This window comes from Cupressus sempervirens, chromosome 2 (assembly GCF_028749045.1).
Source record: "Cupressus sempervirens isolate cs-2001-9-10 chromosome 2, ASM2874904v1, whole genome shotgun sequence".
Lineage (NCBI taxonomy): Eukaryota > Viridiplantae > Streptophyta > Pinopsida > Cupressales > Cupressaceae > Cupressus > Cupressus sempervirens.
The window spans coordinates 460,710,646-460,854,824 of NC_143119.1; the positions used below are offsets into that span (position 1 = coordinate 460,710,646).

The window sequence follows — 144,179 nt, forward strand, 5'->3', positions numbered from 1 at the left end:
ATTTGAAGCCAAACTCTCACTCCAAGAAAAGAGCAAAAATTCAAATGCCAATCAATCAAGAAGTGAAGAAGAGATAGAGGAAAGTTCTGATAGTGATCTTGAAGTTGTTGAAGCCTTCCTTGCAAAGAAATATTCAAAAGGTAGAGGAAAGTACAAAGGAAAGATTCTCTAATCTATTTTTCTTGTGAAGAAGTTGGTCGTATTGTTGCTAGGTTCCCAAACAGAGAAAGCAACGATGAAAAGAAAAGTAAAAAATAAAAAGGAAAGAAGGAATTCAAGAGCTACAAGGACCACAAGGACAAAGGCAAGAAATCTTGTTTTATGGCTAAAAATTTTGATAACGATGAAGATGAAATGGTATATATTGTTGTAAAAGATGAATCTGATGATGAAGGAGACAAGATGGCACTTATCTCTCATGTTAGAAAAAATGATACATGGATTATTGATAGTGGTTGCTCACATCATATGACTGGAGAAAAAATAAAGTTTGAACACATGGAATACTATGATGGTGGTATGGTAAGATTTGGAAACAATGAACCCTGTTGTATAAAAGGAAAAGGATGCATCTCTTTGACTAATGAACTTGTATGTGATAATGCTTATTGGGTTGAATGATTAAAGCATAATCTACTTAGTGTGGCATAGTTGAATAACATTAGATTCAAGGTAGAATTTATGAATGGGAAGGCAAAACTACTAGATGGAAAAGGAAATCTGGTTGGATTTGGAAAGAAAACAAAATGTAATCTATTTTATCTTGATCTCAATGAAAGTTCATGTTTTATTGCTCAAGTAGAAGCAAGTTGGTTATGGCACAAAAGACTATCATGTAAACTCTAATAATCTGGTTAAGATAAGAAAACGTAAAAGAGTAAAAGGTATTCCTAGGTTGAAGAAACCTAATATGGGTCTATGTAACAATTGCCAAACTAGTAAGATGGAAAAGAATAGTTTCAAAAGAAAAACTATCATTTTGAAGAAGTATTAAAACTTGTGCATATAGACTTATGTGGACCTATTGGAATAGAGAGTTACAGTGGATAAAAGTGTTTCATTCTCTTTGTTGATTATTACTCTAGAATGATGAATGTAATGTATCTAAAAGAAAAATCAAAAGCTTTTCAAAAATTCAAGTAGTATTTGGAAAGAGTAGAAATTGAAATGTTTGAGATTAGACAAAGGTGGTGAATTCTACATTGAAAAAGGGATTAAAAGACAAGTATCATCTCCTAGTACACCTCAGTAGAATGATATAGCTAAAAGAAGGAATAGATCCATCATGGATTGTGCAAGAAAAATGATGGTAGAAAAGAATGTTGCAATGAAATATTGGAAGGAAGCAATCAACACTGCAGTGCATACCTTGAATAGAGTACAGCTGAAGAAAGATTCAAATCAAACACCTTATGAACTATGTTATGGCTACAAACCTAATGTAAGTTACTTTAAAGTATTTGGTAGCAAGTGTTACATCTTGAAAGAATCTAGAAAAGGAAAATTTGTTGTCAAAGGTGATGAAGGCATATTTCTAGGATACTCTTGTAGAAGTAAAGCATACAAATGTTTTAATTTGTCTACTCATAAAATCATAGAAAGTGCACATGTGAGAATTGATGAGTTTGCAGAAAAGAGTGAAGAAGAAAGCAGAAAAGAGCTTGAGGTTTATAGAATATTTGTTTACTATGAACTTGATACCCTACCAAATCTATCTAAAGGAAAGGAGGCTTCACCTCTTGAGTCCCCAAAATCTCCAACAGCTACCGAGTTGCACACAGTGCAACCTGAGTTACAGTCTGAAGGACCCAAGTCAGAGGCTACCAAGCTAGAGAAAAATGAGTCTGATGAACCTAAGTCATAGACAATGGGACCCAAGCTTGATACTAAAATTCATAATGAAATCGGTAAATCCAAAGAAATTGTGCTAGCAAGATATGTTAGAAGGCATCATGCACTTGATCAAATCGTTGGAGACAAATCAGATGGAACAATAACAAGAAGCAAATTGAAAGGTACATGTTTAGTTGCTAAATTTGAACCTAGAAATGTTTAAAATGCTTTGGATAATGAAGATTGGATTGAAACAATGAATGAAGAAATAGAACAGATAGAGAAGAACAAAACATGGACTCTTTTTTCTAGACCCAAGGAAAAAAATGTAATTGGCACAAAGTGGGTATTCAAAAATAAGTTAAATGAAGATGGAAAGGTATCCAGAAACAAAGCAAGGTTGGTACATAAAGGCTATTTCTCAAGAAGAAGGTATTGATTATGGTGAAACTTTTTCTCTTATTGCAAGATTAGAAAGTGTTAGGACTTTACTAGCTTATGCAGCTTACAGAGCATTTAAAGTCTATCAAATGGATGTAAAATCTACATTCTTGAATGGAATTCTTGATGAGGAAGTCTACATTAAACAACCAGATGGTTTTGTATATCCTAGCAAAAAAGACATGGTCTACAAATTACACAAGGCATTATATGGTCTCAAGTAAGCTCCCAAATCTTGGTATGAAAGACTTCATAACTACTTGATACATGTTGGTTTTCAAAGAACAAATGATAACATTAGTTTGTACATCAAAGAAGGACTAGATAAAAAGATTGTGTTGGAATAAATATTTGTTGATGATACTTTATTTACAAAAAATGATGACTTGTGCAAGGCATTTTCAGAAGAAATGAGTAAAGAATTTGAAATGTCTATGATTGGTGAGATAAAATTCTTTGTTGAATTGTAGATTTAAAAGAAGAAAGATGGTACCTACATTACTCAATCTAAATATATCAAAGAAATTTGGAATGGAAGATTCAAGACCAATTTGAACCCCTATGTCTACTAGACATAATCTTTTCAAGAATGATGATTCCAAAGAAGTAGATCAGACCACATACAGATCAATGATTAGAAAATTGCAGGATGTAGTGCATAAAGGCCTGATATTGCATTAGTAGTCAATGTGGTGGAAAGATTCTTAGCAAATCCCAAAGAAAATCACATGATGGGAATCAAAAGAATCATAAGATATCTAAAAGGCACTAAAGAATATGGTTTATGGTACAAAATAGCAGGCAATTTGGACTTAAAAGTATTTACAAACATTGATTGGGTAGGAAGTATTGATGATAGAAAGAGCACTAGTGGTGGAGCATTCTTTCTTGGTAAAAGACTAGTGTCTTGGACAAGCAAGAAACAAAAGTGTATCTCTTAGTCCGCAGTAGGGGCAAAATATGTGGCAGCAGTAGTCAATTTTTCTAATATTATTTGGTTCAAACAACTATTGACAAGTATGAAGGTAGAGATCAAGGATCTAGTAGACATATACTGTGATAACACTACTGAAATCAATATATCAAAGAATCTAGTGATGCATATCAAAACAAAGCACATTGCTATAAAATATCATTTCTTGAGAGAATTGGTGCAAGATAAAGAAGTCAGATTGGAATATGTAAATACAAAAGAATAAATTGTAGACATATTCACCAAGCCATTACCTAATGATACATTTATGTATCTAAGAGGTAAGCTAGGGGTCATTCCCCTATCTGAAGCTCACTAAATGAATTTTAGTGATGCATCAACCAGAGCAAATTGAAGATCAATCAATTGATGCAAAATTACCAAGGGCATATTGCAAATGAATCTATACTTGAGGTACATTAATATTCATTGATTATTGCCTTTGGAATTAGATGTCAAAGAGGGAGAAATTTACTATCATATTTTATAGAATTTTTTTTTAAAAGAGGGAGAAGTATTTTATCATAGAGAGAATTGTCAAAGAGGGAGAATGAACTTGGCAGAAGTTCTAGCAAACAACAGTTTTCTGATAGAGAGAGAAGTTGAAGGTAGAAAGAGTTCACACTGACAGAGGGAGTTCTTATGGATGAGAATCAAAATGAAACTAAGGATATGTTCCTATTTTATTCTTGTTCCAAAATTTCATTGTGTTATGACATGTTGTGTTGCCATCAATGCCAAACTGGGAGACTATTGGAACAATTGATTAATTTTGTATTATCTTTGATGTTACACAAAATGTCATATCATTACCAATTAGTGCATGTCGAGCTCACTCGGGCATTGAAGACAGCTTTTTGTGGCTACCAACCATTCTTAAATTTTCCTAGTTCAGAAGGCAATATCTACCGAGTTCACTCAGGTGCCAAAGGAAAGTTTGTGGAAGATGAGTGTTAACCGAGCTCACTCAGTTAATGAAGGAAATGTTGGATGGAACTAGTGCAAACCAAGCTCATTCAATTACCAAAGGAACTTTGTGAGTATGCAGTGTTAACTGAGTTCACTTGGCTAACACAAGAAAATCATTTTTGTCTTAGTGTCTACCGAGTACGATTGGCTAATGAAGGACTTTCTTGTTTTGACATACTGAGTTTAATTGATTTATCTATTGGTTCTAGCCAACTAAGAAGATGAATATTATTTATTCTAAGTTGTATTTGAGCCAACTTGACAATATGAAAGATATAAATAAAAGGTCAAGTTGAGGGATAGAAAGTGTGTGTGTGTGAAGTATGTGAATGCATGGAAGATTTTGAAGATCTAATGATGCAAAGAGAAAGAAAATCAGAAGGATAAGAAAAATATCCTTGAGATGTTGAAAAAATATATTCGATCAAAAAGGATCAAATATAAGTCAAAACTGAGATCTATAATCAGCAATTCAATTGCATCCAAATTAGGTCATGTCATTGTTACTCTCTAATCATTGTAGCAGTGATCTAAATCTTTTAATAAAGTTGGCTTAATAGTTATTTGTAAATCCTCTAACAAGGTAGTAGTTCTATTGAATTGTCTAAAGACCTCTAACAAGGCCACTCCTAATAGGTTAACATCTAATAGTGTGTTTTGTAACCTTTAATAGGGCTAACTCCTAGCAGGCCTCACTTCAGAAGAGTGAAAATTAGTAACTAGTTGCAATTGGTTATTTTTCCCAAATTGAGTTTCTACGTTAAATCTTGGTGTCAAATGTGTTCATGTTATTTCTTTTATGTGTTTGCAACTAAGTTAAAGTAATAAGTAATCTTTGATAACATATTAATATTTTCATGTTAAGTGTTTGTCGAGCACTTCTAGTGTTTACCGAGTTATAGCATTTTCAGTGTGTTTGTTGAGCATTAGCAAAATTCAATTTTAGAATATTAGTTTGTATTTACATCCAAGGGATCTGGGATTTATTTTGTAGTAATTGGTTCACCCCTCCCCTCTTAGTTACTCCTCTTATATTTCCAACACACATATCTTATATTAAGTTCGATTACCCATTTATTTAAGTTTGGCTATCACTTGTTAGAGCCTCCCCACGTTACCTTGTCAACCACTTCTGGTTTGAGGTGCATGTGAGAGGTCACTCCACTCCTCTACCTTGCATACCCATTATTGCCCCATGATGAGTGCCATAATAATATATCAATTCCCATCTAAACCACAAAATGAGAATTCACTCAACAAGCCTAAATCAAGGAGTTCATGTCTCACAAGATATCTCCATATGCATGTGCACATTCTTGTGGGTGGACATATCCAAATCCATGTAAAGCCATGATAAAACCAATGCAAGGGTTGGATTCAAGAAATGCAAGCAAAAGAATCAGGTGTAAAAGCTTACTCAATGGGGCATCATGTGGGAGTACAGATTCACCAAAGAATCTAAAATCCACAAAGTAAAAGCATAGGATGAATTACAATATGGAGGACATCCCATTTTAATTATCCAAGCACATGCTACAAAATCCCAACATAAATCTGGGTGGAGTACAAAACAAGGCAAAGATTAAATTCCCAAAAATTTAACATCTCAAATTTTAATGAAAATGAAAACCCTCTTCTAGAATATGGTCAAACTGCCAAAAATTCAATAAAATTATCAATTTGACTTCACATACAAAATCCAATAGTATACTAGGGTAATTTGATATCTAACACACAAAACCCAATCAAATGCTTGTTCACGTCTAATCAAGCCAAATAAATGCATGAAAATATATGGGAAAACTAGTTCTCAACTTCCCAATACATAGAATTCAAAAGTATGCAATAAAACACATCAAATTAAAAGAAATGAGAGAGCCCTACCTCTCACCACAAGCTTGGATACAGGGAATACAAAATAAAAATGGAGAGAGCTTCAAAAGTGCCAAAAAGTATAGAGTAGAAGGAGATCATAGTTATGAATCCAAAGAGTTCACTCTCGTAATGATTTGACAAGCTCAACTTTGGCAACAAACAAATCTCACACATGGCCAAAGAGGATTTTGGATCAAATTCTCCAAATTCATGAAAATTCCAAAGTGAGAAAGTAATAAAACTCAATTTAACCTAATATAAGCCCTTTTTTTAAAGCGACTTATAAATTAGATTGTTAAATCACTTCATAATATATTTGGACGCATTCCCACATTAAATTAAATAATTCCATGTATTTCGAATTCAACTATGACAAACTAATCGCTAGTTAAAATAAATTAAATCAAACAATAAAAATCTCTCAAATTAATTAAATTGGCATTTTAATTAAGAAAAATTGAAACAATGTGGATCCTAAATGCATAGACACACTCACATGCCTAATCATATAATTTGTTATGGATCCAGATTCACCAATTTCCTAAGGGTTAATACTAATGATAATATGGATACTCACCCATATAGTGACAACATTGGCTCAACATGAACAATCAAGGTCACTATCTATTGGTGTCATTATTAGGGATATAGGTACACACTTAGATCTGGAATTAATAGTGAATGTACCTAGTACATGTTCAATAAACAACAAAAATCAAGTATTGATGCTCAATATACAAATAGCCAAAGAACATAAAGACACAATCATATGAAAGACTAGAATGAGACACTGTATAGACCTTGCAAGAGACTACAGCCCTAGTCCCACTTCATACTAGCACCAATAGGAAACAACGCATAGAAATGGTAATGTATAGCATAACAGTGCATAATTATATGATAAAACATTTAAACCAAATAATTTAAGCATTATACTATTGAAGCTAGAAGATGGATATCCATAGCACAAAAGTGCACTAGAAATAGATCCATCAATATCCATTGAATAACATATAAACCATAATATGAGTCCAAATACAAAATAATCTAGGTATTATCATAAAGCATCATGCTACATCCCTAGAATCATCATACGAATATGATTAGACTAAATAACAACATCATCTAACATCTAGTAGCAATGATACTGGTAGTCAAAATAATTTATAGTCATCAAAGCATCTTAATATGCAAAAAAACACGTAGAATCCATCAAAGTTTCTCTCAGATCAAAATAACCATGGAAATGAATGCAAACATGAGAGACGCTACTCATAATCTCTTCTTTATTTTCAATTGGGTATTCATAGCAAACAAATATCTTACCTAGGGGGGGTAAAAGTGTGTCATCCTTCTTTTAAAATTACTCTACCTAATAATGATGAAGCCTCAAATAATTTCCTTCTCATTCTACATCTTTTTTCAAACTTCTTCAAAAATATCCCTTTTACACTTCTTTCATTGTATCTCTATGCATTGATCCCTTTCTTGGCCTCATACAACTTGTGACCTCTTTGGCTTGCATGAAGTGTTGCTTGTGGGACACCTCCTTTGTGTTAAAGGTTTTTAATCTTTGTTTCTCTTTTCTTAATATGTCAAAGTAATCTTATTTTTTCATCTTAAGTGGGGGAATATATGGCCTCCTTATTTAAAATATTTTGTTTCCTCTACGAATTTCAAGTAGAGTACACAAGTATAAAACTATTTTCTAGGGATATATCGCTCTCCTTTACACATGTTTTAGCAGTTTTCTTTGTATGCAATGCTTTCCTTGATTATCCATAAGATTGGTTGAACTAGAAAAAGACAAATTGCTAGCCCATTTGATCTCTCATTTGCATAAATTTTCAGGATTGGCTCACTAGCATAACACAATTTGCTAGACCATTTGACCTATCCTCTACATGGGTTGAATAGCATAACAAGATTTAATAGACCACTAAACCTTGTATTTACATATTTTTTATGATTTGACTAGTCAATTCCATATTTATATTATCTTTTATGGATGGAACTAGATAACATGATTTTATGGACCTTTTTCCCTCTCTTCTCTCTTTTACCTCTCCCATGGATCACCTAGCACAACAAAATGGCTAGCCTTTGTTATCCAATGTTGTCTTATTCTCTCCTCCATGATTTCATGCCATAACGCGCTTTTCTATTTTATTGAATCGTGGAGTCTCATATTATCATTGACATATACTCTTTCTCTTTTTGTGTGATCGCTCACACTTTTGCAATAGCTTTATAAGCATGACACTAGAATTTGAGACATTTCTTTAGTAAGGTATCTTTAATTAGTTGACATGGAATCTTGGTAAGATCTACAATTTTTGTTTTATGTGTCCTTGTATATGGATGTAGAAGTTAATATCTTTAGTTTGGAGACTTGTGTCCTTAAACTGAGAGATCTTTATTTTCGTATACTTTTCCATGATATCTCTCTCTCTCTCTCTCTCTCTCTCTCTCTCTCTCTCTCTCTCTCTCTCTCTCTCTCTCTCTCTCACACACACACACACACACACACACACACACACACACACACACACACACACCATGAGCATTAGTTGGACTGATACTCTTACCAAAATGTGGGGTAAATGTATCATCCTAAAAGGTAAGCACTATTAATCAGGTGTTTATTTAAGCCCCATTATAGTATGTATAGTTACCACGTTGATTTCATGCTCTCCTAACACTTATTAGACCCTCAAATTACTATTGTAAGTAGTATATATATTCAGTCTCTTCAAAATTTGGGGTTAGCTCTTATTTACAAGTGTGCTTCTCTATTTTTCCTTCCATCAAATAACTCATATAAGCACCTAGGATCTATATTACTATTTTTTTCCTTTGTGACCTAATTCAACCTAAGATTTAATTATACCTAGAATTCAACTCAACCTTCTAGACACAATATTCCATCAATATTTTGTCCCTTAGAATTAGGACCCAAATTATGTGTAGGGCCCTATTCTAGGGTATTAGTGGGAGATTTGGTCCTTTGGTCAGTCTTCGTGAGATTTAACCCTTGAAATAATGGATTGAGTATATAAAAACTCTCTCTGTCCTCATTTTGGTATCCATTATCAAGTGTAAACTTTCACTATCAATTTTTCAATCATTCATATTCAATTAAACAATCAAATTCAAGATATCTTCTACAATTGAGAATCCAAGTCTAATCCTTCAAAGCATTCTTGCTTCTTCATCACACATTGTTGTAAAACTAACTTATCCATTATTCAAGGCATTTATTTTATCAACATATTGCATCAAAATTAGCATGGTGTTATCAAGGGATAAGGTCATTTACAATTCAAATATGATTTCTATTTCATCTTCTCTTATGCATTTTCCTTTCATTTTCAAGGTTGATTCCTAAACTAGGGTTGGACTTAAACAAACCCCTTTAGCCAACCTTCCCTATTTGTATATGCATAGAAATAGGTTATAGAGTTGTTGATGAAGATCTGAGAAGATCGAGACTATATGGAGCATCCCTATAAATTTTGGATGAAAATAGAAAGTATAGGACAATATTAGATATTTATCCATGGGTAAATAATGGCAATAGAATTTGTATCCTCCAAATACAACTCAAATTTGGCAGGAAGTTAGGTTATAGTCTTTAGGCTCCAAATCTACAGTTACAGGTCTAGCTAAATCTCCAACAAATAAGAATTCAAATTTTAAAACTCGCATCTTTTCATTTTTAAGTGTATTCAAATTCTTCTTCATTCCCTTTTACTTCATTTTTCTCAATAAGATTGGATCATTTTTGTTCTTATTTGGCATTTTGTATATCATTGTCATTCCTCTTCTTCTCAATCCTAAGAAACAAAGATATAAAAGCTCTATAGGCATTTATATTGCATTCAAATATTTCTTACCAAGTGGTAGCAATCATATTGGTCTTGAGGTGGTTTTGTATTCTAGTGTGCCTTATGATTAAGGAGACCAGCCCTTCTATGTGATTCATTTTCATATTTTATAGTTGAAAAGGAATTGGACGATTTTTTATGATATTATAATGCTTGTTCAACACTTCTGGTAGAAAATTATCCATTTTCTTCATGATATTGTCTTGCCAAAGTGTGACTTGAGTGGAGCTGTGGATCTTGGGGATGTTATTTGTGGCAATCTCAATTATCTTCTTCAAGGGCATGTTATGATGCATGTTGGCTAGGTCATGAAAAGTAGATGCAAACATCCTTTACAAAGTATTAGTCGAGAGGATTGTTGGAGTCCTCCTCCAAGTAAAAATTAATACTAAAGGTTTATTGTAGGGGAATCGTGCGCATGCAAGCATTGGTTGAGTATATCATGATAGTTGTGGTGATATTCAATTTATATTTTCTATTTATAAGGACTTTTATACAAATCACTTAATGGAGGCTTTTGTTGTTTTGTATGTTGTTGAACACAATTGTGTTTTTGGTTGGAGAAGGCTTATTTGTGAGTCTAACTCTTAGATGGTGGTGACATTTTTACTATGCAATAGCTAGTTGATGTTACTTAATGAATAGCTTTGGTTATTAGACATATTATTCAGTTATGTAGCTCCTTGGGATCAATTACTTTTGGACATAATAGTGTAGAAATGGTTTGTCTAAATGGGCTTTTGATCAAATGCATGGAAAGAATATAGTGAATAGGGAGCAATTACCTTTGGATATGTCACATATGTTGGATTAGTTGATGGACGTGATAGGGTTTTGTAATTCTCTCTTGCATTTAATTAAATTTTTACCCTTCTTATAGTTGTACTATTGACCTAATTTACCAAGTAAATTGCTTTAATATTCTCGATCATTAACTACTTTTACTTTAATATTTTTCTTTAAAAAAATAAATTGATACTAACATATAACTATAAAGAAATCAAAGAAAATTTTATCATTTTGGCAATATTCTCTAAGCCAAGAACGAAATTTGGATGAAAACTATCTTGAACAAGCATGGTTCTTTATCAAATTCATGTTGATAATCATCTAGGTAAGACTTCAAAGATAAACGATTTATTCAAATGTGTTCAAGGTTGATTGGAAAATATAAAGGAGATATGGAAATAGAATAAACTTAAGTTAATAAGAAATTTTATAGTATAATGATTGTGCTTCACTAGTTTTTCAACCATAAATTATTGTCAAAGAAAAGTTTCCTAAGACAAATGAAACAAAACTTTTGAAGAGAATTAAAAAGTATTTGTTATTTGGCACTAAACTTACTTCACAAAAAGTACACAACTACCAACTAGTAGCTAGTGTACTATCCATATTTGATCATTGACAAACTCAACAAAGTAGCTAGTGTGCTTTGTGTTATTTATGGTCAAAATATATTAGTAGTTAGAGTAATACCCATATTTTACGATGAACAAAATCATTTGGTACTGGAATTTCCATCATCAAGAATTCAATTGGAACTAACAACTAGTTGCATTGTCATATTTTACCATGGAGAAACTGAAAAACAACAAAAATCCACAAATTGTATGTTTAAACCAAAAGCATCGCATGACGACAGTGCAACATGCATGCGATAGATACTCTCAGAATGTGCAACTCCACTTAGTACTACCTTTGTGTACAAGAAATATTTGAGAAGTGCTCAAGAAGGGAAGTAGATACAACAAAGAAGTATGTGTAACACACATTTCCATGTGATATTTAATTATATGGAAAGAAGAAATGTAAGTGAGGAGACGTCACCAACATACACGGTGCCAAAAGTAGTGTTATCTTCTGCATTGTCTCACTTTCTAAGGATTTGGATGGAAAGAGGATATTTCCCACAAACAGCAAGTAAAGGACAACTAATTTAATTATGAAAGATGAACCATTCATGAATTTGTGTTGCCCAACCCAAATATGAAGAGAAGTTTGTACGGAAAAATTGATAACAAAAATAATTAGTCTCATTTCCTAACTATAACATTAATTTCCTTATCATTTCAACGTCAAATTTAATAAGAACAATTATTATTTTTTCCAACATATTTATGTTTTATTCTAATCAAGTGACTGACTTAAGATTATTAATTACTTTTAACCTTGCAACGAAAGTATTAGATAAACATATATGGATTAAGTACAAATAATTTAACTAAATTAAAACCATCCATAGCATCATAGCATTATCTTTATTAACTATTTCAAATGCAAGCATTGACCAAGAAAGGACAATCAAGCCACACTAATAATTATTTTTCTCCAAACATTACTTATTCCTTTCATTTACTAGAAGATTTGATAAGAAGAAAACATTGGTAGAACACATTCATGACAACTTTACAATGACAATTTTAGATAGAGATGGGATGAGAGAGGGGATATATAAAACTAACATATTATGTCTTTCAAATGTGCATTATTAACTCTATAAGCCATGTATAATTTCAAGTTAATAAGGTAGTAAAGAAAGATATAGACAATAAGAATACATTTGTGTAACATATTAAATAATGAATATTTTTGGCGACCTTAGGTATAATCCACTTTATTTCTATAAAATCATACATACTTATAAGGAGGGAGGAAGGGAAGGAGGGATGGAGAGCAATGGACAGAGGGAGAAAGGAGAGCCTAAGAGAGAGCCTTCCCTTCATTCTCTACTCTACACACTATTCAAATCATGTCCTCTTATAATTGAACAATGTCTAGAGAAATGATCAATCCCAAGAAGAGATTAATTTAGATGATGGGTCTCGAGGAGAGATTAATAGGTTGTTCATGACATTATAAATAGGCAAAAGAAAAATTTATCAAATATATAAGCAACAATTTCATGGACGCAATGTTGATTGTAGTTTTATCTTTCTTAATGATCTACATCACACAAAATCAAAGTTCTCAAGCGATGGACTCGACAAGGCCAACTCAACTTGTGACTCGGCTACAACTCGACAACTTGGCAGAGAGAGAGAGAGAGAGAGAGAGAGAGAGAGAGAGAGAGTACGTATACACACACATGAAATTATATATCATATTCCATGGCCCAAGTCGATTCATAAAAACTCAACAAGATTGGCTTGGCTTGACAGCTCTAACTACTGACACACACAGAGTCGTGAGACTCTGCACAAAACACACAAAGAGATAAAGGCATGGTATGAACATCCCTTAGCTATTTTGTAACCTAAACCAATTAGTACAATTTTTTAAACATAATTTTTTTTTTTTACTTTTTAGATATTAACAAATTATTTGTAAACTTATTCATAACTTGATGTGAAGACTAAAACAACAATATGACTTTTTCATTTTTAAATAAATATAAGTTTTGAAAATGTTCTAAAAAGCTAATACAAAGAAAAAAAAACTTCTAAATATATTTAAAATAGTTCATAAAAATGATTGGACAATTTATGTAAAAATTAAGACATTTCCAAAATACATTCTAATATTTATTTCTAAATTTTAAAAAGAATTTTTCTTATACTCCTCTAACAATTATTCAAAGTTTCTATTTGTGAAACTAATCAACATTGAAACTTCTCTTTGCATTATAACTCACTCATTCCCATATAAGATTTCCTTCTTTTGACTCCTGTATTTTTATCCCTCAGCATTACTTGATGTGTTTCTTTTAGCACACATTCTAATTACAACTTGTGCATTCACATTCTAATTACGACTTGTACATTTACTATGACTGAATCAAATAATTAGCTTTAAAATATATTACTTTTATAATTAACTTTCAAATATATTACTTTTATCTTTCTTATATTGATATGTATTGTTTATTTTTCATCTTTCTTATATTGATATGCATTGTTTTCCTAATAGTGAACTCCAGACTCCATGTTAACTTACAAGGCTGGTGGAGGCAACTATGCACCATCATGGCATGGATAAAACCCAATTATTGTTATCTCATTACAAGGCCAATAAAAGATCATAAACAACACCACAAACAAACAGAGTTTACATTAATTACCACTAATTTCATTATTCATGTTTCTCATATAAATTAACAGAAAAACAAGAATGCTATTGGTTACAAAATTGCAATTGAAGAGGTAAAATCTACAGACCGAAAGAGGTCAATTACAATAAGATCAAAACAGATTATTACCAGCCTGCTACTAATCTACATTTGCTATTGGTTACAAAATTGCAATTGAAGAGGTAAATTCTAATACCAAAAGAGGTTATTTACAATAAGATCAAAACATATTATTACCAACCCACTATGAATCTACATTTACAATAGGTAAATAACTCACCCAGCCCGCTACTAATCTACATTTGCTATTGTGTTGCCATGGTTCTTGTACCCGCTAAAATGCAAGAATTCCATCTATGTTTTGGGTCAAAACAAATACGAATGTATAAAAATTCAAGCTTTCAAAGGACCAATTATCCATTGCATTTTTAGTTGTTTTCTGACCTTGATGCATCCATGTTGTCTCCAGCTCCGTCCAGCACTTCGAATTTTTGAAATCCGGTTCCTGAGTCTCAAGTTATCAAAGGTTAATGAAGCATCCCAAAACACATGTTTCATCTTAAAATCTTAACTTCTCCATCAAAAAAAAGATTAAGATATGTTTCCAAAATACGTGTTTCGAAATAAATCATTAACCATTAATCTTATCTAAAAAGGTTGAGTTTCGAGGTCCAAAATACGTGTTTCAATTAGAAATCTTAACATTTCCATCTAAAAGTGGGGTTAAGATAAACTTCTAGAACACGTATTTTTGAGACCGTTAATAACGTTTCAGTTGATAAAAGTCGAAGATTGAAAAATGGAGACAATGGATTAAATACAGAGCCAAAGAGAAGGCATCCAATTTTGACAAGCTAGCATCACTATTTGTATATGATGAAGAGCTCCAAATGATTCAAAGAAAGTGAAGAGTATCTTATACGCAGCACAATTATAATGTTGTAGGAGATTATTAAAACATTTTGGCAATGAATTAATTCAGTGGTCCATGTGAGTTTGAAGGTAACGAATCAGTTAAATAATGATTTGTAAATTCTCAAGTTCACTCCCAATGCCAGTTTGCAGATGCAAGTTTCAAAGAAATTAGTGCATGGGTTTGAAGTTTTAAAGTGTGTACTTGATGATCTGTCTCACCTCCAGCCCGGGCGTAGAAAGATTGGTCAGTGAATGATGAATCACGTGGACAGCGACATTTTGAATGCCAATTAGTTATTTTATCTTGTTCACGAGCTCCCAGTTCCTTCTCACGATTGGTGTTGAATGAGCCGAAGGCCATACACGTGATTTATGGAACATCATGTTTGAGGAAACATGGAGAGCGTAGCCCAAGTATTCGACACAATGCTCAACCCAGCTTTAGATATCAATCAGATCATGAAATAAGGTTCAAGCAATATAAGGTAACACACATTAAGAATGTGGCAATCAATCTGGAAGAGAGACCAATGACCCAAATCTGCAGTGACATCTATATAAGTTGGCATGATAAAAGTAGCAATTCCTTTAAAGGCTCGCACCCGGTGGAGGAACTCCCAACACACTTGCTCATCGCACTTCAGTCCGAGCATAGCCAAACCAAACAACCCATTCAAAAGCATAGACAAGGTGTGTGACCCGTTTGGCAAAACTCTCCCTCATTTCTCGAACCCGCAGCCTTGATGGTAGTATAGAACTAGTAGTGGTTGTTTGACACAATGCGTTGAGAGGAGTGGACTGGAGGGAGTGTACAAATTGTCTGAAAGAATGATCCAGCCTTCAGCCCGCGAATTTGGTCATGAACGCTCATCAAACAAGCACAAACAAGACACGTGAACTGAACAAGCATGGACAAAACACCAATTGTTTGACCAAATGCTTGACCCCCTCAATTAGCGGCATTCGCTTGGCAGGGCTAATCAAGCATGATTTTAATAGAACACTTGGGTTCCCAACCGGCAACATGTTTAACCTGCAACAACATATAACCCACTCATGCATGATTCCCAATTCGCAGTGATGAGAAGAAGTTGGTGATCTGTTTTTCAAATGATTTTCATCAAGGGTGACACCGCATGCGAATTTTTTGACACAATGTGTTAAGCTTCAGTTTGTAATATGGAGGAGATACCATATATTGGCGGTGATTGAACACTCCAAACCAGTCCGCCGCCACATATCATGTTAGGACGTTGGAAATCGCACCTGTTTGACAAAACGTGCCACTTAAATGCCATGAAAATGAATGAAAGTATTGTGATTGAGCGTGGTCATGAATCAATTCATGATAGCACAAAGATTTTCATCAAACTCCCTAAGGTGAGAATGGTCTCCTATGCACAACGCTACTTGCATGTACCCGACAAGGGAAAAGTATTGAATCAAATGCATTGCAGAGAGGTCACCTCATTGAACCCAGTGATTCATTGAAAAGCTTCTAGAAACTTTCATTTGCAAACTTTTTGAATGAACAAACAAGACCACATCATTTTTGTTATAATTCTTCTATAGAGAAATTATCTACAATGAGGAGAATGTCCACAACAATGTCTTTTATGAAGTTGAGTTGCTCAAATGGGAAAATTTGGATTGGAGCGCTTCAAAAACATTCTATAACAAAATACATTAAACAAATAGTGGGATGCAATGAAGTGAGTCCATCATTCAATTAAATGCATATAAGAGAAGAGATTCCTAGCGAATGACTATTTCTACATGTCAATATTCAAGAGGTTTAACTCTGGTGAAGATCACAAGGAGACTCGGGTTCAATTGGTACACTAAAATCAATGATTCAACCTTCTGAAAACAACTTCCAAGTCATCCATTGTAAATCATGCCCTTTGTTATTTTTGATTAATTTTTGTAAGGTTAATTAACCTCTTCAAAATCACATAATTGGAAGGTAATTATTAACCAAGGAAGAGTAGTTCTTAACCTCGATGTCTATATAAGGAACCATTTTAGCTTTGCAAAGGGACTTTTTGGACTTTTGAATAGGAGAAGACTTCGTTTAGAATTTTGGTGATAAGATAATATTTGGAAAGTGTGTACAAATTTTATCTTTGTAATCAAAAATTCTCAATTATGTTCTTGGTGCAAGAAAATAAAAGAAAACGCTATTCGAGTTCTCTTCTTTCAAAATCTAAATTGTTAAAAATGTTGATTCTCTTTGCAGTGAGCATTTTCATGGCATTGTGCAGTTGTTTATGAATCTTTGGATCAACATTGTGCTAGTTGTAATTCTCAAGCATAGATCTTGATTGTTGTTATTAGCGGTTTAAGTTAGTCCAAGAAAGCTTTGAAGTCGTGTGGTGCATTCGCCATCAATGGTTTTCTATTGATCTTTAAAAGTTTGATATCATCTTTATTTGAAAATTTTTAAAATTATATCATAGGAGGGAACTGCCCCTCTAAACGCAGAGGAAGGCTGCATATCAAAGACCTATCCAACTGTTATGAACAATTTGCCACAGAAACTCCATTGGACTTTTTTTCAAGTGACAAATCTGTTTACTAACATATTGGTTACAAAATTGCAATTGAAGAGGTAAAACCTAAGACCAAAAAAGGTCATTTACAATAAGATCAAAACAGATTATTACCAGCCCACTAGTAATCTACATTTACAATAGGTAAATAACTCACCCACAACATATGGAGGAAGGAAAAGGAAAGGTTGAAGATTGATTTTTTCTTCGGCATCGGTAAACTGTCCAAAGTTCCAAATAATACTAGTAACGCGGCGGGCAAATTTAGATGTCAAAATCACCTTATCTGAAATAATTGTTAAATGGCAAGAAGCACCCAAACTAGAAAAAGGTGACGAGCACCAGCGCAATAAGAGGACACATAATAACAACCACCAATGTTTACTCCAACAAACAAATCGCCTGATGCAGAAACCAAGCCACTATAGAACACGCTCTATTTTCCACATGAATGCTAGCATACATCCACATTACAAAGTTATATAAATTCATAACCATTACAGATAAATAGTCACCAGCACAGCCAAAAATAGGATCAGCATCATGCCAATCACTCAACTCGGTTGACTCACTTTAATACTGATTAAACAAATATCAATACAGTGATCACGAGGGTTATTAACCAAAAGGAATATGTAAGTAAATAAAATTCTGATCAATAATAACAGTAAAATACATCAAAATGCATGCGAAGTACTAATAACAGAATAAGTCCCTAAGCCAAGAAGTGCAACTAAGGCGACAACACGGTTGGGCCTTACAGTTGGGTCTAGAACGACTTTCCCACCTTCCAAATCACTGCATTAAATTCAAAAAAACATGCCCGTCCACTCACTCTGAAGGTTACAAACTTCCAGAACATGCGTTTGGTCCTCAAGGTCATGTTTTTATGGAACAATAGTTCAAACACGCAAGGATTTGTAGATCTAAACCACCATGAAGATCAGTAGGGCCTTCAGCAACCTAATAAGTGGAAACAATCAAAGTCTGGCCTGTGTTACCTGCAGCCATTTATGGATATTTTGGATCAAAAGTTTTTTGATTTTCCCATCGTGTCTGTAAAGTCATAGGATTTCTGCAACAAAGTCCTGGTGAATGTCCAGAGAGAACTGCTAAATGCTGAAGATGATAGGAGATTGCAATTGTTAACAAAGTACTTTAAAAGGAGCAGCAGTCCAACCTTCGTCCCACAGCCCAAGGGTCTGATATAGTAACAAAGAGCAGAGAAGGTGCAAGGAAATTTAGGAAACCTCGTTTGCCTGCACCATAAATGACTCAAGCCTAGTAGAGTTTCACTGCAGTTGTTCAATTAATATCAGAATCCGATTTCCAAAACTGAGATTTGCCTTTGATGTTTTATATTGAATTGTACTTCATTATTTGTTTTAGTTTTCATTTGCAGGTTTATATTTAGATGTGACTTTTCTTACTCGGCATTTCTAAATCAGATGATTATCCTCATCTTTCAGATTTGTTTATCTTCTGCTTCATCTTTTAATGTATTAGTTGCTTCAGGGTTTTAATTCAGAATTTATTAAAATTTGGTCAATAATGCTTACTTTTCCAAACATCAGGACAATTATTTATCTCAGTCTCAGACAGCTTCCAAGATTATTTTATATAACAGGGTCTTGGCTTCTGAATCAATTACGCAGACATAAGTTTAATCAGTGATAGTCTTGTTGTAGTCTTTAATTTCGAATTTGTTTTTTGTTACCTTACATATTGACCTTAGATTACAACTCCATTAATAAAACACTTGCTTTTATATCATTAAGACTGTAAGCAGATAAAGACTTGAACCGATGAAGTGGCAGCATATAAGTAACAGAAACAAAGGAAAGAATTGAAAAACTCTTAAGAAATAATATGGCAAACCTTACCATGAACAACTTGAATGAACAAAAAGTTTCTCGAATGTTTTTCACAACCTCAATGTTCAAAACATATAATACATTTGTCTTGGACGAAGTTTTACATGACCTTGTCCTTTATTTCTAGTTGCTCTAAAATGAAAGACAAAATCTATACATCAATTTCCTTAAAAATTCTTGGTTAGAGGCATGCTTAAGCACTGTGCTGAGGCTATTATAGAATCCTGATTTGAGATGAGACTCCCTACTACCAAATTTAATAAAATTGCTCCTCTCATGTACATGAAGAATGATTTCCAAGTGACATGAACAAATCAGCAAAAATATCCTTACTATCTGTATCCATGACATTGAACGTCAACTCATTTATCTTACAAGCTTCTGGGAAAAATTTATGATTCTGATATTAGACCCAAGCACTTTGGGTTCAAGCTTTCTCAGAAGAATTTGTGGCTATCCTCCACAACAGAATGCTATGCACCAAATTTCACAATCGTAAATATGAGCATAAAACTTAATTCTGGGTAACATTTCAACAAACTGTACTTGAATGCAAAATGGAGGATTTTACTGGAAATGATACCACAGAAGGGATCTCTCCAGACAAGCCATTGCCAGCACATACCTCTTTTCTACGACGGCTGTAACAATACTTGAAAGACTTTAGACAATTTGCATACCCATTTGTATTTTCTCTGTGGTGTTTACTACTAATAGTATAAAAACTGCTACATTCAATTTCTCTGTCTTCAGCTACATGATTTGATCTATCCTCGAGGGATGTATTTTCATCACATGCAGGTGCACTTTCTTTTAAGCTTGAAAAACAGTGGCCTTCAGATCCTATTGCTATTTTCCTGCTCCACAATATTGATAGATCTTCATCAGGTTCCCTTATTTCACATGCACCAAACTGGATATTCTGAGGCTCTGCAGATTCTCCTGGGTAAGTAAGACAAATAGGGAGACACTTGTCACCAGTAAAAGTTTCCTCCGTCCTTCGTCCTCTTCTTCCTCTACTTAATTCGTGATTGTTCAATTGTGCTTTCCATTTCAGTTTTCTAACCTACACAGAAACTTTCCATATAAGAATATCCTCAGAACTTTAGGAAACAGAATATCATATTCTCTAGAACCAACATATCATCAAAAAGAATTTTTTTCTTCAGTAAAATATGCAAAAGAAATAATCACTTACCAGAGGATAGGTACTTCTAGCTCCCCCTATTATTTCATCCTCCACAGTACTTCTAGGTCATTGAAAAGTGTGATTAATCAGACTGAAGTCCAAACAAGTATTCCAAAAACACAGCTGCTATCAGTTGATACAAAAAACTAGTAATATCTGATAACATCATTAAAATTTGTGTCTAGAACAGAATTTTGCCTTTGCAGTTGCATGAATATATGAAAGGATGCCATTATACACTAATAAAATAAGTACATTTGAGAGGTCCATATAATAAACAAGCTGTTATAAAAAGAAGAGCATTAGATAACTGGCAAAACTGTCCCTACTGTGGAGCACGAATAACGAGTCCAGATTCCATGGCTCCCGAATGACCACTGTTATTTTAAACTTGTTTAAAAATATACTTTACTATTAGTTATGTACAACAATTAATAAAGGTTCCTAGAGCATTACATCCCATATAACAATTATGAGTTAAAACGTCACTAAAGTATTGTCTGAATGCAATCATCTCTAAAGAACCAACTGCAGGGGCACCATGTCCGCAACTAAAGGCCAACAATAAAAACAACTAGAAGTAGTCTAGGGCAAATGACAGCAGCAGAAGGGCCTCAAATACTATGCTTTTGAATTTCACTATACAACTTGCCCACTGGCATGCAGTTTGGACCTGGACAAACAAGAATAAATGTTGTATGAAATTGAAAATCCTTCCAAAGAGAACGAGAGCAATTGTTATGAACCAAATCCAAAAGCTGCTGATATTCTGGAACAACTGTCACAATCTAAAAAAACCCTATATTCAGTATGCATATCTGAAATCTAGACTGGAAAGAAGATATATTTTGAAAATTCTAAACAAGAATCTAAAGCATTTGAACAACAAAGGAAAGAAACTCCAAATTACAGAAGGAAACCAAAACAAACATTATTTCAACCCAAACACAAATCTAGATGGTACATTACTTGTTAAAATAAAACCGTGAAAAGGTATGGGAGTTGAGTTACCACAGTTTACCATCCATCTGGCAAAATAGGCAACAGACTTTGCTAGTCTTCCACCAACCTTCCACATACAACTGTTCCAAGGCACTATCTATTGTAAGCCCAAATTTTCTTCCTAATCAGTTCAATTTTATTGCCCTCATTTTCAAATGGGAAACAGATTGAAGTTACTTTTACAGTAAATTAAAGAGTTGTCACTTCTTTTATCACTAAATAATATAAATTATATAATTAAAAGATCTCGTATTGATTTTTTTTAATACAGCGTAATAGTGAACTCACTAGAAATACTGCACTATAAAAAGAACTAAAAAATCTAGCAAAGTTTTCATACTTGCCACTTACTCGGACTTGGTGAATACTCATGGGAGTTTGGTAAAATACATAATTTTTGCCCACTGTAATGAGCCCTTTTTATAATAGGATTTAATACTAAACAATAATAATAAAATTTAAATACGAAAGAATAAAAAATAAATTAAAATATGAAATAATAAAATAATAAAATTAAAATATAACATAATTAAAAGTTAGTTTACTTTTTAATCAATGGTCAAAAGGCGTGAAATGGAAAGTTGCGACTCCTCCAAACATGAGATACAAATGGGAGAAGAAAACTTCATCTGAAAGAGGATATGAAGAAAGAAAAAATGGAGCATGTGAATCAATGAAGGACTAATGAAAGAAGAAAGGTATGAGAAGTAGATAAGGAAGTGACTCTTTCAAAGGGTAGAAATTATGAAGGGTTATACTCATTTAAAGGAGACAATTTGTCACTGGAACTATTGGACTCTTCATGGTCAAGTTCTACCAAACTAACACCAACCAGCCCTGCATCTGAAACCATAGCATCCTTGTTAATCTGTGTTGGCTCCTCTCACTTTACATCCGATCATGCTATTAACTCTCTTAGTAAACAAGTGTCTTACCGTGAATGAAACACACAGCACTACACACAACCACAAGCTTCTCTGCTCTCATTAAGGCAAGTTTGTTCCTCTTATGAAAGTGGATGAATCCATAGGTAGACCAGAGGTAGAACAGTTCCTCTCAGTAACTTAAGAACTAAAATCTTAAAATAGCACGAATGGCTAGGATGGTAGTCTTGGATTCCAGTCCATGGCTGTTCCACCACAAAATTGGGTCCTCAAGTGCCATAGTTGACATATCCATTTTGGCCATCTCAGAATAACCCCTAAGAGTGGCAATTTCAATCCACTCAGCGTGAATCATGTTGACATCTAGAGGATCATACATCTTCTCAATGACCTAAAGAGCCCTACGTTCTCACCACAGCATCCTATATAAATGTAGCTCTACTAGGCTAGTATTATACCACTAAAGGTTCAATGCATAGGCAGCCATATGCAAGGGAGTGTTGAGCTTATACCATCCATGTCGAATGATTTGTTGAATGAGCTCACCATAGAAAGCTAATGTGGGGTCCTCTCAACACAGCAGTCATAATCTGGTCAACCATAGAATCAATGCACTCAAAGTTAAGTGCACTCCCATCCCCATATCCGATGACCAAGAAAATTGAAGCAATATTGAAAACTATATAGTTGGCATCACTACGAAACACATCATTATTCATCATATCCTTCGCCCTCCTCCCTTGCATTGTCCGGGACTAGGTCCAACAATCCCAATCTACCATCATAACCCAGAGTTGCAGTGACTTGCAACTCAAGCATTCTTTGCAAAAGAATGACAAAGGATGCAAATCTAGTTTCTATAGTTTCAAGAACTCCTCAAATAAGCTCCTAAGAGTGTGTGTGAAATGCAGTGTTTGCAATCAAACATTTACGCATCTCTAGCATCACTAACCACTACTCTAATCCAATCAAAATTCCAATCTACCATCATAACCTTGAGTTGCAGTGAACCTTGCAACTCAAGCATTCTCTCCTAGAGAATGACATTAGATGCAATCTGGTTTCAATAGGTTTCAAGAACAAAAAGAATCTTTTGAAGAGCACATGTCAAGTTTGGTGGTTGCAAACAAACATTTACGTGTCTCTAGCATAACTAGTTACTACTCTAATATACTCAAACTTCTCCATGCACTTGTGTGCGTTGTTTCTTGCATGCACACAACATGGAGTCCACCAAATATGTCTGTAAGTTGCCTCAATAAGTTCCCTTGCAGCTTTGCACACGTGTTGCAGATATCACTACTTGGACCACATTTTGTGGCCCAACCTCCTAAATAGCCTCTTTGAGGACATGGAATTGAAAATCAGCATACATTCAATCATATGTACACTTGCTGAAGGTTTTGCAAATAGGGTTGCAAGCTAAGTGGGTTTAACCTTGGAGGAAAATTCATTATTAAGCAAGCTTGAGCTCGAATAGTATTGGGATAGGTGACCTCTTGAGAAGTCCTAGTGCTTCACCTAGATGCAACGAGTGTTCAAGTGTTCCATTCTTTGTCATGAGTGATGTGTTCTTGTGAACCACTCGTAAAACATGGGTCAATTAGTTTGACTCAAAAACTACACAATTGAATCTTGATATCAATACCACAATTTGACTTCTTGTTGAAAATATCTCCTACTTATCATTCAATCATCGCTCACCAAATATATGAAACCAACATTCATTACACCATCCTCATCAATCATTGAATCAGCAATTCCCTAATCATCACTCGCCCATACCTCAAACCATACAATCAAAGGAAATCATTCAATCGATCAATCATCCATACAAGTATCAATCACTCAACAAAAATTGAATGATCAAGTCTGATTTGAATAGAATTCAGAACAAGTACAACAATCTAAAATACTAAATAAAGTTATCGGTATGCAATATAATTGTATTTACTATTTATTTATTTATAAATGTTACGGTTCTTATGGAATCAAAGGAATGAAGAAGTTTTCAAGCTAAGATGAGGGAACATCTTGGTCTAGCAATAAACTCGCCCACCACTTTATTATGAAACAGGTTTCTGCTATCCTTGTCATCCCAAAAAGAAGGTTTATTATCCTCATCAAGAAGCTATTATTATCTACAAGTCTGACATCTGAGCCACTACTCATAAACATGGGTTAATCAGTTTGAGTCAAAAAAATACATAGTTGAATTCTGATAGTAATATCACAATGGAACAAGGTGTCCGAAAAAGTAAATAAGACGTGTTAATTTCCTGATTAGTTGGCAGACTCAATGAATTCCTCTACACAAACAGATTTATTATGTCATCACCTTGGAATCATAATAACTATTCTTGCATCAAATTGAATCCCTATATATAACCATAAGTAACTGAAATCTGATGTGCAGATTAATACAGATCAAGGAATGGTCTGATATAGAACAGATCTAGTTATGATCGAGCATAACCTGAACATAACTGAACCTGATTCAGATCGAACAGATGATCTATAGCATTAAATGCAGATCGGCGAGTTAAATTAAGAAATTATTGGCCAATTCCTAACCACCCGATTAGGATAAATAGTTAGTATTTGCTTGTTTAAGAAAGTCATGTCATGAGTGGACATGAGTCATGTCCACTCATGACATGTCTTTTGACTTCAAGTTTATTTGAAATGATACTAATACCCATAAAAACGAGAATCGCAGTGAAATAGCCTAAATCGCCAGTTTGGTGATTCGATTCAAAATTGGGAACCGGTGAATCAGTTCAATGATTTCATGCCATGAATCGCCAATTCATGCAATTCATGCAAAAAATTGCATGAATCACCTTTATGAATCGCAAAAAATCGGCCACACAGCTAGGGAAAAAGTCCAATCAAATTTTAATTAAAACATTTTTTTTTTTAATGTTTTTTTTGTCTTTCCTCTTTGTTTTAACCCTAAAGGGCCTTTAATTGTTTAGCATGAGTAGAAGAGAGGAATGAGAGAGAAGAAGAGAAGAGAAAAACCATAGGTTTGCAACTAACAAGAAGGAAGAGCACCAAAAAAGGATACGTTTACAAATACTAATAGACATACATTTACAGATATTGATAAACATACATTTCATGGATCTTGATTCTTCATCTTACATACATTTATGGTTTAACGTCTTATGGATATTCATCTTACATACATTCTATGATTTGACTCACTATGATCCTATGATTTCTATTTACTTTAGTTACAATTTATATTTTATGTGTAACATAGTTACGTATGTGATGGATTTATCATTTATGTTCCATGTTTATGTATGTTAGCTTTTATTTGATGATGTTATAGTGTATTTAAGTTATATTCAATAAAGGGTGCACGAAATAAGTTTTAAATTGTTAAAATCTCTAAATTTCAAGGGTTTTTAAAATTTGCTGATTCGTGGCCGATTCAATTCTAATTCATGGCCAATCCGTGATTTGATTCGGCCTTGCCGATTCCAATCCAATTCTGATTCTCGTTACTTTGCTAATACATAGTTGTCTAGACAAAGAGGGATATAGAAGTCAATTAATATTCTCTACTTGAAGGTTCGGCATCTACATACCTGCAGATAAAATTGCATTCTCATTTGCATTAAAATTTCATATAATATACCAAATTGATTCCTTCAAGAGTATAAAGTCTGATCATAATCTGCAACAAAGAAAAATCAGTGCATTCGAATTTGCAAATTACTAAAACTATGCCAGTTTGATTAGAAGTTTAATTTACATTCACAGGATACATTGTCATGAATTTGGCAAAAAAAAAAGTGTATTTAGAGAAATTTAAGCAATTTTTTAAGTAGTTTGTGTTTCCCTGAGATTTTGCCAAGTTGCATATTTTGTGTCTATCGAGTTTTTGTCAAGTCTAAGATTGCCAATTTTTAGTACAGTGTTCCTTTCAACATGGTGACCAACCCATACTTGGAAACCTTGGCCACACTATTGATGAGTTGTGTAGCAAAGGTACAAGCACCCTCCCCACATGGGCAAGTGCTACAAAATGCTCTTATGACTACAAAATTATTTTTGGAAGAGCAAAGGAAGTTGTGGCATAGGTTTGGATGTGCATAAATTCAAATGGGTGAAGTGAAAGAGCTTCACCGTCATCAACTTTTTAACGGTTTCAAATGGCGAGATGGTGTCAGAGGAGAGCATTGGAATTGTGGTGCAAATTGTAACCAATAATTTTGAAATATACTTAGCACCAAGGAAACAACATAAGGTGAGGCATCCATCACTCTTTTGAACCCCTTGCATTACTAATTGTCTTGAACTTCTTTTGGAGGACAAGAAAAAAAAGTAATTAGGTCCATCCAATTGTGTAATAAACCGGGAACATCACAAAATACATTTAAACTAAGCCTTGGGCTCTCATGTTAAGGAGAGATCACACCAAAGGGAAAGAGCTTGTACGAACAAGTGTAACAAGATTTGAACTAACTTCCTCACCTTGCAAAGCATTTATAGTTTATTGACATCTTTTAAGTGGGGACATTTATTAGTCAAGCATAGCTCAATTCATTGTATTCAAAAGCACTAATGGAGGACATTACATTTAGGATGTCTTTTAGAGAAGAGCCACAAAAATCATCAAGAAAAATCATCAAAGTGACTTCAAACTTCAATTTAAATCTTAAGTTTAACCCCTTAATTTCAACTTTTTTAAGTATATCTTGTAAATTGAACTTTAGTTTGCAAGTGTTGGAACCTTTGGCGAGAGTTTGGCACTTGGTGGATAGGAAGCAAAACATGATAGAATATATTTACAAAGCCATACTTAAAGCCAATGAGGTCATCGAAAACTACTAAAATCGATATAGAGATCATTTAAATAAATCACTAATAAAGGGTAGAACAATCAATTCCACCAACCCATTCACACAACCAGATACTACCTTAACTCCAAGTTTTTCTTGGCAAATTGTTTAAACATCAATTTAAAGCTAACATAAAGATCACCTCAAAGTATGAAACAACAATTAAGAAACATATAAATGTCAAAAAACAAGTTTCCACAATGAAAACTCAATGTGCATGAAAAAATCCAACAAATACCCTCTAGTCCACTATCAAAATGCTTGATTACAAATTTTTACATGGCCTACACAAAAATTATGTGCTTACACAACAAATTTATCCCAACACTCCAACACTACTCTCAACATCAAAGACTATCAGCACACACTTCTAATAGACATAAACGAACAAAACGATAATACAAGAGGCATGCCCACACAAGTTGTAGAAAAACATTCTATGACAACAATTGAGTCTCCCATCCTCAACAAATGACAAAGCTACCACCACATTAGAAGATCAAACAACACAAACAATTTATATTCCGTGTTTTGTCTATTACTAAGCACTTTGCTACTTCCACTAGTTAAGAAATTGCCATAGTGTCATTTTGTTCAACAGAGTGACCACAAGATCGCCATGTTATTATATGTGACTATTGTAACATTAGAATATTTCACTACAATCTTCATGATTGTGAGAAACTTTGTCATGCATACAGCAATTTTATTTCTTATGTAAACTAATGCACTAGCCAAAAAAGGATTTTCTATGTTGTTTTGAGAACTGCAATTATGATTGAAGATTACTGATGATGTGCCATACAATCTCTAGTCATCCTCAACCACCTATACAACACCTATTTAGTAGAAGCCACCAAGAAGCAACGAACTTGATACCCTAGCTCCTTGTTGACCCTACAACAAACATGAAAAACCACAACTCCAATAGTCCAATAAACCTTAAACTAATTTTTCAGATCGCGCTGCTTTAGGAAGAGAAGAAAACATTGAGCATACTATTATTGTACCTTGCAAAGTCTACAATGTTCAATGCACCTTTTTGTGTCTATTCTACCATTAAGAAAAGCAAAGTGCAAATATCTTCCTTCCTAACAAGACATGCAAAATAGTTGAATTTCGATAACCACTTTGCTTTCCTCCATAAATCTTGAAGCTTCATGAGCATCTTGTCTGGAAATCTGCTTATGTGCAAATACTTAAAAGCTTAGAACTAATAGCTACCATACAAAGAGACCCAACATTTAGTTTTGTATTGCAGCATTGTTCTGTCATTCATTAAATACTACTGCTTAAACACCCTACAAATTGTTTCTTTTCTATTCGTTGTAACTTGTACCACTTCGGTGTTTGAAACCCAAAAAATCAAAAAATTTGAATTGCAGAAAACCTGTTTGAGTCCAGTAATGGAACCAATTGTTGATTAGATTTCCAATCTTTGTGCAATGCAAGCATTCTAGCTAGAGGCAAGCATTCTAGCTAGAGAGAATCAATGTCATATATTCTCAATTTCTCATTGGTCAAAATCCGCAACTGAATCAAATCGTTTAATTATCCATCCAGAGTTTACAGTCACGTTTATCTTAAGCTGTTCCAAGGGGAAGTTGGGGTATTTGAGCCATGGCGTGCTTGTAAAGAGAGAGAGGGGAATAGGGCACCCAAGTAGTGGCACACAAAGATGCGTGTTTTCCCACTTAGTTCTGAAATGTGCACTTTAGTTATAGGTATTTTTTACTAACAAACTTATTCCTTGATATTTTGATGTGGCCTTTCCTTGTTTGTTACAGTTCTATTTGGGTCATAGCTTCATTCTCTTGGGCTTCTTTGAGATTAACAATACCTTCTATTGTGATTTGGCTCTTTCTTTTGATTGCACAACAATAATCGTGTCGGTTTTTAATTTTTTCCATTTCTATTATGTATGATATTACTGATGACCCTTCTTACCACTTATCTAATTACACTATGACATAATGATCATTCTTTCTGACATAGAAATTCTCAATCAAAGGGGAGTTGGATTTTGTGTTCTCTTGTTAAACCAAACCTTGAGGCCACCGAAAATGGGATCCCTATTTGTAAACTACCAGATATCAATACAGCAATGATAACCCCAGCGATTCAATTAACATATGATTTCTATAAAACATCCTTCTTGATATGTAATTGAACCACTGCTAGCTATTCTATCATTTTTATAGTTCTAAGTCCACCTCACTGCAATCTGACTCTTGGTTTTTGATAATATAGTTTCAATACTTCCCCATCTTCCATTTTCTCCTTTTTGGATAGGATTGCTGTTGATTATTCCTTACTGGATGTTAGATACATTGTGCGATCTGCAATCTGGATCAGCTGTTTCTCTTACCTTTGAGACTTGAACTCCTTATACTATTGATGACAGAAGATTTCCTTTTAATTTCATTATGACTGATTTCTACCCTGTGCATAAATAGCAAACAGTGATGATCATAGTCTGGCTCTCATACAAATTGAAGGAGCAAACATACACATACACATACACACTTCAAAATATTCATTGAGAGAAATATACTGTACAAAGTCATTAATTGTCAAATGCAAAGTGTAAAATGGGTTCTGCCACTATGTGCTTGTCTCATTTATGATTTTGAGATGAAGCATTCTTTCTTCGTGGAACAAGCTTACACTGCATGAAAGTAAGCATTTAAATGGGCTCCACCACTATGTGTCTGTCTCATTTAATGATTTTGGGATGATTCTTTCTTCATGGAACTCACTTACACTGCATGAAAGTAAGCAAAAAAAAAAAGGGAAACAGAATACATAGAGGCTTCATAGATTAACATTAAGTTCCACAAATGACCAACATCTGTCATTGGTGCTATAAGGTACATGTTAGCATACCAGCAGCAAGGGAATGTTTAAGAACTGTTGCTTTGTTCGAAGAACAAAGCAGCTTTGATATTCAGGGAAAAACAAAATTACCCGTAAAAGAGGCAAATCAAAAAGGCATACGAGCTAGGCACCTAGAAACTTAGAAAATGCTCAAATCAATAAAAAGCCACCCAGAAGGTACAAAAGAGCAACAGGTCGCAAATATTGTAGCAGCAATATACTCTTTGTGGCAGAAAACCAGCAGATGGTCCCAATAGTGGAGATTGGAGAGCGTAACTCAAAGCATCCCTAAAACTTGTTGGTTATTGTGTCTTCTCAAACCATCTTTTTGTAAGATAGAGAAAAAGAAAGGCCTAAGCATCTAAATGACAGCAAGGAGACTGTACTGTTGAATTTAATTTTACCTGCATCATGACAATGTGATCCTTAGTCATATTCAAGATGCCCCTGTTAGTTTGTTCCATAAGTAATAGTTTATGTTAATTCTTAGTTATATTCAAGATGTAGAGTATTATTTTGTTCCATAAAACTTTAAAAGCATAAAGGCAATAGTTCAACTTCCAATGATTGGAAAATGAATTTAATGAAATGATATACCAGACAACCAATTTTGCAATTATGTTATCTCATAATAGTCAAAGAAATTTGAAACCATAGATACCAGACTCAAACTCTTACTCTACACTTGGACCTGATAAAAACTAGGCAAAATTGAAATTCCATGAACTCTAGAGAATTTTTTGAGCAATTAAGGGTTTTACTATGCACCCATCAATAAATAAACTTAAAATACATCGTAAACTTATTAATTAGATGCACCTTGATCACATAGAAAAGTATACATCAATCAAGTGATTAAAAAAGTAAATTCAAGTTGAAAGATGCAACATTTTCAAATTTATAAATATTCTCAAGTGTTTTAAATGTACAAAACTGACAAATTAGGATACCATGGCAGTAATGAACTATGGTAGAGAGGAGCATATATGACTCGACACCAGCATCACTAGCTATATTTGGATCCCCATGCTTGTATCAGAGGCTTCTGCAATACCACTACAACAATGCTAGTATTACTCAAGATTGGGATTGGCATGCAAACTGAAAGTAAACTAGAAAATTAATTACCTAGGATTTGATTGGGAAAAACTCAAAGAATAAAATTAGTTGCTTTTTCCATCCAGCATGACCCAAAATGATTTTAGTGATTTGCTTTAAAAACTAGAGCTAGGGTCTATGGCCGCAGCCCACAGTGGGGTCAAGATGAAGTGCCACAAACAAGATTCTGGAGACAAAACCCCCTTGTAGGCTCCTACAAGTCAACATTGAAAGGCAAATCCCTCCGCATCATATCCAAATTTAAGGCCTTTGAAACAAAACAAACATTCATGACACATGCTGTTTCCATATTTTATTGCTTTTAACTAGGCTCCGAGAGTCAAGATGAAGTGCCACACACAAGATTCTGGAGACAAAACCCCCTTGTAGGCTCCTACAAGTCAACATTGAAAGGCAAATCCCTCCGAATCATGTCCAAATTTAAGGCCTTTGAAACAAAACAAACATTCATGACACATGCTGTTTCCATATTTTATTGCTTTTAACTAGGCTCCGAGAGTCTAAAGACTCTAAACTACGAATCCTTCAAAAAAAAAGTGAGAAATGAAGCCATTGTGGTAACTAGGCCCTAATTACATTTGCTATTATTCACTTTGATGGACTGTAAAGCTTCAAACAACTACAAATATTACTTGAGATTAAGGATGAAGAAAACAGGTAAGGCTCACCGCAAACTATTTTGTTTAGATTTGACTCTATCATTCTTAGATTTAATCCTATCTGCCCATGGAGTCTTATCCAATATTTCATGGCAATCTACGAGAATCTGATATTGTTCTCTTCAGCATTCTGATCAAGCGAACAAGTAAAATTAGCTTAGCTCCATGAATATGGTTATTTTATATCATGGAATAAAAGAAGCCAAGTTACCCAAGCCATGCTTTATCTTTGTTCTTGCAAAAGACACACTTAGCATTTAGAAGAGTTGTGGTACCTTATTTAAGGTTTCAAGTTTGTTTTTCTTGTTTTCTTTGCTCTGTTCTCAACTTTCTGCATCAATTCTAACGAGTAAGATTCAAGCTTGAGTTTTGGTGAGTCTGCACTAGACTTCCCAAGAACTAGGTCAAAGTTTCTAGGACTCTATTAACCTAACTCATTTTTGGACTCACCAATTCTAGTCAGTCTTGAAACTTTGCAACCTGATTTTAGTAGGAGGCAGTCAGGTCCCACATGAGCCTCATGACTCTTCAATAAAATGAATTATTTAGATAATCTAATTAAAAGTTGCCCAAGATAAACACGACAATTAAAATTATGTTGATAATAAGTGGCAATCTCTTCAGCTGTAGAAAAGAATTGGAGCACATACTTATTCACTTGGGAAAGTAAAATTAATTGGAATCGCAGAAGGCCTTTAGGATCTAACTTTTCTGTATTCTTATCTTCTTTTGTTAACTTGCAACAAATGATTAGGAAATGGATTCTGAAAATCCATGTTCAACAGTTTCTGATATGCATTTTATGTCAAGGATGATGAAGCTCTCCTCATGGTTGGAGTTATTAGAATTGAATCTTCTTGTTCCAATGCTATTGAGGATGGCTTTGGAGAAATTTTACTTTTTAGCTGATTTACAGTTGCATTCTGTGTAATTCATGTTGGCATGTCATGCATAACCTCATCTATAAAAACTAACCTTTGAAAATAAGCAACATAAATTTGTAATGTCCCTTTTTCTAGAAAATTATAATTTTGTTTTGTCAGCTCACTTCGCCTAGGTTCCGGGGGCGAAAGGGTTCTTTGCAGAGTTCAGTTCGAGATTTGGCCAAGACATTTCTAGTTTCAGACCCATCAAAGCAATTTTGGCAGGTTGTCCAAATGCTTACTATTTTTAGTAAGTAGACAAAGCTCAGAATTCTTGGTATCTTAGTGTTGGTTTGGAAGTGTCTCACTGAGAGCTTTCCAACGAGCTATTGCACGTGCTTCTCCGAGTTCATTTGGTCAGTTATTTTGATGACTGATGATTATATGATTTACTAACTAACTTTAAAAGTTCATTTAACTTGTCACTCTATTTTTAAAAGGTATTATGTTCACCTAAGTGACTAAAGGAAAAAAAAGGTGTTTTATCCCATATTGCCTAAAAGGGGGTGCATCACACTAGGAAAAGGGATAAAGGTACAACAAGCTCAGCATGGGAAGGTATGAAGAATATAATATTCTAAAACAAATATTAATCTGGGTGTTGGAAACAGTTACTGGTTATCTCTTCGAGGATGCAAACCCTTGAAGAAGCTTTTGGAGGTTGGACGCAAACCTAGCCTTCTTACAAGTTTTATCTATATTGCCAATTTGACTATTATTTCTATTATAAAATTGGATTTTCTGGATTGTTGTGTGTTATTGTATTGTTGATGTATAATACAGTAACATTATTTGGCAACTATTTGAGTTAATTGTTGGTTTAAATATGTACTTCTAAATATTGGAGGAAATAAACACACTTTTCTGGATTTTCTCGTATGCATATCTGTTGGTTATAAATCAATTAACGTTCTGGAATTTATATCAAATATCGGTTTACTGTTCGGTTTAAATTTGCTAGTTTTATATCAAGGGTTTTTAGTAAATATCCAGAAAGGGATATTACAGTGGTATCAGAGCTGGTTTTCCTGCCAGCCTATGAAATTATATCAGCAAATGAAGTACAGAAAGGAAAAAAACACAAGGGATATATGAAATCAATATATTGATACGTTTTGGTTGCTTTAATGTGACTGGTTTGGAAAACTCGGAGGATGAAATCCCTCGAGTTTAGTTTCCAAGAAAGATTGGACGTCACCCCAACCTTTCCTCTTTTTGAAGTTAATGCATTATACAAGCAGAAATCGGCAAGGAATCACAGCTGAATTAGTTGGAGTATTTGATGAAAAACATGAATGTATTTTTTTCTCTCTTGCGTGAGGCATCATTCAGTGGCTAGTAGGACATGATAACGGTTGGAGGAGACTCCACTGGGGCATTAACTTTTGTTCCACTAGCCTGCAGGCAAATTCACAGCTTGTTGGAAGGATGTTATTGATATCTGTGATTGGAGGAAGGTTTTATTGGTGCTGCAGGTTATTGGGGATATCCGCCAGCATACTTCCAACCGCCAAGCGATAACAGAGGTACACGAGTTCATTCAGCATTGGAGGAGGGATTTCTATCACTCCCAGATTACGACAATGGTATTTGCAAGTTCTAGAGGGGATACTTGGGTCTGTCTCGACTGCTATATTCTTGTTATCAACATTGTCCTCTTCTCAACAAACGACCATGGAGCAGCGCCTATTATACGTGGTGGGCCGATGGCCTTGTATCTACCGGATACGTTAGGAGTCACGGGCATTTCTTACCTAGTGGAACTCATTTTCGATTCACACATCAACAGGGCAACATGGGTGATGGGAAGGAGGTGCTACCAGATTCCAAACCGCAGGCTATTGATAATACCTCATGTTGGAGATTATTGGTCACCACAGGTAATGCGGAAGCTGAGCATTGAGTCGTAGGATATGCGTAAGGACAAATAACAGTGTTTCTGAAAGTGTTGGATGGTCATCCTGAATTGCCTCTACTCACGGGTTGTCTTTCACACAGGTCGGTAATTATTTCCAAGTCACGTCCGAGTTTCCCAGTGGTAGCAGTAGCAGTCGGATTTGTACCTCATGTTGGTTCCCAGCAACAGTGGTTATTTGGGAGACATATCTACTATCCTTGGCAAAGTTTTTGGTGGCCGCGGGTACCAAGGCATCTAGCTACAATCATAGAATCAGAGAACATTACAATGGGCAGAATACACGGGTTGCAACTCGAGTTGTACGCAGGAGGTTGTGCCTAGGGTTCTCACAGCAATAGCAGGATTCTCCATTGTAAGTACATTATATTATCAACTAGTCGATTAATATTGTTTAGGTGGCAGTTTTAGTAGGGAGAAAACGTGGCAGATATCTTTGTATGGTTAGTACCAACACTCATCCAAAGTAGGATCCGTAAGTGAATGCAATCAAACATCAATAACCGATGAAGACCAGAACAGATATAAGGCACAAAATTAGGAAGTTTGCAATCACAGTCAACTTTGGTAGATCGATATCATTCCCAACTATAATCTACAGAGTTAGTGGTGCCTGTAGAGACGGGATTAATCACTGGTTATGGACAGAGCAGCAATACGATATCCTAGGGCCTTTCTCTTACCTATACTGCAGAGTCTCACGCACATACACAATGAAGAAGCGAAGTTGGAAGCCGGACAGGTTATAGTCACAGTCGGATTTCACCCATCCGTGAGGAACATTACAGGATGATTGGAGTCTGAATATGAATACTAGAGGACCTTGTTGTCACAGTCGGCATAAAGGAGCTTTTCACATTAGCCACAAGACTGTATGGTAACTCCCACAATTGCACTTAAATCAACTTTAATAAAATGATTGCACATCCTTTGTATTGATCAGTCCAGTAGCATGTCAGTAATGAAATTTGCTTAAGGATTTGACTACACAACAAATGTTTGACGAAATACCTTAAGCCCAGATCATGACTCTTTGGTCAGAATTTGGGAAGTTTATTACAGTGATTGGCATTGAGTTAGAAGCAAATTCAGGAAGCTGGACGGTGCCGTCTATATTTCGCAAGGGCATATCTCAATGAAAATTATCCACAGGTGACAGTTCAGTAGCCATTTCATACAAGCAGCAGTGCAAAGCATAAAAAATGCCCCTCCTATTTTGTTATTCTTTAGGGGTAAATCTATATGCCCCCTCCACTTATATTTAGGGAGCTACCCACAGGGGTACAGCCCCGGAAGGCTTAGCCCACCTTGTCAGCCCCATGCCCCCTCCGCTTTACCAGCCCACTAGGGTATAGCCCCTTCCCTTTTAGCCCACCTTATTTAGGACCGCCTCCTTTTCCTTTTAGCCTCCCTAGGGATCTTATGTATAATCTTGATCAATTTTTCAATACAAGTATAGAAAGATGGGAATTGTTGAAGACTCAAATCATGGCTACAACAGACCTTCAAAAAAATAAGAATTCAAGGTACACTCGTGATGGGCAAGTCAAAGATCCTTATGAATATAAAACTGAAGTAAAGAGACTGTACGACGATTATATAAAATTTCCGTCAAAGCTTCAAAAAGAATTTCCTTTCATTAATTATGTGGACTTTCAGCTAGAGCTGCAAAACAAGATGGATATGATAAGAAACAAATACTATGCTTTGACTCGATATCTCCTTGCAGAGGACAATTAAAGAAAATTGCATAGGGAAGATATCAATCAACTTGATAGTAGTACTAACAATGGCACAAGTATACTAACAGGTAATTGGGAGACAGAAGTATCTTATGGAGTTGTTTACACTAGTCCTTCTGATGAGCATATTGATGGCCCAGTTAGAAGAGTTGACCAAACAGCCAATGTTGGCAACTCACCATCTTATTTAGACATGGAAAACACCAACATCTTATTTGGTAACATGGAAATTAACTTGGATGAATTTTATGGTGACATTACGTTGGAAATTATGTCAAATATTGAGGAAGCAAATGGACTGCAATGTTGGCAAGATAGATGATCTAGCACACGTTGAGTTAGAGGACATATCTGAAAATGTTGTCTCCCTAGGTGATGAAAAATCAAAAGATTCTATGGAGAACAAGCCGCTTGTGTTTGAAGGAGATGGTCAAAAACCATTGTTCACTCCTTGACTTATTGGATATGTTTTTAGTCAAAGAGGACAAGCTTGTCCAAGTGTTGACAAGGATGGATGATTCTTCCAATTTGATTAAGGATCTCATGAGGAAGATTGTGATAAAAGAGAGGCATGGGAATGTATGTGGTGTCACAAGTCCTCTTTTACATACTATTTTTGAAACTTTGAAAATGATAAAATATGAGTACTTGCAACTATTAATGGATAGAGATCTAGCAATAAAATTTGGAAGGGACAAGGAGAATGAGGTAGATGAGCTATGCCTTGAATTGAGCATAACACAATATTCTATCCACAAAGCTGAAAATCAAACGAGTGGGGCAGCCACTTATAAAGAAGATAACAGTGGTTCAAGGACACAAGAAATCACGCAAATCATTGAAGAAATTAATAAAGCGGGTAGATGTGAAGGCAAACAATGTAATTCAATCATTTAGAGACTTTCTATGATGAGCAAAATTCTATGGATCAGTTAGTTGATGAGTCCGGAAATTCTGATTTTTATGACAGTAGCTGTACATTGTCACATGAGCACATGGTTAGTGATACAACAAGTGAGGATAATTCAGAGATTTCAATTAATGATGAACCTTCCTTTTATGAAGACTTTAACATGAGCAAGGGTACTTACAGTGGAGTAGGAAGTTCAGATTTATTCTTGGCTTGCTCTAAGGGATTTTTCAGCTTACCCAGAGATTTATCGCCCAGCTCTTATGAGATGGCCACAGCCTACTTGTTGATCAGTGATTTTAATTGTTGGTATATTCCAGTTATCAGTGATTTGCCTATGTACGTTAGTAATATTTTCACTGATTCTATTTGGCCATCACAAGTCAATGAGTTATTTACAGATGAGTGGGGAAAACATACATTACCCTATGTTCCACATGAGGTGTCTACATTTTTTAATCAGCAATATATTAAAGACAATGTTAGCCTTCATGATGTTGATGATTCACCAACCACTCCTTCCTTTATACAGGATCATGTTGATTGGGTGATCGGGTATCCAAGTGTTAATAGTATCTTACATCTAATGGATTATGTTGTGTTGTTGCACAATCACAAGATTATGATCTATGTGTTTCAGCCTTCTGACACATCAAAGTTCCAGAGATTAGAATTACTCTGTTTTCCACAAGGTGATATAGTGGTGGAGTTAGATTGGTCGGATTTGTCATTGTCATCAATACAAAGATTACAGGAGTGGTACAGTGGTACAGTGATACAGATATTACAGGAGCTGGTCCGTGGTATCTTAGACAGCGCATGAGTCCTCACTTGGGATCCAGGTGGAGCATCCCTATGTATTGCTTTTTATCGGGGAGCTTGTTGGAGAGTTTGGTTGCTATCATCTTGGGGTAAATATTGGCATATTGTTGAGCTCCCATCTTCACTTGATAGTGCAAACTCGCAGAGTCACTCATGGAGTGAGGCATTCATGCTGACTGAGGGTATGGGCACACAGGGCAGCAACACATGCCAGTTGGTGTCCCTTTATGGTGAGACTTGGGATCCTGGCATCCAGTTATTTGGCACATTGATCCCTATTGTACTATTTCACCATTCCGAGTTTGGGAAGATGCATGTTGGGGTACATCAGTTGAGGAGTAGAACCTCTTTCTCGAGGCAAGTATGGGATCCTAGCATTTGGTTTCTGCAAGTTTGAGCGGATTGCTTGAGGGCAAGCAATCCTTGAGAAGGGAGGCTTTGTAATGTCCCTTTTTCTAGGACGTTATAACTATGTTTTCCCGGCTCACTTCCCCTAGGTTCCAGGGGCGAAAGGGTTCTTTGCAAGGTTCAGTCTAAGATTTGGCCTAGACATTTCTAGTTTCAAACCCATCAAAGCAATTTTGGCAGGTTGTCTAGATGCTTACTATTTTTAGTAAGTAGACGGAGCTCAGAATTCTTGGTATCTCAGTGTTGGTTTGGAAGCACCTCATCGAGAGCTTTCCAACGAGCTATTGCACATGCTTATTCGAGTTCATTTGGTCAGTTATTTTGATGCTTGATGATTATATGATTTACTGACTAAGTGACTTTAAAAGGTCATTTAACTTGTCACTTTATTTTAAAAGGGTATTATGTTCACTTAAGTGACTAAAGGACAAAAAAGGTGTTTTATCCCACATTGCCTAAAAGGGCATGCATCACATTGGGAAAAGGGATAACAGTACAACAAGCTCAACATGGAAAGGTATGAAGAATATAATATTTTAAAACAAATATTAATCTAGTTATCTCATCAAGGACACAAACCCTTGAAGCTTTTGGAGGTTGGTCACAAACCTAGCCTTCTTATAGGTTTTATCTATATTGCCAATCTGACTGTTATTTCTATTATAAGATTGAATTTTCTGGATTGTTGTGTGTTATTGTATTGCTGATGTATAATACAGTAACGTTATTTGGCAACTATTTGTGTTAATTGCTGGTTTGAATATGTACTTCTGAATATTAGAGGAAATAAACACACTTTTTTGAGTTTTCTCGTATGCATATCTGCTGGTTATAAATCAATTAAAGTTTTGGAATTTATATCAAATACTGGTTTACTGTTTGATTTAAATTTGCTAGTTTTATATCAAGGGTTTTTAGTAAATATACAACATTAATAAATAAAACATACACATATTTAACATAGTTTATAAATGTTATTATAGGAGATCTTAATTACTTCAAAAGCGATATTGACACATAAATATTTATAAATTAATTTAGCACTTCACAATATGTAAAGATATTAGAGTTGCATTAGAAGATAACCCAAAAATGGGTTTCTGAAATAGATAAACATTTTATTTGTCTTTCTCATTTGGTGCAGGTTTTGTTTAAACCATTTTTTTTAAATTGCTTTAATAAAAAAAATTTGAAATCAAATTTGGGAAGATTTATGTCAAATCTTTTAAAAAATCAAATCCTATTATATTTGGCATGGTTGGAAAATCACGTTTTTTTAGGCAGACATCATTACGATATTTGACATGTATCCGTGCAGTATCAGATACGTTTCCAAATTGGATATGGGGATACAAGCGCCCAAGGAAGGACAGAGAAGTTTTCGGCAACTCCAGTATTAATATTACTAGATAGTTTTACCAATAAAAGAAATAATTGCAAACAAACTCTCAATATGTTGCAAAATGTAACATTTCTGCAAATTTATGTGATCAGAGTTTGATAGTAACTTCTATATTGTTTGTTGTTCTTGATCTTCCTTCTATCTGACTTGAAAAGAGATGTCATTATCAATTGTTATTTTGAAATGTATTTGTCTCAGCAAGTATTCGAGTACAGGCAGAATTGCTTAAAGGAGCAGACTTATTCTTCTTGTGTGTCCTTTAACTACAACCACACCTTGTATAAATATCTTAACCAAAGGGCATGTCCCTTGAAGGGACATGACCCTATCTAGGTTGGCCCAATCACTGCATTCTCATAGTCGTGGCCCAAGGAGATATTGTTTTATTAAACAAGTATAGCTAAAATTAGTTAAGGTAAATGCTAACACACAATCATCTAGGAAATCGTCGATCATGCCTAGTCAAGGAGCAATGTATTTATAAGCCATCATAAGGTATTATATGAAAGATAAGGTATGTGCAATTTGCACAATCAGATCTATATGATAATCGAAGTTATAGTTTTAACAATCCCTCTTAACTTGATAATCATACTGAGAGATAACATATCTAGCATCATCAATTTCAATGAATAAGCATAGAATGATACTCTATATCTATCTAAATCTTCTTAGCTTATGGTATCATTTAACACATGATACTATGTCATATTACTATACCTGTGATATCTGACTTATCACTGATACTAGCGATAATAGTATTGCATGGAATGCAACACACAAGATGAAATCCGAAGAATGATTATATTCTTCATTTATCCAGGTTGTAACTCATAGGTAATGGAAATCCTATATCACAACATGATCTTGAGTTAAGATCTACCAAAACACAAGATAAAGTCTAGAGAATAAATTCTTCCTTTATCCAAATTGTGATACATAGGCATAGAAATGTCTGTCACAAATGATCTTGAACTCATCTAGATCTAACAGTAGTTCTCTATTGTTCAACACATTATCTAAGAGATCGTCATCTCTCATAATGTCTTTTACACAAGTATTCATTATCTTAGAGATCGTCACCTCTAAAATAATGAATACAAATAGTGGAGCCCATAACAGTTAATAGCCTGACAATAATATTATTTTATTAATAATTTTAAGGAATACAAAGTTTTTCATAATTCAACCATACCAAATTTTTTCCTAAAGTGATCTATCTTCACTCGAGAGAGAGGTTTGGTAAGAATATCTGTTGTCCAATCTGCAATACAAATGTATTCTAATTTTACAGTATTCCTATCTACCATATCTCTAACATAATGGTAAGGAATTTCAATATGCTTGGACCTATCATGAAAAACTGGATTTGCAAAAAGCTTGATGGAACTCTAATTATCACAATGAATAATCGTAGGAATCATGGCCAAACCGAATAGTCCCAGAAGTAATTTTCTAGGCCAAACTGCTTTTTGAGAGGCCATTGCTGCAGCAATGTATTCAACTTCTCTGGAGCTTTGTGCTATTGAAGACTACTTTCTCCATATCCATGATATCATCGCTAAGCCTAAACTGAAACATCATCCTGAAGTGCTTTTCCTGTCAATAACACTTCCAGCCCAATCTGAGTTTGTGGATCCATGTAGATCCAATTCAACTTTCTCATACTTAAGCCCAAGGTTAAGAGTGCCTTGTAAGTTTCTCATGATGTGTTTGACTGCAACTAAGTGAATCTCCTTTGGCTTAAGGCATTAATAGCATAGCAAATATCAAGTCTTGTATTTACCAAATACATAAGGAACCCAATCATCTGTCTGTAAAGAGTAGAATCTATGGAAGGTGATTCTACAGTTGCTTCCTTAAGTTTATGTAGATTAGTCTCCATGGGAGAAGGCATAGGCCCGTAGTTCCACATACGAAATCTCTTCAAGATATCTAATCTATACTTTCCTTGATTGAGTATGATGCTGTCAAAATTTTGCAATACTTCCAGTCCTAGGAAGTAATGAAGGAGTCTTAAATCTTTCATCTCAAATTATATGATTAGGTCTTTCTTGCATTGTTCTATGAGATGATCATCACATGTTATTAGTAAATCATCAACATACAATATCAAAATTACCATATTATCTTTATCCCTTTTATAATATAGATTTGGAACAGCTTCATTCTTAGAGAATCCTAAGCCGGTGAGATATCAATTCTTTCATACCATGCCCTTGGAGCCTGTTTAAGCCCATAGAGAGCTTTCTTGAACCTGCAAACAAAAACTTTAGAGTTATGAGTTTCAATTTCTTCAAGTTGCTCCAAATATACCTCTTATATAATTTTTCCATCCATCTAATGTACTTTCCATCCCTTTGATACTGCAATTGCTAGGACTACTCTTACGGAGGTGTATCTGGCAATAGGAGAAAAGGTTTCTTCATAATCAATCCCCTCTTTCTGAGGAAATCCCCTAGCTACGAATCTGGCTTTATATTTTTCAATGCTACCGTCAGCAACATGCTTGATTTTAAATATCCACTTGGAAGAAACAACAAATTTTCCTTCAAGTCTTGGAATAATTTCCCAAACATCATTCTTCATAATGGAGTGGTATTCTTCCGTCATGGCATCCTTCCAAGTTGTATGTTTAATAGCATCTGAAACATTGATTGGTTCTGATTTAGACAAATCACTCATGATTGCTACATAACTAGAAAATCTTTTGGGTTTTTTGCTTTCTCTGGAGGTACCAGATTGTGCAACAAAGTCTTGTGCTTCCTCTACTATCTTAATAGCCCAAAGTGGATTTTCTTAAAATTTTGAGTTTCTTCAAGATTGAGATTTTGAATTTCATCTTCAATTTCTTCAATGTTCTCCCTCTGAGACTCACATTCAGTATTTTCTTCAGAACTAGGTAAGGAAGAGGGATCTCCAGAGCTTAGGGCTCTTTTGAATGCTAAATCTTCTTCAAAAATTATGTCCCTACTAAGTTCAATATTTTTCTGACCAGGTATGAAAATCCCATATGCTTTAGATGTTTCACTATACCCTACAAAAATACCTTTCCTCCTAAAGGATTCTAACTTAGTTCTCTTTTCTTTTGGAGTTTTATCTCTAAGATGGGAGTAAGGACTTCTATTTTGAATATAGACAGCAGTACAAGAGACTTCTGCCCAAAGATAATATTCTAGATTTTGATCAAACGTCATAGCGCTTGCAGTTTCTATAATTGTCCTATTCTTCCTTTCTGCTACCCCATTTTGTTGTGGGTTATACGAAACGGTATACTTCCTCTTAATTCCTGTTTCTTTACAAAATTCTTTAAACAAATCTGAAGTATATTCCCCTCCATTATCAGTCCTAAGAGTTTTAATATTATGTCCTAATAAGTTTTCAATTAAGGTTTTAAATTATTTAAATCTCTTAAGGATTTCTTCTGATTCTTTACATTTAAGAAGTCAATCCAAGTTTTACTAGAGAAGTCATCTATAAATAGTATATAGTACCAAAATCCTCCAAGAAAAGGAACAGACATAGGTCCACATAAATCTGAGTGTATTAATTCCAAAACATTGTTAGTTTTTCTAGTGCTATCATGAAATGGACTTTTGGTGTTCTTACCTAGAGTGCATCCTTTGCATATGCTTGAATGATCTTTATTTAACTTAGGTAAACCAATAACCATCTTCTCCATAGTCGATAAAGTTTTGAAATTTAGATGTCCTAACCTTTTGTGTCATATTTCGTTTATATCAGCAGCTTCATGAATTAAGGCTTGAATGGGTCGACTAGGTTCTAAGTTTAATTCATACAAGTACCCATTTCTTTGACCAATCAATTTTGCTCTCTTAAATGAGGAGTTCTTAGCCCAGGTCATTACTTTAACGTACATGAATGCAACATTATGTCCATTATCTTCAAGTGTTGTAACCGAGATTAGATTCTTTTTTATTTCTGATACATAAAGTACTCCTTTGAGATGTAGAGAACTACCTAACTTTAGTTTTACGGTGCAATTTCCAATTCCTTTGACGAAATGTGTCGAATTATCACCGATGGGGACTTCACCATTAATTTTTTCTGACATAGAGTCTAGTTCTTCTTTGTATCCTGTAATTTGTCGAAATGATCCACTATCAATCACCCATGCCTTACTTGAGACTTCATTTGATAGAGCTGAATACAATACATGATCCTCAGGATCATAGTTAATTTCTTTCCTACTAATGTTTGTATAGTTTACTTGTTGCTTAGAATTCTCAGGTCAATTAGATCTATAATGTCCAAATTTTTCGCATTTGAAGCATTTTATTTTAGATAGATCTTTCTTAGGTTTGTCATTCTTTTGATTACCCTTTTTCTTCTTGAAGTGCTTCTTCTTACCTTTATAGGCATTTGTGTTGAGAACATGAAGTTCTTCATCTTCAGTTTTCAACTTTCCCCCTTTCTTAAGTTTTCTAGATTCTTCCTGAAGACAATCTCCCTTAAGTCTATTGAAGTTGGGAAGATTGTCTCTAGCACTTACTCCTTGTGGGAACGTTTCCCATGAATCTGGTAACCCATCTATAGCCATCAGTGTTAGTTCCTTGTCATCAATTATGGTTCCTATACTTGCAAGTTCATCTCTTAGACTGGCAACCCTTAGGAAATAAGAATTCATCGATTCTCCCTTCTTTATTTGTATATGATTTAGTTTCCTTTTTAGTGCGAGGACTCTAGTTGCATTGTTGACCTCATATGCATTTAATAATGCATTCATCATATGAAATGTTGTTTGATGTTTTGTTGGCATGGGTACTATTTCATTTTTCACTCCATCTAATATAATCTGCATGGCTTTCTTGTTTCCTTTACTCCAGATAGTTTTATTAGGTCCAACAGTAGGTTGTCTGGATGCTGAATCAACAAATTGTTTTACATCATTTTCTTCAAAAATCATCATGATTCTGAATTTTCAAGCATCAAAGTGTTCTTTCCCATCAAACCTGTCCTCGGGTCTAATTGTGTATGCCACTGAAGATAAAAGAATGATGCTAGATATATGTCAAGTCTGATTATTTAATTTGCAGAGCCTAGGTTCAACTACCAAAGCTCTAATACCATGTAAAGTTTCTGCAAATTTACGTGATCAGACTTTGATAGTAACTTCTATATTGTTTTTTGTTCTTGATCGTCCTTCTATCTGACTTGAAAAGAGATGTCAATATCAATTGTTATTCTGAAATGTATTTGTCTCAGAAAGTATTCGAGTATAGGCAGAATTGCTTAAAGGAGCAAACTTATTCTTCTTGTGTGTCCTTTAACTACAACCACACCTTGTATAAATATCTTAACCAAAGGGCATGTTCCTTGAAGGAACATGACCCTATCTAGGTCGGCCCAATCACTGCATTCTCATAATTGGTGCCCAAGGAGATATTGTTTTAGAAAACAAGTATAACTAAATTTAGTTAAGGTAAATGCTAACACACAATCATCTAGGAAATCGCCGATCATGCCTAGTCAAGGAGCAATGTATTTATAAGCCATCCTAAGGTATTATATGAAAGATAAGGTCTGTGCCATCTGCACAGTCAGATATGTATGATGATCGAAGTTATAGTTTTAACACAGAAAAATATGACAACTTGACTCCCAGCCCAAGTTGAGCCGGAAAAATCATGATATTAACCAAAAATTGTGCCCATCAAGTTTTTCAGCAAGATACTTTGAGTTAAACTAATTTTATCAAACCTCAATAGCCAAAAACCTCAGAACTCTCCCGAAAAGATAAATCACAAGAATAACCTTTTGTGTTCCAGAAATTCTTATCATGGCTATAGTTTTTTCGAAATTTTTGTCAAGCTGCAAGACTTTTTTCCAAAAAAAGTCTAACTGGAACCAATTTTATCCAGTTAGACCTCAATTTTTTGAAAATAAATGTTATCTTTCCATCAGTAAATTTATTTGCAAGAATGATTTTTGCTGCAGCTAACAATTACCAAAAAACCCTCAAGTATCTATAAATTAGCAACTGTATCATTGTAAGTTGTATGCACTGCCTAAGTGTGTCCAATTCCATAAAATATTATCTTTCCATCAGTAAATTTATTCGCAAGAATGATTTTTGCTGCAGCTAACAATTACCAAAAAACCCTCAAGTATCTATAAATTAGCAACTGTATCATTGTAAGTTGTATGCACTGCCTAAGTGTGTCCAATTCCACGCTTGTGTAGTGCCCATTTTAGTGTATTCATTCTTCCATGCTTTATAGGACTCTTTTTTAAGTTGTTTCTCTCAATTTGATTAATGTGGGCCCTTAATTATAAGTATGTCCTCTTTAATTATTGTATTCAATCATTATCTCTTAAGAACATAGATCCTATTTCACTATCAGTGGTCTTTTGTATGTTTCCATTTATCACAACTCAATTTAACGCACATTTTTTATATCCATATGAACTCCCAATTCAAATTTGAGCCATAATCACCTCCTAAAGAGCACCCCAGAGCGTATGAGGCAGCCAGATCCACCCCCTACAATGGTAGGTGTCCCCTACATTACAGCTAAGACCAGAATTTAATTTGGAGAGAGGTCTTTTGATTTTGCGTCTTTTAATTTAGGGTGGGATTTCAATTCCTTGTCAGCCTCCTTCGAGTTTTGTGCCCTGAAATGGCTTAGAGAGGTATGAAAGCAATGTTACCTTTCCCATTTTGGCATCTATAATCTTGTGTGGCATCTCATCTCATCTCTATCTATCAAATCCTATCAAGACACAAGCAATCAAGCATCCAAGGAGAACTCAAGCAAATTCAAGCATTTGAGCAATTCATCTCATCATGGTGACAAGCCTAGCAATCATCATGCAAGCATGTCTTTTGTGATTTCATTTTAGGTTTTTGTGAGTCAGGGTATGGCATCAACAATTGTGATCTTAGTTCAAGAAGCACTTGCATTGCCAAGGTATAAGACACTAATCAAGCCTCTGCTATTAATAGCGCGCGTTCTTTCCTTTGTTTCAATTTCAATTTAATTTAAGGTGAATTTCTAAACAGGGGTTTGACCAAATCAACCCCTTTCTCCCAATATTCTTCCAGCTTTCCACATGCAGGTAACAGTTACAGGAATGTGTGACAGTCTGCTTCAGATCTCTGTTTTTTCCATCTCTTTTTGGCTGATCAAGAGCACCTCCTAGCATCAGGAGCGAGCTCACTTGCCCCCACACTCCAAGATCCCACTGACAGGCATTTTGGGCTAAGACTTTGCAAGCAGGTTACTCTTCGTGTTGGCTTTTCAGATCTGGTTTCGGAATTTGGCTTTCTGATCTGCTGTTTCCTCTGCATGAAGAAAATCCTTCTTGCTCTCTATCATGCATTTCTTTATTCCTCTTACACAATCAACAATCCATATAGCAATGGAAAACCCTCACACCCATTCAGCATTTGAGTTGCTGTTGAGCCTAGTGGGTTAGTTTCCTTCCCCATGCCTTGAGAGAAAAAAAGAGGGGAATTCCTGGCCTTGATTATCCATCCCAGTGATCTTCTTTTCCTTATTCACCGTTTCTTTCATTTCAGCAACTTTGTTAATGTAAGTGTTCTGCTATAAGTTCTAAGATTAAACAATGAGAATGGATTTTAGGTCTATAAGCTTTCCGATTCACCTACACCAACATCTACTCAAGTACTTAAATATCTGAAATTAGATTAACAATTGATTAAAAATTAGGTCAAGCTAAAAACCATACTTGGACAGATTCTTTGTCATAGCAGAAGTTGAATTAATATGCAGATATCTTTTCGCCAAAGATGTCTTCATTTCTTCATCAAATGAGCCCTCTCCTTCAGGATTACAGTGTGATAATGGAGTGTCAAAAGGTAAACTGCAGAGAGGACTCACATTCTCCACAACATCAGTGTAAGATCTGTTGTTCGATGGACTAGAAACAACAGCAGAAGGAATAATTTCACTCTTATTTCCTTCTCCTCTGAATCTGCTTCCTGGACTCGGATGATTTGCATCTATGCCATTTTGAGAAGCATCTGTTTCTGAAAGCCCAGAGCATGTGAAACTGTGTTTGAGAATAAAATAATTTAACATTATTTGCCAACTAAATGAAGTTGAAATATAGCCTTACCTGTAACAATCCCATGTTCCAGAGTCACTCTTGCCACTACCTTTTGGAGAACCGTGGTGTCTGGAAAGTTCATGAAATTGTGTTTCAAAAGTTCAAATCTATCTTCAGAGGTCATCTCCTGAAACCCAAAGCTTCTGAGCCATGTCTGCTTTAGCTCAGAAACCGCTGGTAAAATCAGTCTTTCCACTCCTAATGAAAAAAGAAGCTGATTTCATGAACAAGACATTAGTTTGTGTCCACAAGAATATACATTATTTGAATTTCCAGTACACTTAAAACACTTCAGCTCAAAGTTCCATACCTTCTCAAGTTCTTTAACAAGAAGACGACACATTCCTTGATATCGGTATTTGATACGAGTACCAATAAGTGGCATTTCTGCAACTCTTTGTCCATATATCCTACCAATTTACCAAACTCTTTCAGCCTAAATTCATGTCATAGTAAGGAAACAAAAAATAACTAGTCACGTCCAAAGACAAACTGGAAAAATAAAACAACCCACACGTGAATTCCACCGCTTACCTCACAGTGGCAACAGAAATAAAATCATCTTCTATTTGCAAAACCATTGTATAGAAACCACGAAAATTTAACCAATTTCCGTCATATCTGAACACAGAAAACATATATAATTTATTTTCTACGTTCGAAACAAATTCTGATGCCACACTAAATATAACAGATCTTGAAGCATAAAATTTTTAGCCATATGAGGCAAGAGCCTACAATGCAACAGTAAATTGTGAGCCTCTCATCAGGGAGGTCTTGGGTTCAAATCTTCTTCAGATTAGCAGATAATAAAAATTAATCTTAACAATAATAATAAATAATCTAGGATTCGGCCGATTACCGATCAAAAAAAAAAATTAGCCATATACCAAATTTTAATAATCCAGCCAACATATACAGACAACCCCTTTATAATTACCCCATCTAAAATTCAGATTAAAATAACAGAAACTAACTTATCTGGGACACAACACCTACATATAAAACACCAACACAGTACAAAAAATGTAACCCTCTAACAAATCAAAGAACAAATCACATTTACTGCTAGATTGAGAAGGATAAACTAGTGTGGTGAAAACCACACTGCTACACAAATGTCTGCATGTAATAGCCATCCTAAAGGACAAAATTTGTGCCATGAACAAATAGGAAAAAGGCTAGATGTGGTGACATTAATTGAATCCAGAGGAAACAATTTTTGCAAGACAATTTGAAACGTGAAGAAAATATCAAAAAATAGTAATACAGTTATATTTGAGTTACACAACTTTTTCATTCAGTACAATGTAATAATAGACTAAATCATAGGAACAAAAATCATTTGCGGAATTAAGAGACAAACCCAAAGTTTAAGATTTTTTTAAAATTTGGATATTCAAGAAAAGGTAAAAAAATTGTAGAAACACTTAAAGAGACAATCTATTTTTTTTAAACTTAAGGGGATTTCCTTAGCATAGAGATATAGAAAGGGCAAAAAAATAGAACTTAACTCATGAATATTAATTTTTTTTTTTTCAAATTCTTGTTTATATTCATAAAATTGATTGCATAGGCAAATATTCAGTTGACTTTTTACGAGGGAAGTCACCATATAGTTTCCCTAGTATGAGATCAAATTTTAGCCAAGTTTATAAAGTACCTTGGATTAAAAAAAATTCTAGAAAATTTTTTTTTTTCGTTTATGTTCATATTGCTGATGACATAGGCAAATTTTCATGTTGACTTTTTAAGAGGTCAGTCACCTGATAGCTGTCTATGTCTGAGATCAAATATTGGCCAAGTCTACAAGTACCTGAAAGCAAAACTTCTCATACTTTTGAAGAGGGAAGTCACCAAATAGTTGTCTGAGATCAAATATTAGCTAAGTCAATGAAGTAACCGAGATCAAAATGTATCAGACGGCAATCTAGCTCCTGTTAAGAATTTATCAAAAGTGAAAATTATTAAAAGTGGAAACCATTTTGAAGTGATCCAAGAAACTCTTATTTTGATTGAGGCAAGGACTTTTGTAGGGGTAGTTCAATATTTGAGAAAGCTTATTAAATCATATTCCAATCAGACAGCAATCTAGCTATTGTTAAGAATTTATCAAAAGTGAAATTTATTAGAAGTGGAAGCCATTTTGAAGTGATCCAAGACTCTCACTTTGAGGCACGAAGTTTTGTAGGGGTAGCTCAATATTTGAGAAAGCTTATCAAATCATATTCCACAATTGCCATACTTCATATTCCATAATGGCAATTGGTATGTCCTTTATATGGGGTAGAATTCAACACAAGACAGTGGTTTAGTTGAAGTAAAAGATTAGCAAGCCACTAGTTTTGGCATCTACTATTTAGGTGGAGACCAATGCAAATGAAAAAATTAAATATATTGATTATAATTTAAAAAGCATATATATACATATATATTTGAATATATTAATTATATATTAATAATAAATATATACAATATAAATTTTACATTATTTTTTATTTTTTATTTATTATTTATTAATCTATATTAATAATGTAAACTTCATATCGTATATGCTAAAATAACTAAGATCGTTTCTGCAAATATATTTTCATTGCCATTGTAATTGATGATTTCCAAATGCAGATTTGGATCTTGCATAAATATTAGAGGAGACATGTCTCTTCAAGAAACATAAAGAGACATGTCTCTATAGTTAATTACTACCATTTAGTTAATAAGTAACTATATGTATAACTCGTCTTTAACATATATATAATATTAATATATTAACCATATATGTAATATAATATTATATTATTATATTATTATTATATTATTATATAATAATATATAATGCATATTATATTTCATATATCATATATATATTATATATATAAGACATATAATGCATAATATATATTATATATTACATCACATATATATATATATATAAGAGACTTATCTTAAGGACAATTTATCATCAATGAGATAGCTTAAATAAAATTGATCCAACAAAGGCTGCAACAAAGTCATGTCCCGTAGCTTATGTAAGTAATAGACATACATACATACATACATATATTCTTATCAGTAATATGAGACATTAAACTCAATGTAATGAGTATATCACTTCGACTGATGCTATACTTCAACACTCCCTCTTAGCAAGGAGAAGTAACAAAAACATTTTATGAGACATCAGAATCAAGGATATCTATACACAACATATTATCTGACTTTAACACTGAAATAGTGACTTGTCAAATAACTACAATCACAATGTTATAAACACTATCATAACATACATCATGATCTCTAACTGTCTGAAACAATATCTAGAGTAATCATAATGAATATGTTATCTATGATCTCTAATTGCCCGAAGCAATATCTAGAGATGTCCATAGTAATAACATAAAAATTAGTTACTCATGATCTCTAATTGTCTGAAACAATATCTAGAGATGTCCATGGTAATAAATGAGTTCGTTATCTATGATCTCTAATTGCTCAAAGCAATATCTAGAGATGTCCATGATAACAGGCCTATCATTTGCAAGATCGTCACCTTACAAACAATAACCTTCTGTTTGTTCAGTACCATGGTTTCCAACAAAATTCGGCCCAAAGAACCATGATAACAAGTCTACCATTTACAAGATCGTCATCTTATAATGGTTACCTTCTGTTTACATATGTCAGTGAAAGATCATCACCTTTCATTACATATCATATGTGAAATAGTAACTACCATGAACCTAGTCATAGGGTGGTACCAAGGGTTTTCACCTTATATTTCTCTCTCATAGAGGAGAGCGCATTATAAAGAATTTCTCTTAGAACTTCTCCTCATTGAGAAGATATCATCCACAAAGGATTGCATCTCAAAACTTTCTCCCTCTAAACATCGATCCTAGGAAGTCAAGTCCTCTTGTTACTTCCTCAAAAACTCTCTTTACCCAAGGATACCTGTCAAACTCATCACTTCCTCATGGTATACATAAGGGTAGGCCCATTAACATCATGCAGTCACCCACATGTATTTCTAGACTCCCTCTGAGTATCAATCTTCTAAGCTCCAAAATTGCCTTCAAAGAAGTGTCATACTCCCTCTTAATGTAGAAGAATCTCATAATCTTAATCATCAAAGGTGTTCTCTTCAAGAGCCTGACTAATCCATCTTAATCATCAGGGTCTTTGGAACTACCATCATTAGATTTAGTCTGCACAATATTTTGTAGCATATGTGTAGTACCAACCTTCTTTTCTTGTAAGAATATCCTCAAACAAAAAAAAGGAAAAGATCAAAGCAAATAACCCTATGTGAAGGGGTAGGCCCATTCACATAGTTGCATGAATTTCAATCCTCTTGACTGTTACAATTTATCGATTACTGAAGATTCCATAACTACATTGGTTTACTCCCTCTGAATCATTATGATCAATATCACTGATAGTTGATGAAACCATATCCTCTATCTGCTCCCTCTGACAGATGTGTCAGAATCCTTTTGAACATAAACTTTCTAAGCTTCTACAACAAACTTCCTTTTAACAAGGTGTTAGACTTTCTCTGAATCTGATAATAATCCTCCCTTTCCTACAAGAACATTCTCCGAGGAAAAGATCAAGGCAAATGCTTGTTAGAAAAAACAAGTAAGCGAGATATTACAAAGATAAGATAAAAATACTCAAGGGTAATAAATAAGATCATTTCAATATAATATTGATTTAACTCAAATCTATATTTTCAACATATTGTTTTCTTATTAATGGTACATATAATAATCTTGGTGACCAATTTCACTTATATTCTTTACAAATTATTTAGAAAATATATTTGACTATATAATCACCATATATTTAATATCAAATATGTATATATATTCATTGATTTAATAATAAGAACCTTTAATATATATTCACCTTGTTCTATATCACTCAAAATATTTCTTAGAAGTTATATATATATATGATTTAGATAATATCTCATTATAATGTGAAAGAATTACTACATCACATAACTTATCTCAATACAATCGTGCAAGTACCACCTCAGTATCACCTTGAGATCTCTCGTAAGCATTTATGTGCCTTTCCTTTTATCTTATGGATCCCATGATATTTTGGTTGTAATTTTGATTACCTTTCGTTTCATGATAATAAGTTTGAACCAATAGTTACTAGCCCTTCCTAACATTATATCTCTCCCTTCTAACTACTTCAACAGTGTATCATGAACCAATATCAAGTCCGCATAAATGTTTGATGGTTTCCTTTTAATATATTTCATCTATCATATATTTCATCTCCTCCTCATGCTATACCGGTTTGACCTCTCATGCCATGAATTTTTAATCTCCCTCTTCTTCCTGCAAGGGCATTCTTGAAAGAAAGATCAAAGCAAAATAGCTCCCACAACATAATTATATTTCTCATTAATATTATCATGATTCACATTGTAACTCATATTAATCGTTATATAATTTCCAATATAGTATAGATCAAATAAATATTAAATTTAAATGAATATACATATAATACTAAATTTCTTTCATCCTTATTCTTCAAACATTAAATTGATCCAAAAAATATCAATCTTCTTCTAAATAAACATATTTTATCTATTTTGAGAAATTCATAGTGCTCTATATGTACATTCATATATATACTTTGTTACAAAATGTACTTTCAATTATAATATCCATATCATATTAAACATGTAAATGAATATTTCCAAAATGAACATTACCAATAAAACATAACAATGAATATAACATTCTAATTCAAAAATAATGAATAAACCCTGCATATTTAGTAATCTATTCTTTATTAATACCAAATTAATCGTACTTTGTTCCCCAATATATTATTTGTTCGTTTGGTGAGGTATCTCCCTCTTCTCTCTGTATTAGTTCTAACCCATAAGTTTTGCTTGATTCGCTTTCGCTATGTAATGTTTATAGTCCTCTGGATCCAGGGTTATCGACCTCGTATCCACCCTATTTGGAAAGTGGCAATTTAAAATGGTCTTACGTGCTATTTTCCTATATGTTTCACCTTCTATGTCAAATCGTCTTAATATAATCAATTTTAACGGACGCAGAAGGCAAGTAATGTTTTAATCGACACGTCCTAAGCCTCTCCTATCAATGCAGATCTAAAGCAGATGACCATTTACACGTAGCATCTCACTACATAGCATTAGCAATAGAAAACATTCACAGGGCACCCAAATCTCATTGGTATATTTTAATGCCACAAATCTCATCGCGAAGCCCTGCGCACGATATTTTTGCAACAGATATTGCAAACAAGGGTGAACAATAGTAGAGATCTATATATGTTCCACAATAGGGGGTTTTCTCCGAACTGTCTGAAAGTTCGTTAAATTCCTTTATTTGTAGCCATTGGGTAAAGATTCAACACGTTAAATATGATGACAACCACCAACTAGTGATACAAAGCCGTTATATAATATGGATTTTGATTGGGTCTTCTTACTTTATTCTCTTCTCTTCGTACTTCCCTGCTTGAGTTGGTTTGAAGATGTTACAAGTTGATGATCTTCATACTAGCTTTGTCGCTCTTTCCTCTATAATCATCTGTTTATATCTTCATTGTATATAATTTTGTGGTGGTTTTATATCTTGGAGATATGTCCTTCAACAATTTAATGTAACACTTGAGGCAATCTACAGTCAAATGAAATGTCTTTTTGTGACGTCTTCCTATACAATCTACATGTCTGTATAATTTTTCAGATGCTTGGAGGATATACCAAAAATACAGTTGAAATATTAATTTGGTCAGTATAATTCAAGGAGGAGACAAATTTTCATCATTTCCAGCTGGCTCAAATACCATGTTAAAGTAACTAAGATCATTTCTGCAAATGTATTTTCATTGCCATTGTAATTGATGATTTCCACATGCAGAATTGGATCTTATACAAATATGAAAGGAGGAGACATGTCTCTTCAAGAAACATAAAGAGACATGTCTCTATAGTTAATCACCATTTAGTTTATAAATAACTATATGTATAACTCTTCTTTAACATATATATAATATTAAAATATAACCATATATGTAATATAATATTATATTACATATATAATGTATATTATATATATAAGATACTTATCTTGAGGACAATTTATCATCAATGAGGTAGCTTAAATAATATAAATTAATAGAGGTCCAATGCTACCTTGCTAAAGAGCCATCTATAATAGTGCATAATAGTTATAATTTTTTAAGTATATAATATTTGATTGCATTAGAATCCATGGGGTGAGCCGCTCAGAGAGGGCTTAACTCATATTGAAACCATGATTTAGAGAAAATTCATAAGCTGCTTTGACACCATCTCACATACCCCCAACAATTTAGGATGATTGAGGCCCTTTCTAATTCCGTTGATGACCACCATTGCTCCTCTAGCTCTTTTGTTTAGGGTTTTCCAAAGGTCAGAAATAAAAATAAAGGGACAAGATAAATTGTTTCCATGCCAATTTCGCATTCACTTTGCTTCCTTCTTGGAATCAACACTATTTTTGAGTGATTCGTCAATTTCTGATTTTGGGTTCTGCAGGTTTATGTAATGATTTTTTAATCTTATTTTTTGCCATTTATAAGAAATTTAAATATGATTTTAGTGCAATGTAAACAATAAAAGGTCATTGAAAACTGGGTCAATGATTTTTTCCTGAATCAGGATTTTTTCAGGGAAAAGATCGGCTGGCTCTAAGATTCAGGTAATCAGATATAATCAGGAACTTTTGCAGATTATTGCTTCTGTGCACTAAATAATTATAAAAGATTTTAAGAGCTAGTCCCATTAATGGTTCAAATTACTTGCTACACTCACAATGCCACGGAATAGTAGTTAATGTAAATCTCATGTCATATTATGCAGACCAAATAAACCAACATGATTAATGCAACATCACACCATATGATCAAATGATCTATTAGACATTCAATAATCCACAAAAAACCTAAATATGTTCATTGTCCATTGTTGATTGTTCCAATCGAACTCTGAAGTGAGGTCAGCAAAAATGTTAGAAAAATGACAGATATTAAGTGCAAGTAATGGCTATTAAAAAAAATTAAAAGTAAAACAATGCCACAGTAGCCTAAGTTCAAAACTCATGGTCACACCCTCAGCAGTAACATGGCTCATGTGAAATGGCAGAGTTGAATTTCCCTGATTCAACATTCTTTGTTCTTCACAATGTGATAGGTGCAAGTATCTACTCACTTAGTTTAGGATGAAACCCTATCTCTCATTTTGTCTTTGATTTTAACTGGACATGTGTTGCAATTCCTTCTTGTAGCATCATGGCAAGTTATCACTTGAACAAGTCCTCTGCTAGTGCTTGTGTATATTTGAAGTGCGTTGCATGGGTATGTGCACTACCTTCATTGGAATAAGGTGATGAAACCATTGTACTTGTGAATAGCATTGTCAGGAATCATGATAATATAGGTGCATGTGCATGCATTTATATGCATTCTTGATGTTTTTAAATGTTACAGTTTTTCTTGCAATCATATCTCATCACTCAATATGCATGTCCTATAAGGTCTCCATTTTGATGTTCATGCAAACTTCAAAAGTAAATGTTAGTTTAACCATATCTATGAAATGCAAAGAAAATTTTATTAAGATTGAACCAAAATAGGAAACTATGCAATATGGAAAGCTTCGTGAAGTTTATTTTTACTATTTAATTTTCAAATAAAATTTAGAAGGAAATGAGGAGAGAAACCAGTACATCTCTGTTTACTTTGAGAACTGAATGTTGCCCTACGCATGTATAAAATGGTTCATCATGAACAAACAGATCATGTAAGTGGGGCATCCAAATACAATATAATCTAAGTTTTTCATAAACCATAAATAAATAAACTTTACTCACCCCTTATTGAAAATCAATTCTTTAATAATATCCTTTTTTGTTGTAGTTTCAATCATAGGTGCAAAGCACTCATGCATTACAGATACTGCAACAGAAAGCTTGCTGCGATACTCTGCCATAAGTTCATCAGAGTTTTGATCAGAAGTAGGAACATCACCCTCTATTGACCTTAGCAACGTCCAAGAGAGACCTCCAACTCCCATCGGATTCACCACTCCAACAAGATTCCGTAGCTCAGAAAATAACTACAGAAATAAAACAGATTTCAATACATAAATTAAAGTACCATCAAGTGATGACATGCAAAACATGAACCCTTCACTTTCTAGTCATTACATTACATGACCCAAACAAGATATAATGGATAACAATCAAAGCATTCGGTAGATTTTGTAATTCAATGTTTTCGCTGGAAAATCAACAGATAATTGAAATAACCATTATTCCCAAGCTACAATTGATATGGCTGGCCATTCCAAAGCAAAAGTCATCTACACAATTTTAATATGCCTCCTGCCTACGAAAAACAGAAAAACAGAGATATCACCCCCATAAAGATGCATTTACCAGTAGTTAAAACAAGCTACTCCATTTTCGTTTGCAGTTCTAATACTCTATATTTCAGATTTTGATCTCATTGTTTTTTCTATAAACGCTTTTTTCCTCAGTTCAAGGAGCCTGGAGTGGTCCCAATATTGCTTTATGTTTTTGTATAAAGCTATATTAAATAATGCAGTTTTTATGCTTGTGCCATAACACTGAATTTAAATATACAGCCTATATTGATATGTTTATATGTTGCCAATAGTGGCATGTTGTGATGGTTAAGTTGTTGCGTTGTTATCCTTGCCATCAAGGTTCAAATCTCATGGGGATGAGGTCCCCCGTTTGTGGCCTCACTGGTTCATAGCTCCAGGTCAAAGCGTTTACCCCTCTTTCCAAAATAAGATATGTTTATATGTTACGTCTGACATTTCAATGTCTAGAATTTGAGAACCCATTTAGTTGTTAGATCCATTTCGAAGTTAAAAATTATCTGATTTGAAAATCCATTTAGTTGTTAGATCCATTTCAAGGCTAAAAAATTATCTCCAACATTTCAATTTTCAAACTCTCAGTCAGCTTCATTTCAAATTGCTAAACAAAAATGATACACAAATTCAGGAGTTTTATGCGCAATACAAGAAACAATGCCCTTGATAATTAGATTCCATCACCAAGATGGAAACCAACCATTTACTAGATCAGATAATAACTCTTAAACAGCATTTTCAAGGTCAGAGTCCACAGTGTATATTGGCAATCACATAACATGCCCAATTTTTTTTTGTATTCGTAATAATTATCAAACATAAATACTTGATCTTACAATCCCTCCTTGGTTTTGAACAGAGTAACGAGAATCGCGCTGAAATCGCGTGAATCGCCGATTCAGCGATCAGATTCATGCACCCCGATTTTTTTGGAGTCGGAAATCGTGATCGGCGATTTCATCGGGTGAATCGCCTGAATTGCATGTATCGGCGATTCACTCAAAAAATCCCCTAAATCGCCATTAGAAATCGCCAAAAATCGGCTGGCAACAGCATGCATGTTTAGTTGGAAATAATAAAAAAATCACTTATGTTTTTTGCTTTCTTTTTTACCTTTCCTCTTTGTTATAACCCTAAAGGGCCTCCTAATTGTTAAGCATGACTAGAAGAGAGGAGAAGAGAAAAGAACCATAGGTTATAAAAAATAAAAATAAAAAAACGACGACAAATAAAAAATGTTTAGAATGCATAACGGATGATGCCCAAGGGAAGGGAAAGACATTATCAGGTAGTAAAACATCAGCGGTTCCCAGAAAGAGTGTGGGATCAAAAGAAAATCACAAAAACACTGTGTTCCATATAGTTTTGTGTGGGTTTCAGAGTGCAAATTTGGTTTTGGTGACAGGGGCGCTGCCCCTCGACCCCGCCCTGTATCGCGACAGGGAGCGCGCCCGGGGCGCTGCCCCAGGACCCCGCGAGGGCGCTGCCCCTCGACTCCGCTGGGGGCGTTGCCCCCTAGACCCCCAGTCGCTGCGGTTATCAGTCGTGGGAAGTCTCACCAGTTGATGAGACTTGAAGCTGTTGCAAGCATTGAGTGCCTGTGGTGGAGAGAACAATAGAGCAAGCCTTTCGAGAGGGGTGATATGCTTTGAAGCACTTGGAGTAGGTGTTGGATGTGAAGCTGTCTTATAAAAACTCTTTACCCCATGTGGTAAACACAAACTTCCATGTTTATATATGTTAAGTTTCAACTTCTATTTGATGATGTTATAGTGTGTTTAAGTTATATTCAATAAAGGGTGCATGAAATAAGTATTAAATTGTTAAAATCTCTACATTTAAAGGGTTTTTTCAAATTTGCCGATTCATCGCCGATTCACCGGTGATTCACCCCCGATTCACAATTCGATTCGGCCGTGCCGATTCCGATTCTCGTTACTTTGGTTTTGAATATTGCTTTCAAAATCACTTTCAGATGAATTTGCACTTGATATCCATCCTTATTTTGAGATCAATTTTAATAAAGCATTGCACATAAAAAGCTTATCCAAGAGGTCATCAAAGCAATGCAAGGGGTACTCGTTTTTCACTGTGATCTTGTTGAGGACCTGATAGTCAGTGCAGACTTGCCATGTCCCATCCAACTTTGGCACAAGGCCTATCAAACCGCCGCAATTGAAAGAGTCAAGGTTGGTCTTGCTTTGATCAATTAGTTCTTGAATTTTTCATCAAAATTAATCATTTTCCTTAATAAATCTGCAATAGAGAGTGCTATTTGATCAATTAGTTATTAAATCTCTCATCAAAATTAATGAATCTCCTAAATAAATATGCGACAAAGAGAGATATTTGAAGAGGAGATCTAGGAACTAAATAGATCATGTGCTGTACCATGTAGTATGTGGAAAGGCATTTGCATTCCTAAAAGACATTCATGTGCACTTTCTTTTCAAGTTTCTTGAGGTAGACCATGAGAAACACAGGCATTTACATGAGTGAAATGATCCTTCCCTATTGTCTTAAAAATACAAAGCTGACTATATCCTTCAATGGAGATTCCTAAAGGTTGAAGTCGTAGTAACAAAGGTGAGTTATCCACTACTATTATTTCATCAATGTTACATGAAGACCCTTCCCCCAAACCCAGGCGTTCTTGGAACAAGAACATCCACAAGACTTGGGGGCGTCGTTCACAAGTTTTGGCAACGCAGTCGACGAGCCACCTGTCATCCACTGAGACATAGAGTAATGTCTTTTTTTGGGACAATAGGAATCTTAAAGTGAAATTCATAAAATAATTAAAAGTGGCTTTGGACTTAAATTAAAACTATTTAAAAAATCTATTTTAGTTAAAAGGGGTAAAAGGTGACAAAGGGGAGATAAGACAAAAGATAGAATGGGAATTGGGAGAGTCATTGTGGAACAGTAAAAGAGGAAGTCTCATTCATTTTTCAGCATGCTTCGATTATTGTTTCGTTTGGAGAATTTCAGTTTCTCTTGTAGAAACATTGGCAAAGTTTACATCTTCCATTTCAGACCTAAGGACGTAACCCTTCAGGCCATCTCTGGTGAATTGGACACAAAGTAACAAGACTCGGACCCGGCCCAAACTCGGCAAGGGTAATTTGACTCGCGACTTGGCTCGGACTCACCTGTGACTCGGCAAAGTGACAAAAACCCTTGAAATTAAGAGATTTTTTAGGATTTAAAGAAATTCCATGCACCCATTATTGAATAAAGCTTAAAGACACAATAACATCATGAAATAGAAGGTAATTTGATCACATACATAACATACATCGATTACATAAGTACAAAGGTAAACTTTAGATGTATTAAGAAACTTTTGAAAACAAAAATTAAAAATCAAATGAGTCAGATGAGTCAGCTGAGTCAGCTAGGGAAATCAGCAGAGTCAGCTAGTCAAGTCAATCGAGTCAGGCGAGTCAGCCCAGTTGACCCATCGAGTCAGGGTCACGAGTCATTTTGACCCGACTGAGATAACTCGCCGGCTTGGACGACTCGCCCAACTCGCGGCGAGTCTCGTTACTCTGATTGGACATAGCCAGAATTCATCATTGCAATGGATTCAAGACAAAGTTCACACTGAGTTTACGAGTTCTTTTTATATGTTTCCAATTTGACTGTTAATATTGTTTGTAAGATTGGACTTTATGCATGTTATTGTATTGCTAATTTATAATACAATAGCAAATTTGAAGTGTTAAAACTAAGTCTTTTATTGAGCATATTGATTCATTAGTTGGTTTATGTTGTTGGGTTATATTATATTTTTGGGTTCTATTCAAAGCCTAAGTGGATGTCATGCCCATCTAAGGCCTTTAAAGTCTACAAAAGGCCCGCAAAGCTTCATTTTGATTCACATTTTCATCTCTAATTGGTTGCTACAGCAAGACGAGTAAAAGAGTTGAGGAAAGAGTGATTGGAGTGAAAGGAGTGACTGCAAGTAAAAAACCGAGGGATGATTAGAGGCCTCCCTTCACTATATTTTGACATTTTGTACTTGTTTTGATATCATATTGCTCATGAGTCATTGTAATCATCTTTATGATATTTTTGATATAATAGAAATATTCTATTTGCCAATTCGACAATTTAAAGTTTTATTAAGTATTGGGCATTCTAATTTCTAATTATCAATTAGTACTAAGTTATTCAATATTGAAAACATCAATGTTCATTGTTTAATGTTTAAGTATTTACTATTTAGTATTTGGCATTTGCAATTTGGCTATTTTACTTTTTAATAGTCTTCTACATCTTTTCATAACTAGCATTTTTAAGTACCATATGTATATAGTATATACGGCACCGCACACCCTCTGGCGCCCCCTTAACATCATCCCCAAATTGAGGCCCTTTGTCCAACATTTCAAAAACTCATCCCCACGTCTGTGACGATGATGTTATTCAACATTCCTATTGTACACTTAGGCCTCCTTAGAAGAATTTTGCAGACTTTGAAAAATACATGGCAGACTTCACTAGTTCTTGCAGATATTTTCCTATGTTGGATAATCGCACTAAAAACTCACCATAAATACTTGCTAACTTTTTGGCAAGAGCTCGCTGATTTGTTAGCTCGTGCATGCTGACTTTCTTGAATTCCATGCAGAAAACTCATGACTGGCAGTCATAAAACACATTAAGTAAAAAAACAAACCCAAGAACACCCAATATTGCTCTAAAAAAATGTGATGTTTCTTTGTGAAACTCCCAACACCCCTCAAACTTTGAATACAAGATTCACATTGTTTTTACATCCCAAAAGAACATTAGAAGCACGAGTTTTTCTATTTTTTGTTTTGACTACAAAAATCCAGCATTTGGGTTTAAAAACCCATCCATACACTAGAACAAAGTAGTATTTTTTCATTTCAATTCCAAAATAATGAATTCACAACCATTTTTTGATTGTTTTTTTTTCCTAGGTTGCAGGTTTCAGACCCTACCAGCCAGGTCCAGGTCCTTCTCGAGTCCAGGTTCATGTTGGGTTTGGGCAGGGTCCGCACCACGAACTGTGAGTCCTCATGGGTCCACGAACCCAGGAGAACCTACAATCCATGGTAGGGACCCTCAAGGACCCACAGCCCATGAGGCCAAAAAGTATGGTAAAAACTTTTAAGAAAATATTTTTTATTATTTTATTATAGTACAACTACAAATGTATACATATGAGCTATACCATTTAATTTTAAATTATATCAAATTGCATTTTACTAATGGTACTGTTATATCATTTTGGCTGATTGCATCTTATATTATTTTCAAGTAGAATTGTTGTTGTATCTTTCCTTGCCTGTCATTAGCTTCTCATACCAAAATAATATGCAGTTAGCCAAAATGTTATAATAGAACCATTAATAAACTGCAATTTGATATAATTTAAAATTAAATAGTACAACTCATACATATATATATATAAGCCTAGCATAAATAAAATAAAATATGTGATACTAAATATCAATAGCAGATGAATTAATCCAAATCCTACACAAAGCTGATTTAAAAAGACATCAAATTGAAATATATATTGAATAACTAGAAACCACATTGGCTGTCAAGCCTAGTCCTAAATATTGTCTCTCTTTTTTCAATATAATGCATATATATATATATATATATAGCCTCACAAAACCACCCCCACCCCACTGCCCCCCACGAACACAAATGGAATTTTTTTTGCCTGAACCCACGAACCCGTATCCCAACCTGCTCCCAACCCCAAACTGGCAACTTAGAATTTTTCTAAATTTTTTACCAAATTAACTTTTTTAATCTAATCTTTAAAAAAAATTAGAAATTTTAGATTGTATTAACTTTTATTGATTTAACATAATTCCATATTAATTTAGACTAGTTCTTACACTGCTTTTTGCTGATTTAAGTTGAATTTAGATTATTATTATTTTTTAAATATTTAAAATGTTATGCTTTTACTTTGTATGTGCAAGTTGAATGCAACATATAATGGCAAACAGAGAAGCATATAGATCAAGTTCCACCTCAAGCTTTACCCCATTGGTGCCATTGTTAAGTACATGCACTCATCCTATTAAAGCTAGAAACCTTGCTCGCCTATATCTATCAAGGTCCAATATCTAAGATTGTTGATTGCATTGGATTCACAAACTTATATCATGGAGGCAGAAATCACCTCAAATACCATCTTGTAGGCATCACTCATGGTGATGACAAGCCTTGTCAACATTTAATGCTTATCTTGCATTTTAAGGAAGAAAAAAATTGCAAAAGGAGAAGACAAGGGCAGCTTTGCAACAACCATCACTAGTAGTCAAGCTACTTAAGTGCAACCAGAATAAAATAAGATATGACATATCAAGGCATAGTGGGCTCTCTTCGTGGTCCATGAGTTCAAAGCTAATCAACCTTCACTTCATCCACTTGAAATAAAGTGTCAATACCTAAACCTACATACAAGCCACATAGTTTTTCTTTTTTCTTGTGCCTAGAAACATACCTAAAGCACGACCATTAATGGAAGCTATAGGGTGGAACAAGAAGGTGCATGAACAAACAAATATGATATGTGTTGGTTTTTGGTTCTTCAACAACATTTCTTTCAATATAGCGAGTAGTACTTATTGAGAGAATTTGGAAAACACACAAACACTTGCAAGAAAAGGCTACAAGCCTTTTCTTAAAGACTTAATAGGAGCTTGGTTAATTTATGCTAATCTCTACTTATAATAATTTACGTTAAATTTTAGGCTAAATAAATCTTCATTACTTTACAGTGATTTATATTGAGTTTGGAATTTTTTTTGTTTAGAATTTAAAATTTGTAATGTCATTGTACTTGTACGTTGCTCACAAATGCACCAAAACCGGCAAGGTTTATAATGGAAGAATAGAAGCAATGGAGACAATGTGGTTGCACTATTCTTTCACATCACTAAATAGAAAACTATGCCATTATCAATTGTCTGGTAATGAGGTGACTGTTTTTAAATTGGTTAATGACTGCAACAAGTCAAAGTTGTAGAAACATTGTATCTAATGTTGGAGTATGTTTTTATAAAGGTGGGCACGGAGAATGTGTTACAAATCAAAACGGATAATGGAGCATCATATATGGCAGATGGGAGTTTGCCAAGACAAACATACAACACCTTTTTTGGGCACCTTGTTTAGCATAGTGCCTTGACTTTCTTTCAGAGGAGACAAGCAAACTTAATTGGGTGAGACCAATTGTAGATGATCTAAACAGCGCGACCAAATTTATCTTTGATCGCCCTTGGATTCTTGATTTGATGAGAGATCACACCCAAGAAAAAGAGTTGTTGCAATTGGGAGTTGCAAGGTGTACAATGATTTCCCTAATGTTCCAAAGCATTATGGGTTTGTTATCATCTTTGAAGCAAATGTTTGTAGTCTAGCATGGCTAGCCTTGTCATATTCAACAAGGACTAAAGGAGAGATGTTCATTTGAAGACGTTGCTTGCAAAAGATCTAAAGGGACTACTATGGGAATTGATAGAGAAGATCATGAGACTTCCCAAGATATGGATATTGCTACCCCTAATTACCCTTCTAAGATTCAAGAGGGAGACTCCTGAATCAGAAGATCCTATTGATTCTATAGATTCTACTGCTGGACAGAGTAATGATTCATTTGATCAGAAGTGATCTTTATGGGCCAGGCATAATATGCAAGAGGCTGAAAAATATGCAGCGCCTCGTGGGACTTTCAAAGAGAGTAAGAGACCTCATAAGTTTGCAAGATATGTTGCTTTAGTGAGTCGTATTATTGAATCTGGGCCTTCAAGTTATAAGAAGGTGTCAAAATAGCAAGTACGGAGAGATGTCATGCTGGAAGAGTATCAATCCATTACCAAAGCATCATGCTTGCAAAATTATTCCTAGGCCTAAAGTTAAATCTGGTGTTTCTTCTAAGAGATTGATCAAAATTACACATGCAACTGATGGAAGTGTTGAAAAGTATAAAGCTAGATTTGTAACAAGAGGGTTTTCTCAAAACGAAGCTATAGATTATGAGGAGACATTTGCTCTTGTAGCTTAGAATACCTCTATTAGAACTACATTGCTATTGCAACAATTAAAGCGTGGAAATTACATCAAATGGATATAAAGACGACATTCTTGAATGGTGTAATTGTAGAAGAGGTAATTTATTGAGCAGCCAAAGGGTTTTGTGATTCATAAGAAGGAATCACGTGTGCATATTGAAAAAGTCCTTATACGGCCTCAAGCAAGCTCCACGTGCAGGTTATGAAAGAATTGATCATTATTTATTGAGCTTGGGCTTCCTCAAAAATGATGCAGATCCAAATCTTTATTTCAAGGGAATTGATGATAAAGCATTAATTTTAGTTCTTTATGTTGATGATCTATTTCTTGCTAGAGAAAATGATCTCGATACTTCTTTAATTGATGATCTATTTCTTACTAGAGAGGATGATCTCATTAGTGAGTGTAAAGAAAGAGTAAGCTTCTGAATTTGAGGTGAAAGATTTCAGTCCTATGCATTACTTCCTTGGATTAGAAGCTTTGCAAAGACCAAATGAGATTATCCTAATTCAAGAGAAATATGCTATTGACATTTTGAAAGGATTTGGTATGTTAGATTGCAAGTTTATGGCAACTCCTACTACAGCAAACCTGAAAAAGTTACATGAGGTTGCAGCTAGTTTAGATATAGTTGATCTCACTAAGTATAGACAACTATACTAGGTCTGATATAATCATATATGTTATGTTGTTAACACTCTAAGTCAATTCGTGTGTGAGCCTAGACAGATTCATCTTATCACAGCCAAACATATTTTGAGATATGTGGGTGGTAAAGTGTGATAACATTTGAAATATACTTCTTGTGAAGGTTTGAACTTGTAAGGTTTTTCTGATTCAGATTGGGCAGGGTGTGTACCTAACAAGAAGAGCACTTGCAGTTGTTGTTTCAGCTTAGGCTTAACTATAATAGCCTGGTGAAGCAGGAAACAGTCATGTGTGGCTCAAAGTATAGCAAAACTGAATATGTTGCAGCTTGTATGGCAGCACAAGAAGCGGTGTAGTTTTGAAGGCTTCTTGCAGGTGAATATGTTGCAGCTTTTGTGGCAGCACTAGAAGCAGGGTAGTTTCGAAAGCCTCTTGCAGAACTGTTTGGCCAGCCTTTTCGAACCAATTGTGATTCTTGGTGGCAACCAAAGACTGTTTGGCCAGCCTTTTCGAACCAATTGTGATTCTTGGTGGCAACCAAAGACTGTTTGGCCAGCCTTTTCAAACCAATTGTGATTCTTGGTGGCAACCAAAGTTGTGTGAAGCTTTCGGTTAATCCTGTATTTCAGGATAAAACCAAGCACGTGGAGATCCAGTATCATCATTTAAGAGATATAGTTCAAAGAAAAGCAATTGACCTCAAGTACATTTGTACAAATGCGAAGACAACCAACATTCTCACCAAGCCAGTGTTAGAGTAATTATTTGTTTGCACTTATTAATTAAATCACTTTCACAAGTACATTTGCACAAATGCGAAGACAACCAACATTCTCACCAAGCCAGTGTTAGAGTAATTATTTGTTTGCACTTATTAATTAAGTTGCCTATTACTCTTTGTTTTCTTAAGCTATCTTGTAGGTGCATATAATTAATATTTTATTAATTATATTGTGCAACCTAGCTTTTTTAGGATTTAGTTTCCCTTTACGGGTTTCGTGATTCCTTTATAAGGATTCACCTCTTTGTATTTTATCATTCACTTATTGGATTATATGAGATATTGCTCTTTGCATGTCAATAAGATGGATCTGGCTTTTTGGCCTCCTTGATTTTTCCTTGCCTCTGTTCTTTGCTTCATCCATGTGACAGGGTTATGCATGCAGGTGTTCTTGGGAGATTAGTTTTTCACCTAATCTAACATGGTATCAGAGCAAGCTTGCTGCTCGCTGTTCGTGGTTTGTTGAAGCATTTCAGAAGCTTCTTTTTTCAAGGGTTTCGAAAGTTTTTTATGTGGATTTAGGGGGGGCCTTATTTTTCTGGTCACTTTGGGCTCAAACGGACATCACCGTTGCGCTCAGAGCGCCCAAAAACCCCAGAATCCATATAAAATTTGTCCATTTTGGACACCGTTGGTCTGGGAGGCAAAAAAAAATTGCCGTACAGCCTCCTGCACGCGGATCGAGGCGGAAAAATAATAAAAATTCACAAAAAAATAACAATTGTGGCAGTTTTAGCCACGGCAGTTAATTAGCCGCGGCGGTTAATTAATCGCAGCAGAGCCACTAGCGGTCACCGCTGGCGGTCCGTCACCGACCACCGCCGCAGCTCCTCCCCGCGGCGGCCCTCCACCCTCCCACCGCCCGGCCGCCGCTCCGCCGGCAGTGGAGATTTTTATAATGCTTTTTTGTTTTTTATTATTATTTTTTTTTTTTTTTTTTTAAATTTCATGCATTTTCAGAGGCCCTGGTGGTTTTTTCTCCGTAACTTGAGCATACGTACGTATTTTTTCGATCCGAAAAATGAGCCGAAAAGCTGGTTCCAAGACGGAGATGCTGGTACAGGTGTTTTTGGGTTTTGATGCAGTTTGGTTGCCTGTTTTGGCAGTCAAAGCCGGATGTTCTATTTTGCATTCCGGGAGGCGTATCTTAAGCTTTCGATCTCCGATTTTGGACTTCTTTATATCGCTGGAAAGCTCTTTCTGTGCTCTTTCCAGTGATGCTGGTTGTTGTTCCAAATTCTATTCCAAGAACATCCTATTCAGTCTTTTGCATTTTAGCATTCTGGTGGATGTCCTGATTGTTTCAGGTCCGGAGATCGATTTTGTTGCTTCAGTTGCTTCGTTTTGGGCTCTACCTTCTGTTGTTTCAGCCTTATGTTTTTTCTAATCATTATTGATATTCATTGTAAGCATCTTTATGCAACGCACTGAGATAAAGTGCCACTCTTGCGTTTCGAGATCCTTTTCATCATTGTGATTCATTGTACTCGCACTATTTTATAAAGTGCCATGGGGGGGATAGTTGTTTGCCGCTTATAGGCCCTCTTTCTCTATTTTCTCATGCAGTGTCGATGACACGTGCCTTTATTGGTGTTTGTACCTCACTCTCGATGTATTTGGCTCCTGTGTTGTAGGAGATTTTTGGCCCATCTTTTCAGCTACCTGTCATCTCACCTGCCTTAAGGGGAGGTTATATTGTTGTTCTATGCTTCTTTGGTTGATGGTTCGTGCCTTCTATTTCCATGGAGGTTCTACAGATCAACATTTTGACAGAGTTCTGCGGTTCTTCATGCTTCAATGATTCTCTTCTAATCTCTTTGTTCCTTCTTCTAGAACATTCTTTGCTATCTCTTTTTGGAGTAGGGTTTTTCCCATGTGGTTTTCTCTATTTCTCCTCTTTATAGAGATTTTGTTGTGATTGGGTACCTGATCAGGCCTTGTTGCCGGGACCCAATTCTACTTTCATAGCTATGCTAAGTTAGCTTCCTCCCAAGCTTCGCTTAAGGGGGGGTGTTAGAGTAATTATTTGTTTGCACTTATTAATTAAATCACTTTGATTTAATTAATTAAGTTGCCTATTACTCTTTGTTTTCTTAAGCTATCTTGTAGGTGCATATAATTAATATTTTATTAATTATATTGTGCAACCTAGCATTTTTAGGATTTAGTTTCCCTTTACGGGTTTTGTGATTCCTTTATAAGGATTCACCTCTTTGTATTTTATCATTCACTTATTGGATTATATGAGATATTGCTCTTTGCATGTCCATAAGATGGATCTGGCTTTTTGGCCTCCTTGATTTTTCCTTGCCTCTGTTCTTTGCTTCATCCATGTGACAAGGTTATGCATGCAGGTGTTCTTGGGAGATTAGTTTTTCACCTAATCTAACAGCCAGTTCCTAGAGTGAAGTTTTCTTATTTTCAAGATAAGCTTGGTATTGTGGAGAATGATGCTCTTGTTGAGAGAGAGCCTCAACTTCAATGATTCTTTATTCATATTGTAATACATTTTTCTCTATGATGGAAAAGTTTCAGGTGTAAGCCCTTGTTGCTCTTTCCACTCATGGGAGTAGCCATAGTGGATGTCATGTTCAGAGGCTCCATGGCAATATCACTTTGAGTGACTGTGTGATATGAGCTTGTGTTTATTTCACGCATGGGAGTAGCCATAGTAAATATCATGTTCAGTGAACCCATTATGCTATCACGTTGAAAGAATTCCTCATAAAGTTTTCCTTCTTACACATATGAGTGTAGGCATTGTGTTTGTCATGTTGAGCAACTCCATGACATGAAAATCTACAAATGATATCTCTTTTGCTAAGAGGGAATGTTATTGTTTAGTAGTTGCAAGTGAAATCATTATACTTGTGATGGTTGTGCAATCTCCTTTTTGATGATAAACTTGTTCTCGAGCTTTCTCAGTTTCGCTATGTTGAGCCATTTCCTTCTTTCTGTTGTTACCATCATTTCGTCATACCTTGCAGCAGCAGCATTATTATAAGTTCATGTTGATATATTGATAGTAGTTGCCTTCATGCGCCTACAAATTGGAGCGGTTGTAGTTTTGCTAACAGCTTCTTGTCTTTGTATTCATACCTTCTGTTGGTTCCCAAAACCGCAGGTTGGAAATCCAAGAACCTACCACTTCTCCAGTAAGATTCCGCAATCAGTTCCGGCCAACGAACAAGAATTGCCTTGTTGGTATGTTTGTCGTTGCGCCAAAAGCTCGAACTGCCAATGAACGTCACAAACACCAAACTTACCCAGATCTACGAGAGGCAGTTAAGTCATGTCGCAAACCCCAAAGGAGGTGCTGACCACCAAGTCAACAATCTCCCCCTCAGTAATGACTAAGGGTTCTGCACCAACAAAATGAAGGAGACCTCCCGAGACTCAAACTTGTGACCCAAGGCTCTGATACCAATTGTAGGTATGTTTGTCGTTGCGCCAAAAGCTTGAGTTGTCAACGAACATCACAAACACTAGACTTACCAAGATCCACGAGAAGCAGTTAAGCCATGTCATGAACCCCGAAGGAGGTGCTGACCACCAAGTCAACACGCCTTGATTCCCCTACACTTCAGGCTCTGCTACACCTAGGCGGGTAGACCTTCTCCTCGAACCTGATTACTTGGTTTAGAGCTTTTATAAAGCAAATTTAAACTTTGGAGTTCTTCGGCTGGAAAAGTCCTTGAACTCGATTTAAAATGAAACTAGATGTTGAATGTTTTAATAATAGAAGGAATATATAGATTTTATGACTTCAATAATAGAAAGACCAGTGCCACTACTCATCCGAGCAATAGAGTCAACTTCAGTGAATTTTCACGTACAGCTTTATAATGTTCTATGCATTATATTGCCAACAATTAAATGATCAAGATGCAACAGATCAAATATTTATGCCATCTTAACTCCTCTGGTATGAAGACAAACTAGACACAAATACAAAAACAATTTGATATTTCACTATATTTGTGATGTTCGACTTTAAGATGTTAAATGACCATGTCCACTTACCTGACATTTAAATTGTATACAAAATTTCAAAAAATAATTACAAAGGACGATTTATCTGCAGTTTAAATCTCCATGCCATTTAAAAATAAACAAAAGACATTTTATTTTATTATAAAAATAAAATAACTGAATTTATATTACAAAGTCATATTAAGCTCTCATCCCTCCATACAAAATAATATAAATACTTCTTGTGAGTCTTTATTTTCGAATATGTCTTGTTCTAAAATGAGTTTGACATTTTATATCTCATATACTATGGAATGTGACTTTTCAAAATAAAAAGTCATCTCTTTTTAAAATAATCAATACTTTCTTCCTAATTATAATGACGCCTCCTTTAATTTCTAATTGCCGGCCATGATACTTTAATATTATCACATATGTTGGACCCTTTGATTGTTTTGATATACTACAAAGGATAGCATTTAAATAAAAATTGGAAAAAAAAACATGTCTTCTAATCTTCCAAAAGCTCCTAGCGGTTGACATGTCTGGTTATTTTGTATAGGTCTTTTTTGATTCCTAAAGGCACAAAAATATGTCGTGGATGGTCATTGCTAATCGTTTGAGCCTTTAATCTATCAATTCGTGCCATACCATATTCTCATGACGTCTATATTTGATAGGTTTTCGAATTCAATTTATCTCTAATCTGTAGCTATCATGATGCATTAATAGATGGTTTTCGTCAAAAATGAGAAACAAGACTGGACATAGTTTTTAACAATAACATATTTCCTTATACCCACAGCTACCAATCTCCTATTCGAACAACTTGTATTTCATCCATATATCTTTTTGTGCTTGGTTTGACCCTCGACGGCTTCTCTAATTGTTTTACATCATGAGTTTTCTCCCGACTCCTCAGACGCTTCACACACTTGTATGGTATATTAGCACTGACTGTAGCAATTCATGAATCCTCAAGTTCTTATCATGCTGCAATCGTTTTTGGAAATCCATAAATATGGTGGGAGACTGATGATAATATATAGTTTCAAAATACGTCCGGTATCAATTGACAATGATTGGACGCACCTATCCACAGTCCACTATTAGTGGCTCTTAGGTAGTCTCGGGCACCCCATTCTTCCTTATTTATACTCTTTGTGATGTACACCTGCGATTTTATTTAGATGATCTTTCAACTATAGCACTTTTCAAATAGTCATGAAATTCCACAACCATGATGCTTGCCCAAGAAAATTAAAGAAAAGACAGTGGAAGCCTTTTGTTGGAAAGGCATGATTGGACTTACATACTCTTGATTTATTTAGCTATTAATTGGCATTGATTTATAGCAATTTTGCTAGAAATTTGGGCTCCATCACCTTCCTTGTAGCAGACTCTGTGTATGTTGAATATATCATTTTAAAGATGTATTGACTATCTTTTGTAACTATCATCATATGTCTCAATAAAGTTTGAAGTGCAAGCAACGATTGGCAATGTGATTGGGTGAGTCAATCTTTTGTTTTTTGTAATCGCTCTATACCATTTAATGTTTATTTGCTATGGAGTATCAAAAGCTTCACTAGTATCAATGTAAAATTTGTAACTGACGTCGGATGTTATGGTGCCCTGAGCAATGACTCTTTGCCTTTATATGATTACTAGTCTTTCGAGATGGTATTAAGCTCATGTAGAGATTAGAATTTTTTATGAGCATTCAAGAAAGTCAAACTATGACATTCAAGAAAGCATTCTCGGTGACTATAGAACATGATCATATCTTCTACGATGAGCATCATGTATACTACAGATTGATTCAGTGTATGATCTAGGCAATAATTAATTTTATTGTGCAAATCATTTTTGTTAAAAATTAATCCTTCCTTGGATGTATCATATAATAGAATATTCCAAGGATCCCTTCAACTAGCTTGTCCTCTTGTGAGTACATGCCATATTTTTGATCTCTTATACATGTGTGAGGACATCTTTTTTGTAATTCCTTTAATAAGGAGATTAGTTTATCCTCTTTAAGAGGATACTAGCACTTTGCACACTTATTATGAATGGTGGCATTCATAGAATTGGGAGTTATATGTGCAACTCTTCTCGTCTCTATTTAAGAGATGTCTCTCTAGCATTCTTCCACACATCACAATTGATGTTATTGTACTAAGCTACTTGCTCCCTCTCTCTCCCTTACCTTCTAGACTTTTGCCTCATTCATAATAATTCACAAGGGGTTTTTCGTTGCTTTTCCTCTTTCAAAATCTCGTCTCCTCCTTCTGACTTTTGCGTGCTTGCTCCTAGTTTATGGTTTTCTCATGGTAACAATTCTTCATCATCTAACTATCTTGGATTTATTTTTCCTTTCTCTATTTATTATTCCTTTCAATTATTTCGTTGTAGTATATGCAAGATGCAACAAGTCTTCTATGTTTTGAAAATGCATAGCAAGTGTGTACGAACTGTTAATAAGGCATATTAATTTATTGTTACAAGTTACCAGTGGCTCATCATCTTATCCCTTAATTAAGCTTGAGAACATTGTATTTGGATTTAGAGCATTCAATAGAAGATTGATCTTTGGTGTGGATGGGTTTTTCACCTTTAAGTGGAGGGTTTTCCAAAGATAAATAGATGTGCAATTTGTTTGTGTGATTGTAAGTTTCAGAGTATTGTTTCCATGTTCTTCTAGTTCTAAATCTAACACTTCCTTCGCTATTGAAGATTTGATCATTCAACTTTTTAATTTCCATTTTCTTTTTTTTTTTTTGGATTCTTTGGGTTTTACAAAGAATTCTGAAACAAAGTGTAAAAGAGGAGAGTTTGAGAAGATAATTCTAACCCTGCACCATTTCTATGAGCTAATCCTATAAACTTAAGAGATGAGATTGCAAAAGTGAAATCCAAAACCTATCTTTGCTTTGCCAAATTCAACAACTCCACAAGGACGGTGCTATCTTCTAAGATGTTTCAACATTTTTTTACAATACAACTTAAGTATATTTAAATAATTGAGAATAATCCAACAACAAAAGGTATGAACATATACATTCTACATAATACTTTCACATCAAATCCTTCATTCAATCCAACTTGGAAAATAGAATCTATTCTAAATGAGAGACAGGAAACCATGCAACTTGCAAACGTTATTTTAATTCACCAATAACTGAGCAGTGAATTTACTAAAGCAATTCTCATGCAAAAAACTTTGAATCTCTCCTTTGTAAATGAAAGTGGGGTTTATATAGGAGTTTGGAAACAGATGAAGGGCCCAAAGCAATTTAAGATCAGCGGGCAAGATTTAAACAACTATAACCTAGTGGGGTTTACAATACCCATCAATTGCTTTCTACTAGAAGAATATGTGCCTTTTCCTGATGGAAGAAAAGATCAAGCTCGTTGAATTTGGAGGCCTTCTTATGAAATTATTTGACTGGCGGAAACAAGTGGTTGCCACCTCAACATGCTTATCTCTTTAGCCTTGAACAATTCTTCTTCGATATTTGGAATTTGAGATTTTGGAAAAGTATTCCTGAATTGTATCATCTTTAAACCTTCTTGAGCTTGGAATTTTCTCTTTTTTGAATATTATTCGATCAATGACTTTGGAGATCCTAGTGTGAACTTTGAAATCAAAAGTCTTAGAAATTTTACCTTGTCCATCCATCCTTTTGTCTAGAAATTCTTCTTGGGTGATGAAGTCCTTGGTTGTATTTGTTTTCCTCAATCATGAATGTAATCTTTCCTTTTACCATTTAAATTCCTTCCTTTAATCTTGATCTTTGGAAATCCCAGGTTGTTGTAGAATCTCATTCATCTTTCTCTGCCCTTGATTGTTCACTTTGCATCAGACTTGCAAAACAACATTGTGAAAATTGTCAGTAACACGTTAAAATGACTTTACCATTTTTCTAAGTTGTCGATTTGGAATCAGGCACGAGAATAGGATCCATGGATTTGTGAAAAAAAAAAATCCCAGTATGATTCATAAGGATTCGTGTGAATACAAAAAAAAAAGATATATACATAATTCTAAAACTATATCATTTCATACTATGAATCTATGATTCTAGTATACTTGATCTTTGATCTATTTTCACAATTATAAAGTTCCTGAATTATGAAAATTCAAAATATAGATCATTAGACTATAAGGTTTGTAACATGATTCACTCATAAAAGAGTCAAGACTAAAGTTTTCAATTTCAACCATCAAATGGATTTTCAAGAAAATCCTCATCAAGAGGGGTCCTGATGAGCTACTGCAAGTGCCATATCTACATCATCAGAGGAGCCCAAACCACTTCCACTACTACTAGAGGGGATTATGAACTCGTAATCATCCCCATCATCCACATCAGTCAAAGTGGCTCTAGCAAGATCTCGGATGGCCATATCTAGATCAACAATCTTGGGTTGTACATCCCAAAGATTCTTGAGCCCCTTCTTGTACTAGAATCCTTATGTGCCAATAGGCGCAAGTTGTTGTGAACGAACACAAGGTCTTCTAATTATTTTTTTGCAGCCAACCGGTTACATTTGATTGAGTGGATAAAGGAATATGTACTCCAATTTTGCTCAGCTACAGAAGAGCACACAACCTAAAGAGAAATTAAAAGAATACAAGAATCAAAATAATTCAAGTAATCAAGAGTGCTAACTTTAAGAAATTAAGTGTTAAATTTTACAGACTTTCTTGGGATAGATGTTAGAAAGTAAAGTCCACCAAGATAACTGAGAATAAGGGGTGACTCAGCTATCCAACTATTAAAACATTTATTAACCTTATTAATCCTTAAACATGTGAACAATATAACCAGCAACCATAAGAAGATACACATACACAATAACACCTGATATGTTAATTAGGGAAACCCTTGATCAAGGGGAAAACCCTAGTGGGGATGGTACCCACAAAATGATGCACTAATATAAAAGTTCCTTGTTAGGGGATGAACTAAAAGCCAATGAAATACATTCAGTACATATTAGTCCCTGTTTAGGAGACTTTGAATCCCTATTAAGAGATTCCAAACCTATTAGGAGTTGTAGAAGGCAGATGGACCCACTGTCCAAACAGCTTCATGAGCAAGACCACCGAACTCACTATTCAACTAGTCTTTGTATTATTCCTTGTAGAATAATAGAATGAAATAACTTCAACTCCTTCTCTGTCCTCTTGACCAAACCAAACCTCTTTCAAATCTCAAAACCAAATATCCAACTTTGCATCCAATAATCCCTTGGATCGCTTACACACATTTACCAACTTCACCTATCACTTGCTCACATACAGTAGAACACACACTTCATCACAAGGAATATATCTTTCCTTTACACCATATCTTCAAAATAATTCCTTGGGTCAGCCTTGAGGCTTTCCCAATTAATTATAATAGGACTTCATTAAGATATTACAATTCATTACATCTTTTCGCAATTACAAAACACTGTTGGCTCACAATAATACAACTTCTCATACGTGCGACCTTAAAGCCTATGCACTCGCTGATGTCATCATCAAGCTATACAACTTCTCATTGTGCGACCTCAAAGCTTGCGCACTCCCTCACATCATCATCAGGCTGTACAACTTCTCATTTGTGCGACCTCAAAACTTGGGCACTCACTAACGTCATCATCAGGTTGTCTATTGTCATTGTCTAACTTCGCTTATCACGATTCTATCCTTGTTAAGAGATACAATTCAAACATTAGAAACCACTTATCAAGTACTATGTTTGCACACTGTCCTCCGTAATTCTTGAATAGCTCTTGCATGTCTTCCACTTTTTGCATGCGCACTTGTCCACTAGATCAAGACACAGTGTATAACATATCCTCAACTGTGCTTGACCTTATCATCAATACTTATACAAGAACATCTTGCATCACGAATTAAAAAGGGGTGTGATTAAAAATTAATTAATTAATTAATTAAAAAGTTAAAAAAAATCTGGAGAGAGAAACTAACAAAAATTAGAGGAAAAGTAATTTTAAAATACAAAGAAAAATAAGAAAAATGGTTGTCATTTCATTTATCAAGGTGTGTAGGTGGCATCTTAGAATTTTGTGGAAAGTTCCTTAAATCTTGCATTTAATATTTCTTGTGATCCACAAAGGCAATGTAATTTTCTAACTAGCCACATGGTGGTACTTGGTTGTATTTGGGTGGGAATTAAATATTTGTTGTAAGGTAATTGCATTTACCTTTTATCCCACATTGGTGTGTAGGTGTCATCTTAGAATTTTGTGGAAAGTTCCTTAAATCTTGCATTTAATATTTGCTGTGATCCACAAAGGCAATGTAATTTTCTAACTAACCAAATGGTGGTGTTTAGTTGTATTTGGGTGGGAATTAAATATTTGTTGCAAGGTAATTGCATTTACCTTTTATCCCACATTGGTTGTGTTTGTAACATCTTGGATGGTAAGTGCCTATTTAAGAAAGGCATATGAGCATTTGTAATCAAGCTCTCAAGGTGTTATCTCTTTTTGTATAGAAGCTTGGAGAGAAGGATGAAGTAGAGGAATGAAGTTTGAGAAGAGTTAGTAGTTGGGGCTTGGGAAACAAGGAAATTGCTTGTTGGCTAGCAAGCACAAGTTTAGATCTTGTTGGAGGTTTCTATTAGAGTGTGGATCTAGACTAGCTAGAGTTTGGATTGGATCTTGAAGGATCTTGCAGGACTATTACTTGTTTTGCATTTGGCCATAACCGAGAAGGCCTTACAGCCCGACACATTGCATGTAATCAATTATTTTTCCATTGTGTGGTTATTTGTTGGGGGCTAGGGCATCTCCATTGGGGATTCTCTTGCCTTGCACTGCATCAAAAACACAGTCCGTCCGACATCATTCTCTCTCTACTACTCTGCTAGTCTTTACAGAAACAAGACTATGTTGACATTAATGACAAACACAGTCATGAATGCAACATGTCAATCATGCCAATAAACTCTCTAATGCTTAGGACACTCCCTGAAAGAAATACCATCAGCATTCATGCTAACAATAGAATCTTTATAGCAAGAAGTTGGAGGTACATATAGTCTTGCCCATGAAGGTACCACCATCTAATGGCATCCATCCTGCTTGGTCTACTATAGCAGTAAGGTGGTGATAATTTCCTGAGATGAAGGCACCAAATTCACTCCTCAAATTCACCCCAATTTCAAGATCTTGGAAGATTTTAGCTAAAGCCTTCTTATACCCATTTGTAACCTCTGCATCCCTAAATGGTGTCACTCTACCTGGGAGGCGAAGTACTTTTGCACTATACTACATGGGGGATAACACAATACAATCGAACATTAACAAAGTTCAAGAGCATAGACATTTGATAAGCACTATAGTACCCGAGGGATAGAGCATATGCAAGGAGGTGCAAAGGTGTGGTCATCTTGTTCCATCAATGATGAGCAATTTCTTCCACCTTGTAAATAAAAGGTGTCCTAAGGATCATTCTCCCCCCTATGTATGACCTGGGATATGAGATATGAATATCATTAATGATTATGTCAATTTAAATTTTAAAATCTAGATATCTCTCAAATAAACAATGGTAGAGGAATGTATAACTTACCATTTTAATATTTTCCAACATGTTGTCCATGTAATCATAAATATCCCCGAGGCATGGCTCATCAGTGTTCGCAAACCGAAGCATTAACATGATTGGATCAATGAATTCTAACACATAATCCACACGACCCCACCAATCATCATCTAGTATCATTGCTTTCACTTTTTGGGCCTTTGTTGTATAGGAAGTCTTCCAAACACCCCATTGAGGGCTAACGATCATCTGTGCCAATGCATCCTTAACCCTCACAAGTTGTCTCAAGACGATTGTGTGAGAGGCAAAGCGGCATTTAGCCACCTTAGAACATGTTAAACTTAAGTTAGTTACACATTTTAAATATGTTAATGTAAACAACACAAAAAGTAATATTATGTAATTCAAATAATCTATAAATTAGATTTTAAATTTACAAATTTGCCTTCAATAATTCCAAGTCCAAGAAATCCTAAAAATTGATTGTGACGTGGTGATTTGTCACAAAAATTTGAATCTCTTGATCCTCATATATTTGTTTCACCTAGTTCGTTTTGGTGCCAATTACTTTCATCAAAAAATTGAGAGAGTGAACAATGCATAGCGTCCAAAAGATATGATCATATATAGACTCTATCAACAACCCCGCATCACTGCATACTTTTGCATTCTTTGTGACCACAAAGACAACATTATCAGCACCCACTGGCTCTATGGCATCAATGAGAATGCAGGAAATAAATTTTGCATCTTTGACTTGCACTTCACAATCAACTACCTTCAAGAACATTGCCCACTTCGGATATAACACAATAACATTGATCAATGGACGATTTTTACAATCTTTCTATTCATCTAAAGTAATTAGACACACTTGTTTGAGCCCAAGAATCTCTTATTGGTTTAAGTTAGGCCTCTACATGTAATAAGGTGGTGCGCACCTTTTCATAACCAGGGCCTTGGTAACTAGAGGGTCTTGCATTTATTGCTTGCACCATCTCCCTCTGAAGGTGATCTAACTAAATTGAATGGAACACCATTTGCAAATAGACAACGTCCAACTTTTTGATCAGCAATATCTCTTAATTCATTTTAAAATGCCCTGTGTAATGGGCCTCTCTTACGAGCGGTGAGTGGAGTTTGTTATAAAGCTTCATGGTTTGAAGATGGTATAGGCAAGAAAGGACGTGTAATAGTGCTTGGTTGATTGGGTGGTGGTGTTGGTTTACTTTTTTTTTTTCTATAATTACTTTGTTTTCCTTTTGCAAGTGCTCTATCTGCATCTTGCTCTTTTGCTGAAGTTTCTATTTATGCTTCTTATCTGCCCCACTGTCCCTACACCTATTAATTCCTTGACCCCTAGGACCCAAAAAATGTAGTCTCACTTGGAATAGGAGTTTCTATAATGTAGATGGTAATAATTACACTTTCATATGTATGCCCCACTCCTAGTTAATTGTGTAATTTTTGTTGTGTGTCTCCATAAAGGAGACCCCTTATCAATTTTGTTTTTTTGTGATCCCTCCCCACCCACTGAGCCTTGACTACTCATTGTATGATTGTTGCAATCTAGAAAAAAAAATGACTAATACGAAAACTTGAAAAAAGCTTATAAGTTTTGAAAACTTGAAATAAATCAATAATCTATGAAAGAACTAAAGAAAATGGTTGAAATGCATGCCTTAATCACTTTTGCAAGGTATTTGCAGCTCCACAATTGATCTCCTTCAAATCCAAGTACTTGACTTCAAACTTGCAACAATGAGAGAGCAAATGTGAGGTGAAAAGTATTTGGATGTTAAATAAGAGGGCAGTTTTATGGCTTGGAGGAAAAAAAATATCAAAAAAATCATTTTTGATAAAGATTGGACCCACTTTATGCACTTTTGGCCCGCTGATTTGCGTGGATCCTCAAGGATCTGCGCAGATCCTCAAAGATCCAGGCAGCATCTGTAATTTACCTCACGGATCTGTCTGGACCTCAGTTACCGGGTACTACTGTTTAGGTCTGGATCCTGGTATTAAAACAATTTTGGTACTGGTTCTTCCATGGGACTTCATGGGTTCTCTGTGGGTCCTTCATAGAAGGACACACAACAAACATGGGCACCCAGAAAGTACCCCAAGGCAGTAGGTTAGTTTAGGTGTGTATTTCTAATTTGTTCATCAGCATGCTCTTTGTATCAGCTTTAGATAGTGTCTTGCAACAGCTTGCTAATATTATTCAAGTTAAAATTGGTCTATGTAATGCCCTTAGTTTATGACAGTAGTGAACAGCAACCTACTTCAATTCATTTTAAGGTTGGGATTGATTTTTTTATATTTGAAGATCTGATTATATTACTGTTGATAGATTTGTATAACCTAGTCAATAGTTATGTTGTTGATCATGTTCGGATTGATGTCAATTTGTAATGCGTATAATCTGAAACTGTATTAGTAACACAATTATTTATTTATAATTTTATTGGACGATATGGAATTATGAGTATCACCTTCTTTTTTGTATTTGTAACTTTGATGTTTGAACATAAATACATACATATATGGACAAACCCGAATCCGCAAGGGGGGAAAAATTGTCATACCCACACACCCAAACCCCATATCTGTACCTGAATCAGCAACTTAGGTCTGGACCCACAAACACGCATAGCCATCCTGACAAATAGGGTAAAATATGGACCCTGCCCAAATTGGGACAAATACACTCATGAATCCAGTAGCGTAGCCATTTTTTCTTTAATCTGCAAATTGCCTTCTGAATTTTGTAAATACTGACATCTTGTCCTTGGAAATGTATTTTGAAGTCTGATTTTCACGAAATTTCCCATACTAAGCAATTTTCACCATTGCTTCCTATGTGATTTCACCCACTAAAAATCCTTTCTCCAAAATTCACACCTCTCCCTTCTACCTCTTATTTTCCATACATAACATTTTCCCTCTTAAACATGGCCTTTTCCTTTTTTCCACTTGGAATTTTCTCTGTACAGTTGGTGATTTCAACCTCAAAAGGCCTTGGATTTCAAATTTTCAAACTTTTCTATGGCTCCAGAGAATGAATTTCACCTCTTGGTTTGCACTCTTCACCTAGGTTGTCAACACTTAACCAATTTTCATCATGAGAGGGCAAATTTTGGTTGTGCTTGTGGATTTTCCCTCAACTTTCCTTGGCAGATTTCACTTGGAAACAGGAGCTTGTATACTTCTTGAGCAGACTTCATGCTCACTTGTGAATTTTGAAGCCCTTAACCGAATTTGCAATGCCCTCTTGACTTGAGTGGATTTGATGATGTATTGAGAATTTTCTTGACATTTGGCAAATTTCAAAGCTCCTTAGTTTGAGCATACTTCAGCTTGGAGAAAGGAACTTCCTTCTTGTGGAGCAGCCTTTTATATGAGTTTGTGGAATTTATCCAAACTAAAACAAATTTTTCATCCTCCTTTTCAGGAGAACTTCACAATGATTTAGAAATTCTTCCATATTGGACAGGGCAGGCTTCATAACAATTTGAGGATTTTACCATGCCTTAGACTCATCTTTTCAAGGTGAACATTATTGTACTTTAATAAATTCTTCACTATATTTTCCTCATTGTATTGGCATCTACCTCCCGAAAAGATTAAAAAAATGTAAGTTAGAAGAGGGTGTGAAATTTACAAATGCAAAGTATGGAATTTTAGTTAAATCTTATTCTAATTTCTCTTTGCATTCCTACATCCAAAATTTATCTTCAATCCTTTAAAATTTGAATTTGGAACTGAAAGTGTGAAAAAGAAAGGATGAAAACATTGAATCTATCCAAATTCTGAGAATTTTCAGATTAAAATTTTGACTTTGGAATGAAAATCCCCTTCAGGTCAACATCAACTTGTTAGAACCTGCCAATCAGATTCGAAAGCCCTTTGAAAATTATCTAGAAATTCTGAAAATCATCTCTAATTTTGAGAAGATTTAGAATTTTGAAATAAAAGACCTCAACAAACATGAAAATTCCAAGCAATGATCTGAAAATTGCCTCTATCCTGAAAGATATCAAAGTTTTGAATGGAAATTCATCAGCAAATATGAAAATTCCAAGAAATGATCATCAATATTCATGAAATTCACTCTGAAAATCGCCCAAAACCTCTAACTTAAATCAAAAAGCATTACTATGTAATGTTTGTGTTTTGTTTTTTATTTCTTTCCTTTCTTGAGCTTGGGTCAATTTCTCTTAGAGAAGCTTATCTTAAAAAAAACCTTGTTTTTTCACTTTTTCATTTGCTTTCTTTTAGAAGCTCTTATGTGGCAACTCTTATCTTGTTTTCTTCTAGAATTCTCTTCAAGTCAACCATTTATGTTTTCTTTTAGAAGCTTCCTTAAGTTGATCTATTTGTGTTTACTTCTAAAACTTTTGTGTGAACAAACTCTAGAATTTCTCTCTTTGGGCAAAGTTTTTACATAAATAACATTTAAGTATAAATTTTATCTTAAGTTATATTTTATATAAACACTGTCAACATGTTTGAGAGTGGTTTCAGATATCTAGGAGTTAAAATGGATACTTTCAATTTGGGATAATTCTAAACAATTTCAAACTTAGCCAAATTTTAGTAATGAACGTGCTCCCTGCCAATGTTCTTTTTCATAGCTTTTCTTGAATTTTCCAAGATAAATTTTGTTACTAGAACAAGGATTTTCTACGAATTTTCAAAATTTTGAATGTTCTTCCTCGCTTTGAGATGCAGAACGTTTCACCACTTCGCATGCTTTTTTATGAAATCCCAGATGAACTTGAAGTTGAAAACAACAATTTCACACTTGGGCAATTTCAAAACTTTTGGCATTCCAAAATGAAAATTTCAAAAAAAAAATTCTAAATTTGGAAAAAAAAAAAAAAAAACGTAAGCTTGCAGACTGGCACCAAAATGCTATAGAAACTTTCAAAAAAACAGCAGAAAAAAGTTACTTTTCCTAAAAGTAGGAGTCGTCAAAATTGACCCCAAGCAATGTCGACCTTCATCCCTTGGGCCTTCACATTTGGTCATGCTTCTCTCTTTACTTTTTTGACATCCTTGAATATGAATTGAACTTCTAAACCTCACACTGGCAACAGACCGAAGTCTGATACTAAAACACTTAAACAAAACCCTAAAAGGCAAAAAACTGGGGTCCCCATTTGCAATGGGAAAATGAGTGATTACATCACAGAACTACCCATATTTCATATATCGAGTGCATTTATGCATATTGTACAATGTAGACACAAGCGCACTGAAGACAGTATCAAAAAAGCTTTGCCAAACCAACAATAACTTCCAAACAGCATCAACTAACTCAGAGCAAATGATTAGAGACCGACATCGAACAGTAAAGAGCAAAATCTTATGATCAACTCAAGTATCAGAAAGTGCTAGAACTTCTGCAAGGTTTGATTTCATTTGCCATCAGATGTGGTCTACAATTATGGCTCCTACAAGTTCAGCATGGAGGAGACAGACAAGAATGGGAGCCACAAGTAGAAAATGAAATTGAAAAGATTCAAAATGGCAATTACTGGAAGACAAAATGCACACCTCTGGAAAAACCTTCAGGAATAGAAGACAATTGACAAAGAAATATAGGAGTAGAATATTGATACTGAATAGTTAGAAACGTATTCATAAAGGTAAAATTAACATTTGTTAATTACATCTATGCTTAGTTCTATTCTTAGCGTTATTTAGAATTATGCATCAATATTTGCATGGAAGGGTGCTGACTTGCTTGCCAAGCCAAAACTAAATAATATTTTAGCATGCAAGCAATTTTCTAGGAGTAAACAATCCATGCCAGCAAAACAAAAGGTGGTACCTATTGAAAAGAAGCTCTGGTATTGTGAAAAAATTTGGCTTTTCGCCATGAACACTGAATTTGGGCAGATAATTTTCTGCAAATTACTGTAAAAATCTGCAAACTGAGGAACTGCTACTATCTGAGTTCAGTACTAAATAGATGTGATAACAAAGTGCCCCATTATGGTGAGTCTCCTCGTTCAAATTCTAACAAAGTGCCCCCATTATGGTGGGGCTCCTAATTTGAATTCCACAGTTAGCCCCACAAACCCAGATTGTGGGAAAGAAGGAAGCACAAAGATACAGTGCACGCCACAGCAGACATGGAAACATTGTAATTGTTCTATACGAAGATTAGTTGTCTCACCCTCGCGGGATGAAAAAGGGGAGACTCTTCAGCAATATTCAAAAAAGGCTAGAACTAGAGGATCTAGTGTTAAAAATCTGGAAAATACTGGAAGAGAAAAAGAAATTCAATATCTAGATTTTTTCTTTTTCTTTATGAAACTGGAAAAATAAAAAAGTTTCACTATTGCTAGAAGATTAGTTATTACATATGGATACTCGAGCCAAATCCAGAATTGAATGAATCGGCTTGGCCAAACAAAGTCTGAACGCTCATATACAAGAACAGTTTTCCACGAGAAGCCTCACTACCACTCATAGTAAAAGCATGCTGCCCAACTGACCACTCAAAAAATGAAATAGACTGCAGAAACAGGGGAAATCAATGGTGCCAATTATTTCTGGCACTGCTTATTTTTGCACTGCTTACTCATCAAGTAAACCACAAGTGAAAATGACCAATGATGTAGAGTTTAGGGCAAAATTTTGATGATCAAAAGTAGAACAAAATTTGTTGAAACAACCACCCGATGACAGAATGGCCTCAATGTAGCTGGAATCACCTGGCTAAACTCATAAAGGATTCTAAACAAACAAAAGTGAAAAAAATAGTGCTCTAGACAAATCAATGTACAAAACCTGATTCCAATTCCAAGATAAACAATATTCAAGCATACATAGGTTTTTGGCCAGTTCAATCAAATTTTAAAGCCTTAAGGACCTATTAAAAATTAGTCTCCCCATCATGAATTGCTCGCTTTATGAAGGTGTGATGATAACTTTTTAATATCCTTCAAAAGATTCTCCTAAATACACAGCATATAATCATATTGACCAAAAAATGGAACAACACTTGCAGTTCCCCAAAATAGTGATCTGGTCCATTAACCCTAAAAGTGGAGTACTCATTTTCATAAAATTAGAACCAGAACTTAGCAGTCTTATCATGGTCCCCCGCAATATAACATCTGGTTGGTTGGTTGGTAAATGTGAAATTATATGTAACACTAGTAGTCTGGTGATTATCTCTTTCAATGCATATAAAGAGATAAATCAAATATTCAAAAGCAAATTGCAAGCAGTATAAGGTGTAAGAGCATCTTTTTTCATACAGACGTGATATAATCAACTTTTCATGGAGCCACTTCAGATCTACAGATGGAAGAGATTGAGTTTTCAAAGAGAACTTAGCTGATCATATTATGGCTGGATTAGATGCCAACAAAAAAGGTTTCAATTATTTAAATTAGGAGATAAACCTGATAGAGCAGGAGGGCAGTAAGGAAGCTGATATCTTATGTCTTTTCATTAAAAAATTTGTTGTTTTATGAAGTAACACAAGATGAAAGAAGGCTATGCCTACCTCTGAACATTTATTACTACAAAACCAATTGCCTTCAGGACAAGAGTTTAATTTTGGCATTCCTCTCTCATATAAGCACCCCACGTGATCTGCAATGTAATTTCATACTCTACATTCAGAATGATTTAAATGAAATGCATAAGGACAAGAGGAAATAAAATTAGTTAGAGATCACAAGATATTAAGATTATATGCATCATCTTACACTGACACTCGCACTGATCACAAAAGAGAACTGTCAACTCTGTAAATAACTCGGGATTGCCATTAAATTCACTGCTACCACATATTGCACAGCGACAAGTCGGACAGTACCATTTTTCTTGTTTAGGAACATTCTGCAGCCAAGAATAATTTTCAATAAGTATTTCAAGATTCACCATAACACAACACCAAAAAAAAAATTGAGAGATTTTTCCAGCCAACTTCTATTTCTTCAATATCAAAAGCGATATAACTTTGTCAAAATAGTCAGATTATTTAGGTTCAGCTTTCCACTATAATGGGCACAAAACAGGTATATGACAGTTTCGATTGTATCTTCAAACCCGGACTAAGCTAAAATGACAAAACTGATCAGACACAATTAACAAATACAACTTTCAGTGGTAGACAGTTACACTGAACATATCCAAAATAAAATAAGGAACATTCTACCTTCACAAACTCCCCGAAAAAGTAGCTCAAGTAAATTATGGTGGCTAGAGCTTCAAGGAGGAATGCTAACTACTTATATAATTTCACCACCAGCGCTCCCCTCTCCAAATATTTTGCTAACACACACATTCTCAATTGGTTTGGACGTGAACCTTACAATTTTTGCATCGAGTTGTATGGTACATGAGATTCTATAAGCAGTGGCTTTCTCCCATCCTTTTATATAGTTTTTACTCAGTTACCAGGTTCTGCTGTTTAGGCCTGGGTCCTGGTATTGGTACAGTTTTGGTACTGGTTCTTCCTGGGTACTTCATGGGTTCTTTGTGGGTCCTTCTGTGAAAGGACCTAGAGTGAACCTGGGCACCCAAGATGTACTCCAGGGCGGTAGGTCAGTTTATGTATGTATTTCTGATTTGTTCATTAGCATGTTCTTTCTATCAGCTTTAAATACTCTCTTGCAACAGCTTGGTAATATTATTCAATCTAAAATTGTTTTTATGTAATGCCCTTAGTTTATGACAGTAGTGAACAGCAATCTACTTCGATTCATTTGAAGGTCAGGGTTTGACTTTATTTTATTTGTAGATCTAAGGACATGACTGTTGATAGATTTGTAAAAGCCAGCCAATAGTTATGTTTGTTGATCATATTCAGATTGATGTCAATTGCTAATGCATTTAATTTGAAACTATATCAGTAATACAATTAATTTATTTATAACTTTGTTGGCCATTATTGATTTATGAGTACCACTTTTCTTTTACATTTGTAACTTCGATGTTTTAACATATTGCATGCATACATATACAGACGAACCCGAACCCACAAGGGAGAAAAAATTGCTGTACCCACATACCCGAACCCCATACCCGTACCCGAACCAGAACCCGTATCGGCAACTTAGAGTTTTTAATTATTTAAACCATATTCACCCACAGTTTTCTAACAAAATTTTCATGTCTGGATCTGAGAACTAGCAGAAGTTGAGTCTACATTCTGCTGATATTTTATTTTAAGACAGCTTGAGCATGCATTGCCTGAGGTATAATCTAAGCTGAAACACAATGAAATAATACCATTTAGATTGCATCTAGAGTAGAAAGAAATTAGCACAAGCATTGTTAATTTCAATTTGTTGATTTCCATACTATTTACTAGTTCTATTAAACTAAAAAGCTTTATTTTTTAACTTAAAAATGGGATTTGCTTGTGTAATTAAATATTGTATTTTTCCATTCCAAAGGGGTACAAATAATCATAAGAAATACAATAGTCCTATTATTTAAATGTTCAAAAGTACAGATAATTTCAGATAGATAATTGCCAAGAGCTGAGCCATTGGGTGTCCCCGGGCTGTATGAATTAAAACTGATATTTCAATCATTTAGATTCCTCTTGATTCTCATCTTGAAATGCACTTGTGAAAGAAAAATATAGGCAGTTACAAATCTAGAAATCATCATATTATGTTAATGAATGCCACTTCTCAATATTTGTATACAGTAGCAGCAAGTTTCAGAGTGAAGAGATTGGTAACTCTGAACTGACTGTGGGAAGTTGTAAGCAACAGATTCAAACGCACGACTTGGAGTTAATATTGCAACTACGATGATGTGAAATGGTAAGATAGTAATCGTTTTAATTTCATATGAAGATAGCATGCTAGTTAACCGTTATTATGATATTTTAATGTTATCTTGGAAAATTGGTTATTCATCGTGAATTCATGGAAAGTGAAATGGTGGTTAGCCATTATGATGGTTTATGAATAATAACTGTTATGGTAATTATGGTTATATTGAGGAATATGATATTATCATGGAGAATTTCTTCCCTGCAAGAGGATGTTGAAGGGGGGAAGCATTGCCAGAAAGGAGTTGGGCATGGGGGGCACCACCTACCATTGAGCAAATAGGTGGGAGTCCTAAACCACCATGACCAAGGATGAAACAGCTAGACAAGCAAGAAGAACAAAGGATGACCACGAGCTAACCAGTTAAATTAAAAACATTATAAAACTTAAATAAGAAATATTACCTTCATTATGTGATGATCTCTATGTATCTTGCAAAGTTATCATGTCTTAGTATAGTAATATCATGTCTATACTCATATATATATATACAAATTTCTCAGGCAAGCATGAATATATAAGAACAACATTAATATACTAAGACATCGGTCAGGCGTGTGTTGCCACCTTTATTCTTATATATTTTCTTGACCTTGACCTTGATCATTATGTATTTAGTTTTGGGCGGCCACCTATTTTGCCATGACCCTTATAGGCATCGGGTCTTGTGTTAATCATTTTTCATAACGAAGTGGAGACCACACAATATCTTTTGCCACCTCAATCTTTATTCATAACCGAGCACTCGGGTGACTTCTTGGCTTGCTCTCGGCAAATGTTTCTTTTATATATCACCTCCATTTCTTCTCAGGTGTTCCTGGCTTTTGCTATTGCTTACGTAGAGCTCTCTCTATCTCATGTTAAATGTTGTTCAGTCTGCAGCCAGTACAGCTATATTGTTAGAGGCCTTTTACAATTTCCAAGATGAGAGTGAACCCAAGGTATTGTGCAGTGAACGATAGCGGTGACATACTCCTTCACTGACTTCATCTCTATTCAGCATTTTTGTATCTGCCGTATCAGATCATTTCCTGTAATCATATGTAATTTGATCATACTTATTTCATGTTTCCTGAAATTACCGATTTGTTCTAGAATTGAAATTACCGATTTGTTCTAGAATCGGCCTTGGTTGCAATACTAAAAGTCATGATCGAATGGATAGATAGATGGATCCTCTTTCTTTGTAATCAATCAGAAGTGTATATATGTCAATACCGTAGTATTGTGCATGTGATATGCTTGAAACTTAATTGCACTTATGTTTCCTCAGTCACGAGCTGAACTATATAGGGATATGTTTTGTATATCCTTGAGATGGATGAGCTGCTCTAATTTGTAGAGGACAATATCCAAATTTAAGACTTAAACTTCATGTGATGCCATAGGCCCGAATTGGAAAGATGATGGCAAATGTATAAGCACCCTAGTGATTTAAAACAGTACCGTTATCAAGAAATGAAACTCCCAATTCATCCATGAGGACCAGCTTGGTCGAGATGAAGGGAGAGTGAGTGGGAAGAATCCTACAATGAAAAAGAATAAGTAATCAGTAAAACATTCTAATACAATAAAATGATAGCTCATGGAAATTCTTGTAAGGATTCTTGTTGTCAAGTCGAGCGACGGTTTGTTACTCTGGCACCAGGTTGCTAAGTGATTGGACAGTAGTGTCCCAAGCCAAGTCCCAAGGTAGGGAGGGTCTTTCTCGATAGAAATTGTGTGGGGATACTTAAGGGTCCGCGGTTGGGAGGTTAAGCCCTTGGCAATGCTTCTCCTCTCCACTAGATGCCAAGGCTTGCACAAGACAGAGATACGATCTATATTCAAATATCTTCCGGCAATGGGTATTTTATTTTTATGATATTGTAAATTCAGATTGAAGATATGTTAGATGGTTAATATCGATCAGAGGCTTGCACAAGACAGAGATACGATCTATATTCAAATATCTTCCGGCAATGGGTATTTTATTTTTATGATATTGTAAATTCAGATTGAAGATATGTTAGATGGTTAATATCGAGCAATCAATTATTTCCTTCAATGCTTAGAAATCAGTTGACTTTTCAATTGAACCTAAAATGTAACTGCATGCATGAGATAGGCTTACTTGATGATGGTTATAACTGTCCTTCCTTGATGCAAATATAAATATGAAAGTGTTTTTTATTTACAATTAATGATCATAATTTGAAATGGGAAAAAGAGGGTTGCTATTGTGGTTTTGTTGCCCTAATGGTATTGGTCATTATGATACAGTGGTTTAACTATTTGTGCCCTAAGTGGTATATTTGGACTAATTGAGTTTTACAGATGCTGCCCTAAGCAGATTCCGGTTTTAGAATTTAGGGTATGCAAAATTTAAATCCTCTATCTAGATTTATTGATGATGTCTTCAATTGTTAGCTATGATATTTTGGTTAAACTGATTATAACTGCTAATCTCTCTCGTATGAACATAACTGTTATAACTATTACGAAGTAATTGGAAAATATTTGCTTGTTATTAACAAAGACCAAGAGGTCTATTTATACAAAAGAATAAAGTAATGTTTCCTTAGGAAATGATCGTAAAGAATAGAAAAATATTCTATTCTAGCTAAAAGAAAGCTGAAGAAAGCTAACAGATAACTACAGCTAACTAAATATTAGAAACATTCTAATATTTACAGAAGATTACAATAGATAACCATTAGATACTAAACAGAGATAATAGAAACTATCTATTATCGTAATAATAACTGCCTTCTCAAGAATGTGAAATAGCATCAGTATTTCATTGATTTGTTAGTTATTAGCTAAGGCCTAGAAAAAGGAGTTGTTACAGTTTAGTTGATATTATTTATCTAAGCATGCTTGACAGAGTTGATTCATTACCAAGACACGTCAAGCAATGAAAAGCAGCCCAAACCAGCTATTAATGTATTAGCATAGCTTCGCTAACTAGAAGCAGCCTCCAAATTAATGCATTTTATATGGAAAGAATTTCGGCAATGACCACACAGAATCAAATGTCCACCAACATGACATTACTATTTATCTAAGAGTATTTGACAAAGTTGATTCAAAACCTAGACACCCTATGCAATGTAAAGCAGCCCAAACCAGTTATTAATGTATCAGTAGAATTGCTAACTAGAAGCAGTTTGTAATTCAATGGTCGTATAAGCGATAAATAGTAGCATTCACATATCTAACAAGAGAAGATTAACAGTAGCTAAGGCCTAGAAAAAGGAGTTGTTACAGTTTAGTTGATATTATTTATCTAAGCATGCTTGACAGAGTTGATTCACTACCAAGACACGTCAAGCAATGAAAAGCAGCCCAAACCAGCTATTAATGTATTAGCATAGCTTCGCTAACTAGAAGCAGCCTCCAAATTAATGCATTTTATATGGAAAGAATTTCGGCAATGACCACACAGAATCAAATGTCCACCAACATGACATTACTATTTATCTAAGAGTATTTGACAAAGTTGATTCAAAACCTAGACACCCTATGCAATGTAAAGCAGCCCAAACCAGTTATTAATGTATCAGTAGAATTGCTAACTAGAAGCAGTTTGTAATTCAATGGTCGTATAAGCGATAAATAGTAGCATTCACATATCTAACAAGAGAAGATTAACAGAAATTACAGAAGATGTACCTCCAAATTAATGCATTTTATATCGAAAGAAATTGGGCAATGATCACACAGAATCAAATGTCCACCACCATGACCTTATTATTTTTCTAAGGATGCTTGACAAAGTTGGTTCAAAACCTAGTCACGCCAAAGCAATGAAAAGCAGCCCAAGCCAGCTATTAATGTATGCATACAATTGCGAACTAGAAGCAGTTTGTAATATAATGGTGGTTTAAGCGATAAATAGTAGCATTCATGTATCCAACAAAAGAATATTAACAGAAATTACAGAAGACTTACCTCCAAATTAATGCATTCTATATGGAAAGAATTTGGGCAATGATCACACAGAATCAAATGTCCACCAACATGACAGATCATGCATTCATCATGATTTTTTTTCCTTCCCCTTAACTGGGCTCTGCGACCCTTTGTCCTGCAACCATTTGACCTGTTATCATTGTCCAAGAGCTGCATCTGGCATTGTAGTAAAGTCCTGCCATCTTCTAAAATAATATTGGCAGAAGGTCGGTGGCGTTTGCTGCCTGCATGGGCTTCGAAATCTGTTAGAGAATATACTTTTGTACAACATGCACACAGAATCCCCTCATAGGTTACCCAGCCCTCTTTCTGTGAATTTAAATAATGTACTTTCTGCTTTTCTGCCACCACCTGATTTTCTATCATCCAGGATAGAACGGAACTGGCATTACGCTTATCCTTGCCTGAAGAAGAATCTTTTGATTCTCCAGGGGCAGAAAGAAGTACCTGCATTCGGAAACCGTTGGTTGATTTGCGCTTTCTTTTCACTCCCAATGAATCTTCAGAACCGAGTTTCTGTTTTTTTCTGCTGGACACTAAGGAACCTTGGACGGCATTTCTTAGGCGTGTTCCTTTTGTACTTATGTTTCTTGCTATGGGTTGATCAAGATGTTCGGGTAGAAGATCGCATGCCTGTGTCCTGTGAGACGGTCCTGGGACGGTTAACATGTCACTGGTACCGCTGCTCTTATTCTTGACATCGTCATAAAGTCTCTTAACCCTATTAACAGATTGTTTTAGTCTTTTATTGATTTTGGATGCATCTTCGGCAGTCCTGTGATCGTCGGAATCGTGTATCACTACTTCTGGAGAACTACACATTCTCTGTAGCCGCTTTGACTCAACGGTCGAAGATACCATGCTTCTTGTCGCCCTTGACCCAGATTTCCGTATGGTATGCGATGCAGAGGCACCTCGCAATGAGTTCGCTGATTCTTCAGCCTTTACATCATTATTTCTAACTACAAGTCCCTGGGCCTTCTGCTCTTTCTTCCAACCTACAAAAGCTCGGTAGAGCGAATAGTAAGCGCGACCCGAGGGTGAAACATAGCACAAATCGCATATTTGCTTTCCGGGGCGAGGTTTGAAACTAAACCTCCATCCTAGGGCAAGAAGGTGCATTTTAACTAGATTGCGTGCCTGTTTATTTGAATTTCTGTCCAAAGTAAGATTAGAATCGAGAGATGTAGGCTGGCAATATTGGGTTATCTCAGTGCCAATAGTAGCATCCATTTGATCTTTTAAGCTCGCATCATTCCCCAGTGCATTGCAGAGTAATACATCAAAGTGATCCTCCGAATCTGTCCTTACAGCTAATGCCTTGTCTGAGCTCTCCGCTTCCACCTCCATGCATGAAGTTGGGGAAGTGTACCGATGTGAATAAACATAAGCTAATTTCATAGGTATAGAGGAAGAGGAATTCACAAATGGCAGCGTCTGCTTCTCAGGATGGGCGACAAGATGCCGAACGACCTGGTTCAAATGTGGGAGCCACTTACACTGGTTCCCCGCAGCTGCAGTCCATTGCCCCAAATTAAGAATGAAAGTAGACCTCTGTCGCAAATGGTACCAAAGTACGCCGAGAGGCAACGCTGGACGCTCCAAGTCCTGTTGCATGGTAGCCAAAATCCAATGCCCTCGCACAGTCCACGTTCCCTCTTTTTCGTCCCAGTCCTGCGTAACTCTCAATTCACTTGTGTGAAACGTGAGGGCATCGCCTTCGTCTGGAAATAGCACTGACCTGTGTTGAGAGAGTTGCAAATCATCCAAGAGAACACCCTCCCACCACCCATCGCGGTAGAAAGCGTCGACGCAAAGACCATGCGACCATCTCTGCTCCTCGGCGGGTGGGGGCGGGGGCCTAATCCTATTCCTGTAGCTCGTACTCCTCCTTCCTCTTCTGCTGGCCAAACCTTCGGCGCCTTCCGTGACTTGAACACGTTCTACGTACTTGTCCTTCCGCTTTTCGTCCGTCACAAAATCCCTGTACTCCACACTTCGGCACAGATGCTCCGCTTTAATCACAACTGCAGCATGCCATGATCCTCGCAGCCCCTCCTCCAACGGACGGACCTGCATTCACATGTAGGGCTTCAAACAATTGAATTCCACTTCCACGAACAACTGAATTGAAACAAGATTAATTCACTTACCTCCACATTCTCTCCTACAAGCAGTTTCTGACCCTTGGAAGGCGCCATTCCTCATGCGCAACGTAAATTGAATAAAGCTGCACCGGCGCCTGTTTATACTTGAACAAACCCTAGTTGTCTTTGAGAATTTTACAGGCTACCTTGTGGGGGCGCATGCTTCAAAGCATCGAGCCCACAATTACATGCATGGCAGTGCCATTGGCCCTCCAACAAAAGGCCACCCAAATTTAGCTCTCTTCTTGAACTCCAGTCTTCAGTAGACTCGGTTCAATTTAATGGCTACGCAGCGAAAATAGGAGCTCCTCTCGACTTGACTCTCAATTATTTTCCTTTCCTTCGCTATTGCTTGGTGAAGATGGGTCCCTCTGGTGAAATGAGGAGAGCAACCCCAGCCTTGCAATCAACGTCTACTTCAATTTCCCCGCTTGAGCTAATAAATATAAATATTACACTATTTACCACCCCCTGCTTTCGCATTTCACCGCCACACCCTAAACTACGTGTTTTCATATTTATTATTATTATTATTATTATATTATATTTATTCCGCCATCTTCAAATTTTCCGACTGCCTAGGTTATGTTTTTTAAATAGATATTTGAAAATTCCTTTGTTGCATTGCAAACACAAAGGTGAAGCGATGCGTGTTAAGGAATAGGTCAGTAAGGCTAGCAATGAATAGCGAGGGTTCTTTTTGGTCTTCTACATTTAGTATAAGGATATGCTTTGTAAGGTATAGATGGAGAGAATGGAGGATTAAGATATTGTAAAAATATTTTTTTAACTTTTCAAATATGGGCAAAGAAATATTTATTACATTTATTGATGGATAGTAGAAATCTTAGTAGTAATTAATTAAGGTATTATAGAGAATGGAGAGATAAGTTTGCAATGAACAAGTAAGAATTGTAACTATTATTTCTTAAGGATCAATGTAGGTAGGTTGTTTCGAGTTGGTTTGGACGGATTTCATGTATATAATCAGATAAAATATGAGGAATGTAGAATCCAAGGTCATTAATTTTTAATGTTATCAATTATGAAGTGGAACTATCATTAATGATGTTATTGGGGTGTTAGACAAACAATATATTTGCATGTATCTTATTGATTTTTTAAGCCAATAGACTTATATGTGGGAGCTTTGCTCCCAGTTTTTGTAAATTTCTGCCGGTAAATTATTAGCCTTGTCGACTAATTTTCCAACTAAACATTTATATTCCTATTGACCAATTCTGCAAGCGAACATTTCTATTCTTACATTTATTTCTTGTAATCTTCCCTCCTCCGTGGGGTTAGCTTGTTTTTCTTTGATTTTTTAGCTTGCTATTGTGTTATTAAATTGTCGCTAGTGTTTGGACTTTCTATTTGTTTATTTCCCCATTTTGAAACAAACTCCTACAACGTTGGTAATGGATATGGTCTAAAAGGTTCAAGTGCCTTTGAAAATTGTCCTGTGCATTCCTTGGTCTTCGGGTTGAGTTTTTCTCGATGAATACTGTCATAGATTTTGGATTTCAATTTTTTATTTTTTTTAAGGAGAGAGTGATAGATTGATATCCCTTATCTTGAATGTTCCCAATATTCAAAAATTTAGGCCCTACCCAGTTTTTAAACACACACCATTTTTTTAGTGTTTTTTTGCTTGTATTATCACCTAATTCTCCTTGCCTGCAGCTAAACCATTCTAACTCACAAAGATTTTGATTGCCTAGTTCAAAGGTTTTTTTGCAGTTTGATTCAATTGAATACTAGCCAATGAGCATTATATGTACCTTGTCTCATAACTTGTAGTGATTGTTGTCTAAAGTTTAGCATTAATAGAGGATAAGGCAAATATGTTTTGTATCTTTCTCTGCTAGGAAATTAATTGTGAATCAAGAATGAAAATAACATTTGGGCTTATTTGTAACTACTGATCCAATTGAAATATGTATATCCAGTTAGCATACACTTAACAGATTGTTGATATAGAATGACAAATATGATATCATGTTTGATAACTTATGTAGTATTACGAGCACAATTAATCTATTAGTCACTAGTATTACTTTAATGAAGGATATATTTTTTACCTCTTGGAAATTTTAAATGGCTTACTAAAATTGAATAGGAACGCTTTTTACTTACCTTGCATATAGGACTTTCTAATTAATGACTTGTAATGTGTAAACTATACATGCAATATAATTGCACAATGTTTTCAAATACACATAACAATGCCCTAGTTAGCAGATTCAAATAAATAAAACTGAGGCTTCACAAGTGCAAACTAGAATATAGAAAAGAAAAAAAATTTAGTCACATATTTAAGTTAAAATTCATGGAAAGATGTTAGCCTACAATAAACCTTATTTTCAACCTTTCTTCTATAGTTCAATACTTTAAAATGTATGAATCAACATAAACATAAAGAGAGCAATACACTAAACATATCATATCTATCAGCTTCCTGTTGCACGTACAAAAATGTGCAACTACTAGTAATTAAGATTTTATTAATTTAAGCTATACTACCCTTAAGAATGTGAACTTCCTAAAATCCATTATAACACATTCCTCAAAATAATTTCCAAACTAAATAGTTAAACAAATTCATAGCTATTCATTATCATATGAAAAATACATGTTGAAAAAATATCACTAAAGGCAGAAGTTGCATTAGCAAAGAAGTGTCTTACAACACTTCACTTGCAAGCAAAAGATGGTGTGATTTGACAAAAAACAAGAAATATTGTCAATATATACTCTAGGTGGGGGTGTTTGCCTCTTGCAAATATAATGAGAATCTAAACAAGCCTTTGAGAGAAAACCAAAATAAGAAAAAGGGAGATGAGGCAAAACAAAAATGTAATTAAGTATATACAAGGTAAAGACTCAACAAAGGGATCTTTAAGATTAAATAATAGTGTATAATCAATGGTGTGGAAGTATGAATGAATCTTAAATTGTATAGTTGTCAGTAGTTATAATCTCTATTTACAGGTCAAATTCTATAGTTGCCTATAAGTCAAATATCCGTGGAACAAGGTTGTGATGTAAGTTTGTAACATGTAATTTACAGGTTTCAATTGGATACATAGAAGTACAAGGATAACTTATCACCTAAATATACAAGTTTGAGTTATCCAACCAATAATCATTATGTTGGAGAGGTCACTTTGGGTTGATGAGTATGATAGTGACTATCACACTTGTTTTTAGTAAAAGATGAACCATATTTTTCATTGATGATTTTAGATTTGAATAAATGTTGATTTAAGAATCTCTCTGTTGTGAAAATAATACCTTATAAATGCATGATTTTAGTTGAAGCTAGTTAACTCCCACTGTCATTCAAGCATATTTTGGAGATGCTCACCCTACATTTCAATCTTATGACATGCATTATGAAGTTGAAGAATTTTTATTTTTTTTAAAAGTCAAATACATTAAAAATAAATATTATAATATTATAATTAGTTTAATTATGATTGTGAAATATACATTATTTTGGAAAAGTTAATTTGGATAATTTGAATTGCTATAAATAGGTCATTTGAAAATACTAATGTTCATTGAAATGAGAGGGAAAAAAATAGTTATTCAAAAATTCTATATGTGAAAAAAAAATTTAAAAAAATTAAAAAGGGGTAGAGAAAAATTTTAAAATAGAAAAAAAGGAACGAAGGAAAAAGAATTGATTGTGTTTTTTTATTCTTGTATTTTTTTGGAAGTAAGAGTTTTGTCAACCCCTCTCTCTCAAATCAAATATTTGTTGAAATTACTTGGAATCGGATTGCTTTACCTTGGCAATTCAATTGCAAGGAAATGATTAAAGGTGAGATTGCATTACATTTTAATTCATTTCTCAATTTTAAAAGATAATTCAAGGAAAATATTATTTTGTTTGTTTCAAAGTCAGGATATTTTAACTAACTTATTTTATTTCAAACTCTTTCTCATCTCATGTTTGACATGCATAATGTAGGAAATTACTGTTACAAGCTAGGGTTGTCATTGTACCAAAAGATCAACTTGTTAATGTCTGTTACAACCACTAGACATATAGAACACAAGAGGTTTTTAGACCATGTCATGAATCTTAAAGGGGAACATTGGTAGTTAATCCAACAATCTTCCCCTTAGAGTTACCTAAGGAGGTTTGAACCTATGACCAAGATCTAATAGCACTTGTTACAAACTAGGGTCATTATTGCACCAAAAGCTTGACCTATCAATGCTCGATACAACTACTGGACTTGTAGAACAACACATGGGATTGTTGAACCATGTCATGAATCCCAGAGGGGTCTGAACTAACTCATGGATGTTTATAAATGCACATTGACAACACCTATATGTTTCAGAGGCCTTAAAGATCCCCTAGATGCTTGCACTTGTTGTGGACTTGATCAAAAACTACCTCCAACTATCTTATATCCACTCCATTTGTTGCCCAACTCACCTAGTAACCTCTAGATTTGCTCTTCTACTCTTGCAACTACTTTATCATCTTCCCCAAGTTATATGACATGTGTTATTTAAGAGCTTTGGGAGATTGAAAGAGAGTTGGGGTCAAAAAAACAATTAAAGTACTTCATTTAAGAGATCAAATGATGCTTCAAACTCAATCTCTATTTCAAAATTATTGTCCACTTTTGTTATTAATAAATTAGTGTTATCAAAAGGGTGCTCCCATTACATCAAATTATATAGATTTACTGATCCTAATTTAGAAAAAAACCATATTACAAATTTGATCTACTATAGTAACATCCTATTTAAGATATAAATTATATATACTAGCTGGTTCCTTTAAAGATCCATTAATTTAATTGCATTAGAGGCATTACGTCAATTTTATTTAGCATAGAAGAATTTTACATAAGAGAGTACTTTTATTTACTATCCCCACATTAAAAAAAAATCTCCCAAGCATAATCCATGCAATCATTTATGCCCTTAGCCTAAACCTAGAATTATCCAAAGCTCTCTTCCTCCTTATTCTTACCTTTTTAGAAAATTAGTGCCAATTTTATTTTGGTATGGCATGATAATTTTTTTGATTCTAGGATAAATATGTTTCCTACTTGTGAATTTAGGCCACCAAATATCAACTTCCCATTCGATTAATCAATCTATTTGTATATTTTTGCCACGTTGATCTTGTGTAAATTTACAACCATTTGTAACTGTGAAGAAGATACTACTATCATTCTTGATAATCTTAATTTTGAGCACTAATGCCCATGAGCTCTTAGAATTATAGGTACTTAGAGGGGAGTGTAAATTAGTACTACAAGTTATTCACCAATTCAAAATTTTAATCGTAAACTGTTAATTTGATATTCATAACCATTAGCTTGTTGTAATGTAATGATAGCTCGTCTATTTTCTAAAATATAAAACTCTAAAGTAATAATCATTAATACAAATCATGCATGCACATAACAAATGATTTTTAGTCTCGTAAACCCTTGGTTAGAGAGAAAAACTATAGTAGGGATGGCACCCACTACTCATCACTACAGTAGATAAGACTGCCCTATTAGGAGCTACAATTTTGGAAGTTTCTAAGTGATTCACCATGTTAGGAGTGACTGATATCCTATTAAAAGTATCTAACAATCATATTACATACTACTCTAGTTTAGAGATTTATCCCTTGTTTACAGTGTTCACCTTGCAAAAGGATTTACGATGAAAACTTATCACAGATTGTTACATACCCTATCAAGAGTAACCTAGTTAAAGGATTTTAGCTACTTATTGTGAACTATTAGAAAAAACATCAAGATTTTGACCTGTAATTGCTTCCTCCAAAATCTTGTCAGGTCCTCTATGCTTTGTCTCTGTCCAAACAATCTTTTTGTTGTCTTTATGTGATTTGGTCAATGATTGCTCCTTTATTTTCTGTAATTATTTGTTACTCATTCATTACCATTTCATCTAGCTATTCTTTATGTCCTTTATGTCCTTTTTCTCCTTTTAATATGATCTTGCCTTTGATTTAAAAACATAATTAGGGTTTTCAAATTATCCTTATCTTCCTTTGGAATCCATCTCATTTTTTAATCTTTCTCGATTATTTGACTGTGTCAACTGCATCTAATCCATTATGGCTTCCAAAGGTTATGTAGTGTTTCATCTTCATTTTTAATTGTATTAGATATAGTATGGGAATTAGGGTTTGTAGGATTGTTCTCAATTTCTTCATCATCTTGTTCATTGGTGAGATCAATATGTACTTCATTTCTTATATTATAACTGGATGTGTCACCAATCAAATTATTCATAGAAAACATATCTCCAACTTGAAGTGTATCTATAATCTCTTGTGTTTTGGCTGATCAATATTCAAAACTCTTTTCCATGTTGTTATTGAATCATCTTCTACTTCTTGATCTTTATTTGAAATTAATCTTACAATCTCTATTTTGATATAGAATCTACCTTCATTTTTCTCCAAAGTTTCATTAACTTCCTTAAGAGTCACATGTACCATCATGTACATGGGAGCTCTTTCTCTTATTGTCTTCTCAAGTTGAGATGTTGATTCCTATCTAGCATTTAGTACATGAAGTAATACACATGGAATGTGGCTTTTCAATTCACATGGAAATCTTTTCAATTTATTAAAAAATGAGATGCAATGACATTCCTCAATATTTTTATCTACTTAAAACATTCTTGCAAACTCAAATTCACTAATGTTACCAATAACTTCATCTTTCTTAATGACTTCAACAATTACAGTTATTGAATTAGGTATCTTGATACTATGATATCCTATTTTCTCACCTATATCAGTTACCTCTTTTTTGAATTATTTCCCTCCTCATCTACATATGTCTTCTTATTTATTTTATTTGTTCTCGATGATGCTTTGATTTGACTCCTGGTTGTCCTGTTATGAAAGGTCTTGGTCTGGTGTGGTGTAGAAACTTCAATTAATTTCACTTTGGTCTTCTTTGATTGACTAGTTTTAGACAACTTTTCAACAGTAGAATATGTTTCCTCATTAATTTTCTCAATTTCAATTGTTTCACCAATAGATGGGTAAGGCATTTATTCTACTTAGTAGTCCTCTTCCCTTTTATATTTGCATATATTTAGGGATTCTTTAGGTTTCTTTCTTCTAGTTGAATTAATTCTCACTCTTGTTAGTTACTTAGCTTATAGATTTTTCGCGAGTTTTTCTATCTTTCTCTCAATCTTAGGCTTATTAAGATCTGATGTGATTCTCTTTTATGCCTCTTAATAAGTTCCAAATGTTTTTGCTTCCTTATCCTTTGGCAAGGTCAAGAGATGATAAATGTATTGAATGAGTTTGTTTTTATAAGTTTTGTTAAAGGACTAATTTCATTTAATTTTATTAAATTACCTTTACTCCCTTCTTAAGATTTCCCTTTATGCACATGCATTCCCATTTAATAATTAAATATTAATTATTAAATGTCATTTACCTCTTAGGGTTTCCCTTTTAGGTTTTACGATCTCCTTCTATAAAGATTGATCAATTGTAAATTTTAATTCATTATTTCAATCTGATAATGTATTTTTCCATATTTTCAAAGCCAAACCCTCGCCTTCTCTTTGTCTTTTCTTCTCTATGACAAGTTCTTTCATGCAAACCCTGTGTTCTTCAAGTTTTGTGGATTTGTATTGCTCAAATCCTTTGTAGTATCAAAGTTAGATTTGTTGTAGCTTGTTCAATTTTTTGAAGAAAGCAAGAATGAGGGTTTGTTGGATCATATTTGGTTGTTTTTAAGTTTTTTTTTTTTTTTGGTGAATATAAGGAGGTCTCTGAATTTTAGAGCACTTTGAGGCTAAACAGACTTCATAGTAGGATTTAGAGGACGTCAAAACCCCTATTTCCATCCAAATATGTCTATTTTGGCCAATTTTACATTCTGAGGCAAATAAAATTGCCTACTAGGGTCATACAATCCTTAACACACAAAATCATACAAAAATTAATTTAAATATATTTTTAAAAATTAATTTGTATGCTCCTCGTTGAGGCTAATTATTGCCTCTATTTTATGATAGTTTTAAACACTTTGTTTTATTTTCATCAAGACATTTGTGAACTTATGTTTACCTAAACCGATGATTAACCTATGGGTAGATCATATTTCATCTCTTGCTAATATTATACATACAATGTAGTATTTCATATAACCATCAAAACGTGTGTTCTCATGTTTGAATTTAATTTGATAATGCTTATTTGCAAATATCTCTGCATTATAACTAACCTGTTAGCAATGAAGCTGAAAATGATTGGAAGAATTCAAGGATGAACGTTGAAGACAACCAATTGCATTCAAGGAGAAAAGATGTTGAGGTTTAGCCACAACGAAAAAAGTATAGCGGTACCAAAGGACACAACTGTGAGTATGGAGGAGCTATGAAGACTTACAACATTCTCTACATTTATTATTAGGTCAAAGTAGTTGTCTAGACTTTATTATTCTCACCTTGAGCCGTTATCTTTTCTTCTCGCCTTGAGCTGTTATCTTTCCTTCTTTTTCTCCTGTGGATTTATAGCTAGTTTGTTTGCTTTTTGTTTTGGAATAAGTGTCAATCTTTTATTTATAGGGATCAGACCAATTGTGTTAAGGGTTAGAAGAATAAAGTTTATGAAAAGAAACTACTAACTCTTGTAGTGAGTTATTTTTACAGTTCTATGTATCGTTCCCATGTAATGAATTTCTGAAATGTAATGAAATAGTTCTTGGCTTACATTATATGTTAGTAGATTAGCAGAAGCCAACCAAGGGGCCCACTTGGAAGGTGGATTAGATTAGAGTAGTATAGATTTATTTTCAAGCATTTTTGGTATTGCAGGTAGAAGTTATAAGTTCCTTCCTGTAGCGTCATACTTTGTGGATGTTCCTACAACATTTGTGAGAACAGTTATAGTAGATGAACTGAGTTGGAATATATGTTAGCATTTCATTGCATTTCCAGTATTCATTTTAGTAAAGAGTTAAGTATGTTAGTTTCCTGCAACACTAGTCTAGGTTCTTTCCTTGCATTTTACTTTCCGGCAGCATAAGCATAATGACTCATTAAGAGACCTAGTGTACATACTATGCCAACCATTTCAAGTATACATCCCTGGGTTGACAAAATTAAATGCACCTCATAGTGGGAAAAATTGTCCTTAAATTGAATACACTATTCCTATGTATGGCCTTTGGCATGATTATTATACACCTATTGTAAGGTGGACCATTTTTGGTGCCATTGTCGAGGATGGTGTCAAGCTAGGAGCATTCTTGAGTCATAGTTCTTAGTTGAAGTTTTTAGAAATTTGTAGTCTTAAAGCTTTCTTCACTAGTGTGAAGAATTCAATTGCATGCATCGAAGAGAAAGACAAAGAGATGAATATGGAAAATTTCTTCCATGGGAGTCTGTTAATTTGAACGAAGAAATTGAAGAAGAAGAAGTTGAGATGCCTTTTGAAGATGCAAGCCCTATTTTTTCTACAGAATCATCCTCAAGAGCAAAACCTATAGATATGAGTGGTCTTCAACCTTTTGCTAAAATTTTGGCCAATTTCCTTGATAATACTGCTCTAAATCCACCAGTTGTTAATAATCTAGTACCCAATGTTCCTTTTCAGCAGCAACCTCATAATCTAACACCTCCAGTAATGGAACAACTTGCTTTTCCATTTCCTCTCCCAAGCCTCATAAATACTGATAATCTCAAGAATATACCTGCAGCTACTCTTCCAAAGTTCTATGGCCTTGCAACCAAAGACCCTGATACTTTCTTGTTTTAATTCGACATACTCTATCATAGTTTTGACTACAATATTGATGCCCATAAGCTCAAATTATTTCCAGCAACATTGAAAGAGTTAGCTTTACGATGGTTCATGGGCTTAGGAGCCAATGCAGTAGGAACTTGGGATGAAATACAAACTCTGTTTCAGGATAAATATAAAGAGTATTGCAAAGCATCTGGTTCAAGAGGAGATGATGTCTTCAAGATATCACAAAAGGAGGACGAAACATTGGAAGACTATGTTTCATTTTTCTTGTATACACTATAGAAGAACCCTTAGCATGAGTTGTCTAAGGATTCACAAAAGCTAGTCTTTCTGAGAGGTGTGAATGATAACTATAGTGCCTACCCTCGTTCACATCTTTCTGGACATATTGTTGCTATTATTTTAGACTAGTTTTATGTTGATGGATTAGTGGTATTGTTTTGAGACTATCAGATATTATGTTATGGATTCAGTGGTTATATGATGAGATCATTTAGACTTTACATTTCATGCATACATGATGATCATTATATTGTTTTCAGTTATTGTTGATGATTAGTTGGATGGTTTATTATCTCATGTGTTTTATTATGGATACTTACCCCATACTTGCATGTGTATGGTGTGCGTGTTGTCTTATTGTATGGCGTTTTTGATGTGGTTAAGGAATGGAATCGTAGTCACCTGCTTAGTCGGGATCTACATGATGCGCCACTTCCTGCCATTGTTTGTTTAGCTTAGCATTATATATATTGTATGTACATGCATGGTTTTTCTGCAGGTTGCAGGTACCGAGTATCGACTTCCCTGAATTGCCAGGATGAGCGTACCCTATTATATTATCTCAATGATAAGAGAAGGGAGATAAATTCTCAAGTCCAAATCCCAAACCTTTAAGCCAATTGTCCTAGTGAGGTAGGACAAGTATCTGGATATTTTACCCACCGAATGTGTCAAATGACATAATTCGTGATTTATAACCCTTTAGACTGATTTTGTGTGATTTTCTCTATGATGGGTTTTCATATTTTATTTTGGAGGTCTATGGTGAATTTTCTATTAATTAAGTCTTAATAAATAGATTTAATTAATAAATTAATTATTTGAGAAAATTAATATAAAATATCATGATCTTTGATGTTTTGATTATAATTAATTAAATGAGAATTAATTGAGGGAAAAAGAATTAAATAAAAGAAAATTAGAAATTAAAATTAATAATAATAATAAAATAATAATAAAAGTAATAAATAAATAATAATAATAAAAGTTATAAAAATTAAAATAAAAGTTATAAATATTTAAATAGAAATTATATAAAAAGTGAATTGGAGTTATAAGCTTGCATGAGAGTTAATGCACTTTTCTATTTCTCATGTGTCAACAACACGGGGGTTAGTGCATCAATTAAGCACATGGTGTCTACAACCCTATGGCTCATCTAGAAGGTTGGAAAAAACCCATGCTTAGTTGGTGACACCTTCTAGCTGTTTCTAGGAGCATTCTAGATGTTTCTTGAGAGCTCTTTATATTCAGGCATTCCTAGAGGCTTGGACATAATGTTTGGAGTGCAATTGGAGCATTGGAGGACTCAAGAACTCTGAAGAAGGGAGGAGCTTGCTCTGCAGGTTTTCTGAGGAAGAGCGATTTAGCATCAAAATCCGAGTAGATTCTTGTGATTTTACTAATGCTATTTTCGCATCGTGCATTCCCTGTCTTCTTCGTGTCTTCCATATGTCTTCTAAGGAATTTCATATTTTATTGTATGCATTCTCAATATGGGTAGTTTAATTTATTTGAGAATTTTATATGCATAGATCTGAAGACAACACGGGGCTAGGGTTTAAATTGGAGCCAAAACCATTAGATGATTTATTGAATAAACTTTGAAACCAAATAGTTTATGAAAAAAAAATTTCTTAAAATTGAAACCATTAAATAATTGTGTATATGCGTGTTGTAAAATATACATGTTTATAATTTTTGCATTTGCATACATACATATCTATATATGCTGTGATATTTGATTAAATTCTGCAAGCTCATATATATATAAATACACACACACACACACACACACACACACATATATGTATATATATGTATATGTATATATATATACATATATACATATATATATATATACATATGTATATATATGTATATATACATATGTATATATATGTATATATACATATGTATATATATGTATATATACATATGTATATATATATACATATATATACATATGTATATATACATACATATACATATATATACATATATATATATACATATATATATATACATTGAATATCTATATTTTATAAATCGCAATGTCGAAACTTTATTAGTATACCGAATCGCAACTGCAAACGTTTTATTAAAAACGTTGCATAGTTAAAACGATTTAAAATTTTGGGCGACTGTTGACAAAGTCGTTTAAAAGAAAAATGCATATAATAATGTGTGGAGGGGCGGGTTATACCCGTATCCCCCCTTTCTCCCCACTGATCTTTACATAGGCGGGTTGCAGGGTACCTGCATGCGCAGTGTACCTGCGACAAGGTACTGCCATATGGCAGTGGTCGCAGGGTACCTGCGGATGTAGAGTACCCGCGACGGGTTTAAGTTGCGCGCTAGCAATATGATCGACGACGAATTCAATATAAATTGCCTTTGGTTTGGTCATTAATTGTTATATATGGAAATCGATTTTTATAATTCAATTTTTATATTTCATTTTTTTTATATAAAATGTTATTATATATATATATATATATATATATATATATATATATTTATTTATTTATTTATTTATGTGTGTGTGTGTATATATATATGTATATAAGTATATATGTATATATATTATAAATAATTATTATATTTAAAAGATTTGAATTAATGGATCATTCTTTAAATGATCTAAAGTATTAATATTAAGCTTGTCAATAAAGAAGAGATATTAATAATTAACTTAATTAAACTTAGTTTAATCAAGGTTGATTATTAAAATGTGTTATAAATCGAAGTTTTGAAATATGTTGATTTCATTGGAAATGTTATTTTCAAACAATGTTTATATAAACAAAATATTATTAGATCAAATAGAAAATTGAGTCTAATAGTTTTAGGGAGAAACTTTTATCTATTAAACAAATACATGGGTTAGGTAAAACATGAAATTTCTCCACTTGATATCTAAATTGGAGAACGTAAACTGAAAACCTCCACATTTAATTCAAGTATGTAATTGTAGCAAAACCAAGACATGTGTTTGCATTGTGTATTCTTTATGCTATTGTTTTGGATTTTGGGTTGACTAGTGTTGACCAATTATAGGACGTCTACCAGAGGCTTGGGGGTTATGTGATTGTGATGTCATGATGATGTTTTAATCTCGATCTTTATAAACCCAACCATGGTTATGTGATGGAATGCTCTATGTAGTGGATGTGATTACTGATTGTTATAGTTGAGATTCTTATGTATGAGACACTTGACTTAACCATTATTTTTGGTCATCGATCAGTTATCCTTGGTTATTTTCTAGTCGCCATGATGGGACTGTAATGTGGATTTATTCTCGATGATGTCATGTTGTGACATGTTTGACTAAACCATTTTTGGAGTCTTCGATCAGTACGATTGAGATATATTTTGGTTATTGAGAACCATTTGATACTTTGATTATCAGTGAAACTTCAGTCGCCAATAGAGAGCTGTTGTGTTCATGATTTTCTATGGATGTTTGCTCATGGAGATTTGATGCTTTTATGCATATTTGATGATTTTATTATGGATTATCTTTTGTGATTTTGAGATTTATGATTCCATGAGCATTAGGGTAGGATATCTGCATGTAGTGACAGGAAGTGGCTTGAAATGGGGGCTGGGGCCCTAAGAGGCTACCAGGGTAACTCATAGTAAGTTGGATTAATAAGTGATAACATTCACACATAATACTAACTGAATGAACCTAAAAAGATAAGTGTTTTGTTCTCGCCCATGCTTTGAGTGCTTGTACAGGCTAGGATGGGAGTAGTGAGAACGCATGGTTGTGACCTTGCATTTCGTAGTATGCCTCGTCAGTATGAGAGGATACTGGTGGCCGCATGAGATCAGTATGGATCGATGGAGTTTAGCTAACTGCCAGGGTGACTTGTACGTGATAAATGCGATGACACTTTCCCGCTTGCATAGTAGGTTCCTGCATGTCATTGTGTGCCTCTAGGACTAGATGTCGGATTTTGTGTTTGGAACCTTTGAGTTAGTATACTTTTAGGATTCCTGGACTTATAGAGATTTGTGCTATGTGTTTTGGATAGCCTGTATGGGACTTGAGATTATCTCCTCAGCACGGTGGGAGTGGACCACTTAGGTACCACGCGGTCGGGTGGTAGTGTGTTTTCCACTCTTATCATTTGAGATCCATTAAGACATCGTGGCTGATCCTAATTTAGAAAAAAACCATATTACAAATTTGATCTACTATAGTAACATCCTATTTAAGATATAAATTATATATACTAGCTGGTTCCTTTAAAGATCCATTAATTTAATTGCATTAGAGGCATTACGTCAATTTTATTTAGCATAGAAGAATTTTACATAAGAGAGTACTTTTATTTACTATCCCCACATTAAAAAAAAATCTCCCAAGCATAATCCATGCAATCATTTATGCCCTTAGCCTAAACCTAGAATTATCCAAAGCTCTCTTCCTCCTTATTCTTACCTTTTTAGAAAATTAGTGCCAATTTTATTTTGGTATGGCATGATAATTTTTTTGATTCTAGGATAAATATGTTTCCTACTTGTGAATTTAGGCCACCAAATATCAACTTCCCATTCGATTAATCAATCTATTTGTATATTTTTGCCACGTTGATCTTGTGTAAATTTACAACCATTTGTAACTGTGAAGAAGATACTACTATCATTCTTGATAATCTTAATTTTGAGCACTAATGCCCATGAGCTCTTAGAATTATAGGTACTTAGAGGGGAGTGTAAATTAGTACTACAAGTTATTCACCAATTCAAAATTTTAATCGTAAACTGTTAATTTGATATTCATAACCATTAGCTTGTTGTAATGTAATGATAGCTCGTCTATTTTCTAAAATATAAAACTCTAAAGTAATAATCATTAATACAAATCATGCATGCACATAACAAATGATTTTTAGTCTCGTAAACCCTTGGTTAGAGAGAAAAACTATAGTAGGGATGGCACCCACTACTCATCACTACAGTAGATAAGACTGCCCTATTAGGAGCTACAATTTTGGAAGTTTCTAAGTGATTCACCATGTTAGGAGTGACTGATATCCTATTAAAAGTATCTAACAATCATATTACATACTACTCTAGTTTAGAGATTTATCCCTTGTTTACAGTGTTCACCTTGCAAAAGGATTTACGATGAAAACTTATCACAGATTGTTACATACCCTATCAAGAGTAACCTAGTTAAAGGATTTTAGCTACTTATTGTGAACTATTAGAAAAAACATCAAGATTTTGACCTGTAATTGCTTCCTCCAAAATCTTGTCAGGTCCTCTATGCTTTGTCTCTGTCCAAACAATCTTTTTGTTGTCTTTATGTGATTTGGTCAATGATTGCTCCTTTATTTTCTGTAATTATTTGTTACTCATTCATTACCATTTCATCTAGCTATTCTTTATGTCCTTTATGTCCTTTTTCTCCTTTTAATATGATCTTGCCTTTGATTTAAAAACATAATTAGGGTTTTCAAATTATCCTTATCTTCCTTTGGAATCCATCTCATTTTTTAATCTTTCTCGATTATTTGACTGTGTCAACTGCATCTAATCCATTATGGCTTCCAAAGGTTATGTAGTGTTTCATCTTCATTTTTAATTGTATTAGATATAGTATGGGAATTAGGGTTTGTAGGATTGTTCTCAATTTCTTCATCATCTTGTTCATTGGTGAGATCAATATGTACTTCATTTCTTATATTATAACTGGATGTGTCACCAATCAAATTATTCATAGAAAACATATCTCCAACTTGAAGTGTATCTATAATCTCTTGTGTTTTGGCTGATCAATATTCAAAACTCTTTTCCATGTTGTTATTGAATCATCTTCTACTTCTTGATCTTTATTTGAAATTAATCTTACAATCTCTATTTTGATATAGAATCTACCTTCATTTTTCTCCAAAGTTTCATTAACTTCCTTAAGAGTCACATGTACCATCATGTACATGGGAGCTCTTTCTCTTATTGTCTTCTCAAGTTGAGATGTTGATTCCTATCTAGCATTTAGTACATGAAGTAATACACATGGAATGTGGCTTTTCAATTCACATGGAAATCTTTTCAATTTATTAAAAAATGAGATGCAATGACATTCCTCAATATTTTTATCTACTTAAAACATTCTTGCAAACTCAAATTCACTAATGTTACCAATAACTTCATCTTTCTTAATGACTTCAACAATTACAGTTATTGAATTAGGTATCTTGATACTATGATATCCTATTTTCTCACCTATATCAGTTACCTCTTTTTTGAATTATTTCCCTCCTCATCTACATATGTCTTCTTATTTATTTTATTTGTTCTCGATGATGCTTTGATTTGACTCCTGGTTGTCCTGTTATGAAAGGTCTTGGTCTGGTGTGGTGTAGAAACTTCAATTAATTTCACTTTGGTCTTCTTTGATTGACTAGTTTTAGACAACTTTTCAACAGTAGAATATGTTTCCTCATTAATTTTCTCAATTTCAATTGTTTCACCAATAGATGGGTAAGGCATTTATTCTACTTAGTAGTCCTCTTCCCTTTTATATTTGCATATATTTAGGGATTCTTTAGGTTTCTTTCTTCTAGTTGAATTAATTCTCACTCTTGTTAGTTACTTAGCTTATAGATTTTTCGCGAGTTTTTCTATCTTTCTCTCAATCTTAGGCTTATTAAGATCTGATGTGATTCTCTTTTATGCCTCTTAATAAGTTCCAAATGTTTTTGCTTCCTTATCCTTTGGCAAGGTCAAGAGATGATAAATGTATTGAATGAGTTTGTTTTTATAAGTTTTGTTAAAGGACTAATTTCATTTAATTTTATTAAATTACCTTTACTCCCTTCTTAAGATTTCCCTTTATGCACATGCATTCCCATTTAATAATTAAATATTAATTATTAAATGTCATTTACCTCTTAGGGTTTCCCTTTTAGGTTTTACGATCTCCTTCTATAAAGATTGATCAATTGTAAATTTTAATTCATTATTTCAATCTGATAATGTATTTTTCCATATTTTCAAAGCCAAACCCTCGCCTTCTCTTTGTCTTTTCTTCTCTATGACAAGTTCTTTCATGCAAACCCTGTGTTCTTCAAGTTTTGTGGATTTGTATTGCTCAAATCCTTTGTAGTATCAAAGTTAGATTTGTTGTAGCTTGTTCAATTTTTTGAAGAAAGCAAGAATGAGGGTTTGTTGGATCATATTTGGTTGTTTTTAAGTTTTTTTTTTTTTTTGGTGAATATAAGGAGGTCTCTGAATTTTAGAGCACTTTGAGGCTAAACAGACTTCATAGTAGGATTTAGAGGACGTCAAAACCCCTATTTCCATCCAAATATGTCTATTTTGGCCAATTTTACATTCTGAGGCAAATAAAATTGCCTACTAGGGTCATACAATCCTTAACACACAAAATCATACAAAAATTAATTTAAATATATTTTTAAAAATTAATTTGTATGCTCCTCGTTGAGGCTAATTATTGCCTCTATTTTATGATAGTTTTAAACACTTTGTTTTATTTTCATCAAGACATTTGTGAACTTATGTTTACCTAAACCGATGATTAACCTATGGGTAGATCATATTTCATCTCTTGCTAATATTATACATACAATGTAGTATTTCATATAACCATCAAAACGTGTGTTCTCATGTTTGAATTTAATTTGATAATGCTTATTTGCAAATATCTCTGCATTATAACTAACCTGTTAGCAATGAAGCTGAAAATGATTGGAAGAATTCAAGGATGAACGTTGAAGACAACCAATTGCATTCAAGGAGAAAAGATGTTGAGGTTTAGCCACAACGAAAAAAGTATAGCGGTACCAAAGGACACAACTGTGAGTATGGAGGAGCTATGAAGACTTACAACATTCTCTACATTTATTATTAGGTCAAAGTAGTTGTCTAGACTTTATTATTCTCACCTTGAGCCGTTATCTTTTCTTCTCGCCTTGAGCTGTTATCTTTCCTTCTTTTTCTCCTGTGGATTTATAGCTAGTTTGTTTGCTTTTTGTTTTGGAATAAGTGTCAATCTTTTATTTATAGGGATCAGACCAATTGTGTTAAGGGTTAGAAGAATAAAGTTTATGAAAAGAAACTACTAACTCTTGTAGTGAGTTATTTTTACAGTTCTATGTATCGTTCCCATGTAATGAATTTCTGAAATGTAATGAAATAGTTCTTGGCTTACATTATATGTTAGTAGATTAGCAGAAGCCAACCAAGGGGCCCACTTGGAAGGTGGATTAGATTAGAGTAGTATAGATTTATTTTCAAGCATTTTTGGTATTGCAGGTAGAAGTTATAAGTTCCTTCCTGTAGCGTCATACTTTGTGGATGTTCCTACAACATTTGTGAGAACAGTTATAGTAGATGAACTGAGTTGGAATATATGTTAGCATTTCATTGCATTTCCAGTATTCATTTTAGTAAAGAGTTAAGTATGTTAGTTTCCTGCAACACTAGTCTAGGTTCTTTCCTTGCATTTTACTTTCCGGCAGCATAAGCATAATGACTCATTAAGAGACCTAGTGTACATACTATGCCAACCATTTCAAGTATACATCCCTGGGTTGACAAAATTAAATGCACCTCATAGTGGGAAAAATTGTCCTTAAATTGAATACACTATTCCTATGTATGGCCTTTGGCATGATTATTATACACCTATTGTAAGGTGGACCATTTTTGGTGCCATTGTCGAGGATGGTGTCAAGCTAGGAGCATTCTTGAGTCATAGTTCTTAGTTGAAGTTTTTAGAAATTTGTAGTCTTAAAGCTTTCTTCACTAGTGTGAAGAATTCAATTGCATGCATCGAAGAGAAAGACAAAGAGATGAATATGGAAAATTTCTTCCATGGGAGTCTGTTAATTTGAACGAAGAAATTGAAGAAGAAGAAGTTGAGATGCCTTTTGAAGATGCAAGCCCTATTTTTTCTACAGAATCATCCTCAAGAGCAAAACCTATAGATATGAGTGGTCTTCAACCTTTTGCTAAAATTTTGGCCAATTTCCTTGATAATACTGCTCTAAATCCACCAGTTGTTAATAATCTAGTACCCAATGTTCCTTTTCAGCAGCAACCTCATAATCTAACACCTCCAGTAATGGAACAACTTGCTTTTCCATTTCCTCTCCCAAGCCTCATAAATACTGATAATCTCAAGAATATACCTGCAGCTACTCTTCCAAAGTTCTATGGCCTTGCAACCAAAGACCCTGATACTTTCTTGTTTTAATTCGACATACTCTATCATAGTTTTGACTACAATATTGATGCCCATAAGCTCAAATTATTTCCAGCAACATTGAAAGAGTTAGCTTTACGATGGTTCATGGGCTTAGGAGCCAATGCAGTAGGAACTTGGGATGAAATACAAACTCTGTTTCAGGATAAATATAAAGAGTATTGCAAAGCATCTGGTTCAAGAGGAGATGATGTCTTCAAGATATCACAAAAGGAGGACGAAACATTGGAAGACTATGTTTCATGTTTCTTGTATACACTATAGAAGAACCCTTAGCATGAGTTGTCTAAGGATTCACAAAAGCTAGTCTTTCTGAGAGGTGTGAATGATAACTATAGTGCCTACCCTCGTTCACATCTTTCTGGACATATTGTTGCTATTATTTTAGACTAGTTTTATGTTGATGGATTAGTGGTATTGTTTTGAGACTATCAGATATTATGTTATGGATTCAGTGGTTATATGATGAGATCATTTAGACTTTACATTTCATGCATACATGATGATCATTATATTGTTTTCAGTTATTGTTGATGATTAGTTGGATGGTTTATTATCTCATGTGTTTTATTATGGATACTTACCCCATACTTGCATGTGTATGGTGTGCGTGTTGTCTTATTGTATGGCGTTTTTGATGTGGTTAAGGAATGGAATCGTAGTCACCTGCTTAGTCGGGATCTACATGATGCGCCACTTCCTGCCATTGTTTGTTTAGCTTAGCATTATATATATTGTATGTACATGCATGGTTTTTCTGCAGGTTGCAGGTACCGAGTATCGACTTCCCTGAATTGCCAGGATGAGCGTACCCTATTATTTTATCTCAATGATAAGAGAAGGGAGATAAATTCTCAAGTCCAAATCCCAAACCTTTAAGCCAATTGTCCTAGTGAGGTAGGACAAGTATCTGGATATTTTACCCACCGAATGTGTCAAATGACATAATTCGTGATTTATAACCCTTTAGACTGATTTTGTGTGATTTTCTCTATGATGGGTTTTCATATTTTATTTTGGAGGTCTATGGTGAATTTTCTATTAATTAAGTCTTAATAAATAGATTTAATTAATAAATTAATTATTTGAGAAAATTAATATAAAATATCATGATCTTTGATGTTTTGATTATAATTAATTAAATGAGAATTAATTGAGGGAAAAAGAATTAAATAAAAGAAAATTAGAAATTAAAATTAATAATAATAATAAAATAATAATAAAAGTAATAAATAAATAATAATAATAAAAGTTATAAAAATTAAAATAAAAGTTATAAATATTTAAATAGAAATTATATAAAAAGTGAATTGGAGTTATAAGCTTGCATGAGAGTTAATGCACTTTTCTATTTCTCATGTGTCAACAACACGGGGGTTAGTGCATCAATTAAGCACATGGTGTCTACAACCCTATGGCTCATCTAGAAGGTTGGAAAAAACCCATGCTTAGTTGGTGACACCTTCTAGCTGTTTCTAGGAGCATTCTAGATGTTTCTTGAGAGCTCTTTATATTCAGGCATTCCTAGAGGCTTGGACATAATGTTTGGAGTGCAATTGGAGCATTGGAGGACTCAAGAACTCTGAAGAAGGGAGGAGCTTGCTCTGCAGGTTTTCTGAGGAAGAGCGATTTAGCATCAAAATCCGAGTAGATTCTTGTGATTTTACTAATGCTATTTTCGCATCGTGCATTCCCTGTCTTCTTCGTGTCTTCCATATGTCTTCTAAGGAATTTCATATTTTATTGTATGCATTCTCAATATGGGTAGTTTAATTTATTTGAGAATTTTATATGCATAGATCTGAAGACAACACGGGGCTAGGGTTTAAATTGGAGCCAAAACCATTAGATGATTTATTGAATAAACTTTGAAACCAAATAGTTTATGAAAAAAAAATTTCTTAAAATTGAAACCATTAAATAATTGTGTATATGCGTGTTGTAAAATATACATGTTTATAATTTTTGCATTTGCATACATACATATCTATATATGCTGTGATATTTGATTAAATTCTGCAAGCTCATATATATATAAATACACACACACACACACACACACACACACATATATGTATATATATGTATATGTATATATATATACATATATACATATATATATATATACATATGTATATATATGTATATATACATATGTATATATATGTATATATACATATGTATATATATGTATATATACATATGTATATATATATACATATATATACATATGTATATATACATACATATACATATATATACATATGTATATATACATATATATATATACATTGAATATCTATATTTTATAAATCGCAATGTCGAAACTTTATTAGTATACCGAATCGCAACTGCAAACGTTTTATTAAAAACGTTGCATAGTTAAAACGATTTAAAATTTTGGGCGACTGTTGACAAAGTCGTTTAAAAGAAAAATGCATATAATAATGTGTGGAGGGGCGGGTTATACCCGTATCCCCCCTTTCTCCCCACTGATCTTTACATAGGCGGGTTGCAGGGTACCTGCATGCGCAGTGTACCTGCGACAAGGTACTGCCATATGGCAGTGGTCGCAGGGTACCTGCGGATGTAGAGTACCCGCGACGGGTTTAAGTTGCGCGCTAGCAATATGATCGACGACGAATTCAATATAAATTGCCTTTGGTTTGGTCATTAATTGTTATATATGGAAATCGATTTTTATAATTCAATTTTTATATTTCATTTTTTTTATATAAAATGTTATTATATATATATATATATATATATATATTTATTTATTTATTTATTTATTTATGTGTGTGTGTGTATATATATATGTATATAAGTATATATGTATATATATTATAAATAATTATTATATTTAAAAGATTTGAATTAATGGATCATTCTTTAAATGATCTAAAGTATTAATATTAAGCTTGTCAATAAAGAAGAGATATTAATAATTAACTTAATTAAACTTAGTTTAATCAAGGTTGATTATTAAAATGTGTTATAAATCGAAGTTTTGAAATATGTTGATTTCATTGGAAATGTTATTTTCAAACAATGTTTATATAAACAAAATATTATTAGATCAAATAGAAAATTGAGTCTAATAGTTTTAGGGAGAAACTTTTATCTATTAAACAAATACATGGGTTAGGTAAAACATGAAATTTCTCCACTTGATATCTAAATTGGAGAACGTAAACTGAAAACCTCCACATTTAATTCAAGTATGTAATTGTAGCAAAACCAAGACATGTGTTTGCATTGTGTATTCTTTATGCTATTGTTTTGGATTTTGGGTTGACTAGTGTTGACCAATTATAGGACGTCTACCAGAGGCTTGGGGGTTATGTGATTGTGATGTCATGATGATGTTTTAATCTCGATCTTTATAAACCCAACCATGGTTATGTGATGGAATGCTCTATGTAGTGGATGTGATTACTGATTGTTATAGTTGAGATTCTTATGTATGAGACACTTGACTTAACCATTATTTTTGGTCATCGATCAGTTATCCTTGGTTATTTTCTAGTCGCCATGATGGGACTGTAATGTGGATTTATTCTCGATGATGTCATGTTGTGACATGTTTGACTAAACCATTTTTGGAGTCTTCGATCAGTACGATTGAGATATATTTTGGTTATTGAGAACCATTTGATACTTTGATTATCAGTGAAACTTCAGTCGCCAATAGAGAGCTGTTGTGTTCATGATTTTCTATGGATGTTTGCTCATGGAGATTTGATGCTTTTATGCATATTTGATGATTTTATTATGGATTATCTTTTGTGATTTTGAGATTTATGATTCCATGAGCATTAGGGTAGGATATCTGCATGTAGTGACAGGAAGTGGCTTGAAATGGGGGCTGGGGCCCTAAGAGGCTACCAGGGTAACTCATAGTAAGTTGGATTAATAAGTGATAACATTCACACATAATACTAACTGAATGAACCTAAAAAGATAAGTGTTTTGTTCTCGCCCATGCTTTGAGTGCTTGTACAGGCTAGGATGGGAGTAGTGAGAACGCATGGTTGTGACCTTGCATTTCGTAGTATGCCTCGTCAGTATGAGAGGATACTGGTGGCCGCATGAGATCAGTATGGATCGATGGAGTTTAGCTAACTGCCAGGGTGACTTGTACGTGATAAATGCGATGACACTTTCCCGCTTGCATAGTAGGTTCCTGCATGTCATTGTGTGCCTCTAGGACTAGATGTCGGATTTTGTGTTTGGAACCTTTGAGTTAGTATACTTTTAGGATTCCTGGACTTATAGAGATTTGTGCTATGTGTTTTGGATAGCCTGTATGGGACTTGAGATTATCTCCTCAGCACGGTGGGAGTGGACCACTTAGGTACCACGCGGTCGGGTGGTAGTGTGTTTTCCACTCTTATCATTTGAGATCCATTAAGACATCGTGGCTGATGCGTCCTTCATGATGGTGGATATGTATCCTTTCATTGATGATTAGCATATGTTAGATGATGTTATCTTTTGTTAGATTAATTTCTACATATGATGTTGTTAGGAGTGACATTCCTACTATATTAATACTGATGATCTCTTCGATGATTTGGGATGTTATGCACGGAGGGATGGCTAGGATCCATGCTGGTCTAATGATGCTATTAATGGTTGGGAGGAACCGTGCACTTAGTTTATTATGTTTGATCTTTATGATGGATGCATATGTCTTCTATGATGACGTATCATGTATATCATGTGATTATCTCTACTTTGATGTATCATGGATTAGAATAGGATGATGTACTTTATTCTACATATGTATATTCTTTGAGCTTGTCATACCCTGTGACATGTACAGTGGATGATTGAGTATTTGAGATGTAATGTATAAACATTGGACTTATCATTATTGGTTCATGTGGATGTTGTACCAAATGGATTCATGTATGTTAGATGTTTCTAGATGTAATCCGACGTTAAGGGATTTTAAAGAATGTAATCTGTTATGTATGTTATGTTTACTTTCAGATGGACATTGCTATTGCTTCCATTATTATGTATAAGTTATATGTGGTATTTATTTTCATGTTTAAAAAAAAAAATGCTACTAAACTTAGTGAAATTCTAGGTTAATTCTTTGGATCCCTTGGCGGGGCATTACAATAACCATCTAGAAGCACTAGACCTAATGGCTGATGGTGATGTATATCAAGTTTCCTAGGATGACCTCAAGAAGATCTGTTAAAACTATTCAAGGTCAACTATGAAGAAAGGCCGAGGACCTCGTTTCACAATCACTAAAGGAATCAGGCAAGGTATTTCAAAGCTCGAGATATCTAACCTATTGTCAGATTTCAAGCAGGACATCATAATGATGTCGCTACACATTTTGACACAATAACTACAAAGAAGAAGTATGTAGAAGTTGAGTTACAACTAGCTGAATAACTCAACTAGCTGAATACTACCCTCATTACCAGAAACAAAAGAAGGATTGCTAATGCAAACTGGTCGCAAGTATGGAGAACTAGCATCTTCCAACTGAGTACCTCAAGATAGATGGAGATGATGAGCAAGTATTTTTTGTTGCTCGATGCCGGCCATGGGCCCAACATCAAGGTATGCCTTAGGTTCCTTTGCAAAATTCAAATTCATATGGTAATCAATGGAAAAATTGTAATCCCTAAGGTCCTCTACAATATCATCAAACTAATTGGAATAATGTTGGGCAAAACAATCTGCAATAGTGTCATGAGCCCAAATTTAAGGATATATGAACACTCGAATAACATATTATATAATGATAATAACAAAGAATAATAATATTATAATCCATTATAATAATGATATAATTGACAATATAAAATAATATATATAGATAAGATAGTATCATGTCCCCACATTTATAAGATTTAGTAATTAAATAAATAATAAAATAAATTATAATGTATTTAAATATTATTACATATACTATTAATGAAAATAAATTGATTAAAAAATTAGTCAATATAATATAATAACCTATGAGATATATAATATTAATTATAAGTAATATCAAATAACAATAATAGTTTTGTAATGTACATTATAATAACATATTACTTAAATATGAGAAATGAATATTATAGATAATATATAAAGCAAATATACTATAGTGATATTACTAATGTCATTATTAACTAATATATGATTATACAATCATTACACGAGTTTAAAACCACAACCCATATTATAAATTTAATCAAACGCTTGAAGGGTCACACCGCACCATACTCATATTTAAAGAGGCATGCGTAGGAAGGAATCAGGACACATTGGAAGAAATATATACAACATAATGACATTGGGAAATATCATGGCAGAAGCACATTCAAAGAGGAGATAAAACTTTTGGGGAAAAAGAGCGGTCACGGTGGAGCCAGTCAAACATTGCAAGTGTTACGTAGAGCAAGTATGATCGTATTAAAAGTCGTCACCTTTAAATTTGAATCGTGGATGCTATGTGTGGCATTATCTTTGCTGAAAACATCACCTGAGCACATTAAACAAATCTCATGAGTGACCAAGCATATTAAGGAGAATAGAGGTACGTACTTTAAGATGGTTTCTACGTAGAAAGAACGTGGTACGATAGGATAATATCTCCATCAAGGTTGAAGTGGAATAAGGCGAGACGTGGTATAAAGATAATAACACATATTCAATATTGAATGAAAGCGGAGATATTCTGAAGACCAAGACACATGATTGTTAAGGGGAATTGAAAGAGTATCAAGTATATAGGGAAATCGATAGGTAAGGAAGTATTGGTAATAAGTTTATAAGATGATCTACCAATAAGATTGTAGAAGAATCTGCATTTCAATCATTGCCCATTGATTAAGGTGGTAAGGGCAAGAAGTTCCAAGGCATCGAAGTAATATAAGAACACAACAATCCACAACCGTCTATGCGAGATTAGCCACGTTGGATAACACTTAGGTACTGAACAACGTCAGTCCGTGTAACCCGTGAAGATTCTTGGGTATTCATATTTACATACAAAGCAATTCATTACTATTATTTCAAGGAGGAATTAAAGTGGATTAAATGGTTGATAAGAGAAGAATAATAAGTTGACATACAATGAGGAGAGTTCCTTAATTATAATTTATCTCATATGCAAGTTATTTATATATTTATAACTTAAAAGACTTTAAAAGACTAGAATATCGTTAAAGATAATTATAAACTCCATATAATTCCAAGTATAAAATGAAGATTTAAAGTCTTTAAATTGGAACAAAGAGCAATTTGAGGTGTAGCCCAAAAAGGGGTCATTACAAACAACCCCAATGGCCTCAGAATTCCCAACCATCCTGGCCCAACCAATAGAATAACCAATGGTAGAACTAGTAGAACTACTGGCAAAACCAGTAGAACTAATGGCAACCACCCCAAGGGAATTGGCAGTCTACAAACCAATGGAGGGGACCTCAACAATGGCCTAACCAAAATACCAGTACTCCACAATTACCACCTCGAGTTCAACAACCTGCTCTAATGCCACCACCTACAAATCCAGGACCTCAAAAGTAGACACAGTTACTTGCACAACCTCAGCCAAATCCAAATAGCCAACAACCACAACAACCCATGTATATTGCTAATGCTCAACAATATCCTGCTTACGCTCTGAATGTTGTAGATATACATCTGAGATTTGGTACAACTTTACCAGTACCTAAACTGCCTCTTATAACTAAAATACTAGGTACTGCTATAGCATCAGAACCCCCAGTCTCTAAAGAGGTTGACCCAACCAATGTCACTATCTCAGCCCAAGCTCAACTAGTGGTGGAACTTCCTTTTCCAAAAAAGCTTATATGAAGTAAACCTATACAAATAGAGGAACAACCTTTTGATATTGTTGATTAGTTGAAGAACATGCATGTCCAAATACCTCTATTCCAAGCTATTAAAGATGTTCCAATCTATGGAAAAGCCATTAAAGATGTCTGCCTAAAGAAGCTTGGAAGGAAGAAAAACAACCCCACCATAGTCCATGTTGTGGGATAATTGGCTAACTTTATGTTAGGAAAGTTGATCACCCCAAAATATTCTGATCCAGGTAGTCTAATTGTGGATGTGAGTATAAATGGTCAGTCTGTTAAAAATGCTTTAATAGATCTTGGTGCTACTATAAATGTCATGATCAAGGACACTATGAAGAAGTTGAAAATAGAATGATTAAGGGCTACTCTAACAATTCTGCAACTTGCAGACAGTTATACTGTCACCCCTGATGGGATGATAGAAAACATATTTGTAACCTTAGACTCTCTAGAGTATCCTATAGACTTCATGATTATGTCCCCCAAAGTTAATCTATTTGGTTACCCTGTCATCCTAGGTCAACCATGGTTAGCTACAGTTGATGCAAATATAAGTTGCAGGTCAGGGAATATGACCATATCTAATGGCCAAGCAACAAAGAAATTTGATTTATATCCTCCAGCACAACCATTACCAGATTTAACCACATTTGTTTGGCTAGATTTAGGGGATGGAGAAGAAGAGTTAAATTCTATAGCATAGCTCATGATGTCACATAGACAATCCTTTCTAAAGCTTCAGAAGGAAGATTCAATACTTCAGAGTATTCTTACTAACAGTTGTGTGGTAGAAAAAGATGTATCTAAAAATTTTGTGCTGGAATTAATCACATATGAGGAATGTGATGAGAATTGTACTATGCTCAAAGAACCTAACATTCTTCATCCACTCTTACCATGTGAATTAGAAGCAAGTCCAATCTCTGAAGCTATTATGATAGAGTCTACCACTACTTTTCAGCTGTCCACAGGTCATAATCTCCATGTTAACCCCAAATTAACATCCACACAAATGGAACAGTTAACAAAGTTGCTTAAAAAGCATGAAAAGACTTTTGCATGGGACTATGGTGATATGAAAGGGTTGAGTCCTACATTGTACACCCATAGGATATACATCAATGAAGGGTGTCTACCACTCTGTCAACCCTACAGAAGGATAAATCCAAGCCTTAGAGAAATAGTTAAAACTGAATTGCAAAAATTGCTTGATGCTGGTTTTATTTATCCTATATCTAATAATTGATGGGTGTCACCCCAAGTCATAGTACCCAAAAAGGGAGTAAAATGGAGAATTTGTGTAGATTACAGAGAATTGAACAAGGCCACCAAAAAGGATCACTTTCCTTTACCATTTGTAGATCAAATTCTAGACAATATAGTTGGAAAGAAATATTTCTCTTTTCTAGATGGGCATAGTGGTTATAATCAAATTAGTATTGCTCCTGAAGACCAAGGAAAAACCACATTCACATGCCCATGGGGTACTTTTGCATACTTTATTTTGCCATTTGGTCTATGTAATGCTCCTACAACATTCCAACGAGCTGTTATTAGCATCTTTGTTGATATATCACATGATTATACGAAAATATATATGGACAATTTCAGAACATTTGGAGTCACATTTGAGGAAGCAATGATGAATCTTGAAAAAGTTTTAATGAGGTGTCAAGAACGTAATCAGGCACTTAATAGTGAAAAATGTTTCATGCTCATGTAGGAAGGTGTGGGAACCAAAGACTTGTTTCAGTCGAGTGACTCCGCCTCTTCCCAAGGGTTTGGACTCCCTATAAAATGGTAGGGCTTCTCTTTGTCTCCTCGACTTACAGTCTAAAGAGTCGAGAAGGGCCTTCCTTCAAAGGTGGTGCATTGAACTTTACCCCTGCACCACCCCCCCTTAGAATAGTTCATCTACCTCCCCCTCCCTTACTAGCTTTGAATAATATGAAGGTACTTGGTCATTTCATATCAGCTGCAGGAATACAAGTGGACCAACTAAGATAGAGGTAATTCAAACACTGCCCATATAGACGTTTCATAGAGATTTCAACAAAATAGCCAATCCCTTATATAAATTACTGACAAAGGAAGCTAAGTTAAAGAGAACAAATTTCTACAATCTATTATATTGTATATATGCTTCTGGATTTGATTGTGTTAAGATTTTTACCATTGATGTTTTGAATCACACTACATGATCCATCACCAAGATGAAGAGCAAGAGAAGCAAAATAAAGTAGGTTGCAGATAATGGCAGACCCAAAAGATAAAGGGAACAGGCAAGAAAGATAGCACACGCCCCAAGGTTGAAGAAAGAAAAGAAAAGAAAAAAAAAAGAAGAAACAAGACAAGTTAGACAGAAGGACAAGAGGCCAAAAAGGAACAAACCCAAGGACAAAACCAGAGAATAATTAGTATCTAAAAAGCAACAGTTGAATAAAGAGGTGAATAATTGCAAATTAACAAGTGAAGAAATAAAAAATAAAAGAACATTTAAAATAAGATAAAACTAAAGAGTGAGCCTCAAAAATTATATATGGAGGAAATATAACAAGAATATAATAGAAAAATCAAATAAACCTAAGCAAAAGACGCGAAAAAGTCAAAAAAGATGATAAATACATGCTTTTGTGTGTGTGTGTGTGAACGATAGAAACCTAGAAATTATATATTGACGAGATATAACTGGAATATAATAGAAACAATCATATATATATATATATATATATATATATATATATATATGATTGTTGTTTCTATATATATATATAAGCAAAAGACGAGAAAAGGACCAACATGATAATTACATGCTTGCTTTTATATATATATATATATATATATATATATATATATGAAAAAGGATATATATGTGGATTATATGTAAATATATGTGAGCGCGTGTATAAGAGTATATAGGCCTATATGAATATGAATATAAGTACGTATAAATACGTATATATGTAAGAGTATGTATATATGTAAATAATAAAATAAAAAAAGAAAAAAGTATACAATATCTATATATAAAAATATATGCAAAAGTGTATATGTATAAGTATATATGTGTGTGTAACCATATTAATCTATATAAATGTGCGCTAATATATAACTATATGTGTGTGCGTGCAAAAAAAGTGCGTGCCTATACATATACTAGAATCTATATATATGTAATGCATATATTTGCATGCACACACACACACACATATATATTATGCATATATTCGCATACATTATATGTATATTATATATGTATATACATGTATATATATATATATATCTCTACATATATATATATATATATATATATATATATATATATATACATGTATATATATATATATATACATATATATATATACGTATATATGTATATATATATACATGTATATATATATATATACATGTATATATATATATATATACCTGTATATATATACATATATACATGTATATACATATATACATGTATATATATATGTATACATATATACATGTATATACATATATACATGTATATATAAACATATATATATATATATATATATATATATGTTTATATATACATGTATATATGTATATACATGTATATATATACATGTATATATGTATACATATATATATACATATGTATATATGTATAGACATATGTATACAATATACACATGTATATATGTATATACATATACATACATATACATATACATACATATATATATATATACACACACACACACATATGTATATATGTATAGACATATGTATATATGTATATATATACATATATATATATATATACATATATATATATATATACATATGTATATATATGTATATACATATATATGTATACATATGCATATATATGTGTATACATATACATATATATGTATATGTATATAAATGTATATGTATACACATATATATGTATATGTATACAAATATATGTATATACATATATATATGTATACATATATACATATATATTATATATATGTATACATATATATATGTGTATATACATGTATATACATATACATCTATATGTATATACATCTACATATATATATATATATATATACATACATATACATATATATATATATATACATACATATACATATATAAACATATATATATATACATACATATGTATATACATGTATATACATGTATATATGTATATATATATATGTATATACATGTATATACATGTATATATGTATATATATATACATATATACATGTATATACATATGTATGTATATATATATATATATATGTATGTATATGTATATATATATATATGTATATATAGATATACATGTATATGTATATACATATACATATACATGTATATGTATATATATACCTAGCTGTATATACATGAGTGTGCGTATCCAACTATAAAAATGAATATACAAGCAGAATAAGAGTGAACACAATAAAGAGACAAAGACGAGGCAAAGACACAAGGAGGAAATGAAAAGAATGAAAGGAAGAAAAGAAAGAAATCACACAAACAAAAGAAACCTAAAGACTAGAAGAATGCCCTTAAGCCCAAGCTAACCAAAAGGTGTTGTATGAGAACTACACCCTAAGGAGCTGGGGAGGGGGGTGTGCTAAGTAACAACTTGGACCTAGACTCCTGAAAAAACCACTACAGCACGATCAAGAAGAGCCACCCCATAAACAAGAACTAATAAAAAAAGAAGAAACATAAAGGATCAAAAACTCCCAACAAGGCAGAAGGTGAGGAGTGAACCACCCAAAGCACCAAGGGAATAGTAAAAACACTCAAAGGATGGGGAGCAAGCAAGCAAGAGGGAGAGAACTCAATTATCAAGGAAAGGCAATCAATTATCGAACTCTAGCTCCTTGTGAAGGAGATACTAGGCGCTAAGTTATTGATGTATTGTTGGAACTCCTTTAATCTGTCAAGCCCATGAGGCCAACACACATTAGTATCATCAACATAACACTTCCACCACTTAGGTTGAAGAGGGAACGTTTGAAGGGCCAACTCTTCGAAATGTTCCATATAAAGGTTGGCAATGACCGAGGAGAGAGGGGGACCCATGGTCACACCATCAACTTGCTCGTATATGACCACCTTGGAAGGAGAACAAAGTGGATCTAAGGCACAACTCAACCAAACTGGTGATCTCTGAATTGGTCTTACGCTTCACAATTTCAATTGCGTCAGGAATTGGGATCTTAGTGAAGAGAGAGACAACATCAAAACTCACCAATACATCATTACTATCAAGATAAGCGTCCTTGATGAATTCGATAAAGTGGGTCGGGTCTTTGACAAAGGAATTAGATTTGCCAACCAAGGGCAAGATTAATTTGGCTAGATGGGCAGCAAGAGGGTATGTGGGGGAGCCTATGGTGTCAACGATTGGTATTAGGGGAATACCCTCCTTTTTTTGCACATACTTTTTTTGCATGCACACACATATAGTTATATATTAGCGCACATTTATATAGATTGATATGCTTACACACACACACATACACTTATACATATACACTCTTGCATATATTTATATATATAGATATTATATACTTTTTTCTTTCTTTATTTTATTCTTTATATATATTATATTAGCCAGAGCCTTCATGGACCAGAATTAAGCTACACAGTGACTGAAAAAGAACTATTAGCAGTAGTTTATGCCTTGAACAAATTTTGGCATTACATAACTGGCTATCCCATATTATCCCATATTTGTTCATGTTGATCATGCAACAATTAAATATCTCATGAACAAACTTGCTATAATAGGCAGGTTAGCAAGATGGTTACTATTGTTGCAAGAATTTGATATAACTATCATTGATAAGCCTGGAAGATCCAATATGGTAGCTCATTATTTATCAAGAATCCATCATGATGAGAATGACACTACTCTGGTAGATGATGCATTTTCAGATGAGCATTTATTTTATATTACTGTTCAAACTCCATGGTATGCAGACATTGCTAACCACATTGCAACTAATAAAATGTCAGAACATTTTTCTTACAAGGAATAGAAGTTGATTGTAGAGAAAAGTTTCCATTTCTCTTGGATAGATAATCTCTTGTTTTACATTGGACCTGATCAAGTTATGAGAAGATACGTGAGAGAGGATGAGACATATGACATTCTACATGCATGTCATCATGAACCATGTGGAGGGCACTTTGCAGCAAAAAGAACAGCCTTGAAAATCTTGACAACTGGTTACTATTGGCCTGCACTTCACAAAGATGCAACCAACTATACACGAAAGTGTGATAAGTGTCAAAGGATGGGCCGACCAACAAGAATAGATGAAATGCCTTTCAACCCACAAATGGTGTTAACACCATTTGATAAATGGGGCATGGACTTCATTGGTCCAATTGATCCTTCATCCAATGGGAAATCATTATATCCTTGTGTACATTGATTACCTGACAAAATGGGTTGAAGTTAAAGCCATAAAGCATGCTTGTGATCACAAAGTTACAAAATTTTTGTATGAAGAAATTTTTACTTGCTATGGTGTACCCAAAGAACTAGTCACTGACCAAGGTGTGCAATTTACTTCTAATATGATCTCAGAATTGATGAAACAATACAACATCAGGCACTGGAAATCAAGTCCCTATTAGCCTCAAGCTAATGGACAAGCAGAAGTCAAAAATCGAGAGATATAGAACATCCTAAAAAAAATAGTTCGTTTACACCATAGGGATTGGAATAACAGACTATTAGAAGCTGTTTAGGCCTACAGAACATGGAAGACTACTACAGGGTTCACACCATTTGAGCTCCTATATGGGGAAGTAGTAATGCTCCCCATTGAATTTGAACATAAAACTTTAAGAACTACGCTACAGTTGGACATTGAACTTCCTACAACATGGAGAGAACATCTTCTACATCTTAACTCTTTGGATGAAATGCACAAAGTTGCCTTGGAACGCATTGAAATCATACAAAAGCAAAGAAAACAATGGCATGACTCCCACCTTAGCAATAAACAATTTCAAGTTGGTGACTGGGCACTACTATATGATTCCAGATTTAAAGATATGTTAGGCAAGCTGCAGACAAGATGGTTGGGTCCATATGAAATTAACCATGTCTTTTAAAATGGAGTCGTCCAATTAACTACCATTGATCCAATGCCTTTTAAATTATTAGTCAATGGTCATAGACTCAAGTTATATAAATGACCCCAAACAAAAGAGGACTTCCTATAGTAGTTTCATACAAACTAGGTGACTCTTCCTGCAGCAGAGAGTGCTAACCTTCCACCTATAGCTCTTCAACACTAATTTCTTTGTGCATGCCCATAATAAAAACTTTATGTCCACATAAAGTTCCAAATTTCTCCATTCACTTTCTAATTTCTTCTTTCTCCACCTCATCTCATTTCTTTACCTTCCACCCACCCACCTTCCACATCATCATTTTCTAATGCTTTCAATAAACACCACAAGTATGCTGATGGATGTTTTCACTGCTAATGTATCTTCCACCACCTTTTGGTATGCGCGACAATAAATTAATAGGTATAAGATTTTCAAATTATTATTCATTTATAGTATACAGATTTTGTTGCTTATATCTAATACTGCATTATTTATATTATGGTGGTGTTATGCTAGTTCCGTACCTCATACTAAGTTTGACAAGTGTGGACACTTGTCCATATTTCATAGGGGGTAGGGAAGGTTACTAAAACCCAATGACGTTCATATTTATTCGTAATTTTTTTTCCAAATCTTCATATTTCCTTTATTGATGGAATTCAATTGTCATAAGTACGCAAGTTTATAGGTGTCATACCCCTTATTATTGAATGATTCCTTATTGTCAAACTGTTGTGTGACCTATATTTAAATTTCAAGTGATCTGAATCCCATTTTTGGACAATTTTCACATATCCATGATTTACTCTCATTAAAACCATATTATTGCTCATAACGAATTGTTATGACATTAATTACCTATTAGATGAAATGTGGAAATGTTTCTGTAAAACAACAACAAAAGAAGCCTAAATTCATAAGGGGGAAATAGTGCAAGCAGTGTAGATAGTGAAAGTGTTAAGCAGAAATGGGTGGACAATTACAGCGACGAGAACCAGTGGAGCATACCATTTTGCTCTTAGATGTAGAGGCAGTGAGGAGATTTAATGTGTGTGGTTGGTTAGGGTATTTCTTAAGTTTAATTGCATTTGATGAAGAAGTAGCCATAGAATTCACAAGGACGTTTAATGAGGGAGAAGCTTCTATATGGGATTTAACGGTGGTTGCTACAGAAGAGCGAATAGTAGAAGTAATTGGGTTACCGGCAATAGGAGAACATTATCCTAATACGCATGACGCAAGATCAACCAAGGCTCAGTTTGTCATACCAACTGATCCTCAGTTGGATATTACCAAGCAAGGTTACAAAAGGACATCTCTTTTGCTGTCATACAATGAGCTGGCCATGTACATTATTAGGTACCTCACATGTGCAGGAAGATTTTAATATTTACATGCACATCATTTTAAATTGCCCAGTTGTATAAGGCATAATCATCTAGTAAATGTTCCCAATTTCTTGTACAATATGCTATGTATTAGTGCTGAAGAAACCCAAAAGGGAAAGGACAATTTTGTTACCCATCATGCCCTAATTAAATTACTCATAGAAAGATCACTAGGGATGTCTCTCCCATGTCATGGGCAGAATTTGTCCAAGCTAAAACCCTACAACCCTAGGTTGCCCTTAATGAACAACCTAGTGAGGAGAATGTAGTTCCCATTGATGAACCTATTGAGAACAACACTCAAGATGTTGAAGCCAACAATGTGCAAGAAAATGTGCAAGAGAATGTGCAAGAAACTATGTCTTTACCTATTCAAGAAATTCAAAAACCCACCTCTATCTGAGTAAAGAGAAAACAAAAATTGCAAGAAGAGATCTCTGCTCCAGTAAAAGAAAAGCCAAACCCTATAGTTGTGATGCAAAAGAGAACTAAGATGGGTCTTGCAGCAGTCACTCCTATAGTAGAGACACCAAAAGGAAGAAGTAGGCAGAAGGCTATGATACCAGAAGAAACCCTTGTAAGAAGAAGTCCTAGAATGAGAGGACAAATTTCTAAAGAATCCATTTCATCCAAACCATCTGCTAAAGAATCCCCAGTACAAATTGTTCTTGATAATTCTCCTCCTCACCCTGAAACTGCAAACTTTCCTGAAAACCCTAATGAGGAATGTAGGGTTGAAGTCAATGAAAATCAAAATGATACCTCAATAGGCCAACCAGGTACTTCAAGCTGTAAAGATGAAACCGTTCATGAGCAAGTTTATCCAAACACTAGCCTAGTTCCCTATAAATCAACATGGCTTTTTGATTTTATAGAACAGTTATGGTGGGAATAGAGAAAGAGGAAAAGAAACTATGAAGAGGACAATGGTTCCATTACCCTGCAAAAAATCCTTTTCCAGTTGTTTGGACAACATATGTTTGTTGCAGCCCTATGGGAAAAACCATGAGGATTCTACTATACCTTCAAGAGCAGTAGGAAAGGAAGGACTAAAGTTGGGGAATTTAGGTCACTGACTAGGAAATGCAATGCTTGAGGACAAGCATCAGTTTATCGGGGGGGGGGGGGGGTAGATGATGAGGCTGATTATTGCCTCTATTTTATGATAGTTTTAAACACTTTGTTAAACACTCTATTTTATCTTCATCAAGACATTTGTGAACTTATGTTTACCTAAACCGATGATTAACCTATGGGTAGATAGTATGTCATTTTTTCCCAATATTATATATATAATGCAGTATTTCATATAACCATTAGAATGTGTATTCTCATATTTGAATTTAATTTGATAATGCTTATTTACAAATATCTATGCATTATAACTAACTTGTTAGTAATGAAGCTGAAGATGATTGGAAGAATTCAAGGATGAACGTTGAAGACAACCAATAGCATTCAAGGAGAAAAGATGTTGAGGTTTAGCCATGTTGAAAAAGCCATAACGGTACCAAAGGACACAACTACAAGTATAGAGGAGCTATGAAGACTTACTACATTCTCTGCATTTGTTATTATGTCAAAGTGGTTGTCCAGACTTTATTATTCCTACCTTGAGCTGTTATCTTTTCTTCCCATCTTGAGCTGTTATGTTTCCTTCTTTTTCTCTTGTAGATTTATAGCTAGTTTGTTTGCTTTTCTATTTTAGAATAGGTGTCAATCTTCTAGTTATAGGGATCAAACCAATTGTGTTAAGGGTTAGAAGAAGAAAGTTTATGAAAAGAAACTGTTAACTCTTGTAGTGAGTTGTTTTTACAATTCTATGTATTGTTCCCATGTAATTAATTTTTGAAACGTAATGAAATAGTTCTTGGCTTACATTCTGTGTTAGTAGATTAGCAAAAGCCAACCAAGGGGGGCCCACTTGGGAGGTGGATTAGATTAGAGTAGTATAGATTTATTTTCAAGCATTTTTAGTATTGCAGGTAGAAGTTATAAGTTCCTTCCTATAGCATCATACTTTGTGAATATTCTTGCAACATCTGTGAGAATAGTTATAGTAGATGAACTGAGTTAGAATATATGTTAGCATTTCATTGCTTTTCCAGTATTCATTTTAGTAAAGAGTTAAGTGTGTTAGTTTCCTGCAACACTAGTGTAGGTTCTCTCCTTGCATTTTACTTTCCCGGAGCATAAACATAATGACTCATTAAGAGACCTAGTGTACATATTGTGTTGACCATTTCAAGTATACGTCCTTGGGTTGACAAAATTAAATGCACCTCATAGTTGGAAAAATAGTCCTTAGATTGAATACGCTTTTCTTAAGTATGGCCTTTGGCATGATTATTATACACCTATTGTGAGGCAGACCACTCCCATGTAAAAATTGTCACTCTGTTATTGGACCACCATAGTGCCAACAACCACCGTGCTTCCTAGCTGTGTTGCCTCTCTGCACTCTACCCTCCTCCCCATGCATCATTTCTCTGTGCTTAACCACCTCTACTAATTTCTCCACCTACTTGCACTGCCTACGCTCAGCTTCACCACCCATGCGTCGCTCACGCGCCATTGTGCCACCACCGATGCTGCTTCGCCTAGCTTGTGGTCACATCGTGACCATGGGCTATTTTTTAGGGGGTTAAGTGTAGTATTGGAAATTTATGTGGGCCCAAGCGACTGGGGGGTGAATCAAGAACCAATAAAACATTAACTTCTATTAACCAATTAATCCTTCATAAGCTATTTTGATCTAATTGCATGGATGAAAGATTGAAAGCAATAAAACATTCATGACACTTGACACAATATTTGGTGACCATAAACCTTCCAAATAGAAAGTAAGACTAGGGTGGGGATGATACCCACAAGCTATATGACTACTATTAAGTATCAAAATTTGCACCCAGTACTGAACTGAAAAAAGTTTAGTTATTCTGACTAACATGGTAATCACTTCACTATGTCGGACATGCAAATGAAGTGAGACCTCCGAGTTCTAGGCCAACTTCTATTGAGTATTTAGCAACATTTCCATGGACCTAATCTAAACTTGTGGGAAAACAGGAGAAATTACTAAAAATAAATCTAAAACCTATAGTCTAAACTAAGAAATGGGTGATACACCAAAAGAGATATGAAAGCTTAGATACATCTGACAGAGAAGGATTATTAAGCTATTTGAAGTAAAAACAAAACACTCCTTTCTATAAAGACTTGCATAAGTAATTTGTAATAAGGTTTGAAGGAGGAATACAGATGCCTCTCTCTTACCAATTTTACCTTTTTAAAACATAGATTACAACCTGCAAATAGACTTACTTTTCTACAACTAGGTGCTGGAATGAGACAAAATAAGGAGGAACAAGAACAGTTCACAAAATTGTTTTATCAAATCATTCTATTGTCACACACAAAATTGTAGAAAGAAAGAAAGGTTCAAAAATTGACAGAAAATAACATAATAACAACTACTATCACCTGTATTAAGCTTCAAAAATGAATTACAAACTCTGCAAAATAAGTTTAAGGACTCAAAAGGTAGTCACATAAACTTCTCTGCATAATCAGAACTCCTAAAATGAGTTGAAAAAACTCACTAAAATACAAACCTAACACTTGGGTCAAATGTAGAAAGAAAGCCTAGAAATGAGGGCTTAGAAACTTCTAAAAATAATGACCTATCTCTGAAAAAGCTCCACTAAGTCATTAGGAACCCTATGACTCACATAAAACCACCCCAAAAAGTCTCCAACAGTCAATAAAGACTCCTCAACTACCTTAGCAAAATCAAATTCGACTGACAACCCTATATTCCCTACATATGTTTCTAAATTACTTTTAACAAGCTCATAAAGACTTCTCCATCTTATGATTAATGTCACTTTTCACAAATAAGCTAAATAAGCATGGAGTTATGACTGTCTATACACATTTGTATTCTTTCTTTAATAATAATATAGCATAAAATAACTTATAAAATGTTATTTTAGCAAATATTATTTTACAATGTTTAAAAAGAATACAAAAAACAAAAAGCAAACTTGGAAACATTAAAATACAAACTTAGGGAATAAAACACCAACCCCTTCATGATATAAAAACTCATACCTCCAAAAGGAAATAAATCCCATAAAAATGCATGTGGACTTCAAAAATAGTAAAAAGGAATTTGGGGCATAAAAAAGGTTCGAATACCCTAAGAAGTCTTCATTTTTGCCTTCACTCGATGAAGAGTCTAAAGGGTTTCTCTAGTTTTCTTGGCCACCATTATTTTATTTGCTAGAACTCGAAGCTTTTTTGGCTTTCATCTTGTGGTCGAGGCATTGCCTGGAGGTATGCTTTTTATATGTATAGTCTAATATTTTAACATTTGCATCTACTTTCACTTTCATTTTTAGTAGGAGTATGAATAATCTCGCCAAGGTTTTCTTTGCCTACAACATACAATGTATTTTGCTGAGGATCGTATACTATGACTTGAGGATGATTGAAACTCGCATATTCAAATGAACCATTTCTTACAACCTCTTTTTCATTACTTTCAACTTGCATAGTAAAACTCCCCTTATTACTGTTTGATATACACAGTCACTTATGAGTGATATTTGTTGCTAATTTTCCAGGAAATTTCAAAGGTGACATCAAAAGTTGATTATCCTTGTTCTTTGAAAAATTTGCACCATTGAAACATATTGTTGTAAATACAAAGCTTGAATTTGAAGTATTTGTTATTTTTGTTGTTCGAGGTTTTTCATTTGGTCTTCTTTAGTCAATTTAATATCATGATTTAGTGAGCATTGCTGTAGTAACAGTCCAGCATGTAAATTCTCAGCAGACTCATAAATGGTTGCTAGAAGAAAATGCATTTTGAATCAGCATGTACCTCCTATCTTGAAAGTGTTTCTTTTAATGCATTCTCTAGCAATGATGCTTCACATAAAACTTCCACAATAATCTTATCTCTTACCTTGCACCGATCAATAATCCTATAGAGATCATTACCATTGCAAATCTTCTGCTCATTTATAGTTGTAATAATGTCCCCCAAAACAAATCGTCCATAAGCATCTCTTTTAGTTGGCTGCATTATAATAATTTTCAAAGACTATTGAGACATTTGGATGCTTTCTTTGCAGTGCATCTACCATTTGTTTCAAGATTATGTTGCTTCTCTATGAGAATTCATTGTAGTACTTCAAACATCCCATATCGTCCAACTCATTATCTATTACAGAAAGATACTAAGGTAAGCAACCAATGAGCAAATTATTTTGAATAAGAATCTTCCTTGCACCCCCTTCATTGATCAATATCTCAATTGCTTTTTGAATTTTATTTATTACTAGAACAATGAAGGTTTGCACTTCAACTATGGATCTTCCTTGTGAAAAGGGATAGTTATAATCATTTCTGCCAATCTCTCTCATCAAAAACATTGCATTTGCAAAGTGTTAATCACATGAACAATAAACTTTCTTCTGGTGCAAGAACCAATGTACTTGTGTATCCAAGGAAAATTGTGGAAAAGTTGCTTCAATTCTTCTTCTTTTATAAGTAGCTCCTGATACTGCAAAGTTTACACCACCACTAAAGTCTGTAGTGTTTTGTAGAAAAAGGATTTAACCATGATTGACTAAGAGCTTTAGCAATAAAATCAATGATTAGTCACCCATTAGAGCAATGACCAGTTGGATAACCCAATGTTTCACCATATGGAAAGTGGCCAACTAGTTGATCAAGTACTGAAATTAATAGATTTCCTATATTTGCCAAAGAGTCTCCAAAACTATAAATTGCACACTTACAATGTCCCAATTGAATTTGTAAGGAGATCCACAAGACAAACAATATAAATCTCATAAACTTCATTCTTGCACCATTCTCAACCTGAAGTCACCATTGTCTTACTGTTGTTTTATGATATTCTGTAATCTTATGCAATGTTATTTAGAGGCTGATAATACTTTATTGAATTGCATATGTGAAAATCTTTATAACTCCATTAGGCTTAAACTCATGAATTATATAGAATAATAATGATCTCTTTCTTGTATCCTATAGCATATCATTAATGAGGTTCGAGCACGAGCTTGTGACACCCATAAATGACTTCTATTTTCTTTGAATTACACCTGCTGCTTGTGAAATCGACATACTTGTACACTTAGAATACACTTTACTATTTTTGATATGTATTCAGAATAGGAAATATATAGCATGTATGGGTACATAGTTGTAGGTAATTAGTCATTGCTTAGATCTTTTCGAGATCTAACTCCATTTTATTTTCTCATGTAGGAGGACAGAGACCAGAATCTACCAGATCGAGGGCTGGACCAAGAGTGTCATCGAAGATCATATAACCAATCAAACATTGAAAAGGTAATGATTGGTTACCTTTGACTCTATTTTCTTGTGTTATATTTTTCTTGTTCTCAATATGTATGAAAGACAGTAGTTAGACTCACGGCTTGTGTGAGATTCTCATTTCCAGCATTTTCCCATTCATTTCATACTTTGTAAAAATGAAAATTATACCTATCAGTTGATGATTTATACAATGAACATTGTATCTCCTTTTGCTCATGATTTTTATATGATTGCAAAATGATGAAGTGTAAATGAATAGAAAATGAATGATTTGGATGTTTCTGCAATGTTTCTATGAAACTAAAATTCCAACATGTGTAGAATTTTAGTAACAACTATAGTATAAAGTTGGCCTGTTAAGGCTTACAAATAATCACTTCTAGTGATCCTCCTTGTTAGGAGCAATAAGGATAGTTAGGTACACCTTGTAAAAGGATTTATACAATACAATGAAGTATGCACTCGGCTAGGAGATTTAACATAAGACTGCTAAGTCCACCTTGTTAATAGATTTGATTGATGCACCTATTAGGATGAACCGGTAGTTGATCTTTGTTCTGCAATTTGGTTTTTTTGTATGAGATTCCTTTGATGTAAACTGATCACCTTTATGTGATGGATGTGACTCTTCTTTTCCTTATACTACTTGTAGCATTTGTCTTCTAATTCGCAATCATTCTGATTCTTTCTTGTTACACACTCACACTTGGGTATGACAAGATGCATTACATATATACCAATCCAATTAATTACCTTCTGGAGTTAGCTACAACACTAAATTCAAACAATCTTCACTAAGTCAACTTATTGATGTAACTCGAGTTCTAAAGACCATTCAGGTAATATTTTGACACTCTACAATACTATCAACTTGACAATATCTAGCACTCAGTTGACACTAGTGCTCGGTCCACATTGATCACTCGGGAGTAGGCACGAACTACATTTGGTGACTTAGTGAACATTGGAGAACTCAGTAGATATTGAAGGGCTTGGTTGACACTATAGCTTGATCAATAGTACTTCCTTCTACTTGGTTAACATGGCTAACTTGGTAGACATTGTTAGCTCGGTTAACACTACATCCTTCTTGGTTTACATTGCAAAGCTTGATAGACTCTATGAAGCTTGATAGAAATGTAGCCAATTAAACTGATTAACTATTTAGTCACTAACTGACAAATGATTTGACCATTACGTCAACAATCTCCCCCTTTGGCATTAGTGACAAAAACACTTATCATACCCAAATTCTAAAAACTCAAAATATAAGTCAAAATTCCTTCTATCAATATGCTTGGGTCTCCAACTCGGTTTTGATTGTTGTGCTGACAACTCGGTAAACACTGACTCTATTTTTAAATTTTCAAAATTATTTTTGTAGCTTTGTTGTACATAACTACATTTCCCCCTTTCTATATTTCCCTTTGGATGCCCTTCCATATATACATATGCAAGTGATAGTATGATAATAACTATTTCCCCCTTGATTTTGACATAGATGCCAAAAATGCATATTTACAAGGTAATACCAAAATGTGAAAGAAAATCACTATGTACCTTCAAAATTATGGACATGGTTTTGTCCCAATTCTATTGAAAAACTTTGGAGGCATGCACAACTATCTACACTTCAGCTAATAATTCCATCATGTGATCAATGATTGAAAAGTTGTTGTCATGGATTAATGTTTTTGCATGCACAATATGTTTTTGCATTACATCCATGTTGGGAATTATTATAGTCTGAATATCTAGTAGTGTAGCCCTTATTATGGCTTCTTCCCTCAACAATTCTGCCTGTAAGTCTATTAGATACTTGATCTTCATAGAATAGACAGAGTTATTGCTAGGGTCAAGTGATAACTAGTGTGAACTTGCCTTTAGATCAACATCAGTTTTTGACAGCTTCTCCTTTCTTTCCTTTGTAAAATTTGTAGTGTCACTTAACTTTACAAATAATGAAACAATGTTATTAACATAATTTTCAACATTTACAAGAATAGTGGACAATTCCACTTGATCAATGGCATTTTGTTGTGCTAATTTCTCCAAAACTTTGTTTTCAATTTTTCTTCCCGCCCTCTATAAATTTTTTTTGTGTCCACTCAATTCTTCATTAAACTTGTGCATAATGTCAACAAGTTGATCCAATATAGGTTGCTTCTCATCAACCTCTATTCTTAGTGCATCAACAAATATACCCTTAATGTCTTCAAGCACTTGTTTCTCTTTTTTTTTTCAGCTCTTAGCTTATGTTGTCTTGCCCTTTTCTTTAAAAGCTCTCCTAGAGTGTCCATCTGACCAGGAGTTATATTGGAGAGATCCCAATTTGGTATGACTATGTCTTCCTCTAGATCAATCTCATCATTAGAAGCTTCTACCACTTTACCCTTTTCTTTTTTATTAGTAGAAGGAATAATTTATTTTCCTTTACTCAAATCTTCTGTGCTCAGTTGAGGTTGGAGTTGATGAAATCCAACTTCGAAGATGCCCAAGATCACCTGCATGCAAAAACTTGTCAAAGGGAAGCCAAGGAAGGAAGAGCGTGGAGCAAGGGAAAAACCCTAAATGTACATGAGAGAAAATATGCAAACAAAATAAAAAATGTATTTACAATATGCAAAATGAGATATTGTTGTGTTGTAAATACAATGAGGGAGCCCGAATATAAAGAGCTCCAAGAATCTCCTAGAAGAAGCTAGAAGATGCTAGGAGATAAGTGTGACAACTAAGCATACATCCACATGAGGTGGAAAGTCCTCAAACAAGGTGAGAGGATAAGTATGACTTAGGAGAGAACAAACTCCCGTATTGTCAACAACTTATAACAAACTCCTAGGCTACAACTAATTAATGAAATGCATTTACCTAAGTAAGCTTAAGTAAATAGAATAAATAATAATTAATTAATTATTTACTCTAACACCCTCCCTTAAGTGCAACTTAGGGAAATGCCTTAAGCTCACAAAACTAAGAAATGCAGAATGGGTCCTAACAATGAGGCCATGTCAAGTACCCATGAACAATGCAATCTTTATAACCAGAGCAAAGGAGAAAACCTAATGGGAAAAACTCCTCTCCAAAAAGAGATAAGAACCTAGTGAGGAACTGAAGAAGCCTCCAACTAGGGAAATGTCCCCTAAAATAGGAACAAGGAGTGATCATGAAGAAGCATCACTGAAGCAAGTAGAAGCGGCAAATCTGCCATCTGAAAGAAAACTACTGATCTAAAGAACATCCATGGAAGAAGAAGGCATGAACCGAGTGTGTCTATATGGTAGATGATCCATCTCATTGAAATGCATAGGTAGCCAGCGACTGCAATCACCTTGCATATAGGATCAACCACTGAATACATAGCTCACACTAACAAACCATCGAACCATGAAAGCATTAGAACAATAGAACAACCCCCCCTTAATGTAGACAGGGTGAGACGACAGGCAACTGAGAAGATGGGCCAAAGTCTCCTGCAGATGAACCAAGAACGACAAGAGAGGAAGAGGTACAAACACCTATAAAGACACGGTCACACTAACGCTGCATGGGGCTAATGTCATGGAAGGGACACTCACTTGACAAAGGGAGAATTCCTGAAATAGCAAACAACTATCCCCCCCCATGGTGCTTTATAAAAATAGTGCATGTACAACTGACTCAAAAACAACGTTCATAATCCTCAGAATGCAAAAGTGGCACTTTATCTCAGTGTGTATACAAAAGTACTTACAAATGATAGCTACAATGATCAAAACCAAAAATAAGTTGATACAAAACATAGTACAACCCAAAACAAAGGAAACTAAACCAAGAAAACAATCTTCGGGCCTAAAACACTCAAGATATCCACCATATAGCAAAAATGTCAAAAACATGATAGAAAGAGCATGGGCCAAAATCTAAGAAAAAGGACTATATTTCTGAAAAGGTGACAAAACCAGCTTTCCAAAAATATAAAGTTTTCAAAAAACTAACATGGGACGCAAAAGATATGCTTGTCAGAGTAAAAAACACAACTTCAAAATTTGACTGCAAAAAAGGGTAACAAAAATGCATCAAAACTTGAAAATACCTACACCAATGTCTCCATCTTGGAACCAATTTTTCAATGCTTCTTTCAGATCAGAAAAATACCTCCGTATGCTCAAGCTATGGCCAAAAAATTGAAGAGAGGTCAAAAAGGACCTAGGAGAGGTGTTGTAGATGATGCAGTGCTAACATCATGCTGACATCAGCATTTCACTGTCCTAAATTTGATGGCCTGAAGACCATCGAAGCAAAAAAAGATGCCATGTGGCTGCCCACATGGTAGGTGGTTGAGTTGGCAGGGTGACACGAGGCACGAGTATTGTGTGGCAGTGGCAAGCAGGCTGACGTGGTAGGTGCCACGTGGTAGAGAGTCACATGGCAACCTTGCAACGTGTTAGGAGGAGACTATGCTGACCGTGCACAAAAGACACGTGGGTAGGACACGTGTACTGGTACTGCAGAAGCTAACTGGATAGAGGCTGACTATACACACAAAAGACCACATGTCAATCATTGAGTGGAGTAGTAGTTGTGCACATTGACCGTTAAGTTGGCACACTGAGGTCTGGAGGCGAAGGAGCTGCAACAGGCAGTGGAGCAACAGAATAGAGTTGAACAATGGGCGGAGCCATTAGTGCAAGCGGTGGGAAAAGGTGTCACTGCCAGTGGAGGTTGCAGGAGAGCGGCACAGGGGAGGCCTGGTAGCAGCGGTGGGGTTTTGGAGGACCTGCGGTGGCACAGGGGTGGTGCTGTGAGCTGCAGCCACTATGGGTTGCGTGCGGGTGGCACGATGGTGGCTTCGCCATGACGTGGCGGCGGTGCACCCAAAAATATATATTTTTAAAATTTTTTGATGCCAAAATTTTGTACAATCATACAAAACCTCTTGAAATTAATTTTTTTGGCCTCCTAGAGCCCTGTCTCCAAAATCAATGAATTTTATATGGATTCTAGCTGAAAAGTGCCTTTTGAATCTAATGGTAACATTTGTTTGGGCCCAATGTGCTCTGAAAATTTGATGTTCCCCTGATTTGAAGAAAAAATGCACAAACAAATTAGGTTTTGTGACTCCAAATCACAGCTTCAAAAATCTTTCAACCAAGCAGCAGCAGGGAGGCTCTGATACCATGTTGGAGTTGATGAAATCCAACTCTGAAGATGCCCAAGATCACCTGAATGCAAAAACTTGTCAAAGGGAAGCCAAGGAAGGAAGAGCGTGGGGCAAGGGAAAAACCCTAAACGAACATGAGAGAGAAAATATGCAAACACAAGAAAAAATGTATTTACAATATGCAAAATGAGATATTGTGGTGTTGTAAATACAATGAGGGAGCCTGAATATAAAGAGCTCCAAGAATCTCCTAGAAGAAGCTAGAAGATGCTAGGAGATAAGTGTGACAACTAAGCATACATCCACATGAGGTGGAAAGTCCTCGAACAAGGTGAGAGGATAAGTATGACTTAGGAGAGAACAAACTCCCGTATTGTCAACAACTTATAACAAACTCCTAGGCTACAACTAATTAATGAAATGCATTTACCTAAGTAAGCTTAAGTAAATAGAATAAATAATAAATAATAATTATTTACTCTAACATCCCCCCTTAAGTGCAACTTAGGGAAATGCCTTAAGCTCACAAAATTAAGAAATGCAGAATGGAATGAGGCCATGTTAGGTACCCATGAACAATGCAATCTTTATAACCGGAGCAAAGGAGAAAACCTAATGGGAAAAACCCCTCTCCAAATAAGAACCTAGTGAAGAACTAAAGAAGCCTCCAACTAGGGAAATGTCCCCTAAAACAGGAACAAGGAGTGATCATGAAGAAGCATCACTGAAGCATGTAGAAGTGGTAAATCTGCCATCTGAAAGAAAATTGCTGATCTGAAGAACCTCCATGGAAGAAGAAGGCACGAACTGAGCATGTCTATATGGCAGATGATCCATCTCATTGAAATGCATAGGTAGCCAACCACTACAATCACCTTGTATATAGGATCAACCACTGAATACATAGCTCACACTAACAAACCATCAAACCATGAAAGCATTAGAACAATAGAACAACCCCCCCTTAATGCAGATGGGGTGAGATGACAGGCAACTGAGAAGATGGGCCAAAGTCTCCTGCAGACGAACCAAGAATGACAAGAGAGGAAGAGGTACAAACACCTATAAAGACACGGTCACACTGACGCTGCGTGGGGCTAATGTCATGAAAGGGACACTCACTTGACAAAGGGAGAATTCCTAAGATAGCAAACAACTGTCCCCTCCCATGGTGCTTTATAAAAATAGTGCATGTACAACTGACTCAAAAATAATGTTCATAATCTTCGAAATGCAAAAGTGGCACTTTATCTCAGTGCATATATAAAAGTGCTTACAAACGATAACTACAATGATCAAAACCAAAAACAAGTTGATACAAAACATAGTATAGCCCAAAACGAAGGAAACTATGCTAGGAAAACAATCCTCGGGCCTAAAACACTAAAGATATCCACCATATAGAAAAAATGCCAAAAATATGATAGAAAGAGCATGGGTCAAAATCTAAGAAAAATGACTATATTTCTGAAAAGGTGATAAAACTGGCTTTCCAAAAATATAAAGTTTTCAAAAAACTGACATGGGACACAAAAGATATGCTTGTCAGAGTAAAAAACACAACTTCAAACTTTGACTGAAAAAAAAGGGTAACAAAAATGCATCAAAACTTGAAAATACCTACACCAATATCTCCATCTCAAAACTAGCTTTTCGGTGCTTCTTTTAGATTGGAAAAATACCTCCGTATGCTCAAGTTATGGCAAAAAAATCGAAGGTAGGTCAAAAAGGACCTAGGAGAGGTGTTGTGGATGATGTAGTGCTAACATCATGCTGATGTCAACATTTCACTATCCTAAATTTGATGGTCTTGAGACCATCCAAGCAAAAAAAGATGCCATGTGGCTGCCCACATGGTAGGTGGCTAAGTTGGCAGGGTGACACGGGGCACGAGTATCGCGTGGCAGTGGCAAGCAAGCTGATGTGGCAAGCGCCACGTGGTAGAGCACCACGCGGCAACCCTACCACATGTTAGGAGGAGACTGCGTTGACCATGCACAAAAGACACGCGGGTAGGACATGTGTACTAGAACTTCAAAAGCTGACTGGGCAGAGGCTGAGTGTACACACAAAAGACCACATGTCAGTCGTTGAGTGGAGCAGTAGTTGTGCATGTTGACCGCTGAGTTGGCAGGTGGAGGTCCGGAGGTGAAGGAGCTGCAACAGGCAGTGGAGTGGTGGAATAGAGCTAAGCAATGGGTGGAGCCACTAGTGCAAGCAGTGGGAAAAGGTGTCACTACCAGCAGAGGTTGTAGGAAAGCAGCACAGGGGAGGCTCGTCGGTAGCGGCGGGGTTCTAGAGGACTCGCGGTGGCACACGGGTGGTGTTGTCAGCTGCAGCCGCTGTGGGTTACATGCGGGTGGCACGGTGGTGGTCCTGCCATAGTGGG

General features: G+C 34.5%; 1 protein-coding gene and 1 pseudogene across 18 annotated transcripts; both read right to left on the reverse strand.

Annotated features, from left to right (window-relative positions):
* Positions 1-19,412: 19,412 nt before the first annotated feature.
* LOC149573041 (uncharacterized) lies at positions 19,413-94,971 on the reverse strand. 18 transcript variants are annotated; one of them, XR_016360013.1, is made up of 12 exons: positions 94,605-94,971; positions 92,431-94,524; positions 86,413-86,545; positions 86,208-86,296; positions 57,103-57,347; positions 48,725-48,811; positions 48,501-48,600; positions 48,200-48,404; positions 47,810-48,110; positions 31,147-31,252; positions 20,587-20,668; positions 19,413-20,465 (listed from the first exon to the last, which is right to left on the reverse strand). XR_016360013.1 is itself a non-coding variant. In XM_089814214.1 (11 exons), the coding sequence occupies exons 1-11, from the start codon at positions 94,650-94,652 to the stop codon at positions 20,405-20,407; spliced, it is 3,396 nt and encodes a 1,131-aa protein (XP_089670340.1). In that variant the 5' UTR covers positions 94,653-94,971; the 3' UTR covers positions 19,413-20,404. The 18 variants fall into 18 exon arrangements, 6 of the variants coding, with proteins under 6 accessions (XP_089670340.1, XP_089670337.1, XP_089670342.1 ...); XR_016360023.1 differs by having other exon boundaries at positions 19,703-20,454; positions 20,587-20,638; positions 31,147-31,241; XR_016360022.1 differs by having other exon boundaries at positions 19,703-20,454; positions 31,147-31,241.
* Positions 94,972-135,350: 40,379 nt separating this feature from the next.
* On the reverse strand, positions 135,351-136,146 carry LOC149573042 (acetylajmalan esterase 1-like; annotated as a pseudogene).
* Between the last annotated feature and the right edge of the window lie 8,033 nt (positions 136,147-144,179).

Excerpts from the sequence above, each read along its gene's own strand:
- LOC149573041 (XM_089814210.1), bottom strand. The coding sequence starts at position 94,652 with ATGGCGCCTTCCAAGGGTCAGAAACTGCTTGTAGGAGAGAATGTGGAG. Across the intron at positions 20,639-47,809 it reads ATGACAAAGAATCTGTCCAA|AAGTACTGTGGAGGATGAAA; the intron begins GTATGGTTTTTA and ends TCAATGACCTAG. Across the intron at positions 20,455-20,586 it reads CTAGAAGTACCTATCCTCTG|GTTAGAAAACTGAAATGGAA; the intron begins GTAAGTGATTAT and ends GTTTCTGTGTAG.